Source organism: Phragmites australis, chromosome 4 (assembly GCF_958298935.1).
Source record: "Phragmites australis chromosome 4, lpPhrAust1.1, whole genome shotgun sequence".
Lineage (NCBI taxonomy): Eukaryota > Viridiplantae > Streptophyta > Magnoliopsida > Poales > Poaceae > Phragmites > Phragmites australis.
Genome location: NC_084924.1, coordinates 30,406,692 through 30,550,870, shown reverse-complemented (window position 1 = coordinate 30,550,870; position 144,179 = coordinate 30,406,692). Strand labels below are relative to the sequence as shown.

At 42.1% G+C, this 144,179-nt stretch overlaps 6 protein-coding genes and 3 pseudogenes across 6 annotated transcripts; 5 read left to right on the top strand and 4 right to left on the bottom strand.

Moving 5' to 3' along the window:
- The first annotated feature begins 2,282 nt into the window (after nucleotides 1–2,282).
- Nucleotides 2,283–3,595, top strand: LOC133916066 (protein SEEDLING LETHAL 1, chloroplastic-like). Its single transcript, XM_062359556.1, has one exon. It carries the CDS (start codon nucleotides 2,308–2,310, stop codon nucleotides 3,415–3,417), a length of 1,110 nt encoding a protein of 369 aa, XP_062215540.1. The 5' UTR covers nucleotides 2,283–2,307; the 3' UTR covers nucleotides 3,418–3,595.
- Nucleotides 3,596–70,628: 67,033 nt separating this feature from the next.
- On the top strand, nucleotides 70,629–73,583 carry LOC133916065 (peptide methionine sulfoxide reductase B5). Its single transcript, XM_062359555.1, has 3 exons — nucleotides 70,629–70,895; nucleotides 73,008–73,164; nucleotides 73,252–73,583. Exons 1-3 carry the CDS (start codon nucleotides 70,804–70,806, stop codon nucleotides 73,399–73,401), a joined length of 399 nt encoding a protein of 132 aa, XP_062215539.1. The 5' UTR covers nucleotides 70,629–70,803; the 3' UTR covers nucleotides 73,402–73,583.
- Nucleotides 73,584–92,431: 18,848 nt separating this feature from the next.
- On the top strand, nucleotides 92,432–95,473 carry LOC133914719 (protein FAR1-RELATED SEQUENCE 5-like). The gene is made up of 2 exons (XM_062357761.1): nucleotides 92,432–92,569; nucleotides 92,867–95,473. The coding sequence occupies exons 1-2, from the start codon at nucleotides 92,432–92,434 to the stop codon at nucleotides 95,471–95,473; spliced, it is 2,745 nt and encodes a 914-aa protein (XP_062213745.1).
- A 2,056-nt stretch (nucleotides 95,474–97,529) lies between these two features.
- On the bottom strand, nucleotides 97,530–102,235 carry LOC133914718 (uncharacterized). Its single transcript, XM_062357760.1, has 7 exons — nucleotides 102,140–102,235; nucleotides 100,832–101,434; nucleotides 99,750–99,890; nucleotides 99,532–99,588; nucleotides 97,978–99,275; nucleotides 97,683–97,851; nucleotides 97,530–97,607 (listed from the first exon to the last, which is right to left on the bottom strand). The coding sequence occupies exons 1-7, from the start codon at nucleotides 102,215–102,217 to the stop codon at nucleotides 97,530–97,532; spliced, it is 2,424 nt and encodes an 807-aa protein (XP_062213744.1). The 5' UTR covers nucleotides 102,218–102,235.
- Nucleotides 102,236–103,633: 1,398 nt separating this feature from the next.
- LOC133916064 (uncharacterized) lies at nucleotides 103,634–106,179 on the top strand. The gene is made up of 2 exons (XM_062359553.1): nucleotides 103,634–104,340; nucleotides 105,348–106,179. The coding sequence occupies exons 1-2, from the start codon at nucleotides 103,756–103,758 to the stop codon at nucleotides 105,978–105,980; spliced, it is 1,218 nt and encodes a 405-aa protein (XP_062215537.1). The 5' UTR covers nucleotides 103,634–103,755; the 3' UTR covers nucleotides 105,981–106,179.
- Nucleotides 106,180–108,559: 2,380 nt separating this feature from the next.
- LOC133914717 (protein ALP1-like) lies at nucleotides 108,560–109,939 on the top strand (annotated as a pseudogene).
- A 2,670-nt stretch (nucleotides 109,940–112,609) lies between these two features.
- On the bottom strand, nucleotides 112,610–114,164 carry LOC133914316 (serine/threonine-protein kinase STY46-like; annotated as a pseudogene).
- A 321-nt stretch (nucleotides 114,165–114,485) lies between these two features.
- LOC133914716 (signal recognition particle subunit SRP54 2-like) lies at nucleotides 114,486–130,454 on the bottom strand (annotated as a pseudogene).
- Nucleotides 130,455–130,945: 491 nt separating this feature from the next.
- LOC133916063 (sugar transporter ERD6-like 16) lies at nucleotides 130,946–142,516 on the bottom strand. Its single transcript, XM_062359552.1, is given in 19 exon segments — nucleotides 130,946–131,532; nucleotides 131,715–131,829; nucleotides 131,938–131,997; nucleotides 132,158–132,211; nucleotides 132,416–132,475; nucleotides 132,560–132,622; nucleotides 132,696–132,739; nucleotides 132,817–132,901; nucleotides 132,996–133,076; nucleotides 133,159–133,251; nucleotides 133,561–133,625; nucleotides 134,648–134,723; nucleotides 140,845–140,910; nucleotides 141,047–141,112; nucleotides 141,213–141,272; nucleotides 141,365–141,454; nucleotides 141,591–141,653; nucleotides 142,242–142,306; nucleotides 142,309–142,516. Coding segments are annotated over 19 exon segments (1,500 nt in total). The 5' UTR covers nucleotides 142,481–142,516; the 3' UTR covers nucleotides 130,946–131,410.
- Nucleotides 142,517–144,179: the final 1,663 nt, after the last annotated feature.

Sequence of the window (144,179 nt, the reverse complement as noted above, 5' to 3'; positions counted from 1 at the left end):
GCCGAGCTCACCAATGCACTGCTCCTTTTACTCTGAATTATCATAGTTTCAATATAGACTTGCCTGCTGAGCACCTCCCAATGCATATTGTCCATGCTAGCTTGATTTAATGAGATTAAATAGTGCTTATAGTTTTTTTTATCAATACCTATTCTAATTGGTAAATATAGTGGCTTCATGCCTCGGCTCTCATCATGTTTTGGGTTAGATTTTATCTTTGATATAATAGTGTAAAAAAATTGCAAGTACCTAAGTGTAGACAATGATGTGTTTAATTTCACAGGAAATGCTTCATGCTATTTTCCATAAGTTTGAATTCATAGTTGGTTGACAGAGCGTTTCCCTATTCAATGATAGATGAAAATTGCTGGCTTAGTACTTAAGCTACTTGCCCCAGATTTTATTGTTGCAAGGTGTTGTACTCAACTCAAGCTCACCATGTCTTTGTACATTTCATGCGTGTGATGGTTGTTAATGCTGTCATTTGTTTGTCTCATATTCATGATGAGGTGAGGAAATTTTCATATCAGACTGGTGTTAAGGTCTGGTTCTTCCTTCCTATGAAGCTTGAAATGCAATTCTGCAACTGAATTGGCATGATTGAGTTTGTGAATAATTTAGTTAGAAGTTTTGTGAAAGTTGTTTGCTTTCTTGGCATAAATTTCTATTATCAAAATCATTTGGATGAGTGTAACAGTTAGCTGTTTGACAATGATGCAAAGTTTTGAAAGCAGGATGTGAAATTGGCTCTTGGAATATGGCATGTCGTCCCACAATAGCACCACTCAGTAAGTAATTTTAAGTATCAAAATCAAATCTCCCACAACTATACATATATGCCTAAATAGAGTAATGATGCATCGGCCCTAAACAAAAAGCGTGACAACCAGGCTAGGGTTTCTTACTAACAAAAAATACTAGGTTGTTGGACTATGAATCATAATAGATTGGTGGGGTGTTGACTTTAAAGAGCAAAATAATTCCAAATCTAGCTCTCAAAACAACTAATTTGAGACCAGCTGAAAATGTCAATAACTCAATCGGGGTTAAGTTAATTTAGCACATGTCTATAACAGAAATATTGACAAAATTAGTTTTAAAACGAATGGCTAAGTTTCATGCCAAAAAGAAAAGATTTTACTTTACGGATACAACTGTGATTCGTTGGTTAGCGCTTACGGATCAACTTTTGATATGCGGAGTTTCTGCCGATGAAAACAAATCTTCGTTGTCAAAAACTCTGCACGTCAAAAGCCTGTCTATAAGCATCAACCAACAATTTGCAGATGTACCCATAAATGAAAATCTTATCTTTTTAATATGACATTAAACCTAGCCATATGTTTAAAGCTAATGATGTAAACATTCCTCTATTACAGGTGAATTAAAGTGTTACAACTTCATTTGGTGTGCTAAATCAAGGTACGCTACTAACTCCTTGCTACCAACAATTATATTTTAACCATCTATCATATACGATACATATTAACTTCTTTGATTATTGGGAGTGTAAATCATTACACATGCAAGTAAGCATGATCAAATCCCCCATCATCTAATCTTTGGATACAAGCTCAATAACTTTTATATACTTTTACCATCTAAAATAAGATTTACTATGCATTACTCTTTTACATGCGGGCTATGCTGTGTAAGTTTGCACAATATTTCAGAAATCAAATACCAAAAAGTGTTAACCTTCAATCACGTGGTGAATATAATTTTTCATGTTCAAATTGGAAAAAACATGGGCAAGCTAATGTTCCAATCTGGATGCAAATCATTACATTCATGCAATGACCTATCCCCAGCTCATTATATGTCACAAACTTGAAGCTGGTTTATCTATTTACCCAACGTTAGTGATATGTATTGAACATATTATAATATGACTACTTGAAATATGTGCTATCTCAACTTTGTATGTCAAGATTCGGTTGGAAACATCTTTTTGATTTCTAGTTATGAGTCTTCTATATGTATATGGAACTAGTTTAAAGATAACTCTACCTCATCAGAACAAGTTACAAATGCAAAATCTTCTGTATGTATATTCGGTGACGCCACGTCAAGTTCGCGCTATTTTCTAGTTTTCTTCATATTTGATGCTAAATTTTTCACGATGTCATCCCATTCCCCTCGGCCTCTGCCGTTCATCTCAGAGTCTCCTTGTGGGCTGTGGCCAGGAATTTTCTTCCCCGTTTTCCAGTTTTCATCAACAGAAACAGTACAAGCAAAGGAGAAAAAGCATGTGGCTCTGCATGGTTTCCCTCCACGGGCCTCACTGCCCAAGTGCCCCCACCTCCGATGCAGAATCCGACGCGATCACACCTGGCCCAATCACTCCTCCCCGTCCCGCCGCCCTATCCTCCTCTTCTCCGCGCCGTCGCCTTGCCCCACCCCGCCTTATCCTCGCCACGCTACCAACCGTTAAACCCATCCACCTCACTCTCCTCCTTCGCCACGCTCACCAAAGTTTACAGCTTGGTTTACGCTCGCACGAAGCTCCTCGAGCTCTCCTCGGCAATGGAGGAGCTCCTTCTGCGCCACGCCAGCCTCCCGAGGCTGGCGGCGCCGCGCTGGCGACTCCGCATCGTCGCCGTCGCGCTGCGGACCAGGCCGACCAGCCTCGCCGTTCCAGGGCTCCCGCCCGCGCCGGCGCCAGCGCCGGAGCGCGTGCTGCCGTTGCCGCCCGTGGCAGCGGACGCCGCGGCGGTGCTGCTTGCGGCGGGTGTGCCGCCTGCGGACCTCCGGCGCGCCGCGGGGATGTGCCCGGAGCTTCTGTCTGTGCCCGTGGAGACAATCGCGGCCGCACTCCGTTTCCTGACGGAGGAGGCGGGGGTTCCGGCGGAGGATATCCCGCGCGTGTTGCGGCGGCGCCCGCGCCTCCTCGTGTCCCCCGTCGCGGTCCGGCTCCGGCCGACGCTCTACTTTCTGCGCGCACTCGGCGTGCCGGACCTGCACCGCCGCGCCGACCTCCTTTCCTTCTCCGTGGAGGACAAGCTGCTCCCGCGGATCGAGTTCCTCGAGTCGCTGGGCCTCCCGTCACGCGCCGCGCGCTCCATGGCGCGCCGCTTCCCGGCGCTCTTCTGCTACGGCGTCGATGGGAACATGCGGCCCAAGGCGGAGTACCTCTTGGGCGCCATGGGCCGCGACGCTGACGAGCTATTCGAGTTCCCGGAGTACTTCTCCTACGCGCTCACCACGCGCATCGCGCCGCGCCACGAGGCGTGCGCGGCCCGTGAAGTGAGGCTGCCGCTGCCCGCCATGCTCCGCCCCGGGGAGGCCAAGTTCCGCGCCACACTCGCGGGCTGCGTCGGGTCCACGCCGCCGCGGCGGCGATCGCCACTGTGGCACGCCACGTGGGTGGACGCCGACGCCGACGCCGGCACGGTGGGGAAGGAGGCCACGGTGTGACGCCGCCGATCGTGCGCGTGCGACATGCGCATTGGTAGGGAGGGGTTCTTGGTGGTGTAACATGTGCATACGGATTGACATTGGCTGCTTGTAAGTATCAAATTATACCATGAATCTAGTTGGTTTTATTGCTGCCGTGAAGCCAAGGGATTGTCTACCTGTGCATAAGTGTTGTGAAGTGGTAGGGGCTGCCGAGCCGAGTTGGTTCCCAAGGCCAGCTCCTTGAGGGGATGATCTGGGTTTGATCCCTAGCGCTCTAACCTGTAGGCGCCCCTCAGCTCTTTTCTGGTTGGGTTGTGGGTCTCTTTTGTAAAAAAAAAAGTGTTGTGAAGTGAAACTGGATGTGATTCTATTTAGAGTCCAAACATCAAGTCTCGGTTACATATATTTGACTATCACATTTTTTTAACTAAGTAGCAGAAATTCTTAAGGGAGTACTTATGGTTATAAAGCATGAAATGATGAAAATAAATATATTTTATTAATGGTCATAATTCTAAAAACTGACACAATATGAAAGGGTGACATTTATTTTAGGTAAAGACTAGTTTCCCACCGTATATGCGTTTGTCTTTTTGCATGCACACGTCGTGGACCGCCCGATCTGAATCCAAGAGACATGCGCGTCCTGTTGGAAAAATTCACTCCATGATGCCTGTGACGCACTGATTTGAAATGGAAGGCTTCGGATGTTTGGTAGGGCAAGCCTTAGCTTCAATGTACTACGATTTTTCCCATAGAAGCCTCTTCCATCTTGGCTCTCTCTCTCTCTCTCTCTCCCTTCTCATCTCTCGCTCATCTCTATTGAATGTCATGACGAGGCTACGGTGGGGTGGCGATCTTATGGTGGCACGGTGACCCGAGCCCGCGGCGACGCATGAGGCCTCGGCGAGTGGGCTGCAACCGACGAGGCCATATGGGGGTGTCATCCCCATGGTGGTGCGGCAAGGCCTCGACAGGGTGGCAAGCCCGTGGTAGCGAGCTCACGGTGGTGCAGCGGCCAGCCTGCAGATATGCGTCGAGGCCTCGGCGAGCGGGCAACAGTGGGGAGGCCACGACGGAGAGGCAACACTAGTGGCGACACAACGAGTCCATGATGGGGTAGCAAGCCCTGTGGCGATGAGTCAAGGCCTCGATCGGCAGGCGGTGAGTCCACGTGGAGTGGTGAGCCATCAATTTTTTTTCATGCCATAAGCAAAATGAGTGGAATTCCGGCGATAGCATGCAAAATTGCTTGTAATTTGAAACAAATTTTCTTTCTCGGTTTAGTTGATTTTGCTTTTCATTTAAAACAAATACGCCTTTTCTGATTTCATACTGATTTTGCTTATATACAGAGTCAAATTTGTCTATATACAGAGCCGATTTTGCCTATATACAGAGTCAAATGTGCAGAGCAAAAAAAATCAAATTGTTTTTTGATTTGGTTTGCAGTAATCCTAATTTGGTTTATGAAATCAACTATTTGCATTCAAATGTTATGTAGATTTGTTTTGTTCAATCACCTCATCACGTGATCGTGATTTGCTCCTAATTTTTAAACCAATTTTCTCCTTCTGAGACTTTTTAAATTATCCATATTTGCGTTTTAGGACCATTTTATTTGTCTTCTCCAAATATCCTAATTTTGCTCCCCAAAATCCCACAGATTTGCTTTTTGTTTGTTTTGTTTTTTTTTCACACATGGACAGGACGAACACGAGAGAGGTTCGTGTGACACCCCGAAGATTAATTTTGTTTTGGGTTCTTTGGTTCGCTTCCATCCTATGTCGGGTCTTTGTTAAGCCATTGTCGTGAATTAAAACTAGAAAGCGAACCTAATAATATATTTGGGCCGACCTAGGAGGGCCCAAAAGGCTCAAGCTGACCCCACACCCATCTAAACCCTAGTGGGGGGGGGGGGGGTGTCCATCACCCCCTGGACGATCTCCCTGGTTGAGGCAGCTAGCACTACCTCCCGCTGCCCTCCCTGCTTCCTCCCTTGCTCCCTCTACTTCTTGGTGGCAGGGATTCCCTCCCCATCTCCCCTATGTGCTCCTCCTCACCCCTGTGGTGCTGCTGCAGGAAGAAGAAGAAAGGAGGAGAAGGGAAGGAGAGAAGAAGAAAGGGGAATCAAGGGAAGAAGAAAGGGAAGAGTCGGAATTGGAGGAGAAGATCATTTCCGTGGTGTTTTCCCTCACGATTCCCACTGTTTCCCCCAAGAACCCTAGGTATGAAACCCCCCCTACTATTCTTCATGAATTTGGGGATGATTTTGGTTTGTAGTTCGTGGTTGGGGAGGAATTAGAGAAGGGTTTTGGCGGTTGATATCAAATCGAGTGTTCTGCGCGCAGGCAGTTTGAGCAGTGCGCATGTTCCTGATTTTTCGACAACCTAGATGCTTTTTTCTGCAGAAGCAACTAGAAAGTTGTAGATAATGTCTAGACCTAGTTTCTGAAAAAAATTTAGAATTTTTACTCACACGGTTTAAGAGATATGACTGTCTGAAGTCAACAGTATGTTCTGTTTCAGTTCAAAAAATTCAGTTTGAGCAGTGCAGATTCGGCAGTCGATTTGATGACCTTAGCTATGTTTCCTCAAAATTGTCGTAGCTACAATGTTGTATGGCTTGGAACTATCTTTCTATCCATGTAGAGTTATCTGTCATAGCTCTGTGGTTTGTGAGGTACCCTGTTGAAATTTGCTGCTGCAGTTCTAGCTTCTGTTAAAAAGCCCCTGTTCGAGGGATGATTCGGAGGTTTTGTAGACCTCTGAGTTGTGATCCACCAAAACGAAAGTTGTAGATCTTGGTGTTATATATTTTCTGCAAGATTTTCATACCATTTGGAGTTGTGGTTTGACTGTGATACTTGTTTGAATGTTGCTATCAGGACGTGGGAGACAGATTCAGTCATTTGTTTTCAATTGCATGTTAGGCATAGATAATTTTAGAATTTAAATATTTTCTATTCGTGAAAGTTGTAGCTCTCATTCTATAGTTTTTAGAAATGTCATAGTTTTATATGTTTTGTGTAGTAAAACAAAAAGATACAAAATTGTGAAGCAGACTTGCTGCGATATGTTTGACTTTTTAGTTTGCCAGTTTTGTCGTGTTGTGGGGTTTTCAGACGTAGGAGGCGAATGCATGATTTGTGGGTGCTTTTGTGGTGTTGTTACATAATGAAAATGTATTCGCACAGGTGGTGCTATTTCGGGATGCAATTAGTGCCGTCATCTTCGTCGGTGAAGGCAATTGAGTGTGACGGTTGTTGTCATAACTTTAACTTGTTATTTTTGCTACCTCCACTTATAATAATACAACACACATGATCATACTCATTAATATGGAAGATTATATCTACTTGCTCTGGATATGCGAATTTGGCTTAACCTTTTGGTTATAGTTCATGGAGTCTTATGCAATAATGATGATGTCTTATTGGTTTAGTCATTTCTAGCACAACCTCATCTTATGTCTAATCGTTAGTTTACTTGAGGATAATGATGTCAGTTATGTACAACCTCATCTTATGTAGAAGCTTATGTCTAATGGTTATTTACTTTGTCTTGTATGTGGGCATTTAATTCTTTTTGGATGACTGTTTCTTATGTATATAACTAGTTGGAATATAACATTTTGAAACCTTATTCATGTTAAATGATAAGCTAGTAGAAGCATAATTCTTATCTTTTTGTGCCCTACATACAATTAACCTTGTAATATGTGGTTACAAAATGGGGTAGGCCTTGCTCTTTCAAAGCAAGTTTATTGTTGCTATATGTTTATGTTCATGTCATATGCACTTTAACATGAGGAAAGAATGGTGGATATATGTAGATTGTTTCTATATGTTTATTTTTTGGTATTTGAAGTATATCATGTGCATTGCACTGTATTGCATTTCGTATGCATTGGAAGTTATGTCATAAAGATCACGACCATACCGGTACGCATCGTATGTTGCCCGAGGAGGGGTGTGATGTAAAAAGAAGGCATGCCATTGCATTCATATGCATTGCTGTATGAAATTGATGTTGAAGTTGCATTTGAGGTCATTATGAGAAGTGATGCTTCTCTGTGGATATGTTCATTGTGGTATGACTTGTGGATTTGTGAAGGTATTGAGGTCCTACGTAGATTTGCATTGTATAGTATCCATATACATCATATTGTGTTACAGTAATCTTCCATATTCAATTTGGTTGTGATGAATGGCATGCAGATGTTTGAGTAACTTCACTAATTGTAGAAGGTATGTAGTTGCGAGTGGGTTATTCTTAAAACTATCATTTATTATTAATATAGCTTGAACTCTATTCATGATGTCTTGGATGATGATATTTTCTTACAAGTCCTATTTATCTCTTAGAAGTTGAAGTCAATTATTGATGTTGATATCATGTCCTATGGGATATATAGTCTTTTTTTTTATCTTACTTGTGTTATAGTTATATTTGTTATGGATATGTATTTATTGATCTTTTTTTAAAAGTAAATATTTAACTTGCTTAAAAATGAACATAATGAATAATATGCTGTCTTTTATACCTGTTTAAGTTTAAATTAGTGCTTTAAATACTGTGGTTTAAATAGTTGAAGCTAGCATGGAGGGCAGGGATTAGAAGCACGTCTTGCACTTTATGTCTTCACTTAATATCACCGGGTTGTAATAATAAATTACAGTTAGTTGTTAGAGTCGTGTGTTTGAAGTTTAAATTATGGTTGTGATTTTAAACTTAATGGTTTACTCTTGGTCTTGGTTAGGATGTTTTTAAATGCTAGTGTGTTATGCTTTATATCTTTCTTATCTATGTTATTGCTTCCGCATTACTTAGAATACAGGGGAGATGCTGTTGTTTTTTTTTATTTAAGTTCAGTTGTAGGTTGTGTAGTTTAGTGTTATTCTAGGTTTTGTGATCCCTGAGGTGTTACAGTTCACCTCCACCACCTTGTCGTGTTCTTCGCTATGCCACCACCACCGCTGCATGGCTCTCAGAATTAATATAAAATGCTTTTTTAAGTGATGATGAAAATTGCTTAACAATTGACCTTTTTTGTCTGATCGTATCTCCTTGTGAGCGCCAACAACACACACAATCTACTTTGCTTTTAAAGTTGTTCTAATTTGATCACTGAATTAATTTAATTGCTTTTCAAGTGATAATGATTTGCTTTTGTCAATTCAATTTTCCTGTCTCCTTGAAATAAACACTTGTTATGTCTCAAGTATGCTTATTGTGGGGGACTATGGGATGCACCGGTCCATGCATTTCAAGTTTGATGAGCTTGCTTCGTGAGGTAGGGTGCTTTTGCTGGTGTTGGCATGAGTGTGCTCTCGTGTGAGGTGCTTTTTAGGGTAGTTTACCAGATTAGGAAGGTGCCTAATCAAGTTCTTCCCTGATTAGGTGTGTGCAGGCGAAATGACATTAGGATGCACGTGCAGGCAATAACCACATCCTTTATTTTATACTCCAGGTAGTAATGCTCACTGGGATCTAATAACACTTATGATGTACTTAAGCGTCTCTCTTTTGTGCATAGAGCCTTGACAGGCGAAAGTTTGAAATCTTGGGCTCCATATTGTCACGCAGAAGTATTATTCTCTTAGAACGAGTTATTACAGATGATTATTAAACCTTATCATAGATGGGTTATGTTTTCATCTATGTAAAAGTGTCTGTGTTATCGTGCTTGTCATAGACGAGTAACACTCCGTCTGCAATATAGTTACACACATATAGGTCTGATTAATAACCGCGTCTGTAATATGGCTGCACAAATACCAGTTTCACAAGTCTCACAAACAAATTTTCTTCAGTATTCATCTATGTGTATGTAGTGTCACATACAATTTTGTTCAGAACCATCTGTGATTCTCAGATGGTTTCAGACAAAGATTTTACAAACTGTCTATGACTATCTGATGATTTCAGATGGAGTTTGTAAGAAACCGTTTATTTCCTGTGACATAGACTGTCTTTTAGGTCAAATTTTATGGACATATTACTTTAAGAACCGTCAGTGTCTTTGTAACTCAGACATATTTGTGTAAAAACTGTCTGTGTGCCCTTAACCAACCCCTAGCACCAATTTTTCTTCCAAGCGGTCAGCTAGACATACTACAATCAACATTATGAAACATATATATAGCCAATTAATATCACACAGAGATTAATCAGATAGCACAAAAATAGAATTCATTATCAATAAAGTTGCATAATGTAATAACACAAGACCACATGTACATAACTCTTTGTTCGATGGTTGCTGGTAGTATTGGAAAGCATAGAAATATATATGTGTGAAGTGGATTGGAGACAAAGTAACAATAAGGATGTATTTAAAAGATTTTACTATATCAGAAATTTGTAGGAATGATACAGTTTGGTTGATCCTTTCATCTGTGTACCTCTGAGGTGAATGTATACCTCGAAAGCTCTAAATGCATGGAACAACAATATAAATTTAAGTTATACAATCGGAAAAGAACCTCAAATGAATTGAGTATAGTCTGAAAGAACTTGCGCATTGATAACTTTTTGCACTGTAGAATAGTCACGTGTTTGCGCCTTTATGGAATTCATGTACCACATCCTATTGACTTTTTATAACCTCTAAAACCAAATGATGATCCGGGTCATAGGGAAACAAGAAGTAGTCCTTGGTCTTGAAATGCGACAATTGATTTACATGGAACTTAATGACATATCCTTCATATGATATAATGCTTTGTTCTGCCAGAATGTCAAGGTCAAGATATGCAACATGTTATTTGCTCACTGTCGATGTAAAGAATAAGGGGTCCCCTATCAAGAGGGCCCACACCTATAGATCCCGGCTGTCAGTTGATATTTTCAAAACCATGGCCCCACTGCACGACCAAGCGGGGCTCGCGCGACCAGTTCCTTGATCGCAGATGGAAAGCTGGTCGCGAGGCAGGTACACACCTAACTAGTCTAATCGTATTTAATGCCATCCGCTCATGAACTTTCCTTTCCCAGGCACCCTTTTGATGAATGAAGTCATGGGCTGGCGCAGAGACGGAGTGATCGGGCAGGTGTGATGGTGTTTGGCAGATGCGACAGGGAGTGCAGGATGACTAGGGCGGGCTGGATGTGCCCACTCCATGTAATAATGACCTAGGAGTAGCTGGTTTTGTCAGGTATATGGAAACCACCGTATTTAGCATGGTCTGCTTGTACGTACACTTTGCCTCCTGCTAGATAAAGGGGGAAGGACCACGCTTGTAAAGGAGGACACTCTGGAGAAGTTTATCAAACTCATAAGAAAATACACAAGACGTAAAGCTGTTATCCCACAGGAGGCCTGAAACTGGATAAACCCTAGTGTTCTTGAGTTCCTTTGACACACACGCACCCACCCACCAACAACCATTGGAAATGTTGATCATGCACCCATCGTTCAGCATACCCTAGATACATTATCAAGGATGAACCCTCGACAATTGGTGCGCTAGGTAGGGGGAGCATTTTCACATTTTGGTAAGTGTTGATAACTCGATCGGGTTATCCATGGCCGGATCCACGATAACCGTTAGTCCCATTCCGAGGACCCTGGTCACCGCAAGCTGTTCGTCATAGGATGCGACCCAGATGAGCCCTCCAAGTTTGAGACACCAAATCAGAGTCTGAAGGCTTCGAGACTTAATGTGAAGTTTGCATGGCAGGCCATGCAGTAGGGGGTAGCGGAGCTCCTTGTGTCCCAAGCACCATCGGTGAGCCCCAGGCCTTGCACCCAGAGGGAAACTGGTCTGGTACCGAATAGGGAGGCGCTTCGATACAGCCCCCTCCACTATAGTTTTGCCTAGATCCCCCCCACATAGGGTGCTATCCTTTGTGGCATCGTTGTCTAAGCCATCACACCACGCGACCACTGGGGGTTGCCCTCTTCACGATATGTCAGCGCTCCACGCTCAATGGCTTGACTAGGAGGCTATGACACCCACGCAGAATTTGTAGACCTTACAAATGCTCCTTAGGCACCCATCAGCGGCCGTGTCGGAGGGTTCGCCAGTAGCACCATGGCTAAGCGACCTCACCCTCTTGGTAGAGACCGCCCGAGGCTAAACCGTGGTGGAAACACCATGTTCGTCATAAGGACTAGTGAAGGTCACACTCACTAAGAATCATAGTAGGCAATGTGGTAGGAAAAATCTCGTGCTCCCTCCGTGACAGGAAGTACTCGGAGACCCCCGCCGCGTAGGGACAGCCAACCCTCTAACCCGTGCAACTCTCTGTGACCGGGAGCAAGAAAAGGGTGAGTAGCCCTACAACTCACCTCCCAATCACTAGGAGGCGTCAGTCTCCTCCACCCAATCGCTAGGGCCACGAGATCGTCGTCTCTCTCCCGAGCGACTTCCTATTACGGGATGGGGTACAACGCCTTGTTCGCCTGGCTATGAGAGGTACGCTTGTCAGACAAGTTTTGGCCAGTCCTAGACAAAAAATATAATGACTTGACCAACCCTGAGGAGTTCTTGTAGATTTACACCACCATGGTGCGGGCCACGGGAGGCCATAGGAAAGTCATGGCCCACTATTTCCAAACCACTTTGGCAGGTTCAACATGGTCCTGGCTTATGAACCTCCCCTGCGGGTCAGTTCACTCCTGGGAGGAGTTGTGCTACCAGTTTGTCACCAACTTCCAGGGGACCTACGCCCGACCAGGGTCGAGGACGACCTGTACTAGATCAGGCAGCAACATGGCAAGTCATTGTGAAAATACATCCGACGTTTCACCAAATGTCAAAATACCATTCCAAGGATTACAGGTGAGTCCATGGTCATAACTTTCCGGAGGGGGGTTAGAGACTAGAAGGTGGTCAAAAGCTAACCACCAAGGAAGTCTAGAGTACCATCGAGCTCTTTGAGCTCACGGACAAGTGTGCGTAGGCCATTGAGGCTTGAGAGTGCCAGAGCGGCCCAAAGCCACAACTGACCTCTGACCATCCCACCTCTTTCAAAGGGGCCGACTAGAAGGAGAAAAAGCGCAAACACAAGGCAGGACTGCCCAATGTCCTGGCAGTCGAGTAGACCGACCAGCCTCGTTGGCACTTTGAGAAAAAGGACAGAAAGAAGGGCTGAGGCTACTGCCCAATATATCGCACAGACGCTCATGACCTGACCGAATGCAAGGTCGTGCGAGGCATCATTGACAAGGAGATTGGGGAACGTAAACCTAGGCACGATGATAATAGTGAGGATGGGACCGACCCTGACTAACTGGCGTTGGGATTCCAGCGGGTCGATCACATAGTCCACCATATCTTTGGGGGCGCCGCAACATATTACTCGAACAGGGAATACAAGTCAGTGGTCTGTGAGGTGTAGGTGACCACGCCGGTCCTGAGTTCGCATTTGAAGTGGTCAGAGATACCCCTCATCACCAGCTAGGCAGACCACCCCATGTGTGTTCGATGCCCTGGTCGCTATCCTATTGTGTTCGAACCAACGGTTCTAAACATTTGACTTGGTCACGTACTAGTCGATGGAGGGAGTCCCATCAATCTCCTATTTGCTGACGCTCTGCAGATTCTGAGGAGTGTGTTGAAACCATCTCCTCCCTTCTTTGGAATTACCCCTGGCTCCTCAACTAAACCATTGGGGCAAATCGAGCTTCCTGTCACCTATGAGTTGCCGAGTAACTTCAGGACTGAAAGGATCCCGTTCGATGTGGTGAACTTCTGGACTGCTTATAATGCAATCCTGGGGCAACTAGCGATAGCCCAATTCATGGTCATCACCCACTATGCATACTAGACAATCAAGATCCCTAGTCTGATGGGGGCCATCACTGTCTTTGGCAACGCAAAGATGGCACCGAACTATGACAAGAGGAGTTTCGATATGGTCGAACTGACTCTTTGGTCGCAGCCCGAGAACATCGGGCCCAGTGGTCGCTCGATTAAGGTCCACATCATCGCCAATCAAGTCAATCGGTTCATGGTAGTTTGCATAGACAACTTCAATCCATCTTGGATGGTCCTGATAGGAGCTAACCTAGACCCCAAATAGAACTCACGATCATCATTTTTCTCCAGGAAAACACATACATCTTTTCATGGAGTTCGTTTGATATGCCCGAAGTCCCTAGCTGAAGTCCCTAGGGACGTTATGGAGCACAAGTTGTCAGTGCGACATAACGTGTGACATGTAAAGCAAAAGGCGCGTTGGTTCGCACTTGACCAAAAAGAAGCACTTCACGAGGAGATCGACAAGATCGTAAAGCAGGCTTCATCGGAGAGGTGCTATACCCAGAATGACTGGCTAACCTAGTGATGGTCCGGAAACCGAATGGTAAGTGGAGGATGTGCATCAACTTCACCGAACTAATTAAGGCGTGCCCAAAAGATCTCTTCCCTCTGCCCTCGGATTGACCAACTTATTGACTCAACCATCGGTAGTGATCTGATAAGCTCCTTAGATGCCCGTTCTGGGTACCATCACATTAACATGTATAGGGAAGATGAGAAGAACACCGCTTTTGTAACACCCTTTGGGGTCTTTTGCTATAAAAGCGCCGATGCCACTTACTAGTGTTGTATTTAGCTTGTTCTATGACCATAGCTTGGTAGAAATGCCAGGGCACATGTTGATGATGTGGTTGTGAAGAGTAGGACAAAGGATGACTTGGTCGTAGACCTCAAGGAAACATTCGATAACGTTCAAAAATACTGCATGAAGCTGAACCTGGAGAAATGCACATTTGAAGTCTCATTAGGGAAGTTGCTCAGCTTTCTCGTATCTAAATGAGGAATAGAGGCAAACTCTAACAAGATCATAGCCATAACCAGATGAGATCTCCGATGAGGTTAAAAGAAATCCAAAAACTAACAGGGTGTGTGATGGTATTGAGCAGGTTCATCTCGAGGCTAGGCTGCCGCTCTTCAAGCTCCTAAAGAAAAGCGACCATTTCTTGCGGATGATAGAAGCAGAAATGGCCTTCTAGGATATCAAAAGATACCTCTCTTACCCTCCCATACTGGCCGCTCCTCAACCAGATGAGGAGCTCTTGCTCTATGTTGTAGCTGCCCCATAGGTCTCGAGCGTAGTCCTAATCGTTGAACTAGAAGGTCTTCAATGACCATTGCATTGTGTTAGTGATGTCTTACATGATGTGAAAGCTCGATGCCCACAGGCCCATAAGCTACTATACACCATGTTGATGGCCTATCGCAAGCTCACACACTTACTTCCAAGCCCACAAAACCAAGGTAATCTCCTCTCTCCCAATTCGAGAAATTCTCCATAATAGGGATGCTACAGGAAGAACAACAAAGCGAGCAGTAGAGCTCAGAGAATCCGATATTCTTTTCATCCCTCGAATGGCTATCATGTCTCAGGCGCTGGTCTATTTTGTGGCCGAATGGTCTTCCTTTGAGCCCAAGTAGGAACAACGACCAGAGGCAGACGAGCACTTGACCATGCACTATGATAGGTCATTCATGCTGAAGGGAGTGGGGGTTGGAGTGGTCCTGACTTCACTGACCAGCGACATCCTTAGGTACATAGTTCAATTATATTTTTTGACCACTAACAATAGTGCAGAGTTCGAGGGACTCTTGTCTCGAATGCGAGCAGCCTCCACACTTAGGATAAAGGGCCTGTAGTGATAGGGGACTCGCCTACTGGTCTTGAACTAAGTGCAAAAGGAGTTTCAGTGCTTTAATCCGATAATGATGGCATACCTTGCTGAAGTGAGAAGGCTAGAGCGATACTTTATTAGTTTTGAAGTCAAGCATGTCTCTTGCAAGGACAACTTCCTAGCCGTTGAGCTGGCCTATCTAGCTTCTTCTTGCCAACCTATCCCAATCGGAGCCTTTGAAGAAAGTCTCACATGACCATTAGCCATGATCTCGGGCCAAGGTAAAGGGGATACTCTGCTTGGAAACGGAGCACCAGAGACAACACCTTTTGATGCAACACCTCCTTTGGTGTAGTCAACCTCTGGTGGCCATCATGTGGTCGCCCTACTCGATTCAGGTACGACCTAGATGGATCAAATCTTGGACTATCTTCAGAATCAAGCAATCCCTGATGATAATGCATCATCAGAAAAGGTCAGGTGGCAAGCCCACAGATACTCCCTGGTAGAGGGACATCTTTACCGCAAAGGGAGCAACGAGCTTTTACTGAAATGCATCAGTAAAGGTTTATCTAGCCCATAAGTGTGTTTTTGGTAATTAAAGATAATACTTATGGACTAACAATTATGTTGATAATTGTTAGTAGGTTGTTCATAAGTGATGCATGAAGGATTGAGTATGGATTCATTGAGGAATGACATGTGATCAAAAGAAATGCATCGATGTCATTGAGCTCTAGGTGATGTCATGAGATAAAGGAGAAGCTTAAGAAGATTGACAAGAAGCATGAAGGCAAAGTCACTTGTGGAGATTAAGTGACTAAAGGTATGCGATTGTCAATTGTGTTTTATAGACTAACACATGTGTTATGTGCTTAAGAGTGAGTGGGGTTATGTTCCATATGAAGATTGACAGTAAATAGTGAAGGTCAAGTTACTTGTGAAGATCAAGTGACTTAAGGCATAAATTTGTCAATTATGTTTTATGGACTAACCCATATGCTTTATGCTTGAGAGTGAGTTGGAGTTAGGTTCCATAAGAAGGTATGAGTTGAATTGAGATTTTCAATATGCTAAATCGGAAGAGCAAGATCAAGACAAGCTTAGTGGACAATATATATACTTGATTCTTGTGATTCATGCCTTGGTGGTGAACCAAATGGAGATGATGTGAAAAGAGAAGTTTTCCATGCTTGGTGCATGGGAAGCAATCAAGTGAACTTCATTAAGCTTCTGGAGATCGAGTGAAGATCAAGATGGAAGCGAGTATGATCATCATCTTGAAGAGAAGAGGAGTTGATGACGAGGCTTGAAGAGTTATGAGAGGCGTCGGGGATTGGATGATGTATTCGTAAAGTCTGATGGAATTGCTCAAGGCAAAGGTATAACTAGAATAGGTTTTCTAGTTTTGCCGGTCTCAAGGAGGTTGGTGGAAGACTGGGTTATAGGATCTTTGGAGTGTTCCTAGCTTTGATCCAACGTGTTTGAAATATAAATTTAGTAGGGATGTGTAGCACTCTAAATAAGTTTTCTATAGAGTCCAAAATCACCAAAATCGGACATCAGAGTCAAAAGTTATCGCGGTTTGCATGTTTTTAATCGAAAGTTCCAATCTAAAAATCAAAAGTTCTGATGTGTTGTTTTTCCCAGATCTGGGAGTGAGTTTCACTTAGATTCGATCGTTGGAATTCTTGGAATTCTTGCTATTTAGCCTCACCCGAGCTACCCAATAGATCCATCACCACCCACCGGAGCTCCTGCTGCCATTGATTTGGATCCCCAGCCACTGGAGCTTCCCCGCCGTTGAGATCTCGAGTGCCCTGCCACCTCTGTCATCGCTGAGACTCTTCCCAAGCGGTCCTGCCCGAGGTAAGCCATCAATCGAGTTCCCCGTGCCCTCCCATAGCTATTCCGCCGCTTGCCAGAGTTCGAAGCCCTGGCCATGCGCCGCCGCACCATGCTTGCTGCTGACCATCTTTCGACCATCTCTGGCTTCCTGAGAGCACCTCGGTGAGTTTGTCGTGGTTCTCTCTATCTCTCCTCCGCCGCTCGCCGTTGAGCCATGAAGTCACCGATGAGGTTTTGGCCATCCTCCGGTGACATCGCCGCCGCGTCTAAGCTCAGCTTCACCATCCTTCCTCTTCCGCTGGCACCGATTGCCTCCTCAACCTTCCAAGCCATCTAATCCAATCTCAATGACCGAGATTAGATCTATCTCATACCCCTCCAATAGCCCGTTAGAAGCCGCCACTTGTCCACTTAATCCCAGTTAGCATATGTGCACTGTTGACCACCACGTCGTCATCCATGTTCGCATCCTTGCTGATATGTCAATCCATGTCATTGCCACATCAACCAAAACAGAAACCCTCTTGCCATGTCATCATGCCATGTGGTTGCCACATCATCCTACCACCTTAGCCTTCCTTGCCAGCAACCCTGCTGATATGTCATCTTTGTCAACCTGCCGTGTCATCAAAAGTCACCTAGTCATCTATCCAGTCAGCAATTCAATCTTTTCCCGAACGCAAATAATTCCTGAAATTTCCAATAATAAGAGAAGTGTGCAGAGAAGTCCCTATAACTTCAAATTCTCATATCTTTTTTGTTTTAGCTCCAATTTGAGTGATGCTTGCGCTCAAAATTTCTAAAAACATGATCTATCCAACCATGCTAGTTTTAGATAGCAATTCTCACATCTCTATAGTAGTTTTCCCTCATTAACATCTAGATCCCTACAATGTGAAGATATTATTTTGATTAGTAAATTTGTGGTTGTCACAATGAGATATAGGTCATGAACTACATGTCATTGTATCACAGACATGGATTTATGATATTAAAATAATGTATTAATTTTTAGGTCACACAAGTTAATGATTTAGTTAATCCTTTCTACCATTTCATGTGAAACCTTAACCCTAGTTTCTATATCTTTATCTTTCTTCAAAAGAAGTCCAATCGATCATGTTCTCCTTGTCCAGCCCAATCTAAGATCCTAGTCTACCGTTCTATTCCTATTATTTTTTCAATTTGGAGTTTACTTGGTGTTTATTTGATGCTACTTTTGTTAGTCGATAGAATTCATGATTAGTCGATAACGCTTCGGATCTGTTCGAGGGATTTCAAGACCAAGATCTCGAAAACACTAAGCAACATTGGGTAAAAGGCAAGTGTACTTCTTCATCATTCTGAACCTATGTTTTTAAATGTTTTGTTTTACAAATTGCATCCAGTGTCTATTAACCTGATGAGGTAATCACCTATGTTAGGGTTTGCCCTAATTTTTCCTTACATCCCTTGAAGCCTAAGTGGTTTATGGTTAGGTGTCTTTTGTGGATAGAAGCGCTTAGCCATGCTATTAGGAAAAGTTGGGAAGTGTCATTGACATAGTGGACATATGCAGTGCTGATGATAAACTTGATATAGTAACATGGAACCCTCGGACTTAGGCAAGGAGATGGTTTGGTAATGGTGGTTCATGTGGTGGGCTTGTGGATACGTTCCAAGTAAAGGTGTTAGGTTTCGTTGGTTATTTCCCTGTTGGATTGTCTTTGCCTAAGTGTAACATATAAGGACCAGTTTGTGGAGCGACAACCCAACAAATATCATACCAACCATGAGGCCGATATGGGTAAGGCTTAGCATATTGTTTAGACACTTGGCTTACATCCATTGGGGTACCAGGACCTAATTGATGGACCATGCTTCATAGTGATCTCCTGGCGGCACAACACTGGCATGTGTTAAGTGTCTTGCAAACACGGCAACATGGAAATCACGACTCGTTGGGAGAACTGGACAACCTCTATAGAGTGTAAAATTTGATATATCAGCCATGCTCATGGTCATGAAAGACTTGGATAGTCACATGATTAGTTTATTTGGGTTATGGTTATGGAATGGTTATGGATATGGCTTTGGTTACAATGTAGTGATGGTTATGGTTTGCAAAGTAGTTAGCCTTAGGTGATGTTTAATGGTTGAATTAATTAGGCTACATTCACTTAATGACTGCTCAATGATTTTAAAGTTCAATTGTTTAATTTACTCATATTTATGCAAATAAACCCGTGTGTTAGCCTGTCATTGAAATAAGCTTGCATATCATTATTATCCTGTATACTTGTTGAGCGTGTCATGTGCTCACACTTGTTATTATACTTATACCATGCAACATGTGTGGTGCTGCTCAATGAGTGAAGATGTTGAAGACTATCAAAACGAGGTTGTAACGTTCTAGACGTGTGTCTCCTGGTCGGTTGTTTGCGGTGTTGTTGAGCACTAGTGCTTCTGTTCCATTGTAGTGATCTACATAGAAGATAATATATGTCAATTGTTGTAAGAGTTAAACGTTTAATCTATAAAGTATTGCTACTTTTATTTCACCTATGATGTCCTTATGTGTGTTAAACATCACGGCAAACATATGCCTCATCTTGTTTGTTCGTTAAAACTGGGTGTGAAAATGAGTTGGGGGTTATGCCATGGAAAGGCTTTTCTCCTGCCTTAAGCTCCGAACCACTACGCAAGTCAATCTTTGTGAACATAATAGAACCACTTAACTCATCAAGCATGTCATCTAGCCTAGGGATAGGATGACGATATCTTATGGTAATGTTATTACTGGCTCTACAATCAACACACATGCGCCAACTACCATCTTTTTTTAGGAAACAAAAGAATAGGAACAGCACAAGGACTAAGGCTTTCTCGTATATACCCATGGTTCAAAAGGTCTTAGACTTACCACTGAATTTCCTTAGTCTCCTCTGGATTGGTCTTATATGCTGCACGGTTTGGCAAAGTTGCTCCCGGGATCAAATCAATTTTGTGCTTGATTCCTCTCAAAGGTGGCAGCCCCGGGGGTATCTCGGTTGGAAACACATCCTTATACTCCTGCAAAAGGTTAATGACAGCAGAAGGCAAAGAGGAAGGTATATCATCAAGTGAAAATAAAGCCTCTTTGCATACCAAAGAGTAGCAAGGAACATCATTGTTAACAATTTCAGCAAGGTCTGATTTTGTAATAAGCATAACACCACCTTTTAATTTAATGCTTGTGGAACTAGAAGAAGGTGTTGGTTGCTCTTTCTTTGGTGGAAAAACATGTTTAGCTACTTGCTGATTTTCAGATTGTAAATCTTGTTCTCTCTTCGCATTTTCAGCTATCGCTTTATCACATTGCACAATCTCACTCGGTGTTAAAGGAAGCAAGGCTATTGTCTTTCCTTTGTGCATAAGTGTATATTTATTACTTCTACCATGGTGTGTAGCATTAGTATCCAACTCCCAAGGACGTCCTAACAAAAGGGAACATGCTTGTATACGCACGACATCACAATCTGCATAATCATGGTAGGAACCAATGGAAAAATGAACACGAACAGTGTGTGTTACCTTCGCCTTACCACTGTTGTTGAGCCATTGAATGTGATATGGACGAGGGTGTGCGTGAGTGGCCAAGCCAAGCTTCTTGACAAAATCTGACCTCACTAAGTTATTGCAACTCCCACCATCAATTATAACTCAAACATGGCAGTCCTTGACAATGAGAAACATCTGAAATAAATTATGGCGTTGAAGCTACCCCGCTTGCTCCATTTGTTCTATTTTTGTAGTTCTCATTTGCAGCGGTACAACAAATGTTCTATTTTTGTAGTTCTCATTGGCAGAGGCACCTAAAATCTCATCACCATCACTATCAGTGTCATGATCACCTGTAAGGTTAGCTTGAAGCACAAATTCATCCTCAACATCACTAGTACTGATGTACCCACCGTCATCGGTTGCAACATAAGCGCGTTGACTGGGGCAATCCTTTAAGACATGGCCCATGCCCTTGCAATGGCGGCACACAATACTCGCTGAACTACCTGTTGAGCCAGTTGAAGGAGTGGTCTTCGTCGCTGGTTGCTGCATAGAAATAGATTTGCTCACCTCGATTGTATGTGGTGCTGGTGGTGACGGTGCTGGTGTACACGCCCTATTATCAGAGGGGGCAGCAGACCGTGCCGGAGCGAACGAGGTTGATTTGGCTTTGCCCAACTGCGATCTGGAGGAAAACGAACTCCCAATGTTCCGCAACTTTGGCTGACGTCCCTGCAATTCTTTCTCTGCCAACATAGCAAGATGGAACAACCTATCCATGGTATTATAATCTCTATAATCAACCAAGTCCTGAATTTCACGTCTTAACCCCGAATAAAAATGGATCATTGTATCATCATCATTTTCTTGTATACCACAATGAAGGACAGCAATGTGTAGTTCATTATAGTATTCATTAACAGATCGACTACCTTGATTGAAGCGCTGCAATTTCTTTTTTAAATCTCGTTTGTACTCATGGGGTATAAATCTACTATGCATGGAATGCTTTAATCTCTCTCAAGTAGTAGGTTCTAATCCAGCATTTACCAACCTATTCCACCAAATAATTGCATAATTAGTGAACTCACTAGTAGCTTGTCTAACTTTATGTATGTCAGGAACCATGTGAGAATTAAACTTCTGCTCAACCGTCATTTCCGAATCTAAATAAGCATCAGCATCATATGAACCATCAAAAGAGGGTATCTTAAACATGACCTTAGCGTAGTGATCATCATTACCTCGAACATTACCTCCCATGCGGTGGTTACGATTGTTGTTATTGTTGTTCGGCCGGAGCTGATGTTGTGCCCTCCAATCTTGTCCCACAAAAACACCAGCATCATCATCTTCATGCCCAGCATTGGGATCATCATTGTCAGAAGCATCTTCCTCCTATGGATCCCGCAGCTCAATGTCGTTCACCCTTGTGACTAGATTAGCAATGCTTGCTCTCATGTCATTCATCCTTGTAACAATGTCGTTCAATGTTTGATTCTGTCTTGCCATCATGTCGTTCAACACTTGATTCTGTTGCTGAATGAGGGTGTTAAGTTCTCCCTTGGAGACACAATCCTTGAAATCCGTCGGATCATCTGCCATGGTTAGTAGAAAGCAAAGGACAAAACAAAATTATCCCTATCACTATTAGGCAGTGGAATCACACACACTTAAGCGTCTTACCACACTCTTACAAGTGTTCTTACCAACGCAGTAGGTGGAACAATCGACGGCTGCTTCTTGATAACTTGTTGAGCGAGGGTATGATTGCAAGAGAGGACCTGTTCTGATCAAGAGAAAGTGTAGCTTAGCACGAAATAATATGGTAGCAAGGAGTAGCAAAATTGTAATCAGATTAGCAAAGCTGAATAAATGTCTAAAGTAGTTATTATTGCTGGTCCCTAGTGTGTCTCTAGACCTAGCACAACAAGCTGAAAGAAAGGACCAAGCACAAAGAACACAGTGTGCTATCACAATCTGATTGCCTTTAATATTTTTGATTTTTACCATAATATTTTTTCTCTATTTTTTTTGCACATTTTCTTTTCCAGATGTTGTAGCACACACATATAAAGGGTCTAAAAAAGATAGGCACAAAATTTGGAAGCAAGCAAAGCCAAAATAGATCACAAAGCGGTAAACAACAGGATGTGAAAAACGGGTGCTGAAACTTCCGGGCCCCGAAAGAGGGTCTAAACAGTCGAATTTGGGGATTAAACAGGGAAACAGGTCTAATAATAGTTGCTTTTTCACGTCGGGCTCAAAATTATCTTTCCAACGGCGTATAGAACATCCAAATCCGAGTTCGTAGGCAAAAGTTACGCCCGATTTAGTGAACACTGCTCAAACTAGGATTTCTGCACACTTATTTTCTTCTGTCAGTTTAGGCCCTATTGACCGAACACAGGACACGGCTAAGTAACTCTGCTTAGCGATGTAAACACACCTAGGGTAAAGCTTCCCTGGGCTATGGATGATAACAACAGCGGAAAATTAGGGCAAAGCTTCCCTACTCAATCGGTAAGCCCACGAAATTAGGGCAAACAAGCAATTGGATCGCCAGATGAAAAATGAGGGCTACGGTGGCAGGGCGAGTGATACAAGATGGCTTGCGACCTATCTAGGGCTAGCGTGGTGAGAATTAACACAAGGCGGTTCACGAGGGCAAATCGAGTGATGTAGTGGCTTGACTTGTTGGTGGGGGTGGGGGTGGTGGGAGAGCGGCACGACAAATAGCACGGACGTTGAACTAAGACCAAGAACACTACTCTAGATCAGCAACAAGACTCGACCACGATGGACATAAACTCAATAACATGACACCAAAAATGAAACTGCAAGGCCCAAAGGGTTGTAGGACAGCGGTCAAGGGAAATATTTTTGGCTTTTTGTAGACTCTAGGTGATGAAAATAGAACTAATCTAAGGGAAAAATGAAATTACCTAGCGGGCAACCTGAAAATCTAATACCAGTTGATGAGAGGATTAGGCCCGATCTTCTGTTAGGTAATGGTAAGTCGATTGGTGGAGACTTGACGTTGATGATCCAAGGCTTTCGATTAGGACAGAACGCAACCCTTGCAATCACTACACCACTGCTCCATTGGTTATCAACCGCGTGTGGCACGATTGATCTCGCCAAGAAGGCTAATTCCTGCAAGCGAATCGAGAACATAAGCAAGAATACAGAAGAACACAATCTGAAATTGCAAATATGATTAGCTCACGAGTTGGGGTTTCACAAACCGAACAATGGCGAAACTGTTCAATGATTGATTAATCTAAGTAAAACCCCAAAAGTCTATGATGACGGCTGCTAGATATATGAAGAGGGGCGTGCTAGGGTTTTGGGCGATCAGGGGGGCGTCCACAACTTGGGCTTAGACCCGAACACATTTACAAGGCCCGATATGGCCCAAAATTATGACACATCACATTATTTTGATGACACAAAATAATCCATCGTGAATCTGGAGCTGGGACTAGTACCAAAACAAAGCTATCTACCTTAGCTTTCCAAAGCATCCAAGAAACCTTATTTGGACTCCATATGAAGAAGTTATAGCCGTTTTAGTGCAACGCTGTCTGCTGAATCCGAACCGAGTTCCGACTCTGACTTGAAGTTGGCTTGAGCCCCGTCCGACTTGGCTGTTCCATAGGTGCTTCTCCCATATTCCTAAGCATAAAAAATTCACAAAAATTGAGTAGCATCCCATCCTTATAATTAGTAGTATGGACATCGAGTAACGAATTCACCTCATGAGTTAAACGACGTGCACGAGCCCGTGTAATCGGTCCTTGTAATGGATCAATCACCGGAGGATCACTTGTAGCGTGTGTATCTAAATGAGTGATGTCCTCATCAAGATGTAACAATGTAGTGAAACTCTTATCAGACCACCCATTGTCTGCCTTCAATTTCAAAAGTAAGAGTACCACATGCAGCAACATGTATTACTCCTCACAGCCCGGATATAAATGTTCCTCCTACTACAACACAAATTCTTGAAATTTAGCAAACTCTCTATCATTGTATTCATCATTCTTTTAGCATTGCGGACTGTCTGCTCTAAATTTTCAAGAATATCATCAGCTTGGTCCATGAAGTCATCAGGGATCTCTTTGGCGTCCCTATCAGGAATAACTTCATACACATCACACATAGGAACTCCTTTTTCATGCATATCGCCATCCGGATCATTCATGCCTTCTTCTCCATGTTTGGTCCAATATGGATAGTTCCATGTGAATCCACGCATAATAAAGTGTGTATATATATTTGGTGCCTTTGGAAACATTATCTTATTTCTGCAATCAATGCATAGATAAGACATAAATTTCTCATTTTTTCAACATATCCGCAACGGCAGCACGCATGAACCAGATATGCCATTAAGGAACTCATCACAAATACGATTATCTAGTTACATCCAACTTCGGTGGACCATCTCTTAATTCCTAAATATAATAATTATTTAATATTCAATCTATAGAATTGTTTTAAGTGCAAATTTTAGAGGCAATGGTCCTGACCTAGAAAAATACAACATATGTATATATACAAAATCTTGAATAGAAGCTCAAATATTTTTAACTATTGTTATGTGAATCTACTAATTTGGAGCTCAAGAAAGTAAATAGTAACATATAGGAATTCCAACGGAGGAAGCTTGCACTGTAGAGGAAGCTGTAAACAAATCATCTCATAGAGGAAGCTCACGCTGCAAAGTTGAACATAAGCTCAAATTTTTGGATGCAATGGTTCTGTGAATATAGCTACCAATTTGGATCTGTCACTAAATAAATAGTAATAGACGGTTGCTAAGACAGACACATGATAGCAACAGACGGTTTATAAAAGCCATCTATAATATTACTATTGGTGATATATAATGCTAGTTTTTCCAACAAAAGAAAGTGCATGATGCGTGGTAAACTCGAGAAAAACACATAAATATGATAATAAATTGTCATGAAGAAAAGGGAAAACAGTCATTTTGGTGGTCCATTGATGACGCGTTGACAAAATCTCTTAGAAAGAGATGAAATAGACTATAAATACATAAAAGGGAAAACATTTAGACTTGATTTTGGTATATCCTAATTGCAGCTAATCCACAACCATTAGATGCTGATCGACAGCATTATTTATATTGATCCGCTAGAAATAACAACTCCCTTTAAAAGTATATATTTAGAGTTAACAATGTACGTAGTTTACTTGAGAAGGCAACCTTTGGTTGTATGTACACACAAGCATGCTTAAGAAAATCTTCTAGATGCTTCAAATTGTAACAAGCTGTGTTTTGGCATGATTTAAAATTTCACTAAAATTTTGATCTTTTTCAAATTTACAACGAATTCAAAACATGCATGCTTAAATTGGGCTAAGGTAATCCAAATTCACTCAAAATTGAAAATTTAAAATTTTGAAAACTTGCACAAAGGAAAACTTAGTGCATTTTTGGGTTTTCTGAATTTTTATTCGAATTTTGGTTGCTGAACTTCTTCAATCTCTGGAAAATTACCAAAGCAGCTTTAATATTCTCTAAACCTCAGTTGGGCCAAACCCTTCCTTCTCCTCAAAAGTAGCCCATCTAAATCACTCTTCTTTTTTTAATATATATTTTTTAATATTTTGAAGAATACATGTCCGTTTAAAAAAATTGTATGTTTAGGCTATCGTCGCCTGTTCAATAGACGAAAACAAGCTCTAGCCTATTGAACGGGCATGAACTTTTGGGCCCCGACTCAATGCATTAAATAACTGGAGAGAGAAAGTTCTCACCTGTTCAGTGGGCGAGAACTTGGTCTCGCTTGCTGAACGGGTGAGACCTCCGTTCCTGCTATTGGTGATATGCCCTAGAGGCGATCGCGTATGCAGATAGGATCTGCAAATGAGATTTAATATGATTGAATGCCCATTAGGATTTAGAGTCATGATGGTCTTTAATGTGATTAAATGTCCATTAGCATAGTGTGTGGTACTAGCACACCGGTGTAACGAAAATGGCCCTATTAGGCCATGATTGTAATTTTGGTGATTAATGACAACATAGTCATTGGGACTAATATGTTTATCAAGAATATATGTTAGTAGGTCTCAAGGATCGGTTATGTGTACTGGATTGGGAAAATCTAAGGGAGTTGATCATGAGCGAAGCCCACAACTCCCCTTATTCTATTCATCCTTGATGTACCAAAATGTTCACAGATCTGAGGACCAAATACTGATGGACATGAATGAAGGTTGATATAGCAGGGTTCGTTGCTCGATGTGACACCTGCAAAAGGGTCAAGGCAGAGCACCAAAGACCGGCAGGATTGCTGCAACCATTGCAGATCCCAACTTGGAAATGGGGTGGACTTGGTATGGATTTCATAGTTGGATTACCCAGAACTCAAAAGGGTAACGATTCCATATGGGTTATCGTGGATTGTCTGACTAAAGTGGCTCACTTCATACCCGTTAAGACAACCTATAGTGGAGACAAGTTGGCTGACTTGTATATTGACAATATCTTGAGAGTGCATAGAATTCCAAGTAGGATCATCTCTGATAGAGGCCCCCAATTCACCTCTAGATTCTGGAAGAGTTTGCATACCACCCTGGGAACTAAATTAGATTTCAGCTCTGCTTACCACCCACAGACCGATGGTCAAGCTGAAAGAGTAAATCAGATCTTAGAGAATCTTGTGAGAGCTTGTGTGATCACCTACGGAAAAGACTGGGAGAAGAGTCTATCATTCGCAGAATTCTCTTATAATAACAGTTTCCAGGCTAGCCTAAAGATGTCATCGTTTGAGGCATTGTATGGACGGAAATGTAGAACAACTTTGCTATGGTTAGAAGTAGGAGAGTGATCGCTCTTCGGACCCGCGATAATAAAAGATGCAGAGGATCAAGTTGCCAAGTCAAAGAGAATCTAATAACAGCTCAAAGTAGACAGAAAGGTTATGCAAATAACCTAAGGAGGAACTTGACCTTCGAGGTTGGGGACTACGTCTACCTCAAGGTATCGCCAATAAGAGGCACCCGGAGATTTCAGGTTCACAAGAAATTGGCCCCTAGACATGTTGGACCATATGAGATACTCAAAAAGATCAGAGTAGTGGCTTACAGGTTAGCACATTCTGCAGAAATGTCTGATGTGCACAATATGTTCCATGTATCACAATTAAAGAAATGCCTGAGAGTTCCAAATGAACATGTTTCCCTGGAAATCATGGATCTACAACGAGATCTTCAGTTTGAGGAGAGACCCATCTGGATCTTAGATGTGGCAACATGTTAGACCAGAAGAACAACAGTCAGGTTCTGCCGAGTACAGTGGAGCAATCACACAGAAGAAGAAGCTACATGGGAACGTGAAGAGGATCTAAAGAAAGAATTTCCAAATCTCTTCGACAAACTTTCTAAATCTCGAGGTCGAGATTCCGTTTAAGTGTGGTAGGTTTGTAACATCCTGAGTTTTAGCATGTAAATTAATTTCAAATTTTACTCCAAATAAAAAATATTCTAATTATTTAAACCAATATAAAACCAACAAATATATATTTGAAGTATATATACTTGTATGTATATATTCAAATATATTATTTGGGCTTTCCAAATAACACCAAGGCAATTTCCAAATTAATCCCTACTTTAAATTGGTTCATATGCTTTGGTTTGAAATCTTTATGGTTCTTTGTGTGTATATTTACATTTGAATGTCTCTCAAATTCAAATCTACTCTTAGATTCTATTCGGCTCAATTCCAATTCAAATTCAACCCTTGATTCAAATCATCTTAGGAAGCTCAAGATTCAAGTTCAAATCATAATTCAAATATATTTATTTGAAATGATCCAAATCCAAAGTCAAATTCAAATTCAAATCTCTCATTAGAATATAATTCCAAAACCAATTTCCTTTTCCTTCTTGTTTTCTTTCCCGGCTCGAATCTTCTCCCTCGCGCGGGCCAACTAGCAAGCCCGGCCACTTCCCCCCACCTTCTCCTACGTGCGCAGGCCGCCGCAGCCTCGCGCGGCCCAGCTTTCGCGTTCATGGCTTGCTCTCGCGTGTTAGCCTGCCACCCGCGCTCACCTATGTGCGATCTACACCGTACGCGTATTGTGCATCTGCTGCTCGCCCGCGCCTTCTCCTTCATCCTCCAACGCGACGCCGCACCGTGCTGTCCCGCGCCACCGGGACGACCACCTCTCCATGTTAGCCATGACACCCCTCCACTCCCTCGCTCTCTCTCTTCTCTCTTGGCCCATGCTTGCATCACCCATGACTCTGCGCCGTGCGATTTCCATTCCCACGCACGTGCGTGGACACCTCAGGCGCCCATGCTGCGGGAAAAATGTTGGGCGCCGCTCTGTCACGTCACCGCCATGTTGCCGCCGATGACCACACAATGTGATGCGCTGCACCGCCTCACTACTGCGTCTCTCTCTATAAATAGAGGGGCCCGGCCCCTCTCTCTCTGTATACCCAATTCACCACCACCACAGTGCCGCCTCCATCTTCATTCCTACGGCTATGACCTCACCATCACCAATCCATCTTCGATGTGCTGCCGAGGAGCACCAGGGAGCCCTCGTCGTCCCAGTGTCGCTCTCCGTCCATTGGAAGCACGATGTGAGCTACCTGCTTGTGGAGTCGAGTCAACTGTCATTGCCTCTTCGAGAAACCGCCGGCCACCACGACCAACCCACCGCCGTTCTCCTTCTCAGTGAGCCTCTTGTCCCCCAGCACCCTCCTAGCTAGCACGTAGTCGCCCCGAATCGTTGAGGTGCTAGGCCTCTTTTTCTTGCAGGATTGGCACCTCTCCGTGCAGGGGAGGTGCTGCCCATTTTTACCCGTGCCACTGTCCCCTCTCTGACTATCATATGGCACCCTCTCACTATCAGCCACTGTCGAGATGCTCCTAATTGAGTCCACCATGTCCCATAGAACCCCGGCATTGAATTCCCCTCGTGAAGCCCCGGTCGGAGCACTCCTCTAGCGAGCTTTCCTGTGCGTGCCGATGTGGATTCCTCACCGCCGGCCATTTCTCCCTCCCCTCCACCGCTTGCACGCCCGTGCGCCTGCGCGCTCCTGCGGATCGGCCATTGGGCCGTAGCTCGGCCTGGCTGAGTGGGCCAAGGCACGACCTAGTAGCTGGCCCAGCTGCCCAGTGGCTGTACCCCGTGGGCTGGCCCAGCTTTCAAGCCCAATAGATAGCGAGCCCAAGACCCGGGCGGGCCTGCACTATGCAGCCCAGCCCATCTAGGTCCGGGTTCAGCCTAACTCGGCCCAAACCAGTATTGTTCATGTGAGGCCCACCGAGTCACTGTTCATGTGAGCCTAAGTTACTGTTCAATGGACCCCACATTCAGGGTCCCACCTACAAATAGTGCCATTTCATAATTTCCTGATTTAAATTTCAATTAAATCTTCGGGAGCCATAACTTCTCCATTCTGGCTCTGATTTCGGCTATTTTTTCACTGAAATTCATCTAAAAACAAGATCTACTCATCTATAACATTGTGATATCTATTAGGGCTCATTTGGCTTTCCATTTGGTATTATTTGATTCTTCTCTAGTATAGGTGTTATTGATCGTAGTCGCAATTGCAGAGCAACCAGAGTTCTACGAGTGCTGCGTGGGAAGTGCCAAGAGCGAGGAGGATCCCGACTACAACCAAGAATTTGAAGAAAACTTCAGAGAAGACAAGTCCTATTTTCTTGATCATATTGAACCTATGTTTTCAAATAATCTACATGATCAACTTAAAACTGGATTTATATCGCATGTGTTATGTATTGCGCCTTTACAAACTGGTTGTAGTAGTTAATCCTATCAACACTTGCCATGCCATAAATGCTATCATCCAAAATACATATCACCCTAGGATTACATGTTGTTATCTATATTAATGACAGACGACGTCTTAATATCTAGCGTGCTTAAGATTGAACACGTCTCCTCGGAGACGTCGCCTCGGAGATAAGACTTACTGTTATCAATGATAACTCATATAGCATGAATCCTTGATGGTTGTGAATTTCATGATGGTTGTGAAATCATCAATGTCGTGTGGGATATGGTGGGAGATGTGTAAAAATGGGTGAAAACTGCTTTGGCAGGGCAGGTAGAGTAGTCCTATGGATGAGGATACTCTTGGGCATGAGTTACCTTTGTGGTATTCATTGCTGGAAGATAGCTGCCCTGGCCGTTTAAGGACCGAGTCATTTCGCAGTCATGCCTTAGCAACCCCCATGCAACCATACGTCCTGAATGGGTAGGACTTGACTTCTCCTTCACCTGACTGAGTTGGGCATCATACTAGGAGGCTGAGACCAACGAGCAGTCAAGTGGCTATCTATCCCTCTGTTTGGAGGTTGCTAGTACCGGCCTAGGCTTAAAAAGGGGACTATCCTTCAGTACATGGACTCTGGCGGTTGGGGGTAAATCTCGTAGAAAAGCCTGGTAGGAAAGTTGATTGGAGTGTCTCGGTTTGATTTGCTCCTCTGCTTGCAACAGTTGGAGGTTGAGCATGTTGCGTGGATAAAGCTGTACATCCTCTGCAGAGTGTAAATCTATTCGAATAGCCATGTCCACGGTTACGGACGTGCGAAGGAAGAACCTTTTTTACTAGACTCTGGAGCGTGTGTCTTGATGAGTGAGTATGTGGACTAGATGTTCATGTGATAAGTTTGCTGGCTAGATCTGTTAGGATCTGTGTGGTACTAGAGGTACACTAGATGTGATGAAAGGTACTGCAGAGTGAGGTGTAGCCCCTCCCAGGATCGAGAAAACCCCAGATATAGATTGTTACCTGGTTTTGAACTATTTAAATTGTTTTAAAGTCAATCATAGATAATACAATTGAATACCTGCATAAACTATTTTACGCTTAAAACTAAATCATAAAGCCTTATCCTTGAATCACCCATTTATGCATCTATCAAACACTTTGAAATAGTATAGGGCTTGCTGAGTACTTTCCTTACTCATTCTTACTGTTATTGTCATTCAGATGAGAAAACCAATGCTGACTTCGTCGGAGGTGAAGGCAATGATGAAGTATAGTCTTAGAGGTCGCGTCCGCACCCTAAGTGCTTGTGGCTTGGGCTTTTGATTTCCGCTGTGTTTTGTTGGCCTCTCGGCCAGGTTTGTAATATACAGTATGGTTTGTAAACCTTTTGTACTCTATAACCTTAAGAATTTTATTCAAAGTTTGACTATGATACTACAACTGTTATACTGTGTATATCAGCTACTTAATCCAGGGACTACTACTGGAGGCACAAAAGAACCCGGGTTTGGGGTCTTACACTGATTGCTATTGGGGTTGATGGGAACAACCAAGTTCTACCATTGGCCTTTGATTTTTTGAGAGTGAGAATAGCAACAGTTGGTATTGGTTCATGTAACCTGTGAGGATGATAATTGTTGGTTCTCGATCCAACGTGTGCCTTATACATGACCAGCATGCTGGGATGCTCACGGCAATTAAGGATCTGCAAAATGGAATAGATGATGGCTTGATTAGACCTGTGTGGTCAGATCTGCAGAGTAGGTGCTGCATGAGGTATTTGGGTACAAACTTCTTCTGCTAATTCTAGAACAAGAACCTCATGAACATATTCAAGATGCTGTGCAGTCAGAACCAATAGTGGAAGTTTGATGCTCTTTGGAAGACATTAGATGGCTCACGAAGCAGAAAACACATGAGCATTAAGGGAGGCCCATGAGCTGACCAGAGGATGAACCAGTACCTCTGAGTCCCTGTCACAACCTGATTTTCAGAATTTACAAATTTTTAAAATTTTCCAAGATTATTGAATAGCTTCACCAGTAGAATAGGTTTAAAACCTATTTTCATAAACAATCAATCAATAGAGGTTATTATTTTGCATGCTGAGTTTTGCTAGGAGCTAGGTAAATGCATTAGAGTTCTTTTTCTTTTTCTTTCTTTGATGTCTTGAGTGAAAAATATTTTGAAAAGGTTTTTACAAAACTTTGTAGTAAATTAGTTAAGGATCTTAATGGTTGGAATTCAAAATCTTTGAATTCATCATCTATTTAATTCTTGATCATACCTGATCCTTTTCTAATTCAATTCAAATCTTATCCAAATCCTTGTTTAAAGCCAATCTCTCCTCTTTCTCAAATTCTACCCAAATCCAAATTTAAATTCCTTATCTACTACTATTCTTGTTCAACCTCATTTTTCGTTTCTCTTAAATTCACTCCAAGCTCAATTCAAATTTAAACACTATTCAAATTTCTCTGCCAAAATTTCTTTTCTAAAACCGTAAATATGCCTAAGGTGCCATTAGACTTAATCCTACCCAAGCCCAAGCCCAAGCCCTTGCCCAGTACACAAGTCATCTAGAAGGCTCAACACAAAGGATCCACAAAATCTGCAAATTTTCGCGGAGTCCTGGACAGTCTCATCTTCCCATGACGTTTCGAAGTTCAAAACGACCTCAAATGCAAATATTGACAATACCAAAGTTGTATGTCTCGTCGAGAGCTTCTATTTGAATCTATGGAAGTCCGCTTTTAGATAATGGAGCTAAGAGTTATGGCCCCCGAAATAAGTGCTGCGCAGATAAGTTTGAGTTCAAACAGTTTATCTTGTGGTACATTTTTGAAAATTAAGATAGTGTTTTCAGAAGTTCCAATGAATACCAAAGTTGCAGATATTTTTAATTAATATAATTTAGAGTCTAGAAACGTCCAATTTGGAGTTCGTACGATGGAGATATCATCCTTATAATAGAGAGCTGTGAAAAATAAAATCCTAACCGACTTGGACTCAAACCCATTTCGTGTTTGGCTTAGACTCCACCTCAACCAGCCGCCCCTAGCCCTATAAATGGGAGTTCCATGCCCTCTCCTATCTCTATTCCACGCCCCAAACCCTAGACGCCATTGTTGCCCTGTTCGTGCGCCACTGTTCGCTGGAGCCACTGCCGCCGCTCGTGATGCACTACGTCGTCATCTCCGTTAATTCTTTTTCCTCGACCATCGAAGCAAGGTGATGACCCTTTATTCTCCTCCCTTAGTATTGTTTTACCCTCATAATAAGTCCCTAGCCAATCCCTAGCCCCGGCCAAAGCTCGATCTACGCTACCACGGTCATCGCTATCGTGGACAGTCGCGCCATCGCTGATTGGCATCGATGTTCCCGGCCGACCAGAGGTCAAATCACTATGCCCTTTCACTAGTGCATGACCCATGATGTTTTCCACGCCCTCACCAACTGGTTCATCCAGTAGATTAGCCAAACCACGGGGATCAAGGTCGACATGCCCACTGTCCGGTTTCTAGACATGTTCTGCGCACGCACCAGATTTGTATTCGCATTCCCCGTCAATCCAAAAGCTGTATGGATGCACCAACCACGTCACGGCATGTCCCATCGTGTATTCTATGTGACCCTAGGAGCCCATCCCCGCTTGTCCAGCGGCACGACAGGAACGCGATTGCCAACCACAACATGTCGCAACCGTCACCCATCTTATCTCCACTAATTGTTCTTCCTCTCAGAGGATGATCTACCAAAACCCATGCTATAGCATTGTGTTCCCGGGATATATGAACGTCTCTGTGCAAACGGTTTCTCAAATTTAATAGCCAATCTTCTGAAATGCGAGCATCTTATTTGCTACATTTGTTCGCGGTCACCACCAAATCTAGCAGCAGTCATCTCTGTTTTGCCGCTACCTCGGATGACCCCTTCCAAAACCAACCCTACCTTTAAGTTAGCCTTTCCATGTTCTACACTATGCTTCTCTCATTTTGCTGAAACACCCCTAAAGCCCAACATCGATGTCAGTGGCCACGTGCCCAATCACCATCTCCAATGAAACCCGAGCCACCGCCATTACATAGAGTCACTAGTATTATCCTTAACCTAGAAGTGCAACCTCTGGCCATTTGATCCATCTTGGGTGGTCGAGACTAGATCTCATCGTATCTTTTTTTAATCCAAGATGATACTTGCATAGCATGCCAAGCCAGCACTACATCGTCCTCCTTAGTCTAGTCAGCCCTATACTCCTTGAACCATGCATAATGACGTTGTCAAGCCTAGCGCAATGATTGCACAATAAACTCTTTTCCTATAGGAAGATAACTCCAGTAAACTAGTTTTTCCTTTTAAGCCTAATACATCTTCCAAAAGATGTTTTCTTTTCATTTTAACTCCGATTTAGGCGATTCTTGCGTCTAAATGTTTCTAAAATCATACATATCCAGCCATAGTGTTTTTAAATTTTTTTTATTGATGTTTGGTATATTATTCTTAGTGTTTTTCTTTGTGTTGTTTGTTGATAGTTTTCGCGATTAGTTGATAACGTTCTGGAGTAGTTCGAGGGATTTCAAGACCAAGATTTCGATAACACTGAGCAGCATTGGGTAAAAGGCAAGTGTCCTTGATCATATTGAACCTATGAATTAAACTGCTTTATTTCACAAATCGCATGCAATGTCTATCAATTAATGATGGGTAGTCACCTATGTTAGGGTTTTTCCTAAATTTTCCCTTATCATCCCTTGGAATATAGATGGTTTATGGTCAGGTATCTTTGGTGGGTAGATTGCTTAGCCATGCTTTTAGGATACTGGGAAGTGTCATAATCTTGACTAATGAACTATGCAACTATGAGTTGGGAATTATGGTAACTTGTGTGGCAATATGGAACTTAGGGATGTTGAGTAGAAGGTTGGTTGATGATGGTGTGTGAGGCACAATTGTGTGAAACACTTTGGTGGGTGGTAGTGTTTGCTCGGTGTCCTCAGGACCGGTTCATGGAGTGACAACCCAAGAATTATCGTCAATCCATGAGGCTTATATAGGTATGGCCTAGCTTAGTAATTAGCGGATCCTCAGCATAGAATGAGCTACTAGTGGTGTAGTGGAAGGGAAGAGTGGTTCTTTCCGGAGCTACAAGGCGCATGAGGGTGGTGAAACCTTAGCGAGCTTATTCTTGTTGGGAGGATGCTTTGTAATAGCCTTGTAGTGGCTTTCCGAGCGATACACGACTGGCGTGTGTTAAGAGTTTGCACAACACAGCAACAAGGAAATCACGACTCGTGGGGAAAGCTGGACAACCTCTGTAGAGTGTACAATCTGATATATCAGCCGTGCTCATGGTCATGAGAGACTTGGATCCTCACATGATTAGTTGGTTTGGTTTAGTTGATTTCGTTGGTTACCTATGAAGGGTAAATGTCAGTGGATGGTTCTTGGTTACCTGTGATGGGTATCAAGTTGGTTGGTTTGGGAACCTGATGTGGAATTCAAGTAGTTGGGAAATAGGTGGAGATATTTCTAGGAGTTAGGAGTTTAGTGATGGTTCACATAGATAAATAGGTTGTTTTTATAACTCTTTTTACGATAGCATAGTTGGTATTTATGGAAATTTACCTGTTATAGCCTATTCCTTTAATCAAGCTTGCATGTCATATATTTCTCACACTTGCGGAGTACGATATATACTCACACTTACTATTTTCCCTATACCATGCGACATGCGTGGTGCTGCTCAGTGAGTGAAGATGTTGAAGACTATCAAGACAAGGTTGTGACATTCTAGGTGCGTATCTATCGGTTAGTCACCAACGGTGTTGGTGGGCACCAGTGCTTTTGTTCCACTGCAGATATCTTCATAGAAGATAATATATATATCAATTACTGTAAGAGTTAACATTTATTTAATAAAAGTATTGCTATTGCTACTTCACCTGTAATGTCCTTATGTGTGTTGAACATCCTGGACACACATAAGCCACATCTGGTTTTGGCTGTTAAAACGGGGTGTGAAAGTCCATACCATTGAACAATGAAGCTGGCATCATGTAGAGGACTGAGTCATCTACCAGGTCATTTAGCGAGTGGATTGAGAATGAGCCAAAGCAGAAGTGGGCTCTTCTCTACGACACAAACGGGGCTAGGTACAGCATTATGACTACAAATTTAGCAGAGGTTTATAACTGGGTGATGAGAGGTGTGAGGGGGTTGCTACTGGTGGGGATTGTAGAGTTCATACTTCAAGAGACCTGCAAGTATTTCAGGGACCACTATACGGTAGCGCACATGGCGCTGAATGATGGTTGTCTGATTTATGGGATGAAGATGATTAAGTACATGGAAGATAAGGCGGAGAAGGCAAAGATGTACCAGGTGAAGACCATGAGAACTACACATCACATATACGAGATTATATGCAAGGATAAAGGAAGGAGGGGGGGGGGGCAAGCATTAGAGAGTTATCCACGAGTGCACTATCTTCGATGATAGGTGTGTTTGCACCTGCTACAAGCCGATGCTACTGCAGAAGCCATGCTCCAATGTGATTGTTGTGTGTGCTGTGACGGGTATGAGGACTCGGAGGTATATCTCTGAGTACTTCAAGAAGGAAGCTTTGTTCGACACATGGAACTATGAGGTCTACAATTTCAAGATTTATGGTTCTTTCACGAAGGAACCTGAGTCCAATTGTGTATTCATCCTTGATCCCAACAAGATGAAGGAGAAGAAGGGACGACCCAGGACTACAAGGCTCTGTAATGACATGGATGAAGCAGAAGCTGTGCGTCGCACGAAATTGTGCAGCAAGTGCAATGGAACAGGACACACTTATAAGAAATGTACCATTAGTGTCCCTAGTGTGAATTCCAAGGAATTAGGTCCTTCTAGGTTTGGTGCAGATGGGAGACGTCTTCAGGGCCGTCGGTCATGAGCCAGGTCAGCTCATTGAGATCAATTAATATTGTAATTCATGGTGTGATGGATATTCATGTGCACAATATTGTACTTTACTGTTTTAGTATTGAGACTTTCACTATGTGCGAGGTTGTAACGTGTTAGGTTCTGATTTGTTCACATATTTTTGTAAAATATAAAGAAAATATTATGTCATGTTGTATGTTGGACGTTTACTTATTTGATTACCATAAATAAAGACTAGTTTGGACTAGGTCTAGAGTGGTTGAAACTTCTTGCTCTGTGTTTGTTTTGAATATACAAATATAAATAAGTTGTGAACATGCAGCTATGGCGCACCTGGAGTTGCTTGACCCTGAGCTCAATGAGGCACCATTCGTACCACACTGTGGTGCTTGCGAAGGAGCTCCTGGTACTATGACCTCATGTGCCGGATGAGCTCATGAGGATTGACGAGCGTTGGATCTCGAGGTTTGTCTATTTTGAATTTAACATTTCATACCAACTGTTATCATTATTCGTCTCTAACTGTATTGTGTTTGCAGGTTGCATGCTACTGGCCGACTTCCACTTTGTCGGTTGGTGGAGGTGGACGTGTTGGCAGGGGCCTCGGAGGTGGTGACACGGTTCAGCTACGATAGGGCCCTCCTTGCGGCCCGACAGGTGGCGTCCCGATATGCACACGTTCCAACTCTCACGCGACAAGATGGCACCCACGCTCAAAGATGTCTGCTCTTAATGGGCCTGCCTTGTGTGAGTGCCGCTTTTGGGGCTAGGGATGTGGGTGTGGATTAGCGCGATGAGATAATGGCATACTTCTCCATCGTTGAACGGATGGACGACGGAGCCCCATTCAGGCCTTTTCTAGGGACCGAGAAGCATGGCCCGACGAAGGTCTTTCTCATTCAGTTTGTTGTATGTATGTCTTGTACTGTATTCTCATCTCCTTTACATTACTAATAGATGAGGATATTGGTACTTGTTTCTTTTTTTACAGGCAGACAACATCCACCCATAGGGTGGCGACGAGGACATCTCTCGCCAACTGGAGGCGTATCTCCTGTGGTTGTTCAGGTGGGTCTTGTCTACCAAGACCCACGATAACACGGTCTCGAGGAGTATGATCCCTTACGCCAGAGAGGTTACGGGCATCGACTCGAGGGAGGTCCCGTAATATAGCGGGGCTTCAGTTGTGCTGGCTATGATGTAACGTGACCTGTGCAATGGCTGTATAAATACTGATATCAATGTGATCCTCACCGGGTGTCCCTTGCTGCTTTAGAAGTGGTCGTACGAGCGCATTGCCATCGGCAGGCCCGTTGTCGACCATAGCGCGTACCAGTTCACCGCGGATGGCGTCAATGGCCCGACCATAGGGTCCTTGTGGTGTAGACGTAGGGTTAGTGCTACGCTACTTGTGTATGTATATGTTCATTAGTTCCTTTTTGTTTCTCTAACTTAGTTTGGTTGCATAGCCGAGTTGGTCTAGCGTTCAGACACACCATGCATACCCAAACTTTGTTCACTAGTTCTATGAGCTGATGGTGGACTGTGTCCATTGGAGGCCATATACGGAGGCTGAGGTACATCGACGTGCTCTGCTAGGACTTTTGGTGCTCTACTTACATGATCGGGAGTATTGGCTCATGACTTGTACCCTCATCTTTGACATCTATGTCGAAGAGTACTCCCCGCATCGCGTGATATGGCAGTTCAGGAAGTTACAGGTGTTCCCACTATAGGTGACTAGGTCGGTGCCTATAAACATCCATAGGTGCATAATATTGTAATTACATTTTCATACGACCCATGTCTACACCTGTTTTTTGATGTATATATCTTTTTGCAGGTTGACGCAGAGGGGGGCTCATTCCACGAGTGCATTTGTGTCACGTGTGTAACAGTGGGTTGACGAATGGGACCAAGCTATCGAGCACATCATGGATGAGGATCGACCATCCTCTGAGGAGGTGAACATAGAGTACCTCTCATGGTTCATGCCTCGGATGCGGATGTGGGTCACGTACACACCGGTTGAGCTTCCATAGCACGTGGTGGATGTGCGCGACACATACCCGATGCATAGGGACAAAGTGCATTCTCTTGAGGTATGAATAACACTACGTGAGTCCTCATTTACTACAACAGATTGTACAAAAAAATTATGTAATTAAATGAAGCTTTCTTTTGTAGAGGGACATACTGCACAAGATTGATGTCGAGGCACGTGCATCAAAGCTGCAGATCGATAATGATGACGAAGTCCCCAGGGCTGAGATGAGCGTGACATTTGGCAGGATTATCCGGAATGTTGGTCTTTTGATCGATGAGTTGCAATTCGTCCTCGGATGTTACTACAGGACCACGAGCATCGTCTCATCTTCTGGCATGCCCATCCACCACGTTCACCGAGCCGCTGCACCCACCGGTACGCCCGGCCTTCTCCACCGAGCCGTCGAGGGCGTCTTTGAGCCGTCGAGGGCATCTTTGATCCCGACTTCCTCTTTTACCCCTACTACGTTGAGACAATAATTCTCCAGTATTGGTGACCCCCGTTACGGTGTCACAATGTCTAGGCCACCCTTCACCAGTGGTGGTGACTGCTTCTACGCCATGACCGGGGTGACACACCCTTCCTCCGCGGACATAGGTCCTTTGAGTTCTCGTGTCCTCAGCTTAGGTACAACACTCGCTTCATACATAACTAATTGCTACGTATGTCACAATTTATCGATACTAACATGTTTCCTTCGTTGTTCCATGTGCAGAGATTGACGATCTTTAGGAGGTCAAGGTGCAGGGTAGCTACATGGAGATGCTTAGCAGGGACGTTACTCAGGTCCCTAGGTATGACTTCATGTTTGGACAAAGTGATGAGCTCAGTGTGTCACAGCTACCTAGCATGCAACTCCATGGGGCATAGCCCTCCCAGGATGAGTACGCCACTCCACCGCCCGCTGGGTGGCCTGAGCTGCAGATCATTCCACTCGACCCCCAGACGTACTCAGCTAACTAGGTGAGAGCGAGGAGGTGTAGTGATGTGGGTTTACCTGATCTTCCGAAGGTAATCTAATAAGTCAATTTGGTGGAGTTTCAACGTTGATGATCCAAAAGCTCCGACAAGAACAGATTGAGAATCCTTGCAACCACTACACCACTATTATGTGATTATCAACTGTGCTAAGACACGGTTGACCTTTCCAAAAGGCTTTTCCTATAAACGAATTGCGAACACAAGCAAGAACAGGTAAATGCAATCTGAATATTGCTAATTACCAATGAAGTGCTCGAGTTTGGGGTTTCTACAAACCGATGTACGGTGAAACTATCTAAAATAGAATAATCTAAGAAAAACTCATACCTAAACTACGACAGCTACTATGTATATATAGGGGGATTCGAAGAGGTCGCCCTAGGGTTCTGTGTACCTGAGAAGAGGCGTACACAACCTGGACTCCAACCCCGACACGATTACATGACCCGGCAAGGTCCAAAATCGTTACGCATCACCTTAATCCTTTGACTTTGACTAAGCTATTGCAACAACCCAAATTCTCAAAACCAAGAAATTTAAAACCTTTTAGAGAAAATAAAAGAATTTGCAAAGTTATAGAATCTTAAGAGTATATGTGTTTATATTTGAATACTTGTTTGATTGGTTGATTTTTGTGAGGCAATATATATATATATAGAGAGAGAGAGAGAGGGAGAGAGAGAGAGAGAGAGTATTCATTGGATGTATATATATGTATGTATAAACCTGAGAGAAAATGGGAATGAAAAAGAAAAGATTTTTGAATCAGGTCGAAGCCCATCTCTTTCTCTCCTTTCTCTTCTCTTCTCTGTTTAGCCCAGCCCAACCCGATATCTCCCCTCTCTTCTCTCCTCTTTGTTTTAGCTCGCAGCACAGCATAAGCCAGCAGCTGGCCGCTGCTCATGTAGACGCCATCGTGTCCAAGCTAGATATCGACCACCAAACCACCAAATGGACTCGCTAGAGCATCTAGAAGCTAAAGCTCGAGCCGATTTTGCTAGCGCCTGAGCCAAAACCTACATGGACACAAGAGTTCATCCGTCGGTCGACCAAAACCCCACTCGAATTTATGAGATAGACATAGAGACAAGTAATGGATCGAAAGGAGGAAGATTCCAAGGCCTATGTGTGAGCTTTTTCCCAAGAGATAGAGTCCCGAGTGCATATGAGCAACTAGAACCGAGATGGATCGCCACCGCTGCCTCTCTTTAAAAATCAGAACCGAACTCGAGATAAGAAAGCCTCTTGCCTATAAATATGTGCCCCTAGACCACCCTTAGAGTATCCCGAGCCTTTTTCCCAACTTCTCAGAGAGAAATCGACGCCCACAATGCATCTTTGACGAGCTCCAATTTTTTGAGCCAGCCTTGCTAGTTCCAGCCTCGCTGGAGCATCGCCAACCTCAACACGTGCCCTAGGTGAGTTCCTCGTGCTGCCCTGATCCTTTTTCATTGCTCGCCGTTGAGTTTAGATCACCGGAGCGCCGTTCTGGCATAATTCCACCAATGCGCCCCCGTGGGATGATCGCCGCCACCATCTGTTTCGCTTGAGCCGAGCACCAGTGCATTTGTGCCATTGGATCTAGATTCGATGGTGAAGATTAGATTAGCTCATACCCCTTTGCCAGCAAACCGTAGCGTGCCACGTGTCTTACATAATCCCAGTCAGCCTTGCCATGTCATCAAGCCGCGTCAGCACTTTTGCCGACATGTCGTGCCATGTCAACAGGTAGTGCCGAGTCAGTAGGCCAGTCAGGTATTCTTTTCTTTTTAATTATTTTAATTGTTTTGCTGAAGTCATAAATAGTAAATATTGCATGATAAATAGATTTTTAGCATGAAAATAATTTCTGATAACATTTAATAATGTTATACAATTTTATTTAATTCTGTTTAATAGTTTTATATAGTTTTATAATTCAAATAACTGCTAGAAATTTTTTGAAAAATCTCATAAAATCATATATGGCTTTGGAAGAATTCTAGAAAAATTTTAGCAACATAATTTCATCTGTAGATAATCTTTTCAGTTTTGTTTTAATATTAAGAAAATCATAACTTGTCAATCGTAGCTCCGTTTTGACCCGTTCTATCGCCGAATTGTCCAGAATAGTGTAATCTTTTGAGTGATTTTATTTGTTGTGTGATGTTTGGTTCTTTTTGGATCTTGGTATTTATGTGTTGTTGTTTTTTGCGTATGTTGAGAGTAGACGCCAACGTTCAGGAGGAGCTAGAAGGTCTGCAAGATCAGGATTATGAAGACCTAACTGAGTTCAGTGAAAGCAAATTGTGTTCTTAAATATATATGTCCTGGTTTTACAAATGTATTATTTCATAAACATGCATGCTAATAATTTATTGGAAATCACAAGAGTTAGGCATTACCCTAGATTTTCTTTTGTCATCCTTGTCACCATAGTATGGTTTTGGGTTATAGATGGGAAGATGATTAGTTGCTTTGGGATGGTAATCATGATAATTGTTCCATGAACTTGATAATTGTCCTATGCAACAATGATAAAATATGATGGAATAATTTTTGTAGTCTTGCTCAAATATAAGGATCGGTTCGTGGGGTGACTTTTCTGTGTTTACAGTACAACCACAAACCTGTTATAGGACGGGCCTAGCTAAGTAATTTGCTTACTCTCAGCATAGTTTAGATCAGGCAGAAAAGCGGTGAATGGATGATGTCTTAGGATCTGAAAGGCACAAGAGGGGGCTTCCGTTGTTGAGGTGGAACAACGCGATAGTGAAACCTTAGTGGGTAGATATGTGCTGAGAGGGGGCATTGTAAAGGCTTTATAGTGGATTCCTAACACACACCTCGGTAGTGTGTAAGAGTTCTCCGTCGGCCAATGGATGCTCGGCAAAATGGGATGAAATGTCTTGTAGATAAAGCACAACCTCTACAGAGTTAAAGCTGAATATTTAGCCGTGTTCATGGTCATGAGCGGCACTGAAAACCTACCATGATTATAAATTGATGTTTTAGTTAGTCTGGTCAACTGTGATGGTGGGAATCATAGTTGAGGGTCATCAGTCACAGTGGTGGGAACTATGATTGAGGTGTTTAACTTTAGTGGATGGAACTTTGGTTGAGGTTGGGAAGTTGTTGGTTAGGTCAAGATGGATGGAACCTTGAGGTGGTTTGTCATTCACTTAATTATTATTTCTTTTCAAATGTTTCTACTTAAATGTTGTTTTATGCAGAGCCATTTAGCCATATTCTTGTTTAAGTCTTCATATGCATACTGTTTCCTTCACAACTTGCTGAGTATGACAAGTGCTCACTCTTGCTATCACCAAACACTCAGTTGGAGAAGGTATCAAGGAGTATGCTAAAGGTGGATCATTCTAAGATGCTTTCTACGTCGATAATGCATGTGGAAGAGTTGTAAAGGATTAGAGTCTTCGTAGTTTGTTTAGTTTTGATGTAGTTTAATTAGTTCTTCAACCCTTCAAAGTCACTTTTGTAAGACAGTTAATTCGATTAAGTGTGGATATTGTAATGATTATCATCAATGAAGTCACTATATGTTAGGATTGATTCCTAGGCTCAACACATAGATGAGATTGGTTTATTTCTTGAACCGGTCTCGATAGAGGTCGTATCGGAGCCATATCGACGTAGAACATAGCCTTAGATAGCTGGTCAACCCTAAAAAGAGGAACTTTGGAAAGAATAACAGCTATGCTTAAAGACCCCTTACCCTCCTCTCTTCTAGTAAGGTTTACTTACCCTCCTCTTGTGCTCAAATCTATAGATGGAGTCAGATCTCAACGAAGTTCACCGTTCCAATGGATTGTGCCAAGGGATCTTGCAAAGGATGCTATGGGCCTTACTTACCGATATGGGACACCAGAAGAAGCTGATGCACGAAGGAACAAGGCAAGACAACCGCACGGAATGGTCCATCACCGTCTTCATCTATGGATGTCACTCACACAAGGGAGAATTCATAGTTGCACACGCCTACACCACAGAGACAAGGAGGTCTAGCTTCGAAGAAGGCAAACGAGACGCCGCCTATCAAGCCCTCTACCGCGTGTGCCTGGACTATGGAGCAACAACAATCGTGATGACTCAAACCCGGATACTGGAGTCTGATGCTACTGCAATGAAGAGAATATCACACTCCAAATTCAAGTTCAACTCACTATCGCCCTGGATCCACTCTATGAGAGTACCTTGCAAGAACTGAAGGAGGTTCACCATCGCTTGGACGAACCTAAAGAGGACAACATGACACTTCGACATTGCTTGCGTGAATTCACTCCTACACCAGTGTCGCCCCAAGAAAAAGAGCCCACTCTGAACCTCTTTCCAGCTCAGGATCAGAGTACCCAGTGACTCGGATGGAGAACCTACTACCCCACCATGTCTACCAGATAGGGAGTCCCCTATTAGAATAATAGAGATCGATTAGTAGTTCTGTTTAGGACGTTCCGGAGTTTATTGTTCTTATAGATCTTTTGCTTAGGATGTCAGATGTGAGTTACAGGATCGCCCTTAGGCGCCTTATCTGCATCCACATCTTTAGAAGTAGGGTTTGATGATAGTAAGTAATAAATATAATAAGAGTTTTTTTAAGTAAAATCAGTCTCTACAACATATACTTCTTCCTAGAATCTTGTGTTTTTCTCTTATCTATGCCCTACTCTATCACATGGTCAACACCAGGAGCAACCTCGGAAGTAGTGGCAATCGCACAGAAACTCCGTCTCCACCACCACCTCCAATGTCTATGGAGCAGCTTATGGTTATACAAACCCAGATCTTGCAAGGGATGGCCCAATCAATAACCAACATACAATAGACTACTCAGAATCAGCCGCCACCACAGCCCCACTACCACAACGAATCCAAGTTGGGAGAATTCATGACAACTAATTCACCCACATTCTCCCAAAACACTGAGCCAGTCGATGCAGATGATTGGCTTAAGACAGTTGAGAAGAAATTGTTGATTGCCCAATGCAACGATTGTGAGAAGGTTATGTATGCTGCACATCAGCTCACCGGTCTTGTCGCTAACTGGTGGAATGCTTTCTGCAACGCCCATGAAGACCAAGAGTCAGTCACTTGGATAGAATTCAAGGAAGCTTTTCAATGCCATCATGTTCCGGTAGGCACTATCACTATGATGAAGAATGAGTTTCACAACCTGAAGCAACGGTCAATCTCAATGAATGAGTATGTCAACATATTTACTCAACTCTTAAGGTATGCACCAGAGGATGTTGATACTGACGAGAAGAAATAAGAGTGTTTCTTGGATGGGTTGGTATATGGAATTCAAGCTCATTTAAGCACCTATGACTACCCAGATTTTCGGCATTTGGTAAACAAGGCACTAGTATCGGAAGACAAATGTCATATGCTTGGTGAAGATCGCAAGAGAAGAATGGTCTCACAAGGACAACACTCAGGTAGTAATTCTCACTCATGCACCATGCCGCACCAGGGGCAGCAGCAATCATCCACTCAGTTTAGACCTCAAGTAGTAGCACCTTGTTCTGTGAACTAGCAGCCCCACTCTAAGACTAGCTACAACACACCAACCCTGGCCAAGAATCCTAGGCTCCAACTAGATGCACATGTTTCAAATATCATAAGATTGGACACTACGCTAATCAGTGTCCTAAGAGGAGGTAGAACCAATCACCGGTTCCATTCAACTTGAACACACCAACAAAGACAGCTGCTACAACTCAGAATCATAATTAGTATCAGGAACCTGCACCACCCAACAGAGCTCACCAGAACCATGTGAAGGGACTCTTGAACCACGTCTCCGCAGAGGAAGCTTAGGATTCACCTGATGTCGTACTCAGTATGTTCTTTGTCAACTCAGCCCTTGCATCTATTTTGTTTGATTTTGAAGCATCGCATTCGTTCATTACATCCAAGTTTGTGGCTAAACATACTTTGCCAATAACAACCTTGAAACATAAGATGCTAATTAGCTCACCTGGTAGAGAAATGAGAGCTAGTCTCCTCTGCCCTAAGTTAAACCATGAATTAAGGGGGGTAGAGTTCCTAGCCAACCTCATCGTCTTGGAATCAGATGGGATTGACGTGATTCTTGGAATGTATTGGTTATCAAAGTTCAAAAGAGTAATAGAGTGTGATAAAAGGGTAGACACCTTGGAAAACGGAGAAGGCGTCAAGGTAGAGTTCGTGGCAGACACACCGTAAGCAGAGCAATGCAAGTTGAACCATCTTGAAGGATTGATAGTAGACCAGACACGGATAGTCTGTGAGTTTCCAGATGTGTTCTCGGATGAATTACCAAGTATGCCGCTAGACCGAGACATTGAATTTGTAATTGATCTTGTGCTAGGAACTACGCATATAGCTAAGAGACCCTATAGGATGCCTACTAATGACCTAGCTGAACTAAAGAAACAAATACAAGAGTTGTTAGAGAAGGGTTATGTCCACCCTAGTACCTCGCCATGGGGAGCACATGTGCTCTTTGTGCAAAACAAAGATGGAAGTCAAAGGATGTGCATAGATTACCGAGCACTCAATGATGTCACATAAAGAATAAGTATCCCTTACCCAGAATTGAAGATATGTTCGACCAGCTTACCGGAGCTCGAGTATTTTCAAAGATAGACATAAGGTTAGGATACCATTAGCTGAAGATTCGAAAATGAGATATACCCAAGACAACATTCATCACGTGGTATGGATTATATGAGTTTACAATTATGTCATTCGGATTAACTAACGCCCTAGCTTACTTCATGTACATCATGAATAAGGTTTTCATGGAGTATCTGGATAAGTTTGTTGTGGTGTTTATTGATGACATACTGGTTTACTCTAAGAGTTAAGGAGAACATGAAGAGCACCTAAGGAAAGTTTTAGGAAAGCTTAGAAAACATCAATTGTATGCTAAGCTTAGCAAATATGAGTTTCAGTTAATACATGTGCCATTTCTTGGACACATTCTATCTGTCGGAGGAGTTGCAGTAGACCCAAGTAAGGTGAAAGATGTGTTGAATTGGAAATCACCTACCAGCATTATAGAAGTGAGAAGTTTTCTTGGTCTAGCAGGCTGTTACCGTGGTTTCGTAGAAGGGTTCTCGAAGATAGCTAAGCCACTCACATAGTTGCTAAAGAAGGAAAAGAGGTATGAATGGACAAGTGTGAAGCTAGTTTCAATAAGCTTAAGAAGAAGTTAACTACAGGCCCAGTGCTAATGTTGCCAGATATCCAGAAGAACTTCGACATATACTGTGATGCATCTCGACAAGGTCTTGGATGTGTTTTGATGCAAGAAGGACAAGTGGTAGCGTACGCTTTGAGACGGTTGAGGACTCATGAGAAGAATTATCCAACTCATGACCTGGAGTTAGCAGTGGTACATGCTTTGAAGATATGGAGGCATTATCTTCTTGGAAAAAGATGTGAAATATACACGGATCATAAAAGCTTGAAGTATATATTCACCCAGACGGATCTTAACTTGAGGCAATGAATATGGCAAGAATTGATCAAGGATTATGACGTAGGAATCCATTATCACCCGGGAAAAGCAAACATGGTTGCATATGTGTTAAGTCGTAAAGTATACAGTACTATGGCTATGTTGCAAGAAGCTCGGCCGACTTTGTGTGAAGAATTATGACATCTTAACCTAGGTTTTGTCGCAGATTTAGAGGTACTAACCATGGAAGTGGAACCTACTTTGGATGATGACATCCGGAAGGGACAGGCAGAAGATGAAAATATCAAAGGGATTAAAGAGTATATTAAAGCAGGCAAATCCCCAAAGTTCTTAGAAGACGAGAAATGTATGGTATGGTTTGGCAAGCGCATCTATGTACTAGACCAGAAAAAGCTTAAGGAGATAATCTTAAGAGAAGCTTATGAGTCAGCTTATTCTATTCACCCAAGCAGTACCAAGATGTATCAGGATTTGAAGGGCCGCTATTGGTAGCCTGGTATGAAGCGAGAAATAGACAAGTATGTGGCAGTGTGTGATGTATGTCAGCGTGTGAAAGTAAAACATAAAAAACCAGCAGGATTGCTAAAGCCTCTAAAGATACAAGAATGGAAGTGGGAAGAAATTGGGATGGATTTCATAGTTGGTTTACCTCGTACCCAATCAGGCTATGATTCAATATGGGTCATTGTGGAGCTCATTTCATTCCGGTTAAAATAACCTATAAAGAAGATAAGTTAGCAGAGCTATATATATATATATATATATATATATATATATATATATATATATATATATATATATATATATATCTAGGATTGTGTGCTTACATGGAGTTCAAAAGAGAATAGTGTCGGATCAAGGGACTCAATTTACCTCAAGATTTTGGCAGCAACTTCATAAATCATTAAACACGAAGTTGAATTTTAACTCGGCATATCATCCACAGATAGATGGATAGACAAAGAGAATAAACTAGATACTTGAGGATATGTTGCGAGCTTGTGCTCTTCAAAATTGCAATAGTTGGGACAAGAACTTGTCATATGCAAAATTTTCGTATAACAATAGCTATCAGTCCAGTTTACAGATGACCCCATTTGAGGCATTATATGGAAGAAAGTGTAGAACACCCCTACATTGGAGTGAGACTGGAGAAGGTCAAGTGTTTGGACCAAAAATACTCAAGGAAGCTGAGGAACAAGTCAAGGCAATACGGGAAAAGTTAAAGACAACCCAATCCAGACAGAAGAGTTATGTGGATAACCGACGCTGAGAGTTAACTTTCAGGGTTGGAGATTATGTGTATCTCAATGTCTCGCCTTTAAGAGGACTTCTCAAAACCAAGAAATTAAACTTTTACAAAGAAAATAAAAGAATTTGCAAAGTTAAAGAATCTTAAGAGTATATGTGTTCATATTTGAATGCTTGATTGATTGCTTGATTTTTGTGAGCTAGTGTGTGTGTGTGTGTGTGTGTGTGTGTGTGTATATATATATATATATGTGTGTATATGCATTATATGTGTGTGTGTATATACATGAGAAAAAATGGAAATGAAAAAGAAAAGATTTTTGAATCAGGCCGAAGCCCATCTCTTTCTCCCATTTCTCTTCTCTTCTCTGTTCGGCCCAACCCAGCCCGCGATCTCCCCTCTCTTCTCTCCTTTCCATTTCAGCTCATAGCACAGTAGCAGCAAACAACCGGCCGCCACCCGCATTGACGCCACCATGTTCGAGCCATAGATTGACCACCTAACCACCAATGGACTCGCCAGAGCGTCTAGAAGCTAAAGCTCAAGGTGTTTTTGCCAGCGGCCTAGCCAAAACCGACATGGACACTTGAGTTCATCCGCTAGTCACCCAAAATCCCACTTGAATTCATGAGATAGAGATAGAGACGAGCAATGGATAAAAAGGAGGAAGATTCCAGGGCCTATGTCCGAGCTTTTGCCCAAGAGATAGAGTCTTGAGCATGTTTGAGCCACCAGAACCGAGTTGGATCGCCGCCTCCACTTCTCTTTCAATATTCAAACCAAACTCGAGAAAAGAAAGCCTCCTCCCTATAAATATGTGCCCCTAGACCTCCCTCATAGCATCCCGAGGTTTTTCCCGAAATTCTCGTCGAGAAATCGATGCCCAGAACACATCTTCGACGAGCTCTAAAGCTTTGAGCCGCCCCTTACTGTCGCCAGCCTTGTTGGAGCATCGCCGATGTCGACATGTGCCCTAGGTGATTTCCCCGTGCTACCTCAATCCTTTTCCTCCGCTCGCCGTCGAGTTTATATCACCGACGCGCTGTTTCAGCGTAATTCCGACAATGCGCTGCCATGGGATGGTCACTGCCACCATCTGTTCCACCGCAGCCAAGCACCAATGCATTTGAGCCGTTGGATCTAGATTCGACGGTGAAGATTAGATCAGCTCATACCCCTTCTCCAGCAAACCATAGCGTGCCACATGTCTTACATAATCCCAATCAGCCTTACCACATCATCAAGCCACGTCAGCACTATCATGCCATGCCAGCAGGCAGTGCCCAGTCAGCTTTTCTTATCTTTTTAATTGGTTTAATTTTTTTTGATGACGTCATAAATAGTAAATATTACGCAATAAATATATTTTCAACATGAAAATAATTCCAATAATAATAATTAGGAAATTAATTTATGATAATATTTCATAATGTTATATAGATTTATCTAATTTTGTTTAATAGTTTTATAATTCAAATAAATGCTAGAAAATTTCAAAAAAATCCCAGAAAATCAAAGATAGTTTTGGAAAAATTCTATAAATTTACCAGCAACATAATTTCATCTGTAGATAATCTTTTTAGTCCTATTTAATCTTTAGAAAATCATAACTTATCAAGCGTAGCTTCGTTTTGACTTGTTCTTTTGCTGAATTATCTAGAATAGTGTAATCTTGTGAGTGATGTTGTTTGTTGTGTATGTTTGGTTCTTTTTGGATCTTGGTGTTTATGTGTTGTTGCTTTTGCAAGTAGACACCAACGTTCAGAAGGAGCTAGAAGGTCTGGACGTTCAGGATTTTGATGAACCAACTGAGTTTAGTAAAGGAAAGTTGTGGTCTTGAACAAATCTATCCCAATTTTACAAATATTTTGTTTTATAAACATGCATGCCAATAATTTATTAGAAATCCCAAGAGTTAGGCTTTACCCTAGATTTTCTCTTATCATCCTTGTCGTCATAATATGGTTTTGGGTTATGGATGGGTAGATGATGCTTAGCCTTGCTTTGGGATGGTAATCATGATAATTGTTCCACGAATTTGATAATGGTCCTATGCAACAATGACAAATATGATGGAATAATTTTTGTAGTAACATGGTATAGGGATTTGAGCAGGTGATACGTTGAGATGTATGGTTGGGAAAGTGGTAGTATTGCTTAAATCTAAGAACCGGTTCGTAGGGTCACCTTTCTGTGTTTACAATACAATCATAAGCTTGGTATGGGATGAGTTTAGCTAAGTAATTTTCTTACTCTCAGCATATTGTAGACAAGGCAGAAGAGTGGAGAATGGACGATGTGTTAGGATCCAAACACGCAAGAGAGGGCTTCCGTTGTTGAGGAGGAATCACGCGGTAGTGCAACCTTAGTGGGTAGACATGTGCTAAGAGGGGGCATTGTACAGGTTTTTTAGTGGATTCCTAGCGCACACCCCGGTAGTGTGTAAAAGTTCTCCATCAGCTAACAGATGCTTAGCAAAATGGAATGAAACATCTTGTGATAAAGTACAACCTTTGAAGAGTTAAAACTGAATATTCAGCCATGGTCTTGTCCATGAGCAGCACTGAAAACCTACCATGATTATAACTTGATGTTTTGGTTAATCTGGTCAACTGTGATGGTGAGAATCATAGTTGAGGGTTGTCAGTCATAGTAGTGGGAAGTATGATTGAGGTGTTCAACTTTAGTGGATGAAACTTTGGTTGAGGTATTGGGAAGTTGTTGGTTAGGTCAAGATGGATGGAATCTTGAGGTAGTTTGTCATTCAGTTAATTATTATTGCTTTTCAAATGTTTCTACTTAAATGTTGTTTTATGCAAAAGAGTCATTTAGCCATATTCTTGTTAAAGTATTTATATGCATACTATTTCCTTCACAACTTACTAAGTATGACAAGTGCTCACTCTTGCTATAATCAAACACTCAGTTGCAGAAGGTATCGAGGAGTACGCTGAAGGTTGATCGTTCTAAGATGCTTTCTACGTCTATAATGCATGTGGAAGAGTCGTAAAGGAGTAGATTCTTCATAGTTCACTTAGTTCTGCTGCAGTTTAATTGGTTCTTCGACCCTTGAAGGTCACTTTTGTAAGACGATTAATGCGATTAAGTATTGATACTATAATGATTATCATCAATGAAGTTTGTCGAGGGATAGTCCCTGATAATGATTTCGGGGTATGCTAGACAGTGGGTGCGTGAGCGACATTTCAAGAATCGATGTGCGCGCGTAAAATGGACTCAGGGACATAGGGAGTTATATAGGTTCAGGCCTCCCGGAGGATAATAGCCCTACATCCTGTGTGTTGTGTTATGGAGGATCTCAATTGGTTACAGAGGTCGTTCTAGCTGGCTGTCAGACTTGATCTGTCTCTTTACAAACAGGGTCCCCATCCCTTTATATAGTAGGGAGGAGGAGAACTTACGTTGTCACACTCGATTTTAATGGCCAAAACCAGATGCGGCTTATGTGTGCCCAGGATGTTCAACACACATAAGGATGTCACAGGTGAAGTAACAAAAGCAATACTTTTATTAAATAACATTAAACTCTTATAGCAATTGCCATATATTGTCTTCTATGAAGATATCTGCAGCGGAACAGAAGCACTGGTGCCCAACAACACCGCAGATAACTGACCGGGAGACATGCGCCTAGAATGTCACAACCTCGTCTTGATAATCTTCAACATCTTCACTCACTGAGCAGCAGCATACATGTCGCATGGTATTGGGAAAATAGCAAGTGTGAGTACATAAAGTACTCAGCAAGTGGGGGAAAGTAATGATATGCATGCTTATATCAAGAATAGGCTAACAAATGGTATATTTGCGTAAATGCGAGTAATGAAAACATATTTGGACTCAAAAGCATTAAGCAATTATTATGTGAATGTAACCCATACAGTCCAACACGCAGCATACAAGGCTCCCCACCTTGCATACCATAACCGTCTAGTACTCCCTGTACTATAATTATAACCACAACTATCTAGTACTCCCTGTACCAGAACCATAACCACAACTATCTAGTACTCCCTGTACCAGAACCATAACCACAACTAAACTCATAACCACAACCCACTAATCATGTGAGGATCCAAGTCTCTCATATCCGTGAGCACGGCTGTTATAACAGTTTTACACTCTGCAGAGATTGTCCAGCTTTCCCCACGAGTCAGTGAATTCCATGTTGCCATGTTCGCGAAACACTTAACACACGCCAGTGGTGTGCCACCAAGAATCACTGTATGACACTTGCCACTAACCAGAGACTAATCCACTATGTGTCTGCCTACTAGGTTTCACCGCCAGACTTTACGCAAGCTAAGCTCCAACCTAAAAGCCCCCTTTTGTGCTGACCCAACACACACTAGACAGACTCTAATCAGTATGTCACGCCTTACCCATATCAGTCTCGTGGTTGGTACGTTACTTCTTGGGTTGTCGCTCCACGAACCGATCCTTACTTAGGTTACTTGAGCAAACACTAATCCAACGTCATAACCATGACAACTATCACCAACATCCCTATGCAAGACCTAAGGTTCCATGTTGCTAAATTATTATCATATTATCCATCATTACTGCATATGTTCAATAGTCAAAATTATGACACTTCCCAATATCCCAAAGCAAGCTAAGCAGTCTACCCATAAAAGACTCCTAACCATAACCATCTAGGTTCCAAGGGATGATAAGGGAATATCTAGGGAAAACCCTAACATAGGTGACTACCCATCATATGGACAGACAATGCATGCAGTTTTGTAAAACAAAACATTTAAAAACGTAAGTTCAATATGATCAAGGACACTTGCCTTTTTCCCAATGCTGCTCAGTGTTGTCAAAATCTTGGTCTTGAAGTCCCTTGAACTGCTCCGGAACGTTATCAACTAATCGCGAGAAGTACCGACAAACAACACAAAGGAAAACACTAAGAACAACATACCAAACATCATTAAAACACTTTAAAAACACTATGGTTGGATAGGTAAGATTTTAGAAACATTTAGACGCAAGAATCGCCTAAATCGGAGTTAAGATGAAAAGATAACAGCCTTCGAAAGACGGATTAGGCTGAAAAGGAAATGCTGATTTTCTGAAACTATCTTCCTATGAGAAAGTCATTATTGCGAAATCACTGTGTCAGGCTTGACAATATTATTGCGCAAGATTAAAAAAGTGTAGGGTAGACTAGATTTTGCTGACTAGGCTAAGGAGAATGATGTGGTGCTGACTTGACATGCTATGCAAGTACCATCTTGGATTAAAGAAAGGATACGCTGAGATCTAGTATCAACCACCTATGATGGATCAAAAAGGCCAAAGGTTGCGCTTCTAGGTTAAGGATACTACTAGTGACTCTATGTAGCGGTGGTGGTTTGGGTTTCGTCGGAGATGGCGATCGGGCATGTGGCCACAGACATCAATGTCGGCTTCAGTGGTGTTTTAGTGAAACGAGGGAAGCATAGCGTAGAACACGGAAAGACTAAATCAGTGGTATGGTTGGTTTTGGAATGGGTCATCCAAGGTAGCGGAGCGATAACTGCTTCTAGGTTTGGTGGTGACCGCGAACAAATGCAGGAACAAAGACGCTCGCGTTTCAAGAGATTGGCTATGAATTTTGAGGAACTGTTTGAACAAGGATGTTCATATAACCCAGGAACACAATGCTATGGCATGAGTTTTGGTAGATCATCCACTGAGAGGAAGAATGATCAGCATAGATGAGGCGGGTGATGGCTGCGACATGCTATGGTTGGCAATGGCGTCCTGGTCATGTCGCTGCACAAACGGGGATGGGCTCCTAGGGTAACTTAGAAGACTCCACGGGACACGCTGTGACGTAGTTGGTGCATCTATATGGCTTTTGGATTGACGGGGGACGCGAATGCAAATCCGGTGCGCACGCAGAACGCATCTAGAAACCAGACAACAGGTATGTCGACCTTGATTTCAATAGTTTGGCTGCTCTACTGGCCGAACCGGTTGGCGAGGGCATGGGGAACATCATGGGACATGCACCGGTGAAAGGGCTTGGTGATTTAACCTCTGGTCGGTCGGGAACATCGATGCCAATCGGCTACAGTGCGGCTATCTCGTAGCTATCCGCGACGGTGACGACCATGGCAGCATAGATCGGGCTTTGGCCGGGCTAGGGCTTGTCTAGAGACTTAGTATGATGCTAAAACAGTAGTAAGGGAGGAGGATAAGGGGTCCTCACCTTGCTTTTATGGTGGAAGAAGGATTCGTGGAGAAGATGACGTAGCGCATCACGGGTGGCGGCGGCGGCGGCGGTGGCTCCGGCGAACGGCGGCGCTCCGGCGACGCACGGGCAGGGTAGCAGTGACTTCTATGGCTTGGGGGCATGGAATAGAGGTAGGAGAGGGTGTGCAACTCATATATATAGGGCTAGGGGTGGCTGGTTGAGGTGGAGTCCAAACCGAACACGAATCGGATTCGAGTTCGAGTCGGTTACGATTTCCTTTTTCGTAGCTCTATATTCCGAGGATGATATCTCTATCTTCCCAACTCCAAATTGGACATTTCTTGATTCTAAATTGTAGTACTCGAAAATATCTACAACTTTGGTAGTCATTGGAACTTCTGAAAATGCTATCTTGATTTTCAAAAATGCTCCACAAGATAAACTATTTGAACTCAAACTTGTCTGTGCAGTACTAATTTCGGGGGCCATAACTCCTAGCTCCATTATCAAAAGGTGACTTCCATAGGTTCAAATCGAATCTCTCGATGAGACCTACAACTTTGGTATTGTCAAGATTTGCATTTGAGACCGTTTTGAACTCCGAAACGTCATGAGAAGATGAGGTTGTCCAGGACTCCGTAAAAATTTACAGATTTCGTGGATCCTTTGTTGGGCCATCTAAAAGACTTGGCTAAGGGTTTGGACTTGAGAAAGATTGAGCCCAAAGACACTCTAGGTATATCTAGGGTTTAGAAAAGAAACTTTGGTAGAGAAATTTGAATAGGATTTTAATTTGAATTGAGTTTGGAGTGAATTTAAGAGAAACGAAAAATGATGTTGAACAAGAATAGGAGTAGATGAGAAATTTGAATTTGGATTTGGGTAGAATTTGAGAAAGAGGAGTGATTGGATTTAAACAAGGATTTGAATAAGATTTGAATTGAACTAGAGAAGGATCAGGTATGATGAAGTATTGAATATATGATGAATTTAAAGATTTTGATTTCCAACCATTAAGATCCTTAACTTATTCACTACTGAGTTTTGTAAAACCTTTTCAAAATCTTTTTCACTCAAAACACCAAAGAGAAACAAAAGAAAAAGAACTCTAATGCATTTACCTGGCTCCTAACAAAACTCAGCATGCAATGCACACAAAATAATAACCTATATTGATTGATTGATTAAGAAAATAAGTTTTAAACCTATTCTACTAGTGAAGCTATTCAATAATCTTGGAAAATTTTAGAAATTTGAGAAATCTGAAAATCAGGGTGTTAGATACGTGTTGGTCCAAACAGAAGACCCTGCTCATCCTAATATCTAACCCAAGCCATCATTACGGAGGACCGTCCCCGACCACTTGCCTGATTGGCCTGCTGCAATGTCCCGTCCGTCGTGCGGTGCTGTGTCGACCTGCAAAAGTCCCACTCCATAGCATTTAATGCTACAAGATAGGACAAGGCCCCTATGTGCCATCCATGACTTCGCCCACTGGAGTTGGCGCCTGGGGAAGGAAAATACTTCAGTGAATCTCAATAAATGTGATTAGACAGGTTATGTCAGATCCGACCCTGTGACTAGGTGAGGCCGGTCGCGGGTTTATGTGAAGGTACAGGGAGACTGGTCGTGTATGCCTTGTCTTGGTCATGGGAACCATACCCTGGTCATGCAACTGACCAGTTTTAGAAAATATACGTCTCTAACCATTATATCCCTCGTGGGGCCTGTTTGCTAAGGTACTCCTTTACCCAATAGACCGACAGTAGCCCCCAGGCTTCCTCGTGACTGTGGCCCAGCCTGGTCACACCACTTGGGCCCCGGGCGAACGTAGTCTACCTAGAGAGTGGTCATTGATGCCGTCAGTCCTCAGAATGCAACTCTGGACTTCATGTCATGTGGGCTGGTTTAAATGACCTAAGAGGGAAAGAAGAGGGCATGAGAGAAAGAGAGACATTGATTGCCGCTAGAACTAAAGGACTCCTGGTTCCTTCTATGTGCCCCCTTAGGTTTTGAGTGGTTTTGAAGGTCACGCTGGTTGTGGTGTCGCTGTGGTTTAAAAGGAGGAGTGCTTGCAGGCCTTTCGAGCCACCCCCTCGCGTTCGTTCTCACCCTCAAGCTTTTAGTGACTAGAATCCATTTTCCTCCATCCCATCCTGCATTCAGCCCCATAGTTTCTACAGGCCCGGAGGCCATGGTGTATTCCCCTCCCTCATCACCAGAGAGGTCTATGACCTCGTACGGCTTGGCGGGGGTAGAGTCTGCTCTGACTCTGGATCCACTCGCTGTGGTGCTTCTAGAGACGGTGGCTATCAAGGGTACTCTTACGAGGTTGAAGCCAGCGACCATCGAGCGCACACCCTTCCAAAGAAGGCAGCCCCCCTCCGATCCATCTCGATCTCCCGCCTGGGTGGATCTGTTGACCAAGGTCATCGATATCTCTGATGATGAGGAGGAGGTCGATTGGGACCTTCTGGAGAAGGAGATCTCTAAAGAGGAAGAGTCGGAGATGAAGCGAAAGGGAGGTCTGTAGGGTGCCGGTCAACAGCCCCAACAGGGTTTTTGTGTCGGCCACCTTCCCTGGACCTTATGCCGGTCATCGTCTGATCCCTGAAGTGATGAGTTGCTGCCCCAAGGAGGAGTACAAGAGGTTCCATGACTCGTTTAAGGGCAAATATAGGTGAGAGTTTGACGGGCTCTTTCTGTCAACTTCACACTAGCCTCTTGAGCTAGGGAGGATAGGGCAAGCATGTAATAGGATAGTTAGTCTGATCAGATGCAACTAGTTGTCCTGTAACCTAACCTTTCCATGAATGAAAAAGTGTTGGGGTTGAACGCCTGTTCTTGTTCTATCCGCCCGCTAGTCAGGTTCTTGGTGCGCAGAACAAGACACGGCTCAGCAAGGACTTGTGGCTTGGTCGTTGTTGTCTCTGGCCTCCTAGTCGTTCGACATCTTGGTCATTAAGTTCCGTAGTGGCTATCGAGCATCGTCGCGTGCTGTGGTCAGAGAATCAATATGTTGGGAGCCCGTGGCTTGGTTGTGAAGTCCTGCAAAATAGAGAGTCTGAGTTTTCTTTTCGAATTTAAGAACTTACAAGTTGTATTCCATGCTCGTCCAAAAGGTCCTACAAAATAGAAAGATAAGCCCATATTCGACCGACCCTACACAAAAAATCTGCGCAACAAGGCGATGTTCCAGGAGTTGTGTAATTCACAGTCGTCCTCTATGGCTAGCTTGACTGCGCCAAGTCGGGTAATGATGACCACATCGTATGGTCCCTCCCATTTGGGGGAGAGTTTATTCCTACCAGCCATATTCTGAATTTACCTAAGGATGAGGTCGCCTACGACCAGTATTCGCTTCTGCACCTTTCGACCATGGTAGCATCTGAGGCTATGCTGATAACGGGCGCTCGAATTAGAGCGCGATCACAAAACTCTTCGATCAGGTTTACGTCATCCTCCCATCATGACTCCTGGTCGTTATCCGAGTAATTGCTAACTCGGAGCGACTGAAGGGCTATTTTAGAGGGGAGCATTGCTTCGGCCCCAAAAACCAAGAAGAAAGGGGTTTCAGCTATGACCCAGCTAGGGGTCGTTCATAACAACCAGAGTATTATGGGGAGTTCATCCACCCAGCGTCTCAAATAGCCTTTATGCTGATCGAAGACCCGAGTTTTGATCCTTTGCAGTATCATTCCATTCGCTCCTTTGACCTATCCATTGCTTTGGGGGTGAGCCACAGATGCATAGAAAACCTTGGTCCTGATCTCTTCGCAATAGTCTCAAACAGCACTACTGGCGAACTGAGTTTTGTTGTTCATGATTATGCGGTTCACACTGCCAAAATACACTACCAGCCCTCGTATGAACTTAATCGTGGTTGTGGCGGTGATCTTCCTGATGGGCTCGGCCTCAATCCACTTAGTGAATTCATCGATTGCCACGAACATGAACTCAAAACAGCCTGGGGCTTTAGGGAATGGTCCCACGATATTGAGCCCCAGATAGTGAAAGGCCAAGAGAATGGTATGGTTTGCAGTGCATGGGCTAGTAGGTTAGTATTTCAGCTGTGGTACTGACACAACTCACACTGTTTCATCAGCTCGCAGGCATCCTGGAGGGCAGTGGGCTAATAGAATCCTTACTGGAATGCTTTTCTGACCAGGGTGTGGTATGAAGTGTGGCTACCACATATGGCTCCGTGTATATTAGAGAGCACTGTGTTCCCCTCTTTCTGAGTGATGCATTTCAGTAAAAGGCCATTGCTCCCTCAGCGGTAGAGGCGTCCCTCTACCATGGAGTATCTGCGGGCTTGCTGTGAGGCCTTTTCTACTAACGCATCATCATTAGGGACTACTCGATTCTGAAGGTAGTTTAAGATCTGATCCATCCATGTCATACCCGAATCGATCACGGCGACCATATGATGGCTGCCCGAGGTCGACGACACCTAAGGAAGTGTTGCCACGAAAGGTGTTGCCTCGGGTGCTTCATTTTCGAGTAGAGCATCCCCTTCACCTTGGGATAAGACCGCGGTGGATGGTCATGAGAGTCTTTCTTCAAACACTCCAACCAGGATAGGTTCATGACAAGAAGCTAGACGGGCCAGCTCATCGGCTAGAAAGTTGTCCTTGTGAGGGACGTACTTGACTTCAAAGCCGACGAAGCGTCCCACTAGTCTTCTAACTTCAGCAAGGTATGACGCCATTGTCGGTTCAGAGCACTGAAACTCCTTTTGCATCTGGTTCACGACTAGTAGCGAATCCCCTATCACCAATAGTCGTTTAATTCCAAGTGTGGAGGCTGCTTGTATTTCAGACAAGAGGCCCTCATATTCAATAGTGTTATTAGTGGTTGGAAAATATAATTGAATTACGTACCTAAGGATGTCGCCGGTAGGTGAGGTTAGAACCACTGTATTCCTGGCTCCCTTTAGTGTGAACGATCCATCCAAGTGCATGGTCTAGTGTTCGTCTGCCTCTGGTCGTTGTACCTGCTCGACTAGAAGGACGACCACTCAGCTACAAAATCGACCAGCGCCTGGGACTTCATAGATGTTTGGGGGATGAACTTGAGATCGAATCCCTGAGTTCTACTACCCACTTTACTGTTCTTCCTGTCACATCTTTATTATGGAGAATTTCCCTGATTGGGAACAAGGAAATCACCTTGATTCTATGAGCCTGAAAGTAGTGTCTAAGCTTGCGAGAGGCCATTAAGGTGGCATATAGCAGTTTTTGAGCATGTGGCTACCGAGACTTCACGTTGTGCAGGACCTCATTGACATAATATACTGGTCGCTGGAGACCTACCCGCTCGATGACCAAGACCGCGCTCGCTAACTATGGTGTTGAGGCACCATAGAGCAAAATCTCCTCATCAGGTCGAGGCTCGGTCAGTATGGGAGGGGAGGAGAGATACCTTTTGTGCTCTTGGAATGCCGCCTCTACCTCGGTGTCCACTAGAAGTGGTCATTTTTCTTCAGGAGTTTGAAGATTGGCGGTCCCTTCTCCCCTAGCCTTTAGATGAACTTGCTCAGAGAAGTAATGTATCTTGTTAGTTTCTGGACCTCTTTTAATCTAGTTGTGGATCTCATCTGGTTGATGGCCCTGCTTGTCAGGATTGGCCTCTATCCCTCAATGAGACACAAGGAATCCGAGCAACTTCCTTGACGGAACCCTGAACGTACACTTCTCCGACTTCAGCTTCATGCGGTATTTTCAGAGGTTGTCGAACATTTCTTGAAGGTCTGAGACTAGGTCTATCTTGGTCCTGCTTTTGACGACCATATCATCGATGTTTCTTCTAAGCTGTGGTCGGAGAATGAGTTGAATACACCGTTGGTAAGTGGCACCGACACTTTTTAAGCCAAATGCATTTTTACATAGCAAAAAGACCCCATAGGGTGTAACAAAAGTTGTCTTTTCTCATCTTCCCTAAATATATTAATCTGATGGTACCCTGATCAAGCATCTAAGAAACATAACAGATCGTTGTAGGCTATTGAGTCAACTAGCTAGTCGATTCGAGGAAGAGGGAAAAGGTCCTTTAGGCACACCTTGTTAAGGTTGGTGAAGTTTACACACGTTCTCCACTTACCATTGTACTTTTGAACCATGACTAAGTTAGCCAGCCATTCTGAGTACTGCACCTCCCGGATGAAGCCTGCTTCTAGGAGCTTGTCGATCTCCTAATGAAGCACTTCCTTCTAGTGGGCTGCGGATCGATGCACTTTTTGCATTACTGGTCGCACATCTGGTCACACAGACAACTTGTGCTCGGGACTCTGAGCATATTACATGGATTCCATGAAAAGACATCCGCGTTCGCCGGGAGGAAGGTGATGAGAATTAGGGCTCTTTCTGTCACAGTGTAGGGCCATTTTAGCGTTACAAACAATGGTGATGGCCCCTGCTAACCTAGGGATTTTGATCGCTTGGTATGCGTAGTGGGTAATGTCCATGAACTGGGCCATCATTGGTCGTTCAAGGATCGCGTTATACGTGGCCCAAAAGTCGGCCACATTGAATAGGACCCTTTTGGTTCTGAAGTCATCCGGTGAGCCGAAGGTAACGGGCAACTCGATTTACCCTAGAGGCTTAGCAAGGAGCCCAGGGTGATCTCGAAGAAGGGTGGAGATGGCCTCAACGAGCTCCTTGAAATCTGTAGGGTGTCCAGCGTGTCGGCGAAGAGGAGGTTCATCGAGCTCTCCCAGTCGATGAGTATTTGGCCCAATCATATGTTCTACACTCTGGGTTCAACCACGATGGGGTAGCGACTAGGGTGTCTGACGCACGTGGGGTGGTCGACTTAGCTGAAAGTGAGCGGGACCTCCGACCACTTTAGGCGTGGCCTCAAGTCCGATGCGATCACCCACACCTCTTGGACCATCGACTTATATTCCTTGTTAGAGGAATATATCATGGCGCCTTTGAAGATGTGGTGGACCATGTGATTGACCTACTAGTATCCTAGTGCCAACTGGTTGGGGGCAGCCCCATTCTCATCTTCCTCGTCGTGCTTGTCCTTGCGCTCCCCGAGTTCCTGGTCGATGATGCCTCGAATGACCTTGCACTCGGTCAGGTCGTGGGCATCTGTACAGTGGATTGAGCAGTAGCCCAGACCCTTTTTCCCATCTTTCTTCTCGAAGAACTGGTGTGTTAGGCCAGTTTGCTTGACCGCCAAGACCTCAGGAGGTCCGACCTTGTTCTTGCTCTTCTTGTCCTTTCGCCTGACCACTTTAGAAGAGGCAAGCTGGTCGGAAGCAGGTCATGGCTAGGTGTCAACCTGCCTCTCTCAGGCCTTGGCAGCATACGTGCACTTGTCCGCGAGCTCGAAGAGCTCAGTTGTGCTTCGGATTACCTGAGTGGACAGCTTCTCGACCATTTTTTGGTCTTTGACCCCTCGCTTGAACACTATGATCACAGATTCTCCCGTGATCCTTGGATTGGTATTCCGGCATTTGGTGAAACACCGTATGAAGTCTCACAACAACTCTCCTTATCGCTGCCAGACCTGATATAGGTTGTCCTTGACCCTTGGTCGGGCTTAGATCCCCTGGAAGTTGACAACGAACTATTTGCACAGGTCCTCCCAGGAGTGACCATCCTACCTCCTCTACCTGTTTTAGAACCAATCTTTTGTCTTAGTAGAGTCTTTCAGTGGCATGTTTCAGTCCTCTTTCAACTCGGTTGGTGTCTCCTGTCCCCCGGTTCTTCTCTTGTCTTGATCTGTCACCAATGACTCTATGTTCAGTGCTTTTGTTAATAGAGGATCCTTAATAATAATTTTATTGAGACTTGAAAGGATCTCACTATGATCAAATTGTGAGATCTCCTAATAGTGGAACTACGGAAGATGACTTGTTTTCAGCACTGCTCTTTTCAAGCTATGATGAAGTAAACACCAGAATAGGTAGGAAGCCCGTGACGGCCAATCGGTCGATGAGGATGAGAGAAAGATGTTCAAAAAGAACTGGAAAAGATATGGAACAGGGTAAAAACTATCCAGCAAATACATGCCGAAAGGCAAAGGGTCTCCGTTCACCGAAAAATCATTCGCTCATAGGGACATATCTATCCGGATAGAGGATAGTCTAGATCAATTTTTAGAAAAATCTCTCTCTATATAGATAGGTATCTCTGTGGATAGAGATAAAGATAGGGATCCCTATAAATCGACCGATCCGTGGGGAGGTTCATCAGCTATGACTAGGCGAAACCGATCAAGACAGTAGGAAAGTAGTTGATCATGACCTTCCCATGGCTTCTCGCAGCCTGCACCATGGTGGTGTAGATTTGCAGGAACTCCTCCAGGTTGGTCAAGCCGTCATACTTCCCAGCTAGAACTGGCTGAAACTTGTCCGGCCACCACACCTCCTGTAACCGAGAAGATAGGGCGGTGCACCCTATCCCGTAACAGGGAACCACTTATTGTTGGCAGCATCACGTGGCCGAGGGGAGAGACGGCGTTCTCGGGGTCCCAACGATGGGGTAGAGCCGTCCGATGCCTCCCTGAGGGGGGAAGACGTGCGGTAGGTCTGCTTACCCCCTTTCTGCTCCCTCCTAGCCCGGTCCTTCTGCTCTTTAGTGTCCACTAGGCTCTGGATCACGCCCCAGAGGTCACGTTGGCATAGAGAGTCACGCGGGTTGGAAGGTTGGCTGTCCCGATGTGGTGGTGGTCCACGAGTACCCCCTGTGGTTGAGAGAGCACGAGACTTATTCCACCGCAGGCCTTGCAGTGACCCTTGGCAACTGTGACCCTCACAGGCCTTTGCGATGGGCGCAGTGTATGTTGACGTGGTCTGGCATCAAGCGGTCTCAGCTAGGAGGGTGAGATCACGCAGCCACGGTACCACAGGCGAGCCCTCTGGTATAATTACCGGTGGGTGGCTTAGGAGCACTTGCAGGGTCTCTAGGTTCTGTGCTGGCATCATGGTCTCATAGTCAAGACGCTAGACTCGGAGCGATGATAAATTGCAAGGGGGGAGCCCCTGACACTTGGGTGGCACGATGGCCCAAGCAATGATGCCGCTGTAGACTACGCCTTGTGCATGGGCTCCTTTAGACGGCGATGGGGATGCAGGGACTGTCTCGAAGCACCTGCCTGTCCGGTGCCAGACTGGTTTTCCTCTCGGCATATAGCAGGGGGTTCGCCACCAGCGCTTGGGACGTGAGGGCCTCCAGCGCCCAACTCTACATGGTCCGCCATGCAGACCTCGCATTGGGTCTCGGAGCTCTCAGACTCTGTCTCGGTGTCCCATTCTGGAGCACACTGGGTTCATCTGGGTGGTACCCCATGAGAATACATCACGGTGGTCGGGTTCCTCGGAACGGGACTCAGCTGTTGTCATGGATCTGGCTATGGGTAACATGATCAAGTTTTTCAAACTTGATAAAAAGACGAAAATGCGTCCCCTACCTAACGCGCCAAATGTTAAGGGTTAGTCCCTGACAATGATTTTGGTGTATGCTGGACAGTGAGTGCATGAACAGCATTTCATGAATCGATGTGCGTGCATACAATGGACTTAGGGACACAGGGAGTTATACAGGTTCAAGCCTCCCAGAAAATTATAGCCCTACGTCGTGTGTGTTATGTTATGGAGGATCTCAATTGGTTACAGAGGTCATTCTAGCTAGCTGCCAGACTTGATCTCTCTTTTTACAAACAGGATCCTCATCCTTTTATATAGTAGGAAGGAGGAGAACTTACGTGTGGGTCCAAAGAGAAGGCCCTGCTCATCCTAATATCTAACCCAAGCCATCATTACGGAGGACCATCCCCGACCACTTGCCTGATCGGCCTGCTGACAACGTCCCGTCTGTCGTACAGCGCCACATCGACCTGCAAAAGTCCCAATCCGTAGCAGTTAATGCTACAAGACGGGACAAGACCTCTCTGCACCGTTCATGACTTCACCCACTAGAGTTGGTGCTTGGGGAAGGAAACACTTCAGTGAATCTCAATAAATGTGATTGGACAGGTTGTGTTAGATCCGGCCCTACGACAAGGTGAGGCCAGTCACGGGTTTATGTTAAAGTGTAGGGAGACTGGTTGCGTATGCCTCATACTGGTCGTGGGAGCCATACCCTAGTCAAGCGACTGACCAGTTTTAGGAAATATACCCCTCTAGCTGTTATATCCCTCGCAGGGCCTGTTCGCCAGGGTACCCCTGTACCCAATACACTGACAAAGTCACTATGTGGAAATGATTCCTGGGCTCAGCACATAAATGAGATTGTTTGTTTCTTGAACCGGTCTCAATAACTATAAGGAATATTTGGTGGAACCCAAATCCATTGGAAAGGGCTAGTCATAAGCTTTCCAGCAAGTCCAAGATTGCCTCAATTGGACTCTGTATACAAGAGTTATGCTCATTTTACTAATGTATTGTCCTAAGATTTCGAGCCAAATTTGAAGCCTGACTTGAGCTCGACTTGTTGTTAGAGTAAATTTGGCACTCGAGTGATTACATATATGTGAGCTTGTGATGCCTCTCCCATATTCCTAACCAACAAAACATCGTAAGAATTTAGTAGTAATCCGTCTAAGAAGGCATGAACAACGAGGAACAAGTTCACCTAGTGGTTTAATTATCACGTGCATGCTCTTGTAATTCGCCCTTATACGATTTAAGGATTATTAGCAGTGTTGCTTGTATCCGAAGGAGTCATATCCTCATATGCAAGGTCTTGAGGACGCATGCGACTAGGGGCCTTATCCCTAAGAGGCGACGTAACCTATAGGTAGCTATGTCATTGTTAGTTTCATGGTGTTATGTTATTGTCTTTCTTCATGGTACTATATTATTGTTACTTAACATTGAGTCCTGGTGGTAGTGGTTATATGTGGCAGCACTAAAAAACCTATTGCCTAGATTGCACCGGCCTATTAGGGGTAGCACCGAAAAGTCTATTCACTAGACTACATCGGCCTATTAGTGGTACCACTGAAAATTGTATAGTTTCTAAAACCTACTCCACATTAAGGTGAAAAGTAGCATCAATACGTAGGCCAAAGCGTGCCAGAGGCAGAGGTCAAGGTAGGGGTGTCGTCTTGTCAGACAATTAATCGTTGGCTTGCAACTTTCCATATCAAAACCATTCGCATTACGAACCCTACCACTACTACATTCAGGATACATTGCTTCTAGTCATACTGAATTGACAACACTCTCATAAATTACAACAACGATAGTATGATACACGTAGCATACGTCACATGAATGCCTTAAATGGAATACATTGGTGGTAACAAACTCAATGGTCAACACTAGTTGAACCACCCTTCCCGCGAGAGGCAACAATAACTCATTCCTGAAATTTTGTAGAATGAAATGACCATACCAAGCAACAGTTTTCATAGGGAATCTCTACCAAACATCAATGCCATATTTTTTCCAGCTTTAACAGGAAATTCCATGCTCCAGCTCCCAGCCATGCCCATGTACTCAGTCCATGCACCAGCCCTCAGCCACCATAAATAACTCCACCCTCAAGCATGGATAGACCACGCCATCAGCTCTCTCAACTGCAATATCATCCTCAGCACCACCAAGCCCATGTCATTGTTATTTTCATGGTGTTATATTATTGTCTTTCTTCATGTTACTATGTTATTGTTACTTAACATTGAGTCCCGATGGTAGTGGATAGATGTGGCAGCAGTAAAAAACCTATTGCCTAGACTGAACCTGCCTATTAGGGGTAGCACCGAAAAGTCTATTAGCTAGACTACACCAGCCTATTAGGGGTACCACTAAAAATTGTATAGTTTCTAAAACCTACTCTACATTAAGGTGAAAAGTAGCATCAGTGCATCAGCCAAAGCATGCTAGAGGCAGGGGTCAGGATAGGGGTGTCATCTTGTCAGACGATTAATCGTTGACTTGCAACTTTCCACACAAAACTATTCGCATTACGAACCCTACCACTACTACATTTGGGATACATTACTTCTAGTGATACTGAATTGACAACACCCTCATAAACTACAACAACGATAGTACGATACACGTAGCATACGGCACATGAATGCCTTACGTGGAATACATTAACGGTAACAAACTCAATGGTTAGAACTAGTTGAACCACCTTTCACACGAGAGGCAACAATAACTCATTCCTGAACTTTTGCAGAATAAAATGACCACACCAAACAATAGTTTTCACAGGGAATCTCTGCCAAACATCAATGCTACAACTTTTCTAGCTTTAACAGGGAATCCCATGCTGCAGCTCCCAGCCATGCCCGTGCACTCAATCTATGCACCAACCCTCAGCCACCATAAATAACTCCACCCTCAAGCATAGATAGACCACTCCTTTCTTAGCTCTCTCAACTAAAATATCTTCCTCAGCACCACCAAGCCTACCCAAGAAACATTAGGGGATTTTCATCCTTTAGTGGGTTGAATTGCTGGTGTACTTCTGTGGCAATCCTTGTCAGCTTCGTGAGTCCCAGAACATCTCCTACATCGATGGCATACGCTTCTTCATGTATACTAACTACTAGTACGACCCGCCTTGACATAGACCATATGAGTACCCACCAGTAAAGCGACATAGATCACTCCTGTGACACTTTCCATACAACTTCTTGCACTGTCTTCCCCTCTTGTTTCATTTTTCCACTCTCATCCACCTATCTGTGACTTCATAGGATGACTGGACATGGAGCAAACTGAGGACCAAAAGTGGTGGGTCGATATGAGCATGCGGTGGAGGAGGTAGGCTTATGAACACCGGGAGTACGAGCAACAACAGGAGGAACTAAGGCTCCACAATCAGGAGGAGTGCATGAGGAAGACAGCGTATGAGCGCGTCACGGCTGAGACACGTGAAGCAGAGAGGGAAACAAAGTGGGAGAGAGCCCGTCGCACTAAGGCGCATAGCCCTGATGCCCTGCGAAAAGGCGAATATCGTAATTGCACTCAGTAAGTCATTTTAGGTTTAGCAGCGGCACGCTATTAGGTTAGTCTTTAGACGTATCGTATATACCAATGTTTGTTAGCGCCATCTCTATATGGTTAAAGTCCTTTCGCGCTACGAAGGAAAACCCTACATCTCATGTAATGTTCATGAGCGTATGTAACCTCTATCCAGACTTTACGATAATTATGCTTCACAAGTACTATTGTTTGATAAATTATTTTACGCCCTCTCATGGTTACTTCAACTAAATAAAGAAATGCCGATAAAATGACATCCAACCAAAATTAAGGATAGAATAAACCATTCCGTAATGCTGTTTCGAGAACTATTTGCATAACTAGCATTTTTCGTCAAATAAATGTGCAATATTTTTCAAATTGCTGTATAAAAAATCATATTAGAAAAAATATTTATGCTGAAAGACTGAAAAAACAATTGTCATATCACCCATTCACCAGAAGAGACAAAGTTATCACCCATTTAGCGAGCGAGACTAAGTTCTCGCCCACGGAACATACGATAACCCCCTCTCTCCGGTTATTTAATACACTAAGCGTCCGGCTCATAAGTTCTCACCTGTTAAACAGGTGACAGTAGTCTATATATGCAATTTTTGCAAACAGACATGTATTTTCAAAATATTAAAATATATATAAAAAATTCCTTCTTTTTCTGTCTCGTTCCTTTTTCCACCCGCCTTGCTGTGCGAACCGATGCCAACTCACTTTTTTAGCGGCTACTGTGAATTAACGGTCCAAACCAGTGGCAACCGTGCAATTTTCCAGGAAAAAAATAAGTCTTATGCTGGGACCAAAGTCTAACCCACGCTAGTTTATGCAGAAGGGGACAAGCTGAGGAGACGAATCAAGTAAGCACCCACTTAGTACTAGTACTGGAGCGCATTCGTTGGAAATGAGAACATGTGCAGGTTCAATGGACCTTTTGCAGCAGAATGTGTACATACTTCATTCTTGCTTGTTTGTGACGATTACAAATCTTTTGGATACATTTCGTTGACAATTTTTAGTTTTTTACACTCGTTTTGTAATAAATGCAATACTAAGAAGCCAATTCATGTCTGGTGCCTTTCAAAGGAAAAATATTGGAGGTAAATATATTGAAGATCCTCAAACTTATTCTGATATATCATTTAGATTCACAAACTCTGAAAATGTATTTTTAAATTATTAATATTGTCAAATTATGTCAATCAAGTTTATACCGGCTCAGAGAGAGTTTTGAAGCTAACGTGGCATGCCACGTAGTGTATGCGTGGAAAAACAGTAAAAAAAAATTACAAAAATTAAGAAAAATCAGAAAAATTAAGAAAAACTAAACAATCATAAAATGGAAAAAATCAATAAAAATAGAAAAATCATAAAATTAAAATATTAAAAATTAAAAAAATTAGAAAACTCAGAAAAATTAGAAAAAATCAGGGTGCGTGAATGTCACAAGATCACATGCAACATTTCCTAGTCTATAACATATTTTACTTTTAAGAAAGAATTAGAATCAAAAGGACCAACGAGTGAGTCTATTACTAACAGACACTATAACATAATATATCACTAGACTACATACAACACATCCTACGTGCTAACAAACAATATATTACTAGAATAGGGAGCAGGAGCGGCGTGGCCATGGGTGAGAGGGCGGCAGGAGCGGGAGCGGGAGCGGGAGCAAGAGAGCCGGCACATGATTGTATCAGGCTATTTTTGACTGACAGACAAATTACTGATGTTGCTCTGAATGGTATGGTAGGTAATTTTAACAATATTATCACAATTACAAAAATATTCAATTACGTGGATTGATGGATTAAATTTATATACTATCTCTCACCTCCACGTAGTATGAACCACTGTAAAAGAGCTATATTTTCTTCACTCATCTTTACTTTATATGTAACCAGTGGTCACAGTTTACGAATTACTTTCTCATTCTTGTTCTATTTAAAGTAAAATAGACTCATTCGTTAGATATGGTCTAGTGACATATTACGCTATGTTGCCTATTAGCAATAGACTTACTCGTTGGTTTTTTCTATTTTAATTGCTTCCTAAAAGTAAAATATGTTATAGGATATGACGTGTTGCATATGGTCTAGTGACATATTTATACGTCTTAATTTTTTTCTAATTTTTCTAATTATTTTTTAGTTTTCTATTATTTTTTATGTTTAAAAAACCTGATTTTTTCTTGATTTTCCTAATTTTTTCTATTTTCCTGATTGTGTTCTATTTTCCTGATTTTTTTAATATTTTCTTGATTTTTCCTATTTTTTGATTTTTAGTTTTTCTTAATTTTCTTGAGTTTTTTATTTTTTTCGTACCACCTTTGTCACCTAGGCATCACGCGGTATACCATGGCTTTACCACGTAGGTATCACACGACATACTATGTCAGCGTTAAAACTTTTTCAAAGTTAGTATAGATCTGATTCACACGGTTTGACAATATTAATAATCTAAAATATATTTTCAAAGTTTATAAACCTAAATAATATATCTGGATAAGTTAGAAGACCGTTAATGCATTTATGCAAAAAAATCTTGCAACACAACAATTCTAAGTACGTCTTCTTTTTTATATATCTAGGAAGCTGTTATGAGTATCGGCGGCTCATCGGTGCCAGTAGCGAAGATGCTGTGCGGCCTCGTGGGCTTACCAACTCCATAAAATGTCGTTGCTGCCTCCTCGACGGCTCCATCGTCACATCCTCTCTCACTCTGCCTCCTCTCCTCTCCTCCTCTTTGCCAGGGCATTGGTGCCTCCTGTGCCTTCCTCGGATCGCTCCCGTGGCTGCCGCGGCGATGGCGTCTGGGGTCAAGGCGAGGAGCGAGGAGGAGTGGCGCGCCGTCCTCTCCCCCGAGCAGTTCCGCATCCTCCGCCTCAAGGGCACCGAGTGAGTAGTACTTCCTCCCCGTCCTCCCCTATCTACCATCGCGTAATTCGTCTGTACCCGAGGAATCTATCGGGCCAAGATCTGCGACGAAACACGGTGTTTAGTGACTGTCATGCTGTGATTTGATCTGTGCCTGTGCATGATAGTCTTTTTTTTGGGTCCCCTTTATTCTTCTTGGGCGTGGATGGATTGGATTCTTGTGCGTTTCTTGGCATGTAGGATGTCTCATGCTAGTGAGCGTTGAAGATGTTGAGGCCGTGGTTACTGATTAGTTTAGATTACTGAATTTTGAACCGGTCCTGGAGTTACCGACGAGTGATTCAGGCTCCCTGTTCCAGCTCTTGTTCGTCTACTTCAATATGGATCATGAAAATACTTCTTGGATTCTCGTCTAAAACCATTCCAAGTTGGCTTTTTTTAGGACGACTTCTCGAAGTTGACTTCTGATAATCCTATACTATTTAGGAACCTGGAGCTAAAAAAAGGGTCCCAACTTGTTGCAGAGTTGCCACTTGCCTTAATATATCCTGTAAGTTTTGATCATAATGCTGATTTTATTTCTTAACATGTGCCCTCTTGCACGCAGTTGAGTCTCTGGGTTTAGATAAAAATAAGAATCATGTTCTGTCCAAATCTAAATATAAAGTCATGGTATCAGTCTGCGAACAATGCGACTCATGAACTTTTCCCCCTCAAATTAAAGCAAGATTTCACAGAGTGTGCGGTTCTAATCACGGGTTACAGATGAAACAGTAGACAGGGGTGCATTGACATGTATCAGGAGTACAAATAACTCTAGCCACTCTGTTAACATATGGATTTGGGCACTTCTAGTTATCGAACTGTAAAAGTACTATGATTTGAAAAGAGTCTAAGAAACTCTGTTGCTAAAACTGCTTTGTTTTGGCTCTACATACTTGTAACAGCTTCAAGTTTCTCTATTGTAGAGAATGTGCGAATAGCACGGTAGTAAGACCTCTAGGTGTGAGGCTATCAACCAGGGCAACCAGGGCTCAAACCCTAGTTCTCGCAAAAAAAAGGCTCCTCGCTGCGTGTTTCCCGTGGTCGTGGCGCGGTGGCTTAGTGATAACGTGCGGGTTGTAGCTGGCTTTTGGGACCTTTTCTCGACCTTAATGCAATGCCTTCGGGGTGTCTTTCCCCTTGGGTCGAGTTTTTTCTCTCTCTTGCAAAGTATTCCTGTCGTGTCAAAGAAAAGGGAAAATATGGAATTCATTCTGGAATTAGGATCCACTATAAATTATATAACTAAATTGGATATTAATGGATGAGATAGTGCATATATACCTTTTTAAAGAACCAAAGTATGCTATGTTTTCTGGCACTACTTTCAGTTATGGTGCTAGGGTCTAGGCCTCATGTTATTTGGACCTCATTTGGTTGGACCAGAACAGTACCTTATTCCTGCTCATCTATATCTCAATTAGTTCAACTTACACGCTCATGCTCAACCAAACAGTACCTTATTCCTGTGGGAGTTAGTCTCTAGTAGTCCAGATAACATGCCAAGCAAGTGACACTCCAAAAACGAGATGGCTGCCTGTCATGGAACTCAGTTATATTGGAAGTAGAAGTTAAGCTGTCATCAGCATTCCTCAGCAGGGTTGGTGTACAGTCTAATTGTCTACTGTAATTTGCAAATCCATGAGCCAGTCAGCTATAATTGGAATCATTCTTATGGGTGAAATCATATCACAGTTTGATTGGGCATTACCAACTTTAGACATTCAGGATTGAAATTTGCATAAATTTCAAATGCTATGCTGCTTTGCGAGCTGTGACCACTGTCGCATGAGGCCAATAGGGAGTAATGAAGTGTGTGTCTGGATTACTAAAGCGAATCAATACCTAAGTAATTGACTTGTTGATTCAATTCTGATGCTTTATCAAGCTGCTCATAGTATGTTTAGTCATGGCAATACGGTGTTAAAGGATAAACTAAATGTGCAGTTGTACAAAAGACATGTTAACAACTCAAGTATCATATTGGTTGGCTTGAAACACGAATATCTTGTTTGTCATTTAGATTTTTCTGAGAATGATCCAAGCATACTAAAGCACTTGTCCTCAAGCAAAGCACACATTCATGTTCAGGTTACCCGGAACAGGTGAGTACAACAAATTCTACAGTGATGGGGTTTATAACTGCGCTGGCTGTGGAACTCCCCTGTACAAGTCCACCACGAAATTCGATTCTGGTTGCGGCTGGCCAGCGTTCTTTGAGGGGCTTCCAGGAGCCATAAACCGAACAGTATGCCTCAATAGCCATTTGCTGTCTGTCTCGTATGCCCCCTTTCTTTTAATTGATATGCTGATCACTCATATTTCATCGTTTTAGCCGGATCCTGATGGTAGGAGGGTAGAGATCACATGTGCAGCTTGTGGCGGGCATTTGGGCCATGTTTTCAAGGGAGAAGGATTCAGGACACCCACCGATGAGCGCCACTGCGTGAACAGTGTTTCGATCAAGTTTACTCCTGGCTCCTAAATCATCTTCTCTGGATGAAAATTCGCATGTCTGGAAGCAGCACAAAATAATGAAGATCCTGCCAGCATCTAGATACCGCTTACTTAACATGTGCGTGTGTTCCCTTTTACTTTGGCTGTGACTTGTTACTTCCAATGCCGGGAATGGTAACTGAATCTGTTTCATAAAAAGTTAGTACTGTATGTGATCTGTAATCAACATAATGTTTCAATCCCCCCCCCCCCCCCTCTGAAAGATCACAATTAATACCCAAAAAGTTGACTCAGTTAAAAGTTTGCGATTGTTACTCGGTGGGGGGCTGTTTTGTTTGTTGCACATATGAGCCTTACGAAAGATTTGGTAACACCAAAACGTGAGCGTTACCAAAGGAAGCGGCTATACAACAACAGGGTGTTTTAGGGGCTTCTAATACCTGATTTTTTAGCCATCAAATTTTAAGATCTACACTCAAATTGGATCTAACTTTGTACTAACCAAAAATCAGATTTTATTGGGGCTCTAACATGAAAGATAAATGACACTTGCATTAGATCAATATGATTTTGGTGATTAATATCAACATAGTCAATAAGACTACTATTGTTGATTAGTATGCAAGGTTTAGTCTTGTAGATTCTATGTGATGAACTTGAGGTTCTAAATATCTCAAAGTAGTCAACATTAAGGTCCAATAAGAGCTTCACGAAGATATAAAAACCGATTGTTTAGACAATATATCATGGTATTGATACTATTACATGTGCAGATAGTTTTGTTTTTCTATCATACTATCAAAAGGAAGACTAAGACATCAAGGAAAAGAAGCCACAAGGATTGAGACTTAAGATAGATTGAATTGGATAAGTCTCCTCTAGAAAACAGGAGGTTATCGTATCATATGTGGGGTCACCGTAACATGCAGTGGTGGATAGATAGAAAACAACAAAGTTTCTAGAGTCACTGTACATAAGGTGGGGTCACCATATCATACGATGGGCACTGTACCGTGAGACAGAGAGTTTGTCAACTGGTTGTGCTATTTACATTCTGCACTTATTTATTGCATTGATTACTTTCCACATTTACCTTTCTTAGAATTGCCTTGTGTAGTTTGTAGGATTGAAATTTAGGGTGCAAAATTTTGTTGCATTAGAATAGCCTCACTAGATAAATCTTGAGCACATTTAGATAGAAATTGAGTTAGGTTTATCTTATTGAATTAAGCCATTTAGTTTTTAGAATCCCTAATTCACTCCCTCTTAGGGCATCACCACTCCTTACAATTGGTATTAGATCCTATGGCTCACATTTGGATGTTTTAGGCTTCATCACCTCGTGAGAAAGTGATGTTCGGGGGACAGGTTGGATATTGGTAGAGCTCCTTACTTTGATGCCACTAATTTCCCCTATTGGAAGGTCCTTGTGTCATATTGAGGCAAAAGGAGGGTGGTAAATGTTGGCATCAACCTCTTGCGTAGGCCTAACAATCCTACAAAGCCGACAAAGAAGAGTTGCAATTCAATGCTATTTCTAGAAGTATTTTATTCTCATGTCTTAGTATTGATGTTTTTAATCATGTTTATAGTCTCATCAATACTCATGATATTTGAATTACACTCATTGAAATTCATGATGGTACAAAATATGTGCATGAAGAAAAATATCATCTTGTCATGTCTAAATTAAGTTATTTTGTTATGCTCTCTCATAAAAATACTAATGTTATGTACTCACGTTTAAATATTATTATTAATGAGCTCAATGGCATAGACTTGACACAAATGGGAGATTAAGATGTAGCGAGAAAGACTCTTCAAGTTCTACTTTGACCAAAATATGACAATATTGTCACCATCCTTCACAACTGTGAATATTTGAATGACATGACTCCCACAAGGGTTCTTATGGAGCTCATGGCATATGAGCTTTACATGAAAGAAGGACCTTCTTCATCAAGCAACAAGAGTCTTTCTCTTTCAAGCAAGCAAGAAAAAAGGAATATGATGAAGAAGAAAGAAGAGTCAAACTCATCATCATCAAGAAGAAGAAGAAGAAGTAGCAGATTCAAGTGAAGATGAAATTTAATCCTAAAGTTCTTGAGATCATCGGGAAGTTGGACAAAAACTTGAAAACAATCTACTCCAAAGACATCCCAGTGAAAATTAAAGATGTCACACACACATGAGGAGAGAACAGAGGAAGAAGAAGTGTCCTCGATTTAAATAAAGAGAGCACTCCATTGAGTATTGTCCATATCCTGCCAAGATGAAGGAGGACAAGCTTAGTAAAGAAAAGGAAAAGAGTAGGAAAGGGAGAGGAAATACACCCACAAGCATTGGCTAATTGGTGGATGTGAAGGATAATGAACTTCAAGTTCAACCTCAAGCGATGATGATGAAGCAATCTTTAGCAAGAGATTGGCTACTCTCACCATTGAGGAATCAATTCCTCCACCACTTTCATCATCATCATCATCGCACATGTGCTTATGGCTAAAGGTAAAATTGAAAACTAACTATGAGTAGTATAAAACTACCTTTTACAATACATATACGAATCCCTGGGCTACCCTAGATATTCAGAACATACAATCATAATTAGGAAGGGAATCCCCAGACGTGTGGAAACCTTCAGTGGGTGCCAAGATATCCCTTAAACAAGCAAGTCTATCCCTAATTGTAAGGATGACATAATCCTACTTGAAAAGGAGTCTAGATGCTACATGGCAACCCCCATATATATGGAGCGGAGGAACCCTACAGTGGAGGACAAGTAATACAAGCCATTTGCATCTGCAATCACAACCACAATTGCGATCTACATCGGCAACTCAGCAAGACTATGCACAAGGAGCATTTGAGGCTAGCCATGACCCTCCTTGTATTATGTCTCGAAGAGCAATACAAGAACACATGACATAAGGTTATTTTCCTCCAGGAGGCTTGAACCTGTATAGAATCTCTGTCTTTGGTGCTTGATTCGGCAAGAGGGAGTATTCCCTACATTCATCATGTATTTGTAAGATCGGTGGTTTACTAATCGTCGATAGTTGGCACCATCTATGACGATCATTGCCAACGACGTTGAATCATCGCCATTTGCCTTATCACTGACTCCACCTAAAACCATGTCGAAATCTGGCTACTTGAATGACAAAGATCCGTAGGAGAACCTCTCTGATGACGAGTCCAACGATGATGTAAGTCATTTCATTGACAAGTGTGCCACGACTTACATTATCGAGCTTGACTCACCCGATGACCAGGACATTCGCGTGAACAATGTATGCCGCAAGTCGGGATCCTCCCCCACGACTTTTGACAACTCTGGTTGTCAATGAAACATCCTGGAGATATCCTTTGATAATAGGTGCATGATGGATATAGACTCCTCTTCTAGCATAGTGTATCTCCGAGAAGTTTTCTCCATCGGGGATGAAAGCAGTGCTCGGTCCGACCCGAATGATAACTCAGCGGACCCACAAACTCCCGTTGATCTGGCCGAGGGAGATAAGACTCAATCCCTACATAGGACAACGCCCTGCGACCAGGTCTAATGCCCTGTTGCAAATTCAGATCTTTCTACCCCATAACACCAGCAAGGTGCTAGATGCTTTAGATCTGGGGCTACTCAAAGGCTCTTGGGTGTCCAGGACCTACTCCGACAGCCTCCCACGGTAGATCTTATTACCCGCGAGGGAATGAAATGGCTCGGTGAAGTTGAGGACATCGTCCGACATGCACAGGCACATGCCGAATCCTCTCATTAAACGACAGCTGATAACAACTCTACTCAAGGGAAGATCCGCGCCAACTCTACTCGTGAGGGGTCAGATCCAGAAAGACGTAATCCCTGAAATTAGATTGTCCGAGAAGGCAACCAATCTCAACGTCATCACAAGACCTCGCCGATCCAAAACCATCCCATCTGGGACATGCGCGATGTCATCAACGAGCGAAAATGCTCATGGACCCTCACAAATAGTCACCCTCTCCATGACAACACAACTAGAGGTCATCCCAGCACCGTAGTCATTCAAGTCGAGGTTGCGGCCGGTCTTTGACCCATGCGATTAGGGCGCCCATGGCTACTCAGGGTGTCAGGCTTTCTCGCCCGAGCTCAGGAGAGTCAAGTGGCTGGCCTGGTTCAGAATTTGGTCCATAGAGAAGTACAACGAAACCACCAATCCCAATGAGTTCCTCCAAATTTACACTACTACTATCCAAGCGGCTAGTGGGGATGAGAAGGTCATGGCCAACTACCTTCCCACTGTCCTTTAGGGTCTGGCTAGGACCTGGCTAACCTACAACCAGGGATGATCTACTCGTGGGAGCAGCTCTATGACTTGTTCTAGGCAAACTTCCAAGGAATGTATGTTCAGCTCGGCAAGAAGAACGACCTTTTTGGCTTTTTGGGATGGAGAAGGAAATCCTATGCGAGTTCATTCTGTGCTTTAGCAACACCCAGAACACCATCACTGAGGTAAATGATACTGACGTTATCCAGGCATTTACCTGAGGTGTCAGGAGCCACCAGTGTGTTGAAGATGTCACCATAGCTGACCCTTAGATGATCCAAGATTTGATGGACATTGCCGACAAGACAACCATTGCCAAGGAGGCACTCCTATAAATCAAAGAAAGGGATCAGAACATGTAACAACCTCAACCCAGACTCGTTGGTGGCTCGACAAAAAACAAGTGCAAGAAAAAGCCCTCCAAATGAGGCAATAGGAAGAAGCCCAAGACAGACAAAGTCATGGCAGACCTTCCCGATAAGCGTTCTAACAAGCATTCCATATCATCCTGTGGCAACGGTAAGCAATTGACCACCGGTGAGCATTCTAGCAAGCCCTGGTGTGACATACACTAGTCTGACGACCACAGTCCCAAGCAGTGCCACGCCTTCTGAAAGCGGTCAAGGCCAAGGTCGAGAAGAGCTAGGGGAAAGCTCCACAGGTTGCGAGTCAGAGCATGGACTCCAGTTCAGACTGTTTACCTTTCTAGAGAGAGACAAGAGCTGTCGACCACATGTTCAGGGGCTTGGCTTGCTACGAGTCCAAGAGGCATTCCATGATGGTGGCCTAGGAAGTATTATTTGCCATACCCAAGAATTGCCAAGTGGTCCAGTAGTCAAACATTGAGATCTCCTTTGACCAAGATGACTGTGTTGAGAACTTTGTCAGGCTCGGCTGCTTCCCAATAGTGGTCGAGCCCGTTATCAATAAATGAAAGGTTACCTGAGTGCTCATGGATAGAGGGAATTCCGTGAACATCCTCTTCACAAGCATGATCGATGCGATGTAGATCTCTCGGTCTGCTATCAAGCCGGTGACTCAAGCCTTCCACGGCATAGTAACCGGATCCTCGGCAACACTGATTGACCAGAACACACTTCCTGTCACCTTTGGGAAGCAGGACAATTTCTAAATGAAAAAGATTCGATTTGACATGGTTGATTTCATGACAGTATACATCGCCATCTTAGGACAAGCAACTATAGCCAAGTTCATGGCTACCACGCACTATGCTTACTAGTGCATGAAGATTCTAGGACCTGAGGGAGCCATTATTGTTCGTGGTTGCACCAAGGTAGGCCTACATGCGACAAGCGGATCCTAGACATAGCAGCAGAACATCAACCTGACAAGGAGACCAAGAACTCAAGGTCCAAAGTAGCTGTGAAATCTCACGGTGATGTAAAGACCATTCCTTTGAACCCAGCGGAGCCATCCAAGATCGTTCGGATAGGCTCCACCCTAAACCAGAAATAGGAACTTGAGCTCATCACCTTTCTCTGGGCAAATGCCGACATGTTCACATGGCAACAGTCCAACATACCTGGTATATTTAGGGAGGTGATTGAGCGTAGGTTGGCTGTCTGGCCGAATGCCAAACAGAAGCTCCAGTGGTTTGGTCTCGACCGAAAAGCAGCAATCAAGGCAGAAATCGAGAGGCTCTTGAAGGAAGGATTCATCAGAGAGGTGGAGCACCCCTAGTGGCTAACCCAGTCATGGTTAAAAATTCAAACAACAAGTGATGCATGTATGTGGACTTCATAGATCTCAAAAAAGCCTGCCCAAAAGATGTCTTTCCCTTGCCCTAAATATACTAGATAGTTGACTCCACCTCCAGGCGCAACTATCTAAGCCTTCTCGATGCCTACTCTTGTTACCACCAGATTAGCATGTTTCCTGAGGATGGGGAGAAGACCTCCTTCATAACCACTTTTGGGGTATTTTGTTATGTAAATATGCCTTTCAAATTAAAAAGTGCCAGCGCTACGTATCATTGCGATATGCAATTAATTCTTCATGACCAAATTGGTCAAAATGTCAAAGCCTATGTCGATGACCTTTTCATCAAATCCAAAAGGAAGGAATACCTTATCTTCGACCAACAAGAAATCTTCGACAATCTATGCAAGCATCGGGTCATGCTAAATCCATAGAAGTACGCATTTGGCGTCGACACGGGAAAGATACTCTAATTCCTGGTGTCACACTGGGGAATCAAGGTCAATTCTAAAAATATCAAGGCCATCGAAGAAATACATACCCTAAAGTATTACTAGAAGTTCAAAAGCTAACCGGGTGCATGACAGAACTCAGTCATTTTATCTCCCAATTCGGAGACAGCGGCTTCCCTTTTTCAAGCTCTAGCGCCAACACGATGGGTTCGAGGGTTCGGAAGAGGTAGAAAAGGTGTTCCAGAATCTCAAAAGGTATCTTTTGTCCTCCCTTGCTAGTTGTTATATATGTATTCACCGACTTTGTTGCCGAATGGACAAAACTTGAGCAACCCTAAGGCGCCCATGATGACATGGTCGATGTATGGACTCTCTACTTTGATGGGTCATTGATGATCAAAGGCTCAGGAGCTGGGATAATACTGATCTCTTCAACTAGAGGAAGACTGCAATACGCTTTGTAGATAGACTTTCTGGCCACAAACAACATGGCTGAGTATGAAAGTTTTCTCATAGGTCTTTGTGCAGCTTCTGCGCTTGGTATCTGCCGTCTTCTTATGAAATGGGATTCACAACTGGTGGTGAAGCAAGTTAGCAAGGAGTATTAAACTGTAGGATCAATTACACTCTAGTATGACAATCAGAGGGGGGGGCGGTGAATGATTGTGGAAACCAAATTCAAAGATTAATTCACCCAAATAAAAAGCAGACTTAAACTCGATATTCCACTTGAGACAGATTGCATATGCTCTAGTAAAAATAATGTAGAGTAAGATCCGATGGTCTAATTTCCCTCAAAATTGGTCAGCTGAAATTAGATTCAAATACGAAACAATTCAAACAAGAATCAAGTCAGTCGGATATGTGGATTAAGAATTATATCTAATCAAAGTAGACTGTACCACACAAAATCGAGTAGATCAACACCTAGTCGATAATGAAAAAAAGCTACTCGAGATTAAATCAAAGCTACTCGAAATTTTCTCATATCAAACATTAGATATTATAGAAATATTTTGGATGGATTAAACCAAGATGAAACTCGATAAAAACACAAAAATAATTGAAAACTAAAACCAATCACGTAGAATATAAACAGAGAGAAATTTCGAATGAGCAACTCATCAACTGACAAAACTTGATTTTTATTGCATAGATTAGTTTACAAGAAACCTCTCCAAAACATCCAACAAAGATTTTCACAAAATCCTAAAATAGCTCTTACTAGGGTTTCTCTATTTTTCTCTCTACTGCGTTGTCTACCCAATACAATAGAGCTCTCTATTTATTGGATAGCCACACACACAAATATGACCTAATCGAACTACAACTCCAAGTCGTATTTAACCTGGTCTCTATCCTCCTCTAATCACAAGAGGACAAACAACTTACGCTAATTAGCCAACAACTCTCACATAATCATGCACGTAACATCTCAAATGCAGACATGCATGTACGTAACCCCCTCAGAATCCATCTCTAACACTAACTCCTGTCTCAAGTCCAACCACCACACGACTCCCTCGTGCTTTCTCTAACTCAAACACGAATTAGTCTTCACGTCCCCTCACAACCAGATTGCCTCCTGCGTCCATCGTGAAACCTTGTCTCTATATGCATTATTCTCTCAGCTTGAACGTCTCGCATGACATCCTCAATCACCATGACCTTAGTTCCTCCTGAACCTAGTCGTCGAACCTCAGTTCCTCCCTGAACTTAGTTCGCCGATCCATCATCAACCATGTTCACCTTCGAGCAACACATACACATGAATCAAACAACAAACGAGTCCGAGCACAAGTCCTCCCCGACTTGACTCGAGATCAATTCACACAACACTACTCATACAAGTATATTGCATCATCTCTACGCTAACACCAGTGTATAAGCATATCTAAGCAACATCTTAGCAACTCATGAACATTATCCTAATGTCATTTTACTAAATCACTTTATCTTGCCAATTTCATCATTCAAACCAAATCTTCATCTCATGATATCATAATCTCCCCCTTGATGAAAACATTGGCAACCCTCATGTAAACATTGGAAACCTCTTAACATACATGATTTGATTTTAAAATCAAAGCAAAGTGAAATCAAAGATCAACAAAAAAATTCAACACGGAAAATCTCTCCCCTTTGAGAAAAAAAACAAGAAACAATTCTCCTGAAATGAGCAACTCTCTCCCCCTTTGGTAATGATTTCATCATAAATTCAAAAGGAGAGAATGAATTCTTTTTGTTGTTTTTATCATTATAAGAATCATAGATCAACCACATATATAACAAATAATTGACCAACTTACACTATCATGAATATCTACACCAACCTGTCTACACATGTAAAAATATAGTGTGAGTACAACTTATCAAGTATAATTAATGATTTATTTGTAAGGCATGGTCTTGCAATCTCAACTACTCTAATCCACAATTTATATGCTATAAAAAAATATGGATACCAAAAGTATATCATTATTTTGATTAAAAAATATAGCAAGATGTCAATTATGCTGTCAAGAACTTCTCATATTCTTTTGCAAGGAATTATATACACCATCAACCTTATTCTATCTAACCATGCCAAGCATATGCAAAAAATACAACCAGAAGCTTAAGACAATGATTACGGTCGCACATGACTTCTTCTAAGTTCATATCAAAGTGCAATAATAAGTCTCGTAAAGAAGAAGTGCGATAGTGCATACTTCCTTTATCTTTTACATATCATCTATTATTCAACACTTATTCATTTATTTGAGTTTTTCACATATAGCATTTTTTTTTATCAAAGATCAAAGCAATCAAGAGAGTTCAACCATGAAAAGATTTAATTCAAGTTGTCATTCGATTTAGAAAGTCATGACAAAAACTACAGCTTACATATATAGATATGAAGCTGCAAAAACTCTCATGTAGCAAAATATTAGCTTTAAAAGTCATATATGTATCAGGTATGATGCCCATCATATTTCATGGTTTTCTCAACTTTAAACTCTGACAAGCTCCAAGATATAAGAACTCATACTCAAAACAATCCCACATGATGAATAACACCAAGTTATCCTAGAAGAAAAGCAAAATGAGAAGAATCCAATGGTTTTGTGAAAATGTCTACTAATTGGTGTTCAGTATCCACGAGGAGAAGTTCAATGTTCCCTTTTTCCACATTGTCTCTAATAAAAGGAAACTTGGTGTCAATGTGTTTTGTCCAAGAATGTCAATGTTACACATGGTTTTTAGCAATATTTATAGCACTAGTGTTATCAAAAAAAAGTGAAACACTCTCTAAATTAACCCCATAATCTTTAATTGTAATAACTATCTAAAGAGTTTGTGAACAATAACTAACAAAAGCTACATATTCATATTCAACAGTAGATTATGCAACAGATGATTGTTTCCTAGATGACTATGCAACAATAGAATTATGCAAGAAATGACATGTACCAAATGTACTTTTTTATCAATTCTACAGCCTCCAAAATCAGCATCAGAAAAAGCTCTTAAGCTAATAGATGAAGAAGCAGAAAGCCAAATGCTAAAAGTCTTGAGTGGCATGTAGATACTTGAGAATCCATTTGACTACTTGTCGATGTGAAGCACGTGGGGAAGCTTGAAATTGTGCACACAAGCATACGACAAATTGTATATCTGGCTTTGAAGTGGAGAGATATAAAAGTGATCCAATCATGCTTCTATATTTTTTTCATCAATTGGCTCACCATCTTCATCAGGATCAAGTGTCGTCATCGCTCCAATGGGTGTCATGATCGGATTGCTATTTTTCATCTCAAAATATTGTAGCAGGTCTCGTATATACTTACCTTGATGAACAAAAGTACTTTCTTTGGTTTGTTTGACTTGAAAACCCAAAAAATACGTTAGTTCACCCATCATACTCATCTCAAATTCCCTGCTCATCATTTCTAAAAACTGGGACACCAAAGCATGAGAAGACACCAAAGATTATATCATCTACATAAATTTAAACAAATAGTCGATCATTACCATGCTTGAGCACAAACAACGTCTTGTCACTTTTCCCATTACAAAACCCTTTTCAAGCAGGAAAGTTTTTAACCTATCATACAAAACTCTAGGGGCTTGTTTTAAACCATACAAAGCTTTAGACAGCTTGTATACATGATCTAGATACTTATGATTTTCAAAATCAGGTGGTTGCTTAACATAAATATCCTCATTAATATAGCCATTCAGAAAAGAGCTCTTGACATCTATTTGATATAATCTAAAGCCTTTAGATGTAACAGAAGCTAAAAGAATTCTAATGGCTTCTAGTCTAGCAACTGGAGCAAAAATTTTCTCAAAATCTATCCCTTCTACATGTGTAAAACCCTAAGCTACAAGTTGTCGAGGATTTGATCCTGACAATATGTCCGGAAATAACAGGGTTCCCTTTGTGGATCAAAGATTGAACATGAAGCGAGGCACGCATAACATATACAGGTTCAGGTCTCCGGTTAGAGTAATACCCTATGTTCTGTGTGGATGATTATGTGTATGTGTTCACTCGAGTACAAGCAATGCGGCTAACCTATTACAAGGAGTAGATCAAATCTAGTCTAACCTAGGGCTAAAGTTGCCGAGTTCCTCCTGTGCTAAGGTCTTGATGCCTGCCTCCAATAACTGAGAGAAAGAGAGCCTCCTCTCGGGGGTCTGGGTCCTTTCTTATATAGGGGTGATATACCACCTCATATCCAGTCGTAGTCGATAGAGAGTCATTTTCCTTATCATCCAAGTAGATAGATCTGTCCTAGATACTAGTCTTCTCGAGTGGGGTAAGCAATCGAGACCTTCCTAGTATACACCTTCTGGATTCCAAGCGTATCAGGTCCCACGGATTAGGTTTCATAATATCCGGAGTAGTTAAGTATGCTCACGGCATACCCCATTCGTATATGGTATACTTCTTATGCGTATATACCCTATAATAAGATATTTGATAGTAGCCTCCTAACTCTACTCAGCAGGGAAGATTTCTACAAGCACCTACTCGAGTATTGCCAAGTCCAAGCCTGATCGAGTAAGATAGATCAAACTAACAGTTGAAAGAATCAAATAAGAAGAAGCTCTGTTCCAAGTATCGAGTGGAAACACTTTTTGGGTCAAGCGCCTTGCTGTATCCGCACTCGAGACTCAATAAGGGCCAGTCTAGTATCGACTTCTCGACATCCGTCTCTGAGTAGAGTTAAAAAACCTTCTGAAATTTGAAACAATGGGTATAGGCACATTAAATGCAGATAGATGGGCGTCCAGAGATTTTTGAGTCTCATCTTGATGCAAGCTAGGCCTATTTAATTATCGGAGGGGAGAACTTCATTGTCATTGTATTAGTCTCGTTGCCTCCTGTGCAGACTCGCCCTTCGAACTCATCCACCATTGCTCGCATTCTACTCAAAGACTTCATCTTTGACTTTGGATCTTATGGTGGAAACTCCTGATTGGGCGACTTTGCCTTTAGGGGTGCTTGACACTATCTCCAACAAACTACGGCATCTAGAAGATTTCGCCTTCTTCTGTTGTGTCTACACCTCATGGTGTTAGGTGTGTAAGACGACGGAATTTGCTCCTTGGATCCTGAAGGGACCATTCGTGCATAAGGATGGCTTGGTAGAGGTCCATTACTTGGGACGTGAAGCAATTTTTGACCTTCATTTTCAAGGTTTATCAGTAACAACTGGGAGATGATTGGGGCCTCTAACGGGCTCTTGATTGTCATCAAGCGAGGGCATCCGATCAAAGGTAGGGTAATTAACGTAGTGACCGGATGGTTCTGTAATCTCCCATCGCTTTCCTATGATGTGTTCTAGGTGAACCTGGAGGGGTTCTGATGAGCCCCTCCTTAGGATATGATCAATATCGTCAATAATCCTAAAATCATACAAGGTCCAATTACAAGAGCACATGCATGACAATTAGACCACCAAGTGAACTCGTTCCTTGCTGTTCATGCTTCCTTGGATGGATTACTACTAAATTCTTGTGATGTTTTGTTGCTTAGGAACATGGGGAAAGCACCACAACCTTACCCAGACATCACTCCTCGAAAGTCAAGTCTACTCGGACTCGAGACTAAACTCAAGTCGTGGTCGTGGTCGAGTTGCAGGATAGCACGTCAGTAAAACAAGTATAATTTTCTCATACGAAGTCCGTTTTAGGCAATCTTGGACATTCTAGAAAGCTTACGATGAGCCCTTTCCAATGGATAAGAGCTCAACCAAATATTCCTTATAGTTTAGACAGAGTCAAAAAACTAAGGTGCTGTGCCACCGTTTCGGACCCTGTTGGGTTTTGTAATCATATCGGGGTCGAAGTCCAGGTTGTGCACGCCTCTTTCCATGGTTGCACAACCCTAGCTCGACCTCCTCACGTCCCTCCTATATATACACAGTAGCCATCATAGTTTAGGCTCGGGTTTAGTTTAGATTATTCTTTTTTAGATAGTTTCGTTGTTTATCGGTTTGTTGAACCTCAACTCGAGTACTTCATTGATAATTAGAAATATTCAGATTGCATCTACCTGTTCTTGCTTGTGTTCTTGATTCTCTTGCAGGAAAAGCCTTCTTGGCAAGATCAACCGCGTCTTGGCATGGTTGATAACCACGGAGTGGTGTAGAGGTTGCGAGCGTTCTCGCTCTATTCTATTCAAAGCCTTTGGATCATCAACGTCGAAGCTTCACCAATCGACCTATCATATTACCTTTCGGAAGATCGCACATCAAGTGGTATCAGAGCCTCGGTTGCTCGTTAGGTAATCACAATTATCCCCCTTTTTTCATCGTTTTCCATTACCTAGAGTCCAGAAAATTACCCCACAAAAATATTAAGATCTTAGTTTTTCCGCTGTCCAAACCACTTTGTGCCTTCGTAATTTTATTTTCAATATTCGCGTTGTTGAGTTTGAGTCTATCGTTAGTGTCTTTGTTGCTGGTTGAGTCATCGTGATCTAGTTTCTAGTATCGAGTCTTGCTATTTAGTTGTCGTGTATCTCGGTCTGGCCTTGTTTTCTATACCCGAGATTGTGTATCTACTCGAGTTCGACCACTAGTCGAGTCGACCATCAAGTCGTGTTCGACCACTAGTCGCTTTAACCATCTACTCGAGTTCGACCACTAGTCAAGTTGACCATCAAGTCGTGTTCGACTACTAGTCGCTTTAACCATCTACTCGAGTTCGACCACTAGTCGAGTCGACCATCAACTCGTGTTCAACTACTGGTCGAGTCGACACTCTACTCGGATCGACCACTAGTCGCTTCGACCACCCACTCGGGGTCCCGACCAGTCATTCCGACCACCCACTCGGGGTCCGACCAGGCACTCCGACCACCCATTCGGGATCCCGACCAGCCACTCCAACCACCCACTCGGAGACCCGTCCAGTAACTCCGACCACCTAGTCGAAATCACCCACCTTCTCTGATCCAACCATCCTTTCGAGCACCTAGTTGGATTCAACTACCCACTCGTTTTCGCCTCCACAACCTAGTCGGAGTCTGTCTATTCTGGTTGCTCTCGAACACCCTACGTACTCATCATATCGAGTCTTGCCCGACAAAGTTCTAGTATCACTCGATAGCCCAAACAGATGTAGCCAAAGTTCAGAGAGAGAGAGAGAGTATATGTTTATTACATTTATACCCCTGCTCTCCAAAAACATTTGTGACCCATTACCTCACTGGTCCGAGAAAAGGCAATAGAAGAGTTTTTTGAGTTGTGTCACATTCGCAAAAAAAAAAAGAAGAGAAAAGAAAAGCAAGCAAGAAGTAAAGAGTGCAAAAAAAAAAAGAAAAAGAAAACAAAGAGTGCAAAAGAGAGAGAGAGAGAATTCAAAAAAAAGGAAAATCAATTTGCTTTGCAAATTTTGTTCCATTGTGCTTGTGTTTGTTATAGTTTTTGGTTTGCTTGAGCTAGTTTTAGGAACGTATTCGAGCTAGCAACTATGACGAGTACTGTGGAATTTTATTCAGCTTTGCTAATCTGATTTCAATTATTGTCATTCCTTGCTACTAAATATTGCCTGTCCAAGCTACACCTTCTCTCGATAAGAACAGTTTCTCCCCTTGCAACTAGCTCACTCGCACCCAATAAGGTATCACGAACCAGCTACCGGTTGTGCCAATTGTGGTGATTGGTAATAGCGTGGTAAGACGCTTGAGGGTGTGTGACTCCACCTCCACCACCCAGTAGTCGATAGGGATAATTTATCTTTTGTTGTTTTCTATCTTCGACTGACCATGGCAAGTGAAGCATCGGATGCGACAGAGTGTGTTTTGAGAGAAGAACTCACAATGTTGTTGGATGATCATCGACAAACTATTAATGACGACATTGACAAGAAGCTTGCGGGAATCAATACCGCATTGCAATGACTCAATGAAAGCATTGCAATGCTTAATACACACTTTGATCGATTGTTTAATTCCCCATCGAACAATGGTTGAGTGGATCCTCATGGTGCAGCCTATGAACAAGAGGAGTCTGTCGCGGATGATGAAATTTTGAGACAAGAACGTGACGCCTTATGATGAATGATAAAGGAACCGATTGAACTTCAACTGTTAAGGTATGAGAGGTAATAATTTTCAGCAACATAACCCACGTATTAATGATCATCCATTTAATAAGGTTAAGTTTACCATACCATCTTTTGCGGGTGCTTATGATGTTGAAAAATATTTAGATTGGGAGATGATGGTTGAATAGAAGTTTAATGCTCATTTAGTTCCTGAAGTGCATAGAGTTAGGCAAGCCACTAGTGAATTTAAAGAGTTTGCAATTATCTGGTGGAATAGAGTATGCATCGATGGATTAGCGCCTACCACATGGAATGATTTAAAGGTTGCTATACGTAACATATTTGTTCCACCTAGTTTTAAACGTGATTTGTGTAAGAAATTGCAGCGCTTAAACTAAGGTGATAGATCCGTAAAAGAATATTACCAGGAGCTACAAATTAGTATGTTGCATTGTGATATTATTGAGGATGAAGAGGCTATAATTGCATGTTTTATGGAGGGTTAAAGTGTGAAATTCAGGACATAGTTGATTAAAAAAAATATAATAGTGTTTCTAGATTGTTCCAACTTGTATGTTTGGCAGAAAAAGAATTGCAGGGACGACAACAGAGGCCAAGGAGCAATTTTGAAAGCACGATCACTTCAAAATCAACACTGGGACAAGTCAAAATAACCCCACATTCAGCTACACAGTCTGCTACCCCCTTTTTGAATAAGACGTGTTCAACAGTACCTCCGACATCATCGCACGCTCCCTTGGTAAGCAAATCTGTAAGTGTGCAGGGTCCAGCTAAGAGCTCTTCTTCGTTTACTTCTACAAGCCGATCGACCGGGATTGTATGCCACCGATGCAAGGGAATGGGCCACGTCATGAAGGATTTCCCAAGTCGGTGAGCGTATATTGTAATAGAAGACGGTGGATATGTAAGTGCTAGTGATGTTCAGGATGAATATGCTCTTGCAGCTAACCATGCATGTGATAAGGATGGTCATGAGACGGATATTGACCATGAGGAAGTGTTCGATGCCACTCCCACAAAGGATTATCAGACCCTCATTGTGCAGCGAGTGTTAAACACTTAAATAGAGCAAGCGGAACAGTTACAACACCACAATTTATTTCAGATATTCCTCATAGTCAAGTATTATCGTGTTCGAGTCATTATTGATGGAGAAAGATGCAACAACTTGGTAAGTTCAGATATGATCAAAAAGTTTGCCTTACCGACAAGAAACCATCATCACCCTTATCATATTATTATAAATTTGGATCCAGATCTTTTTATGAATACACATGGACAAATAGAGTCATTATGGTACCCTTTTTTGTAAAATATTCACTGAGACGATTATACCACATTCGCCTTGATTACTTTAGAGAAAATTTATTATATGCTATCAGAATTCATCTCAAATTGACGATTTACCATTGATAAAGTTTATTTTTATTGCGTGCCACTGTCAATCTAAAAAACTTCCACTCCATATTATTATCGTGATGTTACCGTGAACTACCTTGTCAGACATTATCAAAATTTTAATCATGCTCTCGGTGGAAACAGAACCCAAACCCCAAACTCGACCGACCCTCCGTCCATCGAAGAAACATAACCCCATAGCAACTCTGAGCTCCAAACCTCACCATGGCTAAACCCTAACCCCCCAAATCAAGATGGCCATGGTAAGGACAACATGAGCAACACGAGCAGCGACGGGGCGACATCAGCGGCGCAGACGGTAGGGGCGACATCGGTGGGGAGATGGCACCTGCAGCGAAGGGGTCTGAGACAAAGTCGGTGGCTGTGACGTGAATCTGTTGCAGGCGATGTAAATTTTTGCGAATGTGGATCTAGATCTAACGGCATTAGTCTGCCGCATCTCATTGTTCTATCAGTAACACATTGCTGCTAGTGTTTTTTTTACGAGTCTTGATTCTTCAAGTAACTAGCGGTCGACCTGCCGGCTCAAGGATAAATCCCTTGATCCATTTTATTACTTCTGGAAGAGCCCAGTGTAATCCTGTGCTGTTTGGTTTGTTTCTTGATTGTATATCAGCGGTTCGGTTAGATCTCAAAAATGTGAAGTTGGAAGCAGACTGAATAAGATGGCGTGTTCATAGATGATGTCGATCTTGCTCCAGAGGGTTTGTTTAAAGAAAAAAAAGGCCGCATAGAGTGTATCGTCCTGTGGCCAAATAGTTGGAGCCTTGCATTACATTCAATGAGATTCTTGCCAGGTAACGCAGGTTTTTTTGTGCTGATGCTTGCTGCTATAGCTGGTATTATGAACCTGGTGAAGTAGTTCATGAGTATCTGGTGTTTATCTTCTTTCTTGTTTCAGTAAGAGAACCATTTATGAGTTGATATATTTGAGTTGTATCTAATGAACTTATATTCAGTTTTGTATTTTCTGAATTATTTGGAACCATTTTATTGCTGCCATGTTTGAGCTGAATTATTTGTGCCAATAGACATGTAGTTGATTGGGTGGAATTTTCAGTGGTACGGCGTGAAATTTTATAAACCACAAAAACAAAGGGTACAATATATTTTTCATATGGCTAAACGGAGCTCAAACAGACGGGAAGCAACGCCGATAGTATGAACTGAAAAATCTACCATTTTAATAAGGGTGTGGCTAACGCCTGCACGTGCGTCCGTTTGCATGTACGTCCGCACACTCCCTATTAGGAAATCAATCCTGATTAGTATGCTTCCTAATCAGGCCACGTTCTCAAAGCCCGAACCAGCATGAATCGGGCACGAGCTCCACCGGCGCGCTTCGTCTCAGTTCCCCGGGCCCACCGTGGTCTCCCACCCCAGCACGCCTTCAGCCTTCCCAATCCCCACACGCCTCCTCCCTGGAGCAAGTGGCGGAGGAGATCTGTAGCTTCCAGATCGCCATTGCCGCACAGGAAGAAAAGCAAATAGGTATGCATTTGCCCATCTGATTGGCCATCTGATTGCTTTTTTTTTTGCAGAAAAAAGAGCCCTTAATGTTGATTAAATGCAGATCTAAACATAACTAGCTAATAAATGCATAACTCAGAAGAGACAGAAAAATTGCCTATAGATCAACATTAAAAATCTGTTTCCCTAACAACACAGCACATTAATACTGTAGATCTGTTTTTCAAATCTGAACATCAAGTCAAATTGTCCTAAATCATATGCATGACAGATTAACATGCAAGTTTTCACAGCACATAGCACTGTACTTTGAACTACATATTTCTCACCATATATCTACACATATTTGCATACCTAACCTCAGCTGCGCATAGCACTGTACTTTGAACTACATGAGAAAGCAAATGCACAGATCACGTAATATAGTTTTGCACGATTTTGCTTGATCCCAAATGAGTATATTCTTTTTCTTGCATAATGCATATACAACAAGCATTGCAGTGGCTATTTTGAGTACCTGCATTGCAAATAGAGAAAAATAAGTGTGTGTGAGCAAGTAACTTTGCAATGTACCTACTTAATTGCCAAACATGCTTATCAGTCCAAACCCACTTAAGTAGCCTAACTTGATCACCAGATTTGCCTTGACAGTAAGTGCAAGAAGCAGCAGACAAGTTCCAAAAAGTTGGAGTATGTTGGTGGTCCATTTTAGTTTGTCTAGGGCAGTACCAGTAGGGGATAGATGAGCAGATAAAAGAAAGAACCTACTCCACATTTAATAAGCTGAACAGTTAATGAAACAGGCTAAATCTCTGGTGCTTCGTCAGATATATAATAAGATGAACAAAGTAGATTTGCCTCAGAGATACCACAGGTGTGCATTCATAGATCGCGTAGCAATATCTAGGAGTAAGAAAACACATTAGATTTAATTTGGACACTAGAATTACCTTACTATTGGCTGTTGATTTGCATGAGACACAAAAGAGCTCCCTGAAAAAACAAAAAACAATGCAGAATTCAATATTTCTGTAGCATCTCGCTCCCACACAAATGCACAAATGTCATTCAATTCTGGTTTTTTGTTTCATGTCCATGCAGAAATCAGAAAAAAAAGAAGTGATACAGGATGGATTTGAATGAACTACCCCCTGATGTTGACTTTGATTTCATTTTTGGAGCTAACATAGATACGTCTACAAACAATCCAACCTTTTGCACTCAGGTGGATCCTGTGGAGCAGCAATGTGCTCCGAGCGTTTCAGAGGTTAGAATGCTGCTTGAAGATAGACTTATCCTATGCACTTATTCAACTCATTGCATGTATTCTTATGCAACTCATTCCATATATGCTTATGTAATATGTGCTTCTGCATACTATTACATTTTGCTTGTACCTTTTGAAAATATGCTTCTGCAAAGGAGAAAATATGGTTATACAACGCAAAATTGTGCTTCTTGTTCATTACATATATACTTATGCAACTCATTCCATATATACTATTATATTTTGCTTGTACCTTTTGAAAATATGCTTCTACATACTATTAAACTTTGCACTCAGGTGGATCCTGTTGACCAGCAAGATGCTCCTAGCGTTTCAGAGGTTAGGTTGTCATTAGAAGAGACACACTTAGAAGAAATTCAGCAAGTTGTTCATAACACAGAATTGGCTGGTGGTCAATCTGGTACGGAAGGTCTTTTTTCAGAAGCTGTTGAGGCAGAAGTGTGGTCTACACCTCAAGGGCCACACGATGGAATGACATTCAGCACTCTATTAGAAGCAAAAGAGTACTACAATTCATATGCTAAAAGAATTGGCTTCTCAATCAGGACCAACACATCACGCAGATCAGCATTTACAAAAGAGGTAGAAAAGGTGCAATTTGTTTGCAACAAAGAAGGTAAAGGGAAGAAAAGTAAATCTGAAGAACAAATTGATGAGCTTATATATGATTCTGATGATGATTCTAATTCTGATCAAGAGGGGGGTGCTGAGATGCCAGTAGAAGGAGAAGAAGACAGGAAGCATAACAAAAATAGTGCTGGCATCAAAAGGAAGAGGGAAAAAATGAAGTGTACACAATGCAAAGCAAGAATGGTTGTAAAACTCATTGGTGCTAGGTGGCATGTGATTTATTTCATATCTGAGCACAATCATGCACTCATTACCAAGCCTTCACTGACAAAATTCCTTAGGTCACATAAAAAAATTCCTAAAGAAGATAAAGCCTTTATCTCTTTGTTGCATGGCTGCAACTTAAAAACTAGGCGTGTTATGCAGCTAATGTCTGAATTCTATGGATCTAGGCAACTAGTACCATATGAAGATAAAGATGTGCACAACTTCCGCTCAACACTTCGTACAACTGAAAAGTATAAAGATATGCAAGAAACGCTGGAGTATTTTGAAGAATTGAAGCAACATGACCCAAAAATTTTTTACAAGTTTAAGTTGGATGATGATTACAGGCTTCGGAACCTATTCTGGATAGATGGTGCAGCAAGGAGGGCGTATGAAACATATCATGACTGTGTGTCTTTTGATACAACTTATATGACAAACATGTATGATATGCCCTTTGCACCCTTCATTGGGATAAACAGACATGGTCAATCATTCCAGCTAGGTTGTGCGTTCCTAAGAGATGAAAAGACACCAAGTTTTGTCTGGCTTTTTCAAACATTCTTGGAAGCGATGAAAGAGAAAGTTCCGTTGAATATTATTACTGATCAAGATGGTGCTATGAGAAGTGCAATTGAACATGTGTTCCCACTTGCAAATCATAGGAACTGTCGATGGCACATAATGAATAAAGCAGCGGGTACTGTAGGTCCTTTACTTAAGGAAGATAAAGAGTTGGAGGACGAATTCAAGGACTGTATAAACTACAGTGTCATGCCAGAAGAGTTTGAGGCAAAGTGGCAAGCTATGATTCAAAAGCATGGCTTGCAGGACAACAAGCATTTTGGGCATTTGTATAGCATCCGACAGAGTTTTGTGCCAGCGTACTATATGCATTGCTTCTTCCCGTTCCTCCAATCGACGCAAAGAAGTGAAGGTTTTAACGCAGTGTTGAAGTTGTATGTCAGCCCAAACTTATCAATACTGGACTTTGTCAAGCAATACCAGAAGATTCAAGATAAGTGTCTTGTTGCTCAAGATGGGCAGGACTTCAGAACCGATGATAAGACTCGAAACACGTGGTCGAAGAACCCTATTGAGAAGCATGCCTCAACTGTGTATACGAAGAACATATTCTACAGATTCTCAAAAGAATTTGAAAAGATCGAAGAGTATTTTGTGCAGCATATAGGTGACTACCAGTTCCGGCTTGTGCCAAATGACAAGTTTGTTGATGGCTATGGCACTAGGTCATATAATGTGATAGCAGTAGAAGAAGAAGAAAGCTACTATTGCGAGTGCAGCAAGTTTGATAGGGATGGCATAATTTGCTGTCACATCATCAAGGTTATGAGCAGATTTGGTGTCAAGAAGCTGCCTGACCGATACATAATGGAAAGGTGGAAGCAACAGGAAATGACTGTTGGCACAAATGCTAATGCAAATCTTCAAGCTGATGTTGGAACTAGTGGTATGCCTTTGCTGAACCAAAAGACAATAAGATTCAACAATCTTGCCTCCACGCTCACAAAGTTTGCTCGCGAGGGATCAAACTCAGAAGATGCTTATGAAATTGTTACAAGGCACATTGGAATGATGCGATCTGAACTTGAAGATCTAAAGAAGAAGAAGAAGAAAAGGACACGGTGTAATGAGATATCAGCTAATACTGCTGCTGGTGCTCTCAATAATCCCAGCACTCCTCATGCTACAAATGCACATATGAGTGCACCTTCTGCACCTTTAACTACTGCAACTTCAGTTGCTGCATCCACAACTGCTATGTCTAGTCATACTGGACTTGGGACTATTGGAACAAATCTACAGGATCCTACCATTCCTAGTAATTCAGGAAAAGTAAAGAATCCTCCAAGATCAGTTGTCAAAGGGAGAAAAAAGTCGAAAAGGCTATCTAATGGAATGAATGCACAACCAAAGAGGAGGAACCAATGCAGCATTTGCCACTCTGATAAGCACACAGCTCCCAAGTGTCCGAACAAAATAGAAAAAAGAGTTCCAAATGCAGAAATGCAGCTATTCACATAGCAGCTTGTAGAGATATATACATCAGAATATTAATTTAATTTAATTATGTAATGAACGATGTGTTGCTTTTATTGAACCAAAGTGATTGATGTAGTATACTTCATATTTGAATATCAGGTTGCTTCTCTGTTTTTTGAAAAAAAATATGCTTCTACATACTATTACATATTGCTTTTACATTTTGTAAATATGCTTCTACATTTTGTAAGCATATCTGAAAACTACTTTTACTTGAACGAGCATGAAGCTACAAACAACATTCAATCAAAACATATAGGCAAAAATCATGTCACAGGGGAAAGTATTCAAAAACATTTTGTGAGTAAAAACTGCAGATGGATAGACAAAAAGAGAATTGTCATACCACCCTAAAAAGTTACCAAATAATGCACATAGGGAGTACAAGTTACAGAATTTTTGCTTCTTGTTCATTGCATATATGCTTATGCAACTCGTGAAAATGCTTGCACGTCGAATTGAATGAAATAAAAACTAGGAGATTGTAGCAGGTACCTATTCTATTTTTAGCTTGCGCTTCCAATTCACATTATTTTCAGGGTGGTTGAGCCATTTGTATGTCAGCAACTTACAAATATTTGGCATATATTCTTCCTTGAATGTAGGTAGGACTCGACCGTCCCAATATTCACAATGCATAAGCATATGGAATCCACAATCTTGGTTGGGGAAAAAAAGCAAATGAATTTGCAATTTGAACAGACAAGAGTAAAATGAAAATAAGATGGAGACATGAGTGATATTATCAACTTACTCATTGGTTTGCAAAGGGACCTGAATGTCTATTACTTCATAGGTGTCTATTTCCTTCTTTGTGTCTGGGTAGAATATTTTCCAACACTCCTTGATTCGTGATACAAGGTTGGCATAGCAACTTGCTAGCTTTTCATCATTTAGAGACCTCATGGAGTCAAGCACCTCAAAACGCTTTGCCCGCAAGTTCAAAACCAAAAGGAAGTAGTGGCCAACTTTTTCATCCAGCCCTTTTGGTGTCCATGTTTGAAGGACAGGGAACAAGACCTATATTGTTTTCTCAAAAACATAAGCAACACAGCTTGGTACATACTGCTTGTACTTAATAATAAAAAAGAAAAAATTGAGGCAAGATAGAACAAACCATTTGAAAATGATCCAAATGTTGTATACGTCTTTGGAATGCCCTTTTGACTTCAGCATGGTCTATTTGACTGTCTTGCAGCTAAGTCTAGCAAAAAGAAATAAAGAGTAAGTGCAAGCTGCATTTTTTCAGAATGATTGAAAAAAATGAAAATGAACACGAGGAGAGAAGGAATACGTGTCATGATATTTTAGGGAAATTGTAAGTTGGGGTTACTACTAAAAAGCAAAGTATGCATGATTCTGACTTATGGAAAATATGCATTGTTAAAAAACGTTTCTGTAGTTTATTACTAAAAAGCTTTGTATTGCTGTCATGGATGCTTTAAAAATGCTTTATGAATATGAGACGCTAAATCAATAGTTTATTGCAAATCCAGAAAAATTGTGTGATTCATTTGAAGTTGCTTTTTGATAATCAGGGAAAAAGCTTTTACGTTGACTATGTATTGCTTTCAGAAATACATAAAAATTCTTTCATATCTGTAACATGTAGGGCGGCTGTCAAACAAAGTAACCACAGCCTCTCCAACAGAAACTAAACAGACTTGTTTTTCTTTCTCTCCATGTCTCCAAACAATCTAACATAAACTAACCAATATACAAAATTGAACACAAATTTTGAAGAAAAAATCAGCATAAATGTAGAATGAGTTGGTACAATGATAAGTAAATTCATGGGAATAGCATGTCAAAAGTTATTTTGGACAGGCAAAGTCATTTTGAATACTGAGAGAAGCAAGTCAGTACAATTGAATAAGCAATTATTATAAAATTGAAAAGCAAATCGGACTCTGTATAAAAGCAAATCAGTAGTATTGCTGATCTAGTGCAGTAATACTACAGTTTACAGCATCTCCTAATCAATCTATCAATTAGCAAAATAGTAGAATTTTTGCAGTTTATCAATAGTTTAGCAATACTACTGCAGTTGTATTAGCTTTTTAGGTACTGGTTTTAGCAATACTACTGCAGTTGTAATACTACTACAGTAGTATTGCTGCATGTCATGAACACAAAATATTTAGGCAAAGCAGGAATTGCAATATTTTCAAGAAAACCAAAAAAAACTTACAGCAACTCTTAATGGCAGTATTCGTTTTATGTGGTTCCTTCTATTGAAATTATTCAGTGCATAGATTCCAATTTCGGCAACAGTGTTCAGTAGCTTCCCCTTTGGTCTAACAGACTCTGAAAGATGAGCCAAACTAACGAAGTAGGCGAAGTAGTTGATGATAATAAGGCTGCACAAAACAATAAAACTTAAAAAGTATCACGAACTATTTATGCAAAAAGTAAAACTGTGTAAATGATTGTAGAAATATAACAGCTATATTGAATATGGTGGATGAAAAATGAAGATGACATACTTTTCTGGGCTGGAACTTTGGCTGGACCTTGTAGACCTTCCGCAGGCTCGGCACACAACATTGTATACCATGCATATCTCCTTACTGCACTTGAAAGTATTCTTGCTGCTGTAATCAATATATGGAGACCGCAATGCAGCTGGCACCTTGTACATCCTCTTTGGCTGAAGTTCAAACGTAACTGTACCAGAAATGCTTGCTCCACTAGGAGGTTCATGAACACTTGGTGCTGGGGTTCTGCCTTGAAGGTCTTCAATTAGTGACAATTCAATGTTTTTTTCAATGCTTGCTACCGATTTGTCATGAAAGTTCATGTTCCTTGAACAAGACTCATCTATTCGAACTTTTCTCTGCCTTTCAGCATCTTGTAAAAGCTTATCTAGCTCCTCAGAAGATAAATCATCTAACCAGCTATGTGTAGCGGAGCCTTGTTCAAGTGGAAGGCCTTTTGCTTCAGGAACTTCCTCGGTACAGTCTGCCATGCAACCTTTCTCTATAAAATGAACTGCAGCTTCACCTTGTTGCGAACCACTGTCAATGAACTTCATAATGTTGCAATCGGGGGGCGAGAAATCCCATGAGTTACTTGTAGCAATGTTTGATGAAGTTCCAGTTGTTTCGGGCAGCTTCAACTTTGGCCACCTGCTCTTTGCAAGTCCTTTACCTTTGTAATCAACTCTCACATCTTCGCTGGTTGCATTTTTATTAGGGATGACAGCTATAGGTTGAGGACAGGCTTCAGCATTATCGTTGATGCTCACTGTGCCCTGATTCCATATCCTTCTGAGGCTTGGCTCCATTTGAACAAGGACAGGTGGAACTTCAATCTGCTCCTTATGAGGCTCAATGTGCCCTGATTCCATAACCTTGCTCCTCCTTGATCTCCGTACAAGTGGAACTTCAATCTCTTCATTACCTTCACTGTCATCTGGTTCTTTTTCTCTATCATCATTAGCTGGGTTTCCCTCCTGACCCAATTCTTCATCTTCTACATCTTTGCCTTTATCTGCACCTGAATCCTGCTCCTCCTCATCACTCACATTGTCTTGGCTTGATTCATAATCTTCGTCGTTATATTCTTCTTCCTCTTCATAATCAGAATCCAAAGATGTTTCGTCAACATTATCTTTATCTTCTTCACTGATTTTTGTCCGCTTAGATCTTCTAAGTGTTGTTTCACTTTGATCAATGGGATTGTCTCCTTCAATTATTTCAGAGACCTTTCCTGGGAAGTTTCCCACAAGCTCTATGATACCTATACAAACTTTGCTGACAGCATGAGATAGCATCCTCTTTTTCTGAAAAAGGAAGAAAGAAAATGTTTCAACAGATTGCGCAACTTAAATAAAAAAAGAAGTAAAAACTGAATAATATAAAAAGTAAGATAAGATATGCTTATCTCATTTCAGATTCAGATCACATTCAATAAAACACACCTATCATTTGTACATGAATTGCTTCTGAAAACAAGATAACAGAAAACTGCCACAATACTAGTAGCTACCATGTGAAACTGCCATAATGGAAAGTCTTGAAAAACAATAATTTACAAACCTGAGATGAGAGACTTGGTTTGACCTTTGATGCAACAAATCTCTCAATGTCTTCCATCTGTCCGAGTAATGATTCATGAACAACAGAGTGATCCCCTTACTTAATCTGAAATATAAATAGTGAACAAGAACAAAAAATCAGTCCCCCCCCCCCCATTGAAATAAAAAAAAGCCTCAAGCTATTGTTAAAATTAATTTGCATAAAAAAGGCAAACATACTTTTAGTTTCCCGAAGGTGCCGTCTATATTAGTATCAAGTTTGATAACCTTGTCAATCAGTGGCTTCTTCCAAGCTGCAACTCTTGGAAGACCACCAGGAATTTGAACATTTGGAACAGCCAATGAGTCAAGGTACAATACCTGCACAGATGATTGAAAAAACATACATTCATTAAACCTGCTCAGTCAACAGCAGGTTTACATTATGCAGAGAATAAATTGGCTTGCTCAAAAATTAAAAATAAAATCTATATTCCTGTACAATGATTCAAAAAAATGCTTATGAAAAACATACAGTATTGCTTGTGGAGAAAGAATACACGAAAAATAACTATATTGTTATCTTGCTTCTAACAAGGACGTATTGTTACGTATAGTTGCGACCTTGCCAAAAAAAAAGCATATATGTATTTGGTCACTCAATTAAGTATTAAAAAACAACATCTGCTGAAATTAAAAAATGCTTTTAAAAATACGCAATACTGCTTTTCGACCTAACTCCTAGGGGGTCTCATTTAGCGATCCATATGAAAAAATGAATCACTAACTTGCTTAACCATGATCAGTAAGTTGCTTACAAAAATAATCACAACCTTTCTTAATGTTGACAGTGGAAAAGAAACAAATGTTTGCAGCAGTAGCAGCTTGTCCACTGCATCTCTAGGAAAAAGAAAACAACATTGACTTGTTGTTAATATATGACAGAAAAGGATTAGTTACTAACAACAGATGTCCTATCCACTCAATTTCTGACAAAGCATACTACTTGTAGCTGTCAATGAACTTAGTAGGGTGCAAATACTAGGCACATGTTAGTGTAGCAGAATGAACACGTGGAAATAAACTCTTGCATAGAAAATGGAAAAAGCGCTCCAGCAAGACCATGCATATCACCATTACTTATTTATTTTACCAATGTATGTGTGGCTAAATATATGTTTAAAGAAATTAAATGGGAAAATCTATAGTCCGTGAAGGAATTAATTAGTAAAGAAATACACTGAAAAAAACCTCAATACGTTACAGCTGAAAAAGAACCAAAAAATGCTAATTAGTAAAGGATAGTATCTTGCATAGCTTACCACAAGAAATAAGAGGCAACCCTTAACAGAATTCCTGGTCTGCATTTCATGTACAGAAGTTTTCAATGAATCAACCACAAACTGGCACCAATTAAGCTCCTTGACTTTTGATAAATCGCGCAAGGCAGGATAACACTTTGGGCTAATGAACAAACAAGTGGTTGGGCACAAGAATGTGGACACAGCCAACATAAGCCAGGACCTAAGGTAATCCTCATCTGCATTCTTATTGTCTTTTAGTCTTTTCACAATTGTTTTGATCTGAGGTGCCACACCATCATCAATTTGGTATTCCTCATGAATGAAATTGATGGCTTCAACATCGAAGTCATAGATCACCTTATTCCCTCCCCTTGGCAGACCGAAAATCTTGTGAACTGTTTCAGCTGCAACACTCACCCTCCCTCTCCCAGGTATCACAAGTTCACTTGTTTCGGATTGGAAGGTACTTATCACCCACTTTGTTAGATCAACAGGTAACACATTGGTTCCGATGTTAAGCAACCCACCAAACCCAATGCCTTCTATCATGTTTTGCTGCTCAGGTGACATAGTTTTGTACAATTTGACAAGTCTTGCTGGTGAAGCTCTATTTCTGGCACCCTGTATTAAATAAAAGACAGTAAAAAAAATTAAATCTATGGTTTGGTTACTAAACTGCATAATTAGTGTGCCATACGTAAAACCATATGAGTAAAAAAACTACATAGTCAGTGTGCATGCGGCAAATGATTATGAAAGAACTGCTTCCATATTCATAGAACTTGCTTTTCATATTTTCAGAAAAATACACACTGAATAAGGTGTTCAAAACCTACTTTTATTAGCTTCATCCCTGCTGCTCACCAAAAAAAGAAAAAAGGTGAGTGATCAACAGGGGGGGAAAGGTGCTCTATCCCTAGTAATCAGGTGGCCTGCGTTTTTTGGATAACAAAAGCATGCACATATGAGTGCTCGTAAGCATATACAAAAAATGTGCTCTATCCCTACTGCATATGCACAAAATGCAAAAGAGATTATGTTAATTCTAAAACGATCAACATGGATGCATATGAGTCACTCAAATAAACAATCAAACACCAAAGAAGGATGAAAACCACCAGCAAGTACTGATTTTCTGATCATAAGACACATATGGGGCAGTAGAGAACAGGATGCACAAATGCAATAATTGATGAACAAAACTGCATCATGGTTTTAAACCAGTTGCTTTTGCATTTGATAAAACTTGCTTATAATATTTACACAAAAATCCTAAAAAAAGAAAAATATCATTAAAAAATCAAAAAAAAAGTTAGCTGTACATACCCCATAGTTGCGCTTCCCAACATGATTGCTACGCGAAGAAGATGGAACATCCTTTTTCTTCCCATTTATCCTTGCCATTACCTAATAACACAATGACAACACATAATCTTGTGATTGGCTGCATGCATCTGATCTATCTATCTTTAAAAAGGAATACACACTAAAAACTAAGTAATCCTAGTATCCTGCCATGGTGAAACATTTCCAAAACCAAGCATTAGTCTTTGCCACATTGAGGTTACTATGCTGAACTAACTTTCTTTTATTAGCCCTATTTCTGAAACAAACTATATGTTTAGCCAAACAAAAAAACAAAACAAGAAAAAAATATATAGCTCCAATGCCCAAAAACTAGCATACATCATATGTCAAATGTTCAATACCTAACAAGTTGATCATAAAATTTTGCCCAAGAATAAACTGGTATGGAACCCATTTTTCGATAACTGCAGCAATACTACTGTTTTGCACTTGCACAAAAAAAAGTGTACCCATAACACAAAAGCTAATCTACTGATGAACTGCAGCAATACTACTGTTTACAGCATCTCCTAATCAATCTATCGATTTTCTTCGCAAACTTGCATGACATGCAAAACAAAACACAAAAGCTTGCTCAATGCAATTGATGGGCACAGGATATGACCGTCGTCAGAACTAAATCAGAAACCCGACGGAAACACTCGATGAAAGGACTTGTTAGCCGCGTCCAACACTCAAAAACCACCAAAAAAAATCTCGCATCCGATTTCGAGTGGAGAGAACTAAATCGACAAGAATAACAGTGCGAGATCTCACCTTCCTGTGTGCCCTTCCCCCGCTTCCGATTTCGACTACTCCAACTACATCAAAACACCAAATAACAGACTATTAACACGATTTGGGGAACGGAAGCAAAATCGCCTGGGAGTGAGAGAGAGCTAGAGAGAGAAACAGAAACACGAACCTGATAGAGGCGCGTGACGAAACGAACCAGCTCGACTTCGTGCGCGAAGATCCCCCCGCTTCCAATCCGCTCAAAATCAAAGACACAAACACTCAAAAACCATCCGATTGCAGCACGAAATCGACTGGAAAAATCGATCTCACCTTCCTGTGTGACCTTCCCCCCGCTTCCGATTCCGACTTCTCGCACTAGATCAAACAGTGAAAAACCGAAACCATGGGCGATCGATTTGAGGAGGGGAAAGGGAAATCGCCCGCGAGTGAGAGAGAGCCAGAGAGATAAACCTAGAGAGAGAAGGCAGACGACGAAATGTCCCCGGGCGCGCCTCCCAATGTTTGAACCGTGCGTATCGATATGTCCGAGCGGGAGCATACACCTCTCACGAACGCGCCGACGACGGATGCCAATCGGACGGCAGGTGGTGCGTGCGTACCGTCCAGACAGCGTCCGCACGCTCGGAAACAAGTCTATGGGTTTTAATAATACAGAGTGAAAACGAATTTTATTAATGACAAATAATGAAACTGGAGCCATCTGGACGGCACACAGTCAATCGGCCCGAGAAATTCCGGTGCCTGAACACCCTAGGGCCTAGACAGCTGCACCCGGCGGCGGCGGCGGCCAAACTCTGAGACCCATTCCTCGCGGCCCGTGCTACTGCCTACTGCAAATGGAGGCCACGGCCGACGCCGGCGAACATGTCGCCGGCGGCCAAGAAGACCAGCAGCCGGCCAAGACCCTGGTGGACTGGGCGCTGGAGATCCTCCTCACGGCTGACCCCGACAAGAAGGCCCGCCTGGGGGACCTTGCCGCGTCGCGGTGGCTGCGCGGCGACATCCCGCTCCCCTACGACCCGTCCCGTCCCGCGCGCCCGCCGCCAGACCGCCCCGCCCGGAGCGCCGCGGTGCGGCTGCTCCCGCCGTCGCGGGCGCCGAAGCTGGGCAAGGGAGGCAGCGCGCAGAGCCGGCTGGCGATGCTGCACTCGCTGGCGCACACCGAGAGCTGGGCGGTCGACCTCTCCTGGGACATCGTCGCCCGCTTCGGAGCGCAGATGCAGATGCCCCGTGAGTTCTTTGACGACTTCGTGCGCGTCGCGCAGGACGAGGGCCAGCACTACACCGTGCTCTCCGCGCGGCTGCGGGAGCTGGGCTCGCACTATGGCGCGCTCCCGGCCCACGACGGGCTCTGGGACTCGGCGATGCGCACCTCACACTGCCTCCTCGCGCGCCTCGCTGTCGAGCACTGCGTCCACGAGGTGAGGCACAACGCCTTTTTCATACATTTATATACTTCTGATACATTATTAGCACGAAGACAATAAAATTGCGTATCATTGCCAAAATCGTGTCGACACGATGATTAGAACGAGCTAGATGTATCTCTGTATGCCTTTGCTGCTGCAAGCTTATATAGGCAAATCCTTAAAAATGTATCGCCTTTCTCGAATCTTTTGCGATAAATTGAAATTTAGATTTGGAAGGCTAATGTTCTACTGTAAACTTCGAACCTGAAATGAGTAAAGGACTTCAGATTCTAATCATTGAAATGTTTGTTGGATCAGGAAACTTGTTTGTAGGAAGAGCAGTAGGGGATATTAGCAGACTATCATGTCGCTATGAGCTTGATGCGAGAAAATGAGCTCCCCCTACCATAGTCTGAGGGATATCTTAATTATTGGCCATGACTTATTGATAGTGAGAATGTTAAAAAAAAAAACGTCCATGCTCAATGGTTTGGAGATGCCACCAATCTACTGAACCAATCTGTACCATTTAATGTTCCGAGATTTGTAAAAAATATTCAGAAAGGATGAATTATATCAAGAGGTTGCAATTTGACATAGTAATTGAACTTGGGCTATGATACCGGATTGGATGACCTTCCATTTCATATGGTTTTGGAATTTTAGCTTGCGCAATGTTTACTCCAGGGGAACATGTAACCATTTTAATGCAGTTTCTGCAGTAAACTTGCATGTGACAACCTTCCAGACTTTGTGTGGTTTTTGCTGCACTGCACCTGATCTCTTTTTTATAGTTTACTGTCCACCTGATGTTGCTTTCTATAATATCATGTGTTCAGTTAAGTGCTCTTCAGCTGTCCAAGCCTGTAATTCTCTGGAATGATGTGAATAATCAGCATTTATCTGCCCTGTATAATGTATCAGTATTCCTCATTCCCTGCCTGTTATAAATTCTTATAAATTGTATTTACGTATCACAACTAATAAATGTTCAAATTAACACATTCTCTGTAATGCAGGCTAGGGGATTAGATGTCCTGCCAACCACCATATCAAGATTCCGTGCAGGCGGGGATGAACAAACAGCCAAAATACTGGAAGATGTTATTTATCCTGAAGAGATAACACATTGCGCGGCTGGAGTTAGATGGTTCAGATACATGTGCCTCCGGTCCCAACATGATGATCCCATTGCGGATTCAGTTCCACAGTCTGAACCCCATTGCTCTGAGCTTCCAGGAGATGGTACCCCTGATGCTAAGACAGTTCAAGTGGTGGAAGATGAACTGGCATTCAGCCTGACACATGGGATTAACAGCGACGTTAACACGGACGAAGATGTGGAAGATGAACGGATGTCCAAGGTTGCACAAGGCGTTAATGCTCTTGATAAGATGGTCCAAGAAGTGGAGGATGGATTGGCAAAGTGTAAACTAGGCGACAAAGTAGAGGAGGACGAAGCAGCAGTCATTAGTACCTTCCATAGGATTGTTAGAGAATATTTCAGGGGACCTCTGAAGCCCCCTTTTAACAGGGAGGCGAGGAAAGCCGCCGGCTTCGAGCCTGCCTGGTATGAACCCCTGGCAGTTAAGGAGGTATATGAACCCCTGGCAGTGACTGAGGCATATGCAGAGGGAGAGACAATTGAGTGACGAATTCTACTGTTGTACTAGTATTTGTGCTATGTAGCAGGGCTAGAAGACAAATAGATACGGGGATGTTTCAGTTTCCTTTCTTTAGCAGAGAGACGGTGGTGTGCTTTTTTATCATGGTTGTTTAGCATGGTCAAGTTTACTGAACTGTGGAACAGACCAACCAAACTGAAGAATGTTTTACATCAACTTTTCACTTCATTACGAGAACTTCATTGTATTTTTTATTGCTTAAGGCTGTGTTTGGTTGCCCGTACGGTGGCGTTCATGTACGGGATCGTTTAGGATCGGACCTTGTCCCATGTTTGGTTGGTTGGATCAAACCAAACCGGACATAGAGATATCAGTTTGGAGAATATTCATGTTGAACCGTCCCGTACGTCCAAATCAATCGGACTGACGCCATACAGGAACCACACAATCCTCCCATCACTCCTTTCTCCTTTCTCACGTGACCTGACGCTGAGGATCATCCCCTCACCGGCGACAATGAAATGCTTGGTACGACCACGTGCTCCTCCTCCCTTCCCTCCTTATCTTGTGGCCTCAGAAACCCGCAAACCCTATGCGTGGCAGAGGGTTAGGTGGGTGCAACGGCAATAGGAAGGTTGGTGTTGGTAGCATAGGGGTTTTGCGATGTCCGACACCAAGATTGTGAGGGTCGACGTCGGGCAAAGAATTGCAGGCGGGCTGCATGAACTTTGATTCGATTTGGTGCTGGCGGCAGAGGGATTTTACTGCATCGAGCACCAAGATTCTTCCTTTCTCATTCCGTTCTTGGCTTGCTTTTCCCGCAAACAGAAGGTATGAAACCGAAATCGTACTTTGTACCCTAAATTGTGATTAATGGAGGAGGATTGGATGATTGATGCTTGTTTGTGGTAGATTCAACAGTTATATATCTTGATTTGTTGAAACTTTTGATAGATCTGATTACTAGTTCTTTGAAGTGCACTATAATGCAGTTTCATATTACTGCATTACTGAGCTTTTCCGTGTGTATCAATTTTAGTTATTGGGTCATTGGCTCAGTAACGCAGTTTCAGATTCTAGCATTTATGTTTCTGTAGTTTTTTCTATGAAAGATGTTATTATTTTTTCTGTAGTTGTATGATGTCGCCTGCTTGCCGCAAATTTACATTTCTAGGTCGAATAGGTGTAGTTCTGTATTATAGCATTAGTTATTTCCTTGCTAGAGCGCTAGCGTTGTTGTAAAGGTCGCGCTCCTTTTCCTCTTAATGAAGCACCATGCACGTTCTTGAAAAACAAATATTAGTCCGCAAGCGAATACATACTCGTTACAAGAAGACTGCATACCTGGGTAGTATGACCTCCACCAAGTTACACTTTCTATGAAGCGCACAAGATAAACCAACAACGTAAGTTGATAATGATCCACATGATGCATGCTACTGGATAACACATATGGTAAAATTTGTTACAACATGAAGATATTTTCTGCAAAACAATTAAACATATGGTAAAATTTGTTAGCAACAACTATGATAACAGATACTCAGATTTGACCATGTATAATAAAGTGCACGGTTTCATGTACCGGACGAAATATGAGTGGCAAGCATGTATGATTTGGTCATGTAGATGAGAGCTTCTTTGGACCTGGTCATGTATGCACAGTTTCATGGCTATATTGGACCAAACATGTATGATTTTTGTTACTATATTGAACTATTGATATGCTATATTGAACTACTGATTTCTGTTACAATTTTTTTTATTACAATATTGCTATGTTTGTACTGTTTTGGCATGAATCACAAGGAAACATGCCACTAGCTATGTGTTAGCTAGCTGCTTGTGTGGGCTTGGCTTTGAGTAGATCACAGTAGCAACATACATAGTCAAATATCAGTGCAAAGATAATTGAGATATTGGGAACATGAAGACATGTGTCTTAACTAGCTAGCTGCTAGCTTTTGCATATCTTGTTCAATGGAGTAGTGCTTGTCTTGCTCTTCGGAGCCTGCTGCTTAATCAATCTCCCAAGTTTTTTAGTGCCTAATCCAAATTATTTTTTCTTTCAACTTTGAAAAACCAACTTCATGCACTTATGTAATTAACTCTCCTTTTCTTTTTTTCATCTATAAAAGGACTCCATATGAGCACTAATTTAGACTAGGCAGCTGGTTCTTTTTTTTCAATTCTAGTTGTATCACCTGGTTCGTAGTTAACTTTTCTATATTAATCTTGGCAACTTCAGAATATGCTTTCTTTATTGTGCTGGCTAGTAATTGTTGTATGTGGTGAGATTAAATTATATATCATGATTTCTGTATCATGTAATATTTCTGCGTTGGATCACATCTTTGGGTGTTTGGGAGTGGGAAGTAATGCGTGTGGGGACGATTAGGTTGTGGATTTTGGCTTTGATTGAGGAATCTGACACTTGCATATGATAGTAACATGTCACAAATAGCGTGTTTCTGTAGCTTCTTAATCTATGCATGCTTGATCTGTATGGCTATGTCAATTGCACTTCAGCAGAATGATAAGGACAGTACATGTTCTCTTGCTATAACGTAGTCTGTTAAGTAAAAAAGGATTATATGGTAACCACAAGGGAATTAATTGTATATGAATGTTTTGGATAATTGGTTTCAGTATAGTTTATAAACATAATACATAACTATTGAACTATTGAATTTTGTTACAAATTTTTCATACATGTTTGGATTGCCTTTGGTCATGTAGATGGATAAGAGGAAGGTTAAAAGGAGAAAGTTATTGCTAATCAGTACTGCTGCATATGTGCCTGCTTCTATGGTTGCTTTGTATGTCCGGTCTAGATTAAGGAACAAGAGAGAACCTATTACATATGATCCAATGGAGGAAAATGATAAGGCTAGAATAGACTATATGAGCAATTAAATTTACAAGAATGATACAACCTGCACAAATATGATTAGGCTTAAGAGAGCATCTTTCTTTCAGTTGTTTCAAGTTTTGAGGGAACGGTATTTGCTCCGTGACACTATACATGTATGTGTTGAGAAATAAGTTGCCATATTCTTGCATACAGTTGGACACAACACTAGGAACAAGGTAGTTGGTACACACTTTGGTAGATCAAGTGAAACAGTTAGCCGATATTTTAGACTAGTCCTTCATGCCATAGGTGAGCTAAAAAATGAGCTTATCAAGCTACTGTCTTTGGAGACTCCAACCAAAATTGCAGGGAACCCAATATGAGATCCATATTTTAAGATATGACACTTGACAATTATACCTTAGAGTTAGATGTATGTGGTGTATATTTTGTAGGAACTAATTTTTTTTGCATGTTGACCAATATGATTGTATTGGAGTCATTGATGGAACACATATAAGAGCATCAATTAGTAAGTATATGGAACTAGCCTTTCATGGTAGAAAGTCATTCGCTACTCAAAATGTGATGGCTGCTATAGATTTTGACCTGAAATTCACATATATTCTGGATGGTTGGGAGGGGACAACACATGATGTTGTGGTTTTAGCAGATGCACTAGAGTGTAAGAATGTCCTACGAGTTTCAGAAGGTAATATTATTATAGTTATATGTGTCCTTACACAATTTATTGGAAAATAATGTAATCATCATGTCCCTCATGTCATAGGAAAATTCTACCTAGTGGATGCGGGATATGGAGCCAAACCTGGGTTCTTGCCACCTTTTTGCGTTGTGCGCTATCACTTGAATGAGTGGAGAAAAAGTTGGTCCAAAATGAGGAGTGACCGTAGAACGTGCCTTTGGGTCACTCAAGAGGAGGTTCAAAGTTCTAGATGATGCTACCCCATTATTCCCATACCCTACTCAAGTCCATATTGTCATAGCTTGTTGCATCCTCCACAACTGGGTTCTTTCTCAAGGGATTGATTGTTTCATTCTACATGAAAATAGTTGGACACCTAACCCCATAGGTCAGCTAGGGAACAAGCAAACGACCATAGATTCATGATTGACAAGAGGCAACTGATTGCTGAAAGAATGTGGGCGGACCGACAAAACCATTATGGCCATTAACTATAGTTCTTTTATGTAATAATGAGTTAGTAATGTTCTGAATTTGTACTGCCTATTTTTTTTTTCAAATGTATGTACTGGGAATATTTGGTACCTTGTACCTTATGTTTGATCAAATTAATGTAATAGTTAGCTCTTTTCTGCTGATTTGGTTTATTTGTTGTTGATTCTGTTTGGGATTGAACAAGAAACATGTTTCATTTGTAATGCCTACCAGCTTGTTGTTCCAAAAAAATGTCTGTTCTTATGAAGCATTTTACTGCCTTGTGCTGTCAACCTTTGGAATAATTCAACCTTGTTTTTCTTCTTATCAAATGTTCATTTTTTGGTAGGAAATGGATCTTGAACATGATGGAGATAGGTCTGAGTGTAAAAGTGTTGGAACCGAGCTGATTGTGTGGACGAATGCAATGTCATCCTTCATATTATCCTACTTATCTCAACTTATGGCTAATGGCACTCGAACCTCTTCCGGCTTCAAGCAAGTTCATCTTAATGCTTGTGCTAAGGCTTTACATGAGCAAATTGGTGTTCTTGTTACCGGCACCCAAGTTGGTAACCACCTTAGAAAGTGAAGAAAGGTCTATAAAAAGATTCAAAAGCTCAAGAACCTAAGTGCCGCACTTTGAGATGAGAACACTTGCACTATCAGGCTTGATCCAGGGCATTACAAAGATCATGTTAAGGTAAGCTTGTTGCATCTTGCTTGAAGATTGTGGTAATTTTATGAGTGCATTACAATTGGTCCACCTGCAATTTGAAACTAACTTGGTAGTAATAATGATACATACCATCTTTGCATTGGCTTGTTGGAACTACCACTAACTTGAAATGACAATAGATTCAAGTATTTCCTATGCACATTAGTCTGATATAACTTACATGACAATGAAAAGAAGAAAATGAGCAATGTATAGCTTCATTCCATACAACTGATATATGAGATTAAGGCTATGCTAACTTTTGTTATATAGTTGTCCAATTTGTTTGGTATGCTATATAGCTTCATATATAGATGTCCAACTTCGTTCTATACAACTTCATATATAGTTGTCTTACTAAGGCTATGCTAACTTTTGTTTGGTTCTAATATATATTTGCCCAATTCTAATATATAACTCTTGTTACAGAAATCTGAGAGTATAGTCATTTTTGTTCAATTCTAATATATAACTCTTGTATGTATTGTTAACTACTTCTTGGCATGTCATACATACTGCTTGTCTCTGCCAACAAGAATCTGCTTGTTACCCCTTTTAACATTCTCTGCTTGTTATAGAAATCTGGGAGTATAGTAATGTTTATGCTACACTAGTTTTCTGTCCGTACGTTGCAACGGGAGCCGAATATTTTCTCGAGACAATATTGATGATTGGTTGAAACATGTGTTGTTCCTTCACTATGGGAGCGTGTGTATGTTGTACATGGGTGAATCGGTTGAGGAAGCCACGAGAAAGGAAAAACAGAATACAACAAATGAAAGGAAAGAATTAAGTGGAAAAATTTTGTTAAACAAAAGTGGCGTAACACACATACAGCCATGCAAGTTTAGCAGTCTAAATGTAGTGATAATGTAAATAAAAATAGATTTCATCCACATCTTAGTTTGTCCATATGCTGATTGTAAATACTTGGAATAATTCTAATCTCCAGATTGGCTCCCTCGCAGTTGAAATGTCCTTTGATTCTCAAGGTGCATACTAATTCTTTGCAAACACAGCTTGGTGATGTTTTTCCCAAAAGTCAGGCCCTATGATATCAACATGTGCCACTGTAACTTTCAATCATGTTCTTTTTTAGGGATTCCCATAGTCATCAGTCTTCACCATTGTTTCTACCTAGAGTTAATATGCAACACATTAATATCATGTACAAGAAGTTTGATCTGAAATCAAGTCATAATTAGGCACCTCAGGAGTGAAGTATAAACAACTATCGTATATGATAAACTAAGCATCTGTAAGTGAAGAACTTAAAGCGTTGAACTCTCAGCTGCAAAACCACTTTATTCGTTCCTTGGGCCTTTCATCTAGAGACAAGTAGAACCGTTACGGGAGCAGAAAAAGTAATGCTAACAATGCAAGCTCAGCATCAGGGTCACTTGGGCCATCAATCCTAGTACCGGTCCAAAAGTCCGAATGGGTGGTGACTCAAATCATCAAATTTCATGTCAATGAAAAATAAATTAAGATTCTTTGTTCTCAACGTAGGAACCAAATCTTGGCACAAGGGAGCTGCCAACTTTAGCTCAACTTTTTTCAGAGCAGAGTTTGACATGCAGGTGCCTTGTTTAGCTCACAATTTGTAGCCCCCCCCCCCACCCAATCATTTCACACACCATAGGACACCGTATAGCATGTCCCAAAAGAACACGGGAATTCAAATTGTGAGCACCTCGTAAGTAGATTTGCACAACCAAATGGACTCTTAAAGAACCATAGCACAACCTAAATATGGCTTATTATTTCAACTACAGCAAGATTACAGCATGTTAGAAAAATCAAACTGATAATGTACAATTCATAGGCATTCTCTCCTATGTTACATCGTGTGATGGAACTCAGGAATAACAAGCAGATAGACTATGACGATAGCGGATGGGCACAAGACTGCAGCTAAAAATTGCCACTTCAGTCAATTGCAGCAGGTCTATATATCTGTGTACTAGCGCCAGGCATGAGGAACTGGCACAGATTGTTGCTAAGATCCTTCCAAATGAATCGAAACCACGTATATTTGCAACGTCTCAATGTCCTCGTCCCCTCAAAGCTGAAAAGAAGCCACCCAGTATTTTATCCTTGTGCTTCCCCTCATGCTCATCTCCAACCTATCAACATGGGTTGATAACAGCATAAACTCCCATTTCCATAAGCAAGTTGCAATCGCCGTATACTAGGCCCTCCAATTTCTTAAGGGGTTTATCTAAAAGATTCACGATATAACTAGGAGGACCTTTCAAATACCACACATGAGTCACTGGACATGCCAGTTTGATGTTAATCCTTAATGCAAACCTCCTCTGCTGTTCTCTGAAGAGTTTCTAATATTTCAGAGAAGTTTGGCCTTTGAGCAGGGTCCAGTTGCCAACATTTCTGAAGAAGCTCAGCAAGCTTTGCATGAGTGTTTTTTTGGAATTGTAGGTCGTAATCCCTGTGAATGAAACTTAACATATTAGAAGCATTCAATAATGCAATTCTATTTCCTTTCTCTCTTTCTAGTGCAGAGGGAAAAAAGTATTTGACCTGTGGTAAAGAAAACACTGGTGTAAGAGTTTACATAAATTGAGCAATAATTCCACTTATAAACATAATTTGAACAAATAAGACAACAGAAAAAAAAATTGAAGCTGAAATTTTTTACCTTCTGCACCACACCAACAGCTTCTTGTAGTGGAGTCAAGTACTTGTAAGGAATCTAGAGACGACCGATGGAGACACCAACTAATAACCCATTTCAAAAGAATAATCTAGTGTAATGAATGAATAGAGTAACAAAAGATTAATGCATGCACCTTCCCTATTAGTAGTTCCCACAACAAAATTCCAAAACTAAAAACATCAGCCTTGTGGTCATAGGGTTTGTGTTCTATGACCTACAACATTGAAGATTTTGTTAGGCGATGTACCACTTGTGTACAAAGTAGTAAATGGAAAAGCTCGATTTCTTGAGCCAATTGCTATTGCAAGTTTGATCATTTGGAAGGTATACTTTATATTCCATACCACTATAACTTACTGTAAAGATGCATAGATGTTTTTTTGTCATGACGATACATAAGAGGAAGCTACCAGCCTACAACAACATGAAAACCTTCGAAATTCTTCCTTCACCAATTATCTTACGCTCCATATCATCTCTATTCTCGGATAATTATTTGATGGCTAGGGTTTAAGTTAGGTGCTGCTAAAATTGAAATTGTTGCGAATAAATTAGTAATAAGTAATTCACACTTCTCCCAAATACATGGAACAACATAGATTTCGTTCACATATTAATCATGAACCGTGGAGATGAACTTAAGAGAGTGGGTGTTTCATGACATAGTGACAACATTTCTTTAATATAAACATTGACAGCTATAAATGATAAAGGTGGCAAGGCTAATAATAAAGGATTACCTTGGGGGCCATCCAATGGTAAGTACCAGTTTCTACAGTCATAACTCCATATTGAGCTTTAACACGGGCAACACCAAAATCAGCAACTTTAACAATCTGCAGAAGGAAAAAAAAATTGACTAGGCAAATTTATCCAATCCCACTTTGTAAATCAAACTTTCAGGTAGATTCATTAGACGCTACATTGTGCTTGTGCATAAATCAACAAAAACTAATTTTAAAATCTGGTGCATGTGTACCCTCTGGGAAAACTATGATGACAAGCTCAGCGACAGCTCTGAATGTCAGCTTCAAAGCTCTGCATTTTTCATCACGTAGGTGATCCACATAAAACCATACTTTTGGTGATCTAGTTATCTGAATTTACCGATCGCCGCCCATTCCCCTAAACATTCCACTCATTTCCTTTGATCCCATATGTTTCATCAGAGATTGCAAACCGCCCATGCCACCTATCTACTTCAGTATCTGTGGCAAAAGGACCTTGCTCATGTGCAGAACGTTCATGTTGCGGGACAGTGCACTCATCTCTCCTTTCTTTGGTATCTTGAGCCCCTTCATCTTGCTCCAGATCTTAGCAAGCTGCTTGTACTCTTCCAGCATGTCCATGACATCCCTGATAGGCCAGCTAGATCCTCGGGCAATCCGAATAATTCTGGATTCAGTCATCAGCTTTGAATTTGTGATGTCAAGCTCTAAGAAGAAAATTTGGTATGACGATGACAATTGTTGCAATATTACTCCAGTAATTAATATAGAGGAAGGAACATGTCAATGGGGCTTACCTGCATCTGTCATGGAATCCATCATCATCATGTACCACTTAATCTTAGTCTAGCTTTCCTTCTCATGTCCTTTTGACATCAATTCAGCGCTAAATCCAGGCAACAAAAAGAAGACCTGCAAATAATCCAAAATTTAAGTTTTCTTTCAGTGATGCGCCCTGATCATGATGTTGACTGAACATTAATAATAATATGTGATTTACTGTGCTAGTTTTGCATAGATGTTAATGAAATTTTGAGGACTAAGTAGCTAACCTGGCCAATAGGACCCATTTTCAGAATGTTCTGGAACTGCTCATACATAAGTCTGAGAGTAAAGCTTCCTTAAGACAATTTCTGCAGAAGCTTTGGTTGTTGATTGGTAAGTACTACTTCATGAATCTTGTCCATAAAGTCTGACCAGTCTCCCATGCCTGCCAAATACACAAAATATGGTTAACCAAAGGTAACACACATATAAATGAGCGTACCTCATATTTTCACTAACCTAACAGATGACTAACAAATGGTTTCACATCAAAAACTTCAAACTCATCGATATGTTCTCCAATTCCAATAAATATAACTGGACTTTTTGTTGCTATGACCCTAAAAAGAAACAAGGATGTTAGGTACGCCAAGTTCCTCACATGTTCTGAATGTTAAACGTGATATAGAAGTAGGTATTCAAGGATGGTATCCTAAATGCATGCACAAGCACGAAGGAATAACTTATTGAAAAAATAGAATAAACTAAAGACAACATGAACGAAGAAAGTGTTGTGCTCAAATTAGCTCCAGGCTAGAAGTACATTATCCTGAAACACATGTGATATGTAGAAACTGTTTCAAGAATAGCATCCCACTATCTCAAGGGTCAAAAGAAAAGCTCGGAGAAGAGAAGACCACGCTACTGAAAATTTCAAAACAACAACAATGGTGATAAAAATGATTTGGCAATCACCAAAAACCTCATGCATGCAAGAGATTGTTGGGTGAGGGAGATGAGGAATGTGATGGTATAACATGCATACCTCAATTCCTTGTGCTCGAAGAGGAGATTTGAGGGAGAATGAGAGTTTGAGGGAGAGGGAGAGGGAGAGCAGCAGCTCTTGCTGCCCCTTGCTGTCTAGTTGGGAGTGAGGGAGTGAGAGAGAGTGGGTGGGGAGAGAGGGGTGGGGCTGCTGCCTTGTAGCCAAGTAAGAGAGGGTGAGGTGTGAGGCCAGCCAAGTTGGGTCCCCCTCGTAAGAGAGATAAGTATTTTATTCTGTAGAAATTATATTTCTTCTCTCTCCTTTCTAATACCCCAAAAGAGAAATTCTAACGTCGGGTATTTTTCAAAAATGCATAGCAAATATCAAACACTAATTGAAATAACAAACAATCAACAAAGCATAACAATTAAACATGATGCTAATGTTGCATAAATGACATGATTATGCTTTATGACATGATTAAGGAAATGGGACGTGACAGTAATAGGAATGGCCATTTGACCTTGTCATAGGCCTTCTCAAATCAACCTTAAAAATTACTCCACTCATTTTCTTTCTGTGTAATTCATGTATTGTTTCATGTAAGATGACGACTCCATCTAGGATATTTCGTCCTCGCATGAAAACAGTTTGAGTTGGACTGACCTCTTGATCCACAACGGAATTAATCCAGTTAGTGGCTACCTTTGTGAAAATCTTGAAGCTGACATTCAGCAAACAAATATGCCTATATTGTTGGATCCTATTTGCCTCTGTGATTTTCAGCAGAAGTGTTATAACCCCAAAATTAAGAATAAACAATGACAGTTCTCCCACATATAATTTGTGAAATAAATTCATCAAGCGAAACTTAATGACATCCCAGAATCTCTGGTAGAATTTTGCCAGAAACCCATCCAGGTCGGGAGCTTTATTGGTTCCATGTTGAACACTGCCTCCTGAACTTCCTTCTCTGGGAAGGGTGCTGTAAGGAATTTGTTCTCAGCCACTGAGACCTAAGTGGCATCCTCATTTCTAGACTCATATAGTGAGAAGGAATTGTTCTCTGATGGCCCAAACAAGGTCTTATAATACTTGGTAATATAGTCCTTTAGAGTGGTCTTGCCTTCTATTTTTCCTTCATCTTGCTCTAGGAAAAAGATTTGTTTCTTCCTATGCTTGCCATTAGCAACCATCTGGAAGTACTTGGTATTATTATCACCTAGCAAGACATCTGTCACCTTCGCACGTTGTTACATCCTGAGTTCTTCTTCACCAAGAAGTCTGGCCAGCCGATCTCTAGATTGAGCCAACTGCTCTCTCTCAATATTGGTTAGGCCGCATACGTCGGGTGCAATATCCAACTCATCTACTATGGACTAAAGGTTGGACTTTTCTTGTTTTTAAGTACCACTAGTATGGGCCGCCAACCCGTAAATGTATGTGCAAAGTGCTCATCATGTTATTCCATCGTTGGGTAAGGTTACACCCTTTTACCAGCTTATTCTAGATTTCCACCACACGGTCATGGAAATCATCCCGTGTGAACCAGCTAAGTTCTAATTTGAACTGCCTCCAATGCCCTGGTAAACCCACCACTCTAGTGTCAACCAACAGGGGCATGTGGTCAAAAACACCTCTATCCAGAGCGTGTATAGAGACTAACGGATTCTTAGACTCCCATTTTGTAGTCATAAGAACTCTATCTAACTTTTCATAGGTCAGAGTAGGAAGTTTGCCCAAGTGAACTGTCAACCTATTAAATAAATTTCTCTAAGATCAAAGCTATTAATGGCAGCATTGAACAGAAAAGGCCAACGATCATTATATCTGTTGTTATTCTTCTTAGTGATATTCCTCAAGATATTGAAATCTCCACCAATCAAGATTGGGAGGTGGTTCTGTTGGCAGGCCCACACTAACTCCATAAGGAAGTTAGAATTAAAATCATCATGCGCCAGTCCGTAGACTGCCAAAAGGACCCATCTAAATTTGTCTATCTTATTGCTTAGATGGAATTTGACCAAAAAAATTCCATAGTCTTCTCCACTACGGAAGCCGAATATATAGCCGTCTAGAGCATGTTGTGCTGAAATCCTTTATATGAAGCAAACCTTGTTGGACTTTAGTGTTCGTCTAGAGAAGTTTTCACTCTTTTGTGACAACAATAGTACCATAAAACTTGCAAACAATCCGGAAAAATCTCACACAAAGCACATTGACATTCGCCATCACTTTCCTAGAGATCATGTGACTAAAAATAATATTTCTCTTAGTGGTGTAAGGCCAGAAGATTACTTGGCGGATATCTTCACAAAATCTCTAAATAAAGCCACATTTTGTAGATTGTAAAGTGAGTTGAGCGTGATAGATGTTTCAAACATCTTGTATTGCCTTGTCATATAGATGCATTCATGATAGATGCTTGTCTAACCTTCTCAAGATAGTGGCAAACATGGGTCTTGCTTGAGTTGATGGCCTCAATTTTTCACTCAAGGCATATTATTGGGTTCACCATGAAGAAGCTTGGGTAGGGAAGTAATATGACAAGATAAATTCATTTTATGCTATGCATTCACATGTCATATAATGTGCACTCATGTTTAATTTCATGCAGTCATTTTGCATTGCATGTGCATTGGCGGTAGAGAGATCACAAAGGAGGATATCACTCTTTGATATTGTTGTTTGCTCTTAATGTGAACATGCACCTCTATAAGTGTAATTAAACAGATGTAAGTGCCTAATGCCTATTGTTTCATGTCCTAGCGAATTTTAAGCCTTAATCTTTGAATCATAGGCAATATGGCTCAAATATTTCCTTGGAGTTTTCTTCCTCGTTCTTTGGTTTTTATTGTATATTTCAAAATTATTATAAGATAGACGTGTGGCAAATATTTGAAAATGAGTGTTTTAGAGGGTAAGGTTTCACTTAAATTGGTCCAAACATGTGTTCTTGTTGTGTGGTTATTTGAAGTTTGGACTCAGCTAGAGATTTTAGTTCAGCAGAATCTTTTTCTTATCACCAGATGATCTGGTGCTCTCTGCTTTCTCCTCACCAGATCATCCGGCACTCAGTGGTCTGTGTTGTATGAAGTCCCCATGCAATTTGTCCAATGTCAGCTCCAGGTCATCACCGAACTATCCAGCGCTCAGTCAAAGGCAACAAAATCAGAGATGTTCAAACATAGTCGAGGAGTACGGTTTTGTCAACATCGGACCTTCCGGCATTCAGAATTCAGTTTTTTCTCAGAAAAGGTCCAGCGTTCAGTGCTTTGTTTAGCGGACATTCCGATGTGTGAAAGTCAGTTTTTAGCTCAGTTTGCAAGCTCTCTGCAAAAATTGGTTCGGCGCTATTTCCGGCATACAAACTGTTTATCGTCGGACCTTCCAACATTCGAACTTGTCGTAGGTCCCACCTGTCATATATTCTTTGTGGGCTCGGCTATAGATCCATATCGTCAAATTTTCTCAAGTTTCATTCATATCCATGCAAAATCCGACCAAATTTGAGCAATCCTTTGATCATGTGTTGCAATTAGAACCTAATCCTATACAATGATCACCTATTAGGGCATGATGATCTAAATTGTGCATCAAATTGCTTGATTTCTTCAATTATAGGTCAACATCTAGCAAATTTGTCTCAATTTCATGTGCCTTTTGATCAACTTGTTCAAATTGAAGTCAAATCCTTTGAAAATTGATCATTTTCTAGTGTCGCAAACCAGAATCCATAGCACCTTCATCAAAATTCTCCACAAATTCTTGCTTAGGATTCAAATTCGGGTACAATCGTTCAAATTTCTTAAACTTGAAGTGTTTGCTCGTCTCTCTTTGTTGTTTTCATCCTCTGGATGGGTCATGAACACCGCAACAAGGGCAAGGCAGTTGTAGAGCCAAAGAAGAAGAAGTCCAAAGCACAGAAAGAATGGGATCATGCAGTCGCAGCAGTAGATGCACAACACGGTTTTCATATTAGGGATGACTCATCCACACCTCGTCGGTCCTCCCGTACTTGTTCTATCACGGGGTCAGGCTTGATGCCTCCCGACGTGTCAGGTAGCCAGAAGAGGGCTCGTCATAAGCCAGAGACAAAGGAGGAGGAGCAGCCTCAGGGGGAGCAACCCCAGTAGTAACCAGAGCAGTAGCCAAAGCAGCAACCTCCAGCACAAGGTGAGATTCGCTTGCGTGACTTGATGTCCTTCAGGTCACCAAGAATCAAGAAGTTGAGGTTTGTGCTAGCCAAGGAGTGGTTTACCCCGTATAGAGATGAGGAGGTAAATCCCGTGTTTTGGACCATTCTTCAGGAGAGTTTTTATGCATCTTACTTGAGGAAGAATGTCAATTTGAACAAGCATAAGACGCTCAATTGGCACTATATGTAGTTGGCTGCAGGAGGAGTCGATTTGAGATCTCTCTTTGACGTCTTCCCAGGACTCTTAGCTCTACTTATAGATGTACACTGATATGTTAAGGAGTGAGTGAGAGTATTCTATGCTATAGTGTGGATTGAGCCGGAGCACAACTTCATTCAATTCATGTTTGAGGGATTAGATGAGTTGTATAGGAGCAACAAGCTATAGGCCTTAGGGGTTCAGGTGAGTGAGAGGTGTTTGCAGAAGGTCGTTCATCTGAACACCAACCTCCCTCGTCGTGGTCTTATTGGAGGAGTCTTCCCTATAGACGACGAGATTAAGCCACTCTTCAAGCAGCCCTTCATCCTAGGTTCACCTCGCCTATCAGATATGCTTACACCTGAGGCGAAGGCGATTCACATGGCCATGAGATGCAGTTTGCTGCCACGTATTGGATACGCATAGTCGATCACCAGTTTGCAGCAGTGGCTACTCCTCTCCATTATCACTCAACAGTATTTTGATATTGTGGATTTGATTCTGTATGAGATTGAGGACGTGATAACCGATGGTATGACCATGGTCAGATAGCAGTCGTATGCACACCTTATATCTCATATGCTTGCTCACTCTGCCAGGTTCTCAGAGTTCCTTCAGACCTACGAGTAGTCACCGAGTTACTTCAAGGAGTATATTCCTATTGCTCCTATAGATAAACATCATGGTCAGCGTGCAATGTTTCATGCACAACAAACAGGTGCCAGCTAAGGATAGAGACAAAGTTACAGTTAAGGACTAGGCCCTAGTTGAGGCTGAGGAAGAGTTACCTCAAGTGTTCTTTGACATAGACAGTGACAGTGACTTAGATGACATGGAGTACTTTCCACCAGTTGCTAGGTCTTTCAATGATGAGCCAGGAGGTTCCTCTCATGCTGCACTGCAGACTTCGGCTCCTTCTTCTTCAGCACCTGAGACAACACCTCATGTACCTCCTATTGCTTAGTCTTCTGAGCTCACTCTCATTCTTTAGCAGATGCAATAGCAGTAGCAGACCATTCAGCAGCAATAGTTGGCAGCTCAGGCAGAGATGCAAGCAAAACTTCAAGCTGACTATTTGTGCTAGCAGGGGAAGTAGATGGTCGATCCAGCAGCAACAGGCTATGTTAGTAGCACTTCAGTCGTACAGAGAGAAAAACACTCAGATGTTCTCGTTCCTGTTTCAACATATAGGTCTACAGTTGCCTGCTGCACCTCGAGCACATGCTCCAGCTCTGAGATCTCTCCCATGCAGTGTTAGCGGTCTTTTGGATACTCCAATGTCAGGCTTTCCACAGTCAACACTCTTCTCCACTGGAGTCTTCTCATAGCCTGTTGGGACTTCGCAGATACCAGTGTTTACTCTGTTGATGTCACCTTTGACTACTGGACCTCTCAGTTTCGATAACTCTCCACAGCTGATAGTCCTAGCTTAGCAGCAGTCAGTCGAGTCACCTTTGTGACGGCCGTCTTTCCCCTCCATCTCCTCTCTCTGCCACGTCAGCCCCTGTGTCATCCACCTCCTCCCACCTCTCTGTAACTGCCGCTGAAAACCACCGACCATGACCCCCACGCTGCGCATACACCACCCTCTTCGCGCCATCTCTGCCCAAGCCGAGCCCAGCTACGGTTTCCTCGAGGCCGTGTCGTGCCGTAGCACCCCTTCTCCGTCACACCCTCCCATGGAACTGCCGCCAACATCGTTGACCGAGCCGCCTCCCTCGCCATTCTCCTCTGCCAAGCGCGCGCCCCGCCCCATCTCCGACAGAGCTGAGCCCACCTGCAGCATCCTCACATCGACGTAGTGCCATGGAGTCACCCCCGTGTCACTCTCGCGCCTCGCATTTCCACCACCGTCGACCTCAGCGCACCGTCGCCGACCTCCTCCACCGCGCACGCCTCTCCGCGATTCCGGCTGAGCCAAGCAGCCCACGGCCTCACCATGGTGTGGTGACCTCGCCAGCACCCCTCCTCGCTGCTTGTCGAGTCTCCATCGCTGGCGACCGTCGCCGGGGAGAGCATGGCCGAGTCCTGCTTTGCTCTCCTTTCTCTTGGTAAAATAGCAGAAAACCCCCTCCCTTTTCTTTCTTTCTTATTCCTTTTAATTCATGTTTAGGATTCTTTGAAGTTAGCCCCTATTGTCTATAGTTAATTCTGTTTCTAATCCTTTTAGTTCAAATACAAGTTATCTTTTCAATTCTTTCCAGCGAATTTCATCCCAATTCAAACTCCATTCCAGATATTCATCTTATTCATCATATTTCAGCGGTTCGTACTCTTTCATGTCCGATAATTATATTTTGTCGCATAGCACTATATAATTTCTAAATATTATTTTAATAAGTTGGATGCATATCATATGACTGCGATGTGTAAGAGCTCACATATCGTTGCACATCAGATATGAATTCAATATTAAAATGGTATTTATAAAATTATATAAGATCTCACTTGTCAATATTATCGGACATCGTTGTACGTTCATCTCCGATAAACCCAAGTTTTTGTCGTCTTCATGTTAAATCCAGTCAACCCAGTTCTTCCTTCATCAAAAACCCCAACCCTTTTTGTCCTTTCCCCTTTTTAATTGCAAATTTGGTTTCATTTTGTATTTATTTAGTTTTGCTCTTATTTGCATGATTTCACGAGTAGAGTACGACGTGTCTAGAAGAATCGATGATCTGCAAAGTCAAGAGTCAGGACTTCAGGATATCCCAGGACCTAGTTCAGGAAGATCACTGAGCAGCATCTAGGCAAGTGTCCTTGATCACATTGAGCCTATTATAGAGTAGTGTGTCTTTTACTTTTTAATTGCATGCTTTGTCAATATGAATCCCATGTTTAGGGTTTATTAGTACTTTCCATATTATCTTTGTGTGTTGTAGTTTGGGTGTCGAGGTTAGAAATGCTTAGTTGTGCTGTCAAGTCGGGTGGGATAAATGTTAATTGGATTAATGGTCTATGCAATATAAACCGATTTGGGTAATCTATTGTAGCAACGTGGATCATAGGGATCTGTGCAGGTTGGTTTGGTTGGTATGGCTGCTGTGTGCGCATTGGGTGATGTGCAAGTACCTGCTTTAGATCCTAGGGACCAGTTCTTGAAGCCTGTAACCCGGCTGAACAGCACAACCACATGGCTTATATGGGTACGGCCTGGCCGATTAATTAGCCACCCCTCCGGTTCTGCGAGCACTGTTGGACGATTAAGTGGCACAAGAGGGGGCTTCTACAGTGATGTAATCGTCTGTTAGCGGTGAAACCTCAGTGAGTGCTTGCAGGTCGGCGGGAGCTTTGTAAAGGCCTTGTAGTGAGACCCCGGCTCTACACCCCAGAAGTGTGAAGCAAAACGGGAATCACGACTCGTGGGTAAAGTGTGCAAACTCTGCATAGTATAAAACTGATCGATCAGTCGTGCTCACGGTCAAGAGCGGCTTGGACTTCTTCATGATTAGTGGGGAATCTTGGATGGTTGGTTTTGGGTAGTCGGGTGGTGGTACCCCGATGAGTTGGTAGCCGGATATGGAATATCTGGTGAGTTTGGTAGTCGGATGGAATCCGATGAGCTGTTCCTTTAATGTTGGTGTCATTACACATAGTAAATAGGACTGCTAGGTTTCCTTGAGTCCTAAGTTATTTTGGCATAGATGCAGTAAACCTGAGTCAAACCTTTCTTGTCTTAAGCCCTTATGTCATATTTTTCCACACTTGCGGAGTACGATATGTACTCACACTTACTATTTCCAAAAATAAATGCTGCTTAGTTAGAGAAGACCACACGGAGATCAAGGAAGCTAAAGACTACAATGAAGACGGAGCATCTTAGGTCGCGTTTCCCCCAATCGATTGCCAGTGGTGTGCCCTAAAGCTTTCGTTGGAGTTTTCTCGAGTTCATCCGCTGCTATTCAAAACTCTGGTAATTGTTTTAATAAAGTTGTTTTTGTTCGATATAGAACTGTATATCACTGATATGTCACCGCATGTATGATGAAACTGATCCTGACATACATGTGGAATACACCTGGTTGTTCTTTTGAAAAACTGGGTGTGACAACCTCCTCCAGTCGCTCAGCCCGTGCTTGATGAGGCAGATTCTCCCCTTCGGGCTGTGCAATGCCATATCATTCAGGAGATGGCAGGTTAGGATGTCGGTACCTCTAGCTCCAACCCCTAACCCGACACAGTCTCGTCAGAGGTTCCTGCTCTTTAGCCTCTGATTAGCCTTCCACGGGATTCCTCTCACCTCTCATTGACACTGTTGCTGCCAAGCTCAACTCTTCTACATCCAATTTCGAGTCTGATGCTTCTTAGTTTCTGGTGCGACCTTCTTTGGTAGTGTCAACTTCTCCGTCTCCTTTGGCTCCAGATGTTTAGATGTATTCTCTTTTTTGTGCTTAGATGATAAAGGATGAGAGAGTCTAGTGTTAGTTAGGGGGAGTTGTGAAGAGAGATAGATAGTTTTGAGTGTCTAGAGAGCTTGTTAGTTTTAGGGGGAGTTTAGTTTTTTGGGTAGCTTGGCTCGAATTTTTGGATTTTCATGGATTTTGATGTAATGATAGGCTATTTGGCTCTCTCTATTGATGTGTTTCACTTGTCATCACATTGTGTTTTATCCAATGCCTGTTTTAATTCTAATTCATTTAGCATGATAGGTTGTTCTAGTGCTAGTCTTTGTCTTGCTTTATTGCTTTATGTTGTCTATTGCCTAGTTTGATAGGGTGTACTTCAGTTCATATCTTAGTATTTTTCATTCGTGTTGTCATCAATCACCAAAAAGGGAAAGAGTGTAACATCTAGTCCCCTAGAGAAGTGTTAAGTGTTTCGGTGATTAATGACAACCGTGTCATTGTGGCTAGTATGTGTGTTTTGGAGGGTATCAAAAATTTAGTTCACAATGATGAGTGGGTTCCTTAGTCCCCAAGGTGATATAATGGACGATCAAAGGACATATGCATCAAGATTAAGGATCTTCTAGTTCTAAGTGTCATAAGGAGATGAATGACACTTAGAGTAGTTTAGGTCTCTTTTCTTAGTCTTTTGACCGTACTATAAAGGGGGCTAAGAGCTATAGCTTGACCTAGTTGAGTCTAGACAAGGTTGAATGCACACTTGCGAACTTATAGCACTATGTAGCTCAAAGAAGCCCGTGGTTAAGATGTCAAGACATTAGAGCTGAAGATTGCTTGAATTGGACGAGCTCAGAAATTTTTCAGTACACCGGATGATCTGACGATACCAGAGATGATCACGCCAGAGTATTTATTGGATCAAGGCAAAAAGATCTTATGCACACCAGATAGTCTGGCGACTAAGACTCATTAACATCAGAGATATTTTTGTGTGGTGATGTAGCACAAAAAAGTTGAATACACGCTGGATGTTCCGACGTGTAAAGAAGGCTACGCCGGAGAATTTTTTTGTAGAGAGGATTTTAGCAAGGTGTTTGAAGTTTATACATGATGGATGGTCTGGCGTGTACACCGGAATATACGCTAGAGTATTTCTTGCAGAGAAGAATTTCAAAGTTTGGATTTCATGGTTCTACATGCTGGACAATCCGGCGTGTGACCAGAGGCTTCATCAGAGTGTTTAATAAGCTTAATGGCTAATTGATAGTTGGCAGTTGGGAGTGTTTGAAAAGGATACACGACGGATGTTCTGGCATGTGTAAGTCAGTGCACGTCAGATATTCCAGCATTCACAAAAAAATGGGGTAGTTGGGCAACAACTAGATTTAGACCTCTAGCCTATAAATACCCTCTAAATCTATTTCACTTTGAACTCTTGCAACCCAGAGGATCTTATACATTGTGTGTGTCATCAACAAGCAAGAGAGAGCACTTAAGTGATTTGCAAAGTCCCTAATTGGAAGATTAAGGACATCATTAGTACTTTGAGAGTAGTAAGTGTGCATCTAGTTGTAGTTTAGTCTAGATCTTGGTTAAGTGAAGCTATTGGCTTGTTACTCTTGGTGGTTGGTAACACCTAGCTGATCTTAAGTGATTGGAGTTGCCTTGGTGAGCTCTTGTGGGAGCCCCGGAAGTGCGATGTACTTGGTTTGATTCCCGCTAATCCGAAGATGGAGAAATGGCAATCATGAGGGAGCACTTGAATCTAGGTGACTTAAGGGGGAGCGATATCCTTGGTAGATGCTCCAACAAGGACTAGGGGGAGTGTCAACTCCTCGATACCTCGGCAAAAAATCGGTGTCCTCTTGTCCATATTTCTACTTTCCCGCATGTACTTTGAGCATTTATATTCTTGCAAGCTTTAATTCCGTAATTTTCTTAGTGTCTTTGCTTGCTTGTTTTGTTGTCTTTCTCTATCTTGTTCATGTAGTTGTATTAAATTTTATCTAGGATAAGGTTTCTACTTATTTTAGTTTTCGGTAGAAGTGTTTTTAATTAGTGCCCAATTCACTCCCCTTGGGACATTCGATCATTTCAAGAGTCCGACCACGAGAGAAAGTGTGAACAAAGAGCACAGGATCATGAGTACTAGGAGAAAAACCAGTGGCAATGATCACAGAAGAAAAACGCTCAAACCAAGTTTGAGGAGCTTGCTTAAGGCTATAGAGAGTGACGGAGGTGACAAACCATGCCCTCAAGAACAAAATACCCTGGTGATGGGTATATGTAGACCTCCTCACACAACTCACTATTAAGAAAGGCATTCTTGACATCAAGCTGAGAGATAGACCAATGACGCACAAATGCAACAACAAGAAGAGTGCGCACTATGCTCATATGGGCCATCGGAGCAAAAGTCTTATTATAGTCACGATCATGCTCCTGCTGGAAACCATAGGCAACAAGACGAGCCTTATAATGCTCAAGAGAACCATCAGATCAAGTCCTAACCTTATAAACCCACTTTACACGTGATAGACTGAACATGTGGAGGAAAAGGAACAATATCCCATGTTTCGGTGCGCTCAAGAGTAGCAAGCTCCTCTGCCATCGCATGCTGCCATTCCTGATGTGTAACAGCATCACGATAAGAAGATGGCTCGGTAGGAATATCACCTGCAAAACCAAAATGATCAGGAGGTCAAATTGAATGGCAATCACGAAGAGAATAACGAGGAGAAGATGGAGGAACTAAATCACCAAAAGTAGATGGCTCATCAGAAGGTGACACAACAGGATGAGAGACAGCATGAGAACAACAGGTCTAGTGGAAAGGAAAAGGCTCAACAAAACCAGAAGGAGGAGGATCATGTGATGTGGAGACCAAAGGCATGGAAGACACGGAAGAAGGCATAACAGGAGAAGGCACTAGTTGTGCATGGGGAAGGGAAGAAGAAACAGGAACAGGTGTGGCAGGAAAAGTGAGAAAAGAAAGTGGCTCGACTAAGGAAGCTGAAGAAGTGGAAGGAGAGGTAGGAGGATAGAAGGGATGAGACTCATCAAAAGTAACATCACGAGAAATGCGCATCCGACGAGCAACTGGGTCCCAAAAACTATCCCTTATACTTAGTACTATAACTAGGGAAGACACATTCAACAGATTAAGCGGTCAGTTTGGTACGTTCACGAGGGGCGAGAAGAATGTAACAAACACAACCAAAAGGACAAAGAGAGGAGTAGTCAGGAAGGCATCCACATAGACGCTCAAAAGGAATCCTACCCTTGAGAGTAGAGGAGAGTTGGATATTGACCAAGTATGTGGCACTGGAGATCGCCTCAGCCAAAAAATGAGATGAAATAGAAGAGGCAATCATAAGTGTGCGAGCTTTCTCAAGGAGATGACGATGCTTGTGCTCAGCAATACCATTCTGAGCATGAGCTCCAGGACAGGATAACTGAGATAACATACCATGTTCAGCAAGGAAGGAATAAAGTGCCCAGAAAGAAATTCGCCAATAGAGTCAACACAAAAAATACGAATAGGAGTGTCAAACTGAGTATGAATCATAGTGGCAAAGCGCTTATATATAGATAACACCTTGCTATGAGAAGACATGAAATGAAACCAAATGTGGCGAGAGAAATCATATATAAAGATAATATAGTAGCTATGACCCCTTTCAAAACGAATGGAGCTGGACCCCATACATCTGAGTGAACAATATTAAAATGACGTTGAGATACTGACTCACTATAAGGATAAGGAAGATGAATCTGTTTACCAAGTTTCCAATCCTGACAATCTAAGGATGCATCTCTTGAGACAGACCCTAAAAGACCATGACAAATTAAAGAAGATAGATGCGTCCCACAAACATGACCAAGACAATGATGCCACTACTGAAAGAAGCAACTAGTCAAGGAAGCAGAAAGACTGACAACGGTAGCGAAAGGAAGATGAAGCCAATCAAGCTCTCGTAGACGCTGAGAATAATGGCACCGAGGGCCAGTACCAACCAAAGAACTCGTGCAACGATCCTGAACACAGCAAGAGTTAGAATCTAGGATAACACGAGAACCATGGTCAGTAAGCTAACCAGCTGACATGAGCTACATGGTGAGTTAGGGAACATGAGCAACATAAAGAACTCTAACAGAAGAACTACTAAGAGTGCCCTAACCAGCAACAGAAAGAGAAGTAACATCAGCAGTAACATCATGAATAGGAGAAACAAGATGATGAAGCAAAGACAGATTGGAAGAATCAAAAGTCATATAAAAAGATGCTCCTGAGTCAATAATCTAAGGAGAAGTACCTGATTCCGTGGAAAGTGATCTCTTAGTGATAGAAGAGAGAGTAGTAGAACATGTCGGTGTAGAGTCAGAGGTAGTAACTAGACAACGAAGCAGCGTCATAATCTCCTGCTGAGCGTTAGCCGAAGTAGAAGCACTAGAGGAACATCGAAGATGCTTCTTCTTCTGGTAGCAATTCACCTCAACATGGCCCTCCTTACTGTAGTAGATGAAGCGAGGGCGACCACCACCACCTAAAGAGGTTACAGAAGGCGAAGGAGTCGCACGAGGAGTAGACAACGGTGTAGACAAAGACGTAGGCGCAACAGGTGGATGAGCAAGCAACACTGAAGGAAGTGGTAGTGATCCAGAACCACACAGACGAGTCTCCTCAGCTCTGTAAGAGCCTTCACAAGTGTGACACGAGGATGTCGTGCAAGTAGTTGGGCCCAACGCTGCTCAACTCTATACGAAGGCGAGTCAGGAACTTGTAGAGGCATCAAAAGTCACATTCAGCACGCAGATCCAAGCAACACTGATAAGAGTGGCAACCAATAATACAAAGAGAGTCCAACTGATACCACACATCTAATATCTGAACATAGAACGTATCAACTGTGGCATCACCATACTGAAGAGACTGCTCTTGGCGAACAACAGACAGATAGAGAGCATCTCCAGATGGCTCATAGATCTGATGAAGATGAGCACATCTAAAAGGCAGTAGAGAACTCAACAATCTCAGAAGAAAATATGTGCTCCACACCAGCAATCAGAATAGACGCTGCACGAGCATCATCATCCATCCACTAAGCACAGTCAGATAACCGATCATGGTATAGCTCCAAAGCTTCCTAATATGTGGAGACAACGTTCTCATAAGTAGCTGTGGTGATGTCAATAGCTACTTTGTCTCCTTGGTCAATAGTCGGCTGCACGGGCTCCATCGGAAGCTTCAAAAAAGGCAGATAAGGAACGTCGTCACATAGAACACCCCAAAGACGAAACCCACGTATGTCAATAGGGTAGTTAGCACCATCAAAGATCATCGAGGAACTAAAATAGTGTTCGATGACATTTTAAAGAAATGACGAACGACGGCAATAGCGCAAAGGGGAGCGGTGATCGATAGCAAGAGCGCAAAGATAACAGCGAGCAACAACAAGAACGCAACAAGCGATGGCAAGGGCGTAAAGGGGAGCAGCAATTGGCGGCAAGAGCACAAAACTAGCGGCGAGCTACTACAATTTTCTTTTCTTTTTTTTTCTTTTTTTCTTCCTTATCTTTGTCCCGACACGGCTCTGTTAGCTTCTATTACAAAGCCAGTCACGAGGGACCAGGATGGACCGAGTGGATCTGGCGCCTGACGGGAGACGGTGGCGGGCGGGGCCGAGCGGAGGTGGGCGGGGCCGAGCGGCGCTCGAGCGGCAGCGCAGAGGGGCTGACGAGCAATGAGCAGCTGGCGTTTGGGGGGATCCAAAGGCGGCGGACCGGATCCAAAAGGCACCGACTGGAGGACGGCCGGCGGGAAGGCAATCGGTGGGAGGTCGGCCGGCATGGGTGCAGGCGCTCGGTAGTGGGGCGAATCCGAGGTTGCGGTGTTGCAGCAAGTGACGAATCGCGACGAACCACAGGCTGCGGCGTGCTGCAGCAAGCAACGTAGAGACGGGCACGTGCCGACCTAGAGCAGAGACAGGCATGGGCTGGCGAAAACGGGAAGAGAAGCCGGCAGGAAGGAAGAGCCGACGGGAGGAGAAAAATTAGATCTAGAGTTTTGGATTAACAACTTATATTTTCTAAAGACTCATAAGACATTATATATATACACACATACAAGTGATAATATAAAAAAAAATCTTTTATGATATAGAGATATAACGTTCTGATCTGTTGATCTAGAGGATAAGATGGTATAGCTTCGTGGAATTCTCCCATGAAGAATATAATGTCGTTTTATTTACTGCTCAATAATCTGGAGGAACATGGTACATAATCTCAATTTGTGTCGTCCTTAACCTACAGATACACTACAGACTACAAGGAGGCGGATCGGGATCCTCTGCAGTTGCTACTGGCAACTGCAGAGAGGCTACTGTAGCTACAGTAAAGTGCGTTTAGGTCTGCCCTGAGTCGTTGATTTCGTGGTGGACGCATCAGATTCGTATGCTACAGTGCTCTACAGTAGTGTGCTACAGTACCGGAACGACTGTACACATGATCAGATTACTGTTGCTACAGTAATGTATGATTAACTAATGCACAGCACTGTAGCATTAGACTCATTTTACTGTATAAACAGTTATCCTCTGCATTAATGATGTATTAATGCAGAGAATCCGGGTCCCAAGGAGGCAGGCAGGTGAGAAGGACATGAAACGGGGAGACGGCGAAAATTGCTTCTTTTATCTTCTGTAATGGGCAAAAGACCAGCTGGTGAAGGCCGCAGTTGAGGCGGGAAGAGCAACGCGTGCATCATTTTCCATCTCAGAATTATCCTCCAGCGTAGTATATCCTTTATCTTCTGGAATTTAGAGAGTCTTGTATCTCCTCGAGTGTTCTTCCTTTGGTCTCGGGTACTAGCATTGCCACGAACAGTATCGTGATCAGGCTCGCAGCAGAGAACATGAAGAAGATCCCTGTACAGAACAAGGAGGGGAACCAATGTAAGTAGGAAGGTTTACATGACATGCTTTTCTTTTTCATGTTTAATCTGAAAGTCTGCTTCTGATAAATTTCATAAAATGCACTGCATTTTTTCCGAACGAAAAAAGGAGATGTGAAAATTGCAGGTTAAGTACAATAGTGTCAGGTGAGTTACCTGCTGAGCTCCAGTCCATGAGAAAGCTAAACGAGTAAGAAATTGCGAAGGAACCTAACCAGCTAACAAGGGTCACCAAGCTTCCACCGATTGCTTTCATGTTGATTGAGAATATCTGCAGGCAGTCAATTTTGGGTAAAGGTAAATCTCCGGAAAACTTGTCACATTTGTCAATCATGTCGTAGATTCATCAAAAACAAATGGAATCCCGATTCCATTTTACCTCAGACATGACAACCCAAGGGACAGGACCCATTCCAATTGAGTATGCCCCTATATACACCTATTTCAGGAAGCAGCATCATGAGACAAAATGTCAGATTACTAGATATAATAATTTCAAGCGGCTTAATCTAGAATTCATACAGATTGCAGTCCTTAAAAATTTCATATTGTAAGTGAAAAGAAAATGATTAAAAGGACAAGGATACGGTATCCCTTACCAGTATGCCGGAAAGAGCCAATGCAGGAACCCATTCTGGGAATAGTCCTTGTGCCTAACAGATGATTAAGCATTCACCATTATATACGGAAACAAAGAAAAAGATTATCCTTACCGTACCTATTCTTATTAGCATAAGTTGAAACTTTTACCAGTAGGTTCACAACTGATTGCCATTAAGCTAACTTATGACATTATCATATATGTCGTCAGTTTCAAAAGTAGCTTATCATGCAGCAGTTAGGAAAATTATAGTTACCTTTAGGTAGAAGGATATTCCGGTCAAGAAGCAGCCCAAAAATGTTCCAAAAGCGGAGACCTAAACAATAAAAGGATCTCACGAAAACATTCTACCTAACATTCGTTCTTTGTATACATCAGCTCAGCTTTGTAGCGTTTATACCATCAGAAGAACCCTTCTTCCACTCCTATCCATGAGAATGGCCCCAAACAATGTAATTGGAATCTGAAAGGATCAGTGTTATAATTTTTTTTTCTAATTAGTAACTTTTACTAGCTAAAAGCAGCTAATCTCAAACCTGAATAATGCCAATCAAGATGGTTCCAAGTTTTCCAGAAAATTCTGAAGTTGCAATAAAACCAACATATTCATAAAGGACTATTAGAAAAAGAAAACATAATACTTGGATATTCGCATACCTGCAGATGTGAAGATATAGCTTGCATAAAAGCCGACACCATTTATCCCTCCCAGTTGCTGAAAAATCATCAAGCTAGCACCCACCTGTGCATATAAAAGTTTCATATGATAAAATCCAAACTCAGTACAAAAGAGAAGCATATTTTAACAGGACATAGGTGAAGAAGTGATTCCTTACAATGACTGCATATATATTTTTGCTCAGAAACAAATCTTGAAGCCTAGCCTTTGGAAAGCTACGGAGTGACTCAATATATTCCTGGATAAAATGATTATTTTGAGCATAGTCTTCTTCACATTATAAATTCTAATCTATATAATCAATTAGGAAAGAAACTAACTTTAATCTCAATTGCCTCTTCAGAAATGTCAGCACTCTCTCCCCTCAGCTTTTGCAATGCAGTGTGAAATTCTTTCTCCGTTCCAACATTGGCCTGTAGTTTAAATGCATAGTGAAACTCAATGGAAAAGGTTAAACATGATACGAATAATGAATTTAAAGTTTCATGTTAGTTGACGAGAATGATTATGTAATTAATTGTTTTCCTTTTGACATGTTCAATGATGTCCATGCTTTCTATTCTAAAGCTAGGAATAGCAGGAGGTTGTGCAGCAATTTTGCAAGTCCTACTAACACTACCCTTATTTAAAAAAAGGAAACCATGGGGGAGCTGATTTCTATTTTCACCACATCCAGAGAGTCATGTTTTACACAGCGTTCACCTAAGGAAGAAGTGCCTTACCAGCCATCTCGGTGACTCTGGAATGAAGAAAAGCCCAGCTAGCAGGAGAACACAAGGCACTAAACCTGCACAAATACTTCTTCTCATTTACAGCCAACATAAAACTGAAGCTTTTTTTTAGAGTGAATTGCACAAAACTACAAGTATTATGCCATTATAATACAAAACTATAAGTATTGTGCCTAGTAACACAAAACTACCAGTATTGTGCACTAATTTCACACAAAATCCGATTTTAATTAAATTCACCCAAAAAATAGTCTTATGTTTCTCCAAAAATCCTAAAACTTTTTGTATATGTTCCGTAATCCATGTGCAACCTATTGTAATTGGATTCACCTAAAAAAGCTTGTGTAGAATTTAAACTAAAATTCTCCAAAAAGACTACTTTTATAACTCCTAACAATTGTTAGTGGCTCAAATAAAATCCCAAAAATACGAGAAAATTCACTAATATTTTTCTTATATGATGTTATTTCTAAAATTATTTTCAACCCTAGATTATATGGTGAAAAGGAGAGTTCCCTTGTAAGTATATAAATAGATCATATAAATGGAGTGTTACAAAGAAATTCATTTTTTCACCATATAACATAGAGCTGAAAATAATTTTAGAAATTAATCCATTATATAAGAAGAATATTGTTAGGAGTTATATACCTAGGAGTTATAAACATATTGTTAAGAATATTGTTAGTCCATCATATAAGAAGAATATTGTTAATGAATTTTCTCATATTTTTTAGATTTTATTTGAGGTCCTAACAATTGTTAGGAGTTATAAAATGAGCCTTTTTGGAGAAACACAAACTTTTTGGGTGAGTTCATTTAAAATGGATTGCACATAAATTATGGAACACGTGCAAAAAGTTTTCGGATTTTTAAAGAAACATAAGACTATTTTTTAGGTAAATCTAATTAAAATAGGATTTTATGTGAAATTAGTGCACAATACTTGTAGTTTTGTGTTATTATTCACAATACTTATAGTTTTGTGTTACAAATATCACAATACTTGTAGTTTTGTGCGATTCACTCTTTTTTTATGTATAACCATGTACCATATATTGATGTGAACACAACTTACCTACTAGTACCAATTTGCGCCATGCAACTAGCGCCCCTATTATGTATGTAGCTGAACTCCCAAAACATATCAACAACTGCACATGCAGAAGACGTCCAGTGGAAACTATTAATACTTACAAAGTCAATGGAGTGGTAACACTGGTGGCAATGGGATTGTTGTCTGCTCCAACGCCGAAACGTTGTCAGTAGAGTGTGGGCTAAATGCGTCGTGTGGAGTGTGTTTGTATCGTTGGACCAAATGAGCCGATTGTAATGTGAATCGAACGATTAACGATCGTGTGGCTACGTCAAGTTAAAGTCCAGGTCGTGTACGTCTCTCCAGGCGTGTGTGTGTGTGTTGGAGACAGTGTAAATACTGTAGCCCATCATGAACTTGCTGATCAAGTAAGAAAAGAGTTCCCGACTCCAACCCTCTCTCTGTCTCCGCTCTGCTCCCTCTCTGCTACCTCTCCAACCACCCTAACTTCGTAGTTGTCATCACCAGTGACTATTCACTGACGGCGGCACACTACATATGGTATCAGATTCCAGTGATCCGCGGCTCGGATTCTCGCATTCTCTCGGCCTTGATTGGCAATTCCCCGATGGCTTGCGGCTGCTTTCGAGCGGCACGCTGTAAATCTCGACTGGTTCGATTAGCTTGGAGGAGAGTCCACCACGGCTCCAGCTCAATCCAACACGACCGTACGTCCAGTGCTGGCGATGATGGAATCGTTTGAAGACCATATGGAGAAATTCAAGGTGCTCGATAAAGTGCAGCAACAGCTTGTGGAGATGGATACAAAGATCGGCATCTAGGTGACGCAACTTGATCAATTGGAGACCAAGGTTGATCTCTCCATGCTCACCATCAGCCAGGTTCAACAAGAGCATAGCTACATCTGGCGCACGCTGAAAGGTGTAGCACCTCCACTCTTGACGATTCCTCCGCGACCGGGTGAAGGCATCATCGGCACACGCCCAGACAACCTTCCACCACTACCTCCACCTCAAGTCTCATTCCCACCACCAACACCACAGGTGATACCCTCCCCATCACCCATCGTCCCACCTTACTATTCCTAATCATGGTGATTCTACATATCGTAAATAGTGGATACCTACATTGGATTTTCTAAAGTTTGATGGTACTAATGCTAGGATTTGGTTAGATAAGTGTCATGCCTTTTTCTCCCTATATCAAATCCCAGATGGTTTTAAGGTTACAGCTGCGGGTATTCATCTCACCGACAATGCCGCTCATTGGTACCAGCCATATAAACTGTTGAATCCATATCTTGATTGGAACCAGTTTTGCACAACAGTCATTGCTGAATTTGAAGTCAATACACATAGAAACAAACTTATTGACTTGTTGTCTTTGCGCCAGACTAGTTCGGTTGAGGAGTACAAAAGGCAGTTTGAGCAACTCATGTATCACATCTGTCTTTATGATCCAACTTTTAGTGAAACATTACTAGTCACTCAATTTATTATTGGTCTCAAGGATGAACAGCGTGCCTATGTGGAAATGCAGCTGCCTGATACAATTTGTACTGAAATTCAGTTAGCAATGGTCCAAGAGACAGTTCACACCAGATTACATAAGTCCTCTTCCAAGTCTGGATCAAACAAGAGCTTTAACATTAGTTCCAAATCTGACAGTAAACAGACTTCCAATTCTGTGAGTTATGGAAAGGCAACCAACTACATGAGTACAGAAAGTCCAATGGACTATGTTTTAAGTGTGGTGACAAATATGTTCAAGGCCACAAATGCTCTACTCTATCACCTGCCCAGGTCAGAGCACTATCCATGGATGAATCTCCTGAAATTTTGCCAGATGAAGTATTGGATATGTCGGTAGGTACTAATCCACATGAAGAGACTGACATTCAACTATCTGTTCATGCTTTGGCTAGTTCTGACAGTGCAAAAACAATCAGAATCAGAGCTCTTGTCAGGAATCAAGTCATGTTAATATTGTTGGATTCATGTAGTTCACAGTTTTGTGGATCAATCTTTTGTCACACGTATGGGCTATCACCAACAGCATGTTCAACTTCTTACTATCAAGGTGGCTAATGGTGATACATTGCCCTGCACCAGCATGGTTCAGAACTTCACCTAGTGAGTTCCTAACCACACCTTTCAATATGACATGAGAGTACTAGATATGAGTGGTTATGATGAAATTTTAGGAATGGATTGGCTTGAGCAGTGGGATCTTATGAAATGTCATTGGGCAGAGAAATGGGTGGAATTCAACTGTGAGGGAAAAACTGTGAAATTGCAAGATATTTTACCTGAAAACCATTTTGAAATTTAAACAATGACACTGCACAATTTGATCAAATGATCAAAAGGGAATAAAGTTTGGGCAGCAGCCTTGTTGGAAAAACTTCCAGAATCAGCCCTTGCAGACACTCCACCAGAGGTATAACAATTGCTTCATAAGCATGCAGAGGTATTTGCTGAACCATCTGCTCTACCCCCACCACAGAACATTTGATCACAACATCAACTTGCTCAAATTCTTCAACAGTAAATTCCAGACCCTACAGATACTCTCCATTACAAAATGATGAAATAGAGAGTGGCAACCATGTTACAAGCTGGGACAATTATACACAACATGAGCCCATTTGCCTCTCCTTTCCTTCTTGTCAAGAAAAAAGATGGCAGCTGGCGTTTTTGTGTTGACTACACAAAACTGAAGTCTATGACAGTCAAAAGTAAGTTCCCTCTACCAATTGTTGATGAGCTCTTAGATGAATTAGTCGGCTCCACCTTATTCTCTAAATTGGATATGAGATCTGGTTTTCATCAGATTAGGATGGCTGAAACAGATGAGCCTAAAACAGCTTTAAAACACATCATGGGCAGAATCAATTTAGGGTTATGCCCTTTGGTTTGACCAATGCACCATCCACACTTCGATGTTTGATGAATTCCATTTTGCACCATATACCAGAAATTCATCTTGGTTTTCATGGATGACATATTGGTCTATAGCCACAATCTGCTGGAACATCTGCAACATCTTGAACTGGTCTTTCAGTTACTCAAAGACAATCAGCTCTTTGTCAAGGCAAGTAAATGTTCATTCGCCCAAACACAATTGGAATATCTTGGTCATATTATCTCTGGACAGGGTGTTGCAACTGACCCACAGAAAACTACAGCAATGCAACAATGGCCTGTGCCAACATCTGTCACTGAACTAAGTTTTTTTAGGTCTTACAGGATACTACAGGAAAATTGTGAAGGGATATTGGACTTCGGCCAAACCTCTAACTGTATTGTTGAACAGTTCCAATGGATTGAGGAAGCACAAGTGGCATTTAACAAACTGAAACAGGCAATGTGCCAGACACCTATGTTAGCATTGCCAGATTTTCACAAATCATTCACTATTGAGACAGATGCTTGTGACATAGGAATTGGAGCAGTCCTGAGTCAAGATAATCACCCAATTGCCTACTACAACAAAGCTTTGAGAGTCAATAACAGAAACCTTTCCATTTATGAGAAAGAATTTTTTGCAATTATGATGGTTGTGGATAAATGATCTTATTTGCAAAGGGGTCCATTTGTTATCAAAACTGATCACAAGAGCTTGTGCTATTTGACAGACCAGAATCTTACATCAGATTTGCAAAGAAAATCCATGACTAAATTAGTGAGACTTTAATTCAAATTTCAGTACAAGAAAGACAGTGACAACACAGCAGCTGATGCACTCTATAGAGTGGGTCATCTTCTGACAACACAATCTATTTCTGTGGTCCAGCCACAATGGATCCAAGAAGTACTGAACTCCTACGTTATAGATCCTCAGGCTCAACAACTTGGGTAAGCTCAACTTGCTCTAACAAGATGGATATTCTCTACAAGGTGTCATCAGACATAAAGACAAAATTTGGGTAGGCTCCAATTCAGGTTTGCATAAAAAGCTCATCCATGCTTTTCACTCTACTCCTATTGGTGGTCATTCTGGAACACAAGCTACTTATCACAGAGTGAAAAAGCTTTTTTTTGTGGACCGGAATGAAAAAGGATGTAGTTAACTATGTCCAACAATGCAATGTCTGTCAACAAGCTAAACATGAAAATTGTAAGACTCCTGGCTTACTTTAGCAACTACCAATACCCCAAGGTGCCTGGCAGGATATCTCTCTTGATTTTATTGAGGGGCTTCCTATATCAGAAGGGTATTCAGTAATTTTAGTGGTTGTGGACCTTTTCACCAAGTATTCCCACGTTATAGCTCTACGCCATCCATATACAACAGCAAATGTTGCTAAGGTGTTCATTCAAAACATTGTCAGATTACATGGTATCCCTCGGTCTATTGTGTCTGACAGGGACAAGGTTTTCACAAGCAACTTTTGGAAATAACTCTTCAGAGCTTGGAACACAACACTAGCTATGAGTATTGCATATCATCCTCAAACGGATGGCCAGACCGAAAGAGTCAATCAACGCTTGGAGATGTACCTTAGATGTGTTGTACATGAAAATCCTAAGGAGTGGTTTCAATGGTTGCCTCTTGCCGAGTTTTGGTACAACACAACTTTTCATACATCTCTGAATCGGTATTGAACCAAATTATGGTATGATACCAGATCTCACTCAAGTATTCAATGCTGAAGTTACAGATTTGATCAAAGAAAAAGACATGTATTCCACATTGCTCAAAGCCCAGTTGCAGAAGGCTCAACTAAGAATTAAACAGAAAGGTGATAAGAAGAGGAGCCGCAGGGAGTTCCAAGTAGGTGAGAAGGTTTACTTAAAATTGCAACAGTATGCTCAGACATCTGTGGTCAATCATCCATATCCAAAGCTCGCCTATAAGTACTATGGATCACATGAAATCACAGCACTCATTGGCATATCAGCAAATTGACTTCTGTTGCCGAACAACAGTCAGGAACATCCTGTGTTTCATGTCCCCTAACTCAAACCTCAAGGTCCAAATCATTCACCAATCTTCACTATTATACCTACAGTTGTGGATTTATCTGTGGCTAATACGGTGCCGGAGGAAATTTTTGACCATCTGTCGAAGATTAGTTCCTAACAATATATCTGAATTGAACCGGGGTACCTTCGAGATCAGAGATCGAGCAGAAAACAAGACACGCAATTTATACAGATTTAGGCTCCCGATGTAGAGTAAAACCCTACGTCCTATGTGGATGATGTTGTATATGGATTGTCTCGAGTACAAGTAAGGTGGCTAAACCAATTACAATGGAGTAGATCAGATCTAAACTAGTTTAAGATTGAAGTAGGCGTTGATCTGTTGTTTGTTCTCCCCCTGGGGGTCAGGGTCCCTTGCCTTATAAAGGGGTCCCAGTGCCGCCTTAGTCCCAGTCGTAGTCGATAGGGAGTCTTTCATCTTGTCAGTCAAGACAAGGCAGTCGAATTCAACTTAGATACTAGTCGTACTCAAGTTGGTTAAGCCGATCAAGACCTTCCTAATACAAGTTTTTGTGATCTCCGAGTATACCAGGTCCTGAAGATTCGGATCCGCAATATCTGAAGTTGTCCATCTAATGTACGGTGTACCCTATCCGTATATGGTATACTCCTTATGTGCGTATACCCTATAATTAAATATTCGACACCGTCGCCTTGTGAAGAAAGAGAATGCAGCTCAATTGCAAGTCAAGATCAAGTGGTGTGCGCTTTCTCCATCTTTTGCTACCTGGGAAGACTACGATGTCCTCAAGGCCTATTTTCCAACTACGCCAGCTTGGGGGCAAGCTAACCCTGAAGGGCGTAGCGATATCACGGCAACACTAGCAGCAATGGAATTGATGTCAGCTCTAGCACCGAAAAGTTGTCAGCAGAGTGTGGGCTGGTGCGTCGTGTGGAGTGTGTTTGTGTCATTGGGCCAAATGAGCCGGTTGTAATGTGAATCAAACGATTAACGATCGTGTGGCTGCATCGAGTTAAAGCCCGGGTTGTGTACGTCTCTCTTGGAGCGTGTGTGTTGGATACGGTATAAATATTGTAGCCCGTCATGAACTTGCCAAACAAGAAAAGAGTTCACAACTCCAACCTTCTCTCTGTCTCCGCTCTATTCCCTCTCTACTACCTCTCCGACCACCCTAACTTTGTAGTTGTCCTCACCGGTGACTATTGACTGGCGGTGGCACACTAGAGTTAACAGTGAGATATGGGGTCTTGAGCCTTAGTTTTTAAAACCTGGTTTGAAGTTGTAAGGCCCCCTCTGAGATTCTTTGGAGCTATTTCAGCAATAAACACAGGGACCTGCCAGATGCAGCCCAATGTCAGGACACTAAAACATGAAGTTGGTAAAGGGGGGAATATTAATGTCGGAACTGATGTAGACAGGAAGACAGAATAGAGTCAGCAGTGTCGTGTCTCTGAATTAAGAGTTGCGTACCACATAAGAAAGAACTCCAGTGCTAAAGCCCAGTAAGATTCTACCAAAGTAGAGCATGATAGCACTCTGTACATTCAAGATAAATTATGGACAGGAAAACAGGGCATCTTCTCGATAGGAAACAGATAAGAAATCAGAACAAGAATCATTTAGTCAAAGAACAAACCTTAGCCAAGTGTATAGAAAGCCAACCAAAGATGCAAATAGTAGCTGCTATCCGCATGGTCTACTACAATTCAAAGCAGACGACACAGTGAGAAGATGAATCTTTAGTAAAAGTACGTAAATTTTCCCAACTGACGGTTTAGAATTTTTTACCATTTTACGTCCAAGAAAATCTGCTAAGCGCCCGCTAGTAACAGCACCAGTCATTGCTCCAATTGTCAATATAGATCCAAAAATTGCAAACTGTGGGTTAAAATGTGACAGTGCATATCACAGTTACAGAGAAGAAAGTCAGAGCTGAACAAATTAAGTCTCTACTGAAAGAAAAATCGAGGCATGCACTACCAAAAAAAAAAGGAATCATGTTACAGTTACAAACCTCAGAGATGGATAGACCGACTTCATCCACTATCCCTGACTGTGTGGGTGCAGAATAGCCAACCTGCAAACAAACATGGCAGAGCAGATGAATCATGTTCGACACTAAAAAAAACCACACCATCACTACATTCCACTGTATCACAGATAGTATTATATATCCCAAAGAAATAATTGGGAAAGGAAATCTTGTCCTCTAGCTAGACAAGGTGGCTTTTCTGTTTCTGAGACACATCCAAATCTGATGAAGTGTTTATTCCAGTACGCTTTGTCTGTTGTATTGCATGTTGCAAACCCATCCATCTATTGTTTTAAACCATGCAAAGCCTGACAAAGGAGGGTGAAAAAAAGGAGCATAGACTAGTGCTGTACTATAATTAGGTATCTCTCGTCGGTAATGACCACTCCTACTAGAGTCAGTTGATCTGTACCTTTTATCTATCCATCACTAAGGACTAATTAATTAAGGTCCATCAAGAAATTAAAATACGAAATTTCGAGTGCATTTTGGAAACTAATTTACAAAAGATACAGATCGATATTTTAAAGTAGTGGGGGGGGGGGCATTTGGCCGGACAATGTTTTCTTGTCAACGCACGCACGACGCCCGCACAAACAGAATGAAGGAAGAAAGCACATGGCGGCGGCTTACGCAGGTGCCGAACTCGAAGGAGCCGCAGACGGCGACGGCAGTGGAGAGGTGGACCATCCGCAGCGACCTCCCTCCCCACCGCCGCACTCCGCCGCCGCGTCCTCGTCCGGGATCGTGGATTCATCATCCTCCTTGCGGCGGTACTGCCGGAGAAGCGGCTCCGTCACCTCGCTCCCTGCGCCACCACCGGCGCCAACCAGCCCGGCCTCCACATCCTCCGCGACCCGCACTATCCCCATCGATCCTGCAACTACAAGCACGCGCGGCGGCCGGGCGGGGCGGGGCAGGGCAGCGCAGTATTTATACGCGGGCGGGGTAGCGGTGGGTCCATGGGCGGGGCCCGGCGTCAGTGGGCTTGGGAAGGGATATATCTCCGGCCCTTTTTGGTAAATCGTTTTGCCCTGCAGGGCTGCACCGGCGCTCCTGGTGGTTCAAGTGTTAAAGCGTGACCAGCTTAACAATTCGGTCCTGGTTTTGTTGTCGGTTCTGTGCACGCTGCAATGCTGGATACGGTCATGTGTATGGTGGACTCATGCCGCTACGTTGTCGACCTCCGTCCGGATCTTCCACAATATGGCGGCCGGGAAATATCTCCAAACATGACGATGATCGTCGCTGCCCAAAGAAAATATCTGCGCTCCAGTTCATATGGGCAATCGTAATGCTGCCGATATCATCACAAAACCGAAGCGCAATGGAAATGTGCCCGCTTTAAAGTATTACCGAGGGCGCGTACAAATGGATAATGTCAGCTATAAGGATTGCTGCCTATTAATACCGTATTTCTGATGACGTGGGTAGGTGTTAATGAGTAGAGAGAAGATCGGCTCTCAAGCAAAAGAGAACAAACCTCCTCCATGCTGTATTTATTATGAAACAGTAATATACTATCTTTGATCTTAAATAGATATCATCCTAGAATAAATACAGTTAAATTTTAGAAACTTTGACCATTAATATACACAAAACTATATGAATTTGGTATATGAAAATGATAATAGTGAATTTGTCATAAAAATACTTTGACATCATTTAATTTGTATTAACTTTTACCAAGACATAGTTGTCAAAGTAATGATTAAATATATTTATTGAAGACCATATCGATATCCTAAACGACAAATAAAAAAGAACAAAAGTAGTATACATACAATGAGTTATAAGAATTACCTTTCGAACTGTATGTTGATCAAGTGGAGCATGTTATAGACAACAGTTGTCTCAACGGTTGTACTCCTCTAACACATACTATTATTATTCTCTTAGTACAGAGACCGCGACGGGCGCACCTGCGTTGTCCGTTAATTACCACCATAATAATACTCCCGATGATATTTTTGACGCGGAAATCAACCGATAATAATTGAGAAAAAAAAAAGATATCCATCCCTGGCACCGGAAGCATCTCTGCCGGTCACGTGGTGAAGTGATGGCTGTCAGCAACCCTAGAGAAGAATCAAAGCCCATGCATGTTACCTGCCACGGCAGACCGACGTGGGTTGGGATCCATGCAGAAACTCCCGAGGCCGGATCCTCAGTTGCCGCAGTGCAACTATGGATGCAACACAAGGGTATCTCCAGCTCCAGCCCATCGGCTCCAAACAATTTAGTACAAACACTTCCACGTCGCAGTTTTGTACTGTAAAATAGCTGCTATTCCATACCAACAATCTTGGCTCTGATCTGATGCATACATACCAACAATTGCCTGCCAGTTTCTGTGATTACAGCACTTAGTAGGATAAGCCCGGTTAACTAAAAGAGTCAAGAGAGTCCTGCCGATGGTCAAGCAGCTAGCTACAGCTTAGAGCAACTCCAACAGCACATCTATATTTCACCCTCTATATCCTTATATGGATTGCTATCTATAAAGATTCCCACTCTATATTACTCCACCACTCCAACAGCACATCTATATTTCACCCTCCATATTCTTTC

Coding starts and splice junctions, on each gene's coding strand:
- LOC133916066 (XM_062359556.1), top strand. CDS start 2,308: ATGCAGAATCCGACGCGATCACACCTGGCCCAATCACTCCTCCCCGTC.
- LOC133914719 (XM_062357761.1), top strand. CDS start 92,432: ATGGATTTGAATGAACTACCCCCTGATGTTGACTTTGATTTCATTTTT. Junction 92,570..92,866: donor GTGCTCCGAGCGTTTCAGAG/GTTAGAATGCTG, acceptor CTTTGCACTCAG/GTGGATCCTGTTGACCAGCA.
- LOC133914718 (XM_062357760.1), bottom strand. CDS start 102,217: ATGGCAAGGATAAATGGGAAGAAAAAGGATGTTCCATCTTCTTCGCGT. Junction 99,276..99,531: donor AACCAAGTCTCTCATCTCAG/GTTTGTAAATTA, acceptor TTCCTTTTTCAG/AAAAAGAGGATGCTATCTCA. Junction 97,608..97,682: donor TACTGCCATTAAGAGTTGCT/GTAAGTTTTTTT, acceptor CATGACATGCAG/CAATACTACTGTAGTAGTAT.
- LOC133916065 (XM_062359555.1), top strand. CDS start 70,804: ATGGCGTCTGGGGTCAAGGCGAGGAGCGAGGAGGAGTGGCGCGCCGTC. Junction 70,896..73,007: donor CTCCGCCTCAAGGGCACCGA/GTGAGTAGTACT, acceptor ATTCATGTTCAG/GTTACCCGGAACAGGTGAGT. Junction 73,165..73,251: donor CAGGAGCCATAAACCGAACA/GTATGCCTCAAT, acceptor TCATCGTTTTAG/CCGGATCCTGATGGTAGGAG.
- LOC133916064 (XM_062359553.1), top strand. CDS start 103,756: ATGGAGGCCACGGCCGACGCCGGCGAACATGTCGCCGGCGGCCAAGAA. Junction 104,341..105,347: donor TCGAGCACTGCGTCCACGAG/GTGAGGCACAAC, acceptor TCTGTAATGCAG/GCTAGGGGATTAGATGTCCT.